At 35.5% G+C, this 121,843-nt stretch overlaps 9 protein-coding genes and 1 pseudogene across 13 annotated transcripts; 8 read left to right on the top strand and 2 right to left on the bottom strand.

Moving 5' to 3' along the window:
• Nucleotides 1-6,432: 6,432 nt before the first annotated feature.
• LOC110710357 (F-box protein SKIP14-like) lies at nucleotides 6,433-11,660 on the bottom strand. The gene is made up of 2 exons (XM_021888646.1): nucleotides 9,355-11,660; nucleotides 6,433-8,143 (listed from the first exon to the last, which is right to left on the bottom strand). The coding sequence occupies exons 1-2, from the start codon at nucleotides 10,681-10,683 to the stop codon at nucleotides 7,592-7,594; spliced, it is 1,881 nt and encodes a 626-aa protein (XP_021744338.1). The 5' UTR covers nucleotides 10,684-11,660; the 3' UTR covers nucleotides 6,433-7,591.
• A 22,725-nt stretch (nucleotides 11,661-34,385) lies between these two features.
• On the top strand, nucleotides 34,386-53,918 carry LOC110710335 (probable thimet oligopeptidase). Of its 3 annotated transcripts, none has more exons than XM_021888636.1 (21): nucleotides 34,386-34,706; nucleotides 34,828-34,949; nucleotides 35,760-35,920; nucleotides 42,311-42,401; nucleotides 44,411-44,590; nucleotides 45,491-45,571; nucleotides 47,517-47,597; nucleotides 47,718-47,810; nucleotides 47,915-47,995; nucleotides 48,109-48,271; nucleotides 48,396-48,516; nucleotides 48,602-48,674; nucleotides 48,774-48,881; nucleotides 49,567-49,664; nucleotides 49,829-49,874; nucleotides 50,085-50,181; nucleotides 50,947-51,020; nucleotides 51,090-51,194; nucleotides 51,411-51,488; nucleotides 52,265-52,423; nucleotides 53,254-53,918. In XM_021888636.1, the coding sequence occupies exons 1-20, from the start codon at nucleotides 34,532-34,534 to the stop codon at nucleotides 52,373-52,375; spliced, it is 2,139 nt and encodes a 712-aa protein (XP_021744328.1). In that variant the 5' UTR covers nucleotides 34,386-34,531; the 3' UTR covers nucleotides 52,376-52,423; nucleotides 53,254-53,918. The 3 variants fall into 3 exon arrangements, with proteins under 3 accessions (XP_021744328.1, XP_021744321.1, XP_021744313.1); XM_021888629.1 differs by having other exon boundaries at nucleotides 53,155-53,918; XM_021888621.1 differs by having other exon boundaries at nucleotides 53,182-53,917.
• A 1,149-nt stretch (nucleotides 53,919-55,067) lies between these two features.
• LOC110710325 (serine/threonine protein phosphatase 2A 57 kDa regulatory subunit B' theta isoform-like) lies at nucleotides 55,068-61,118 on the top strand. The gene is made up of 3 exons (XM_021888612.1): nucleotides 55,068-55,348; nucleotides 55,426-56,930; nucleotides 60,375-61,118. The coding sequence occupies exons 2-3, from the start codon at nucleotides 55,722-55,724 to the stop codon at nucleotides 60,735-60,737; spliced, it is 1,572 nt and encodes a 523-aa protein (XP_021744304.1). The 5' UTR covers nucleotides 55,068-55,348; nucleotides 55,426-55,721; the 3' UTR covers nucleotides 60,738-61,118.
• A 4,058-nt stretch (nucleotides 61,119-65,176) lies between these two features.
• LOC110710314 (serine/threonine protein phosphatase 2A 57 kDa regulatory subunit B' theta isoform-like) lies at nucleotides 65,177-69,641 on the top strand. Its single transcript, XM_021888601.1, has 4 exons — nucleotides 65,177-65,377; nucleotides 65,564-65,647; nucleotides 66,067-67,502; nucleotides 68,755-69,641. The coding sequence occupies exons 3-4, from the start codon at nucleotides 66,300-66,302 to the stop codon at nucleotides 69,112-69,114; spliced, it is 1,563 nt and encodes a 520-aa protein (XP_021744293.1). The 5' UTR covers nucleotides 65,177-65,377; nucleotides 65,564-65,647; nucleotides 66,067-66,299; the 3' UTR covers nucleotides 69,115-69,641.
• Nucleotides 69,642-72,468: 2,827 nt separating this feature from the next.
• Nucleotides 72,469-74,377, top strand: LOC110707172 (BAHD acyltransferase At5g47980-like). Its single transcript, XM_021885181.1, has 2 exons — nucleotides 72,469-73,253; nucleotides 73,618-74,377. The coding sequence occupies exons 1-2, from the start codon at nucleotides 72,480-72,482 to the stop codon at nucleotides 74,251-74,253; spliced, it is 1,410 nt and encodes a 469-aa protein (XP_021740873.1). The 5' UTR covers nucleotides 72,469-72,479; the 3' UTR covers nucleotides 74,254-74,377.
• Nucleotides 74,378-74,879: 502 nt separating this feature from the next.
• On the top strand, nucleotides 74,880-76,387 carry LOC110710298 (annotated as a pseudogene).
• Nucleotides 76,388-76,581: 194 nt separating this feature from the next.
• Nucleotides 76,582-77,846, bottom strand: LOC110710306 (pentatricopeptide repeat-containing protein At4g38150-like). The gene has a single exon (XM_021888591.1). The coding sequence runs from the start codon at nucleotides 77,514-77,516 to the stop codon at nucleotides 76,728-76,730; it is 789 nt and encodes a 262-aa protein (XP_021744283.1). The 5' UTR covers nucleotides 77,517-77,846; the 3' UTR covers nucleotides 76,582-76,727.
• Nucleotides 77,847-81,102: 3,256 nt separating this feature from the next.
• Nucleotides 81,103-84,730, top strand: LOC110710292 (protein HHL1, chloroplastic-like). The gene is made up of 5 exons (XM_021888569.1): nucleotides 81,103-81,521; nucleotides 82,490-82,627; nucleotides 83,615-83,701; nucleotides 83,847-83,894; nucleotides 84,234-84,730. Exons 1-5 carry the CDS (start codon nucleotides 81,243-81,245, stop codon nucleotides 84,378-84,380), a joined length of 699 nt encoding a protein of 232 aa, XP_021744261.1. The 5' UTR covers nucleotides 81,103-81,242; the 3' UTR covers nucleotides 84,381-84,730.
• Nucleotides 84,731-87,329: 2,599 nt separating this feature from the next.
• On the top strand, nucleotides 87,330-90,252 carry LOC110710285 (small heat shock protein, chloroplastic-like). The gene is made up of 2 exons (XM_021888558.1): nucleotides 87,330-88,358; nucleotides 89,547-90,252. The coding sequence occupies exons 1-2, from the start codon at nucleotides 88,133-88,135 to the stop codon at nucleotides 90,023-90,025; spliced, it is 705 nt and encodes a 234-aa protein (XP_021744250.1). The 5' UTR covers nucleotides 87,330-88,132; the 3' UTR covers nucleotides 90,026-90,252.
• Nucleotides 90,253-94,085: 3,833 nt separating this feature from the next.
• On the top strand, nucleotides 94,086-99,655 carry LOC110710263 (protein WVD2-like 7). 3 transcript variants are annotated; one of them, XM_021888545.1, is made up of 9 exons: nucleotides 94,086-94,566; nucleotides 95,694-96,380; nucleotides 96,472-96,837; nucleotides 97,429-97,487; nucleotides 97,578-97,652; nucleotides 98,253-98,337; nucleotides 98,440-98,496; nucleotides 98,817-98,912; nucleotides 99,205-99,655. In XM_021888545.1, exons 1-9 carry the CDS (start codon nucleotides 94,498-94,500, stop codon nucleotides 99,385-99,387), a joined length of 1,677 nt encoding a protein of 558 aa, XP_021744237.1. In that variant the 5' UTR covers nucleotides 94,086-94,497; the 3' UTR covers nucleotides 99,388-99,655. The 3 variants fall into 3 exon arrangements, with proteins under 3 accessions (XP_021744237.1, XP_021744230.1, XP_021744242.1); XM_021888538.1 differs by having other exon boundaries at nucleotides 96,469-96,837; XM_021888550.1 differs by lacking the exon at nucleotides 94,086-94,566 and adding an exon at nucleotides 94,582-95,512 and having other exon boundaries at nucleotides 96,469-96,837.
• Nucleotides 99,656-121,843: the final 22,188 nt, after the last annotated feature.

The raw sequence follows: 121,843 nt of genomic DNA, 5'->3' as shown, positions 1-121,843 counted from the left end.
ACCCAGACCCGCCATCGTCTTCCTCCAAGGAAGATAATAAGAAGAAAGATGACAGCAAATCTGGTAGGAAGAGACTGCAAGAAAAAATCTTGAAAATATTTGGCAAGAAACCTCAGAAATAGGTGTCATCATGCCGTCTTGACTATGTTTTGGGCAGTAATTTTTGCATAATCCCATGTTTTGTACATTAATCTTACTGTAATAATACGTTCTCGTTTTTTGTTTCTCATTAACAAGCTTGCTTGGCCTTTATTATGGGTTAGACCTTGTTTGCTCTTTAACCTCGTATTAATTTTGAGAGTTTCTATACACTTTGTTAAAATAAGACTCAATTAAAGGATTCATAGACAGTTCTTCGTATTATTTAATAATGTTGCAATTATTCTATAGTATATTTGTGTTTCCCCCCGAGGATCCCTCTTAACTCTTTTGGTTTCGTGATCGTACTTATCATAGTTATCAAAAATTATTTTAATTGTTAAATATTTAAAGCTTCATTGCTAAGGACTTTAATTTTGAGCATAATTTCCTAAACTAAACAACTAAGTGTAAAAAATTCTTAGAACGTATCACTATATAACTTACAGTGGTACGCAAAATTTTCAAAAGTCAAGACCACAAATTTACAAACGAACAATTACAAAGACAAAACATGATACAAACTTTTTATTTTTTAAAAACAAAAATATTATTGTTAATAGAAGATAGTTCAAAAATATTACGAAGTGTGATGTGAAGGGAGTTTTTTTTTTTTTTTTTTTTTTTTTTTTTTTTTTTGAGGAAATGTGAAGGGAGTATGAAGTAGTGTATTATCTTCCAATTTAATTAAAAACAAGGACAACTGGATACACTCATATATTTAAGAGTCTTAATTTACATATTGATCGATTTGGATGCATGTGAATTGAAGGCTTGAAGCTGTACAATCTTGTTACCTTGGAATTCAAGAGTATCAAGGCAAGAAAAACGTACAAGCTAAACCTTTCCAATTGGTTTTGTCCTTCCTCTTACGTCAATAAAGATAGATAGACGATCAGGTAAGTAAACATAGAATCTCACCTTTAACCAATTGTCAACCAAACCAAAAGTTTGACTAGTGTACTTTCTCCGTTTACTTATAGCTAAAACACTTATAAATTTACACTATTTATATTCTTACAATTGACTTTATTTATTGATTTAAATCTTGGACAAATTATTGTCATGTGAGATTTCGTTAGATTCATGTTGATTTATATTTTCACAATATTTAATTTACATACATATCCATAATTAAAGATACGAAGGATTAAAATTGTGCATCAATAAGCGTAAAAGTCAAAGATTGCATCTAAAAGTGAACAAAAGAATTATGTACTAAGTTTTGTTTAAATTTATTTTCATCTCAACTTCTCAAGTCTCAACTTAACGGAAATTCATTAAATTATATGGTGTATTACCAAAACTTATTTTGTTTGAAAATAAAATTACTCCGATTTAAGTGGTTGTTTAGGAAAAATCATTATTTTGTATAAACTTATATGAGTTTAACTTATTCATAAGTTAAAACTAAAATTATTAACAATTTTTCGTATGCGGCTTGCTGCACCGTGCAGCAGGGGTTACTCAAGTTGTCGGGGTTACTCGAGTTACTCGGTCAGGGTTACTCGAGTTGTCGGGGTTACTCGAGTTACTCGGTTAAGGGTTACTCGAGTTGCCGGGGTTATTCGAGTTACTCGGTCAGGGGTTAATTGAGTTACGAGTAACCCCTCAAGTAATCCCTGACCGAGTAACCCCTCGAGTAATCCATGACCGAACCCCTCGAGTTACCCCTCAAGTAACCCCTAACCGAATTACTCGAGTATCCCCTGACCGAACTCCTTAAATAACTCCTAACCGAGTAACTCGAGCAACCCCTGATCGAGTAGGTTGAGTAACCCATGACCGAGTAACCCATCAAGTTGTTGGGTTTCGTAGTGTCCGACACTACGCGGAATGAAACCCTCCCAAAATCTGCACACAAATTAAAGTACCTAAATATGCATATTAATTAATTAACAGTCACATAATTAATTAACAAGGGGAGACAAAGAAGAAAAGACAATCTTACCCTTGATGCGTGCTTCGCTCTTTCTAAAAGCTCGTACTTGAAAGCATAGAGCTTCGCAAATGCGCAAGCCTCCAACGGCTCTCACCCTCGAGACCCGACCCGAACGACCCCTACCCCGAAGCTTAGTTGGGGTTGGACTAAAAGAACTTAGAGTATTAGAATTAAGGTTTTCTCTTCTTGGAGATCCCTTAAAGTTCACAACTCAAGTGTCCCTTCCCAATGCCAAATGATTGGTATTTTTAGGAAAGGGAGCTCTTGAATTCCAATCTCCCATCAATGTGGGAGAGTTGGTAAAATGCATTAATTCAATTGAATTTAATTCAAAAATCAAATCAAAATGCAAATGAATAAACAAACAACAAGTGTCAAGTGGAGAGCAAGGGGTTAAGTGAGGACCACAAGGGGGGGACCACCCTCCCCTTGCGTCCCAAGCAACGCACACAAACCGCCCCTTCACACGCACTAGTCAACCAGCCCAAGCCAGATGGCACAAGGCCTAGCGCACCAAGGCACACCCAGCTGGTGGCTTGGTGCTTGGTTGTGTTGCCAGCATGGCTGCATGTGTGAGCTGCCTAGCAAGCACGCCACGCATGCATGTGGGCTGTTTCCAGGCAGGTTGGAAGCACATACTGCAAGCACAACATGTGAGTTGCTGCTGTTGTGCTGCTATCGCTAGCATTCGCTAGCTGGTTGCTACTTCAATGCTTGTGCTAGGCGCAACCCATCATGTAAGTACGCACAGTCCCAGCACACACACGCATAGCGTGCTGCTGTTGCTGGTGCGATGCTCGTGCTAGGTGCAATCCAGCATGCTACTACCTCGCGCGCAAGGCTCAGCTAGCATTTGCTACTAGCCTTGCTTGTGATGGTGCGGGCTGGCTGCTGCCATGCCTAGCATGTGCGACTGGCCCCTGGAAGACCTTGCCTTGCACGCATTGCTGGCTCGGCCATGCTGAGCTTGCGGCCGAGTCTTTGCCTTATGGCTCTGGCTAGCCATGCTAGTCATCCTAGCCCTTGATTGGCTAGGCCACTTCGAGGCTAGGATTTTATCGTGCGATGACTTGTTGTTTACTTGATTTCTAGTCTCGTTGATTCCTAAATTCGACTCGACTTACGACGCTCGGTTTTCGACGCTCTAAGCTCAGAATCCAACGTCTATGCTCGTAATACTCTAATGACTCATTTAATCCTTCAGATTTATTCGTCATTTCGGTTTGGTTACTCGTTTGGGGTGTGACCCGAAGGGTTCAGTCAAGATTAAGCTGTAATATTAATTATACATTAATATTACTGATCAAAAGCGGCCTCCAGCTAGGCATTCCGATCACTTGACCTCACTGAATAATTAACTTTCTAATAATTCCAAACCCTCTATCGGAATAATACACTTGTTCGAAGGACACCATTCATTTCATGACTAACCCCTAACCGAGTCGAGTTACCCTTGACCGAGTAACTTGAGTAACCCCTCAAGTAACCCTTAACTGAGTGAACCCCTCGAGTAACCCCTGTCCGAACCCCTCAAGTAACCCCTGACCGAGTAACTCGAGTAAGCCTTGACTAAATAACTCGGGTAACTCCTAACAAAATAACTTGGGTAACCCCTGCTACACGGTGTGACCTGCTACACCAAAAAGTTGCTGAAAAATATTTTGTTTGCAATAAGTCAAAATAACTTGAATTAAATAGGGCTTGAATATTCCCTAAACAAGAAAACAAAAAAGGGGGAGGGGCCTAAATAAATACCATAGAGCCACAATGGAATCCTATTCTTTCGTATATCATTGTTACATAGTCCCAAGACGAGTAATGTTAGCCCACTACTAGGTATGGATCATACCATTAATATAAAATATTATATGTGATGTTTAAAAAGAATGAAAATAAAATAGGAATAAAAGAGTTAGTGAGAGTTAAAAAACTAGAGGTACAAACCACCATGGATTTCACCAGAAAGCCATAAACCATTACTAAGCTCCAAATCCAGAAAACCATTCCAAAACCATGAAAGCCATGAGCTGACCATCGAAAAACCACTTAAAAAAAGACCGAAGCTACCATTACTAAGCGGAGATCTCGAGGAGAAGGCAGGATCCCATGTGTAGCGAAATTAAGCGCAAAGCTCAGATCTATCTCCCTTGAATTTGCAAGCTTTTGTAGATAAAATGAATTTGGATATTTGGGGAGTTGAAGACGATGACATTGTTTTTCAGTGATAGCTATTGTTGATTTAAATACTGTAATTGTTAGTTATTGTTGATTTGTATACTATTATTGTTGAATTGTATACCGTTGGTGGGTATCCGATCAGATTTTATATGTTTTCTGTTTTCTGGAATTTCTGTGGGTTTGATTTAAATGTTAAGTTATCGTTTTAACAAACTTGTTTTCAGTTTGTAATTATACTGTTAATTTCTATGAATATACTTTTAATCTGTTATTGTTGATTTTTATACTGTTATTGTTCGAGGAGAGAGTTTTTTTTACAGCATGTGATAACTCAATGAATTGTTGGCTAAGCTTTTACGTGAAAGTACATATTTGCCCTAGGTTAATCCCTCCCGAGTAGTAGAATTTGTTATATACATCTGGGTGCACCGTACAACCAACTAATCCAAGGTTAGTTTATGCTCTTCATTTGATGATTAAATGAAAAACAATCATCAATATGAAAACAAAATACTCATGAATGTACGGTGCACCCGGGTGTATATAACAAATTCTCCCCGGATAATGGGCTATCATAAGAATGTCAGGAATTTACTAAAATGCCTAAAACGATTATTTTATTTCCCATAATCTTTGTTTAAATCAGAAATTGGGACAAACAATACGGGGAGATTAACTTGTTATTTCCAAACGCGGCAATAATGGAGTGCTATGATCTTTGACATTTCAAAATCTTCTACTGAGATCATATAAACTGAACTTCGCAGTAATTCCAATTAATCAACATACAAAATAATTCATATTTTACAGGAAAAATTGATTCGAATAATCCCATCTTTGACCAGTTCGCTTTCAATAATCCCACCTTTATTATGCATTCTCTTCTATTGGTCCTTTGTGACCGGTAAACTATACACCAGGTATTATTTTTAATTTTTTATTTGTGATTTCAGTGACACGTGTCACTATGTAAATGATAAAAAAAAAATAGGGGAAAAAAAGAAAAATTAATAAAAAAAACCAAGCCACCCCAACCACCCACGGGCCACCCTCCCGGCAATTCTGTTCTACGTATCACTGGTAATCCATCTTCCCAAGTATCTTTTCTTCTTCCACTCTTCTTCTTCTTCTTCTTCAATCAACCCACAAAAACCACCATCATCACAACAACAAAAACAAACAACCCAGAAACCCAAAATGCCAAACAGTTATTCTCAAAAACCCTAACTACTTCCCCAAATCGAATCCAAAAGCTACTTTCCACTCAATTAGACCCTCCTTTAGCCAAAGAAATCTTCGATTTAGCTTCTCGTCCACCCAATTTTCGTCTTTCGTGATCCACTTATCACACTTTAATTCTCAAATTAGGAAATGCCCGACAATTCTCTCTCATGAAAAAGCTTCTTCTTGAGCTCAAACACCTTCTTTATCCCACTACTGCAGGTTTATTTTCGAGCATAATTTGCATTTATGGTGATTCCTAGATGCTCAAAATGCTGGTTCGACGACGGGGATGGAGAGAGGGGTGGTTTTCGCTGGGTGGGGTTGGGAATCGGGGTGGTTTTAGGGGGATTGGGGGTGGTTATTGTGGTGGTTTTAGGGGAAGGGGTTACTTTCGTTGGGCGAGGGTGGGAAAGGGGGTTCCGCCATGGTACGGTGGGGGTGGAGAGTGGGGATGCCGGAGGATGGAGTGGGGTGGCGTGGTGGCTTGCTTGTTTTTCTTTGTCTTTTTGATTTTTTAATTTTTTTAGTTTTTCTTTTTATGTTTTTAATTTTACAACCAATCACAAAGTGACACATATCTGTGTAACCTATTAAAATCGGTTACCAACAGGTTAAGGTCCAACAGAAGAGAATGCGCAATAAAGGTGGGATTATAAGATAATAATCTAAAAGTGGAATTATTAACAGCAATTCAGCTAAAGATAGGATTATTAAAATCAATTTTTCCTATTTTATAGACTTCCTATACCAACAAACAATCGAACATTCAAAGGTCAATTTTGATAGTCAATATTTAGGCAACAATCAAAACCAAAGGGACTTGCCGCTGATTATAAATTTATATTAACCAGCTAGAGGGTGGAAAACTGAAAACTAATTCTAGCACACTAGACTTGTAATAAATAAAGCAAATTCAAGTTTCAGTGTGCCAAAATCATTTCCCAGATTACTGAAATCTAAAATATGTAAAAATTTATTTTCACAAACCAAATGATCAATGTTTTCCCAGCAAACTCGGCCAGGGAAGTACAGCAAGTAGAGGATAAAATACCATTTATCCACGTATAAATACGATGATTGATCAGACTTTGAGATTTCAAACCCACACCACTCAACCAAAAAAAAAAAAACCAAAAAAAAAAAGGCTAGTATATGTGGGTTCCTGCCCTCAAGTCTGAGCAAGACAATTATTCATGACAATATAAATCTTGAGTTTTTAGCTTATTATTACAAAAACGAAAGTAAATCCGCCTGGAGTACCTGACAGTGCTCTAATAATGGCATAGACAAGAGCACGCATGAAATGGGGGCTAGGGTAGGAGGCCTAGGAGCCCTGCGACATCAGCCACTTTGATACAACATCTCTAGACAGTATCAGCGTCTGAACTGCTTTAATGCATCAACAAACAGCCTCACTGTCATGTGGAAAGGCAACTGACTGCTCCTTAAAAGTTTCATTTCAAGGAAAGTATCTCTAGCAACAACAGAGATGTCGTCGACCTTCCATCTCAGCGCAATCAATCTAGCGTGTACCAAGTACACTGAACTGCCTTTTATTTTAACCAGCTACAATAAAGCAAATTAAATGAGATCATAACTATGTAGTATTGAAGTAACTACTTAGGGAGGCCAATCAATAACCCCCTCTATCACACATCAATTTCTAGCCTTGTGTGGTGATATCTGCTTCCTAGCCAACCGAATGTCGTACTTTAAGCAGCAACAGCAAAGCAAATCAATGTCAATCACCAAGAGAACCACCAACAAGATACTGAAATGTCAACAATTTTTTTTAAAATTTCTTTTTACTGCGTATAGGAGTATGATACAACAGCAGCTCCATAACTCGGAAAAACTTGAACTGCAGAGTTCATCCAGATGCCTTCCTAAGCACTTAGAAACAACAAGGATCCGCCAGCAACCCAAGCAAGATCAGTGTCCATCATGATGACAAAATGTACGAGGGAGACCAAAATCTGTACAACTAAAGTTTACTTATTGAATGCCTTCATTATGTACTACATCAAAAATGCTAGCCTTTGGTCATAGAACTCCAAGCAAAAAGCCACCAACACAAAAGAAACCACGATACACATACCCAATATACCCCTAGCCATGAAATGAAGCAGATGGCTCCTGATCAATGACATGCTGAGGAGGGCTGACCCCCACATCTGGCCTCTCAGGACAATGCGGTACTTGGTTCCAACAATCAGCGCAAAGTGAGTCAAGACTAAAGGTCTCCTCATACACACAATCATCATTAATACACTTCCCACACTCATAACACCGTGCTATACAGAGGGTGCAAGCCCGGCACAGCTCAGCGGCATGGTTTTTGCCTTGACAGCCATCAGCAGGACAATCATAGACCAGCCTCATATTTTGGCACCTTGGACACAACTCTAAGTCAATGGGACGATCATCTTCATAAGAGATATAAAAGTTTCCTCTGTGATAGAAGTGTGGCTTGGGACAATTATTTTGTACTTGATTATGAATGTCTAATAATGACATCAGCTCTTCAAAGTGCTTCTGCGTCACACCAAGACGCCCACCAAATCGGAGAAATTTAATCCCATTGACAGCCACTGTTTTGAAAGCCCTTAAGCAATTCACTAAACCATCATTACTTAGTCTTGTACACCCTGGAACACCCAGCTGTAAAAAAAGGAAAAAAATGTTTAGCAATGAACCAGTAAATGAAACACAAATAACAGTCAAGTAATAAAATTTCAACTTCAATTAATTCTGATATAATGAAGACGATACATATGAACAGCAGAACAATTCATAAAATAATATTGAGCAGGAAATCAAGGTAAGTTATAAATCATCTAAACGCACAGCGTAAAAGCTAGACAACTGTTATATCAACAGTGTTGATTATGTTCTCGACAGAATTACATTATTAAATGGCTGCCCTTAGAGAACCCATAAAGCCACTTTGCCTCATATTGCCCTCCCTTCAACAAAAACACTTGTACATCACCTCAAAGGCTCCAATCATTCTTTTAAAAAACAAATCCTGGTGAATGATAATGAATAATTTTCCCAATAATCCTTGTTCAAAATAGCAATTCATGATGCACTATAGGATATCATTAGAGTCAAACACCCATATTCAAGAAACCATTTTTGTCTACAACAAATGAACATAGCCAATGTCATAATCAGTCACAACCTACAAGTGTTTCCTTCCTCCTTAATATGATAATACCCTCAATGGTGATTATCACCTTGTCAAGAGGGTGCCCAAAAATAGTACACATCAACTCTATTGATTTATATGGCTTCTATGACAACTTGAGAACTTATGATGAAAAAAACCTTCTGGGAACAAGGGGAGGTAAGGTGGAAAGAATCTAAGTTAGGAACAGTGGGAAGAACACAGAGGAATGGAAGACAATGCACATTGATTTTTGGATACACAGGCATAATTTGCTTCTTATGGTAGTAGTTTCTCTCGTCAATCCCAAATATCTCTTCTACTAGCACCAAAATTATAAAAGTAAGATAATAGGTCACTATAATTAGATGCGAGCCAGCAAAATAAAGAGTAATTCTGACAAGTTTATTAACTTGGATACACGAATTACTTTTCCATGAGGAGATCACAATCCATAATCAAGCAATCTATATCTCCCACAATGAGGAATCAAAATATGAGAATCAGAGTCCCAGCATTCAAAAATAACCCTCTTACGTGTCACTTGATTTAAATCACTCATCTTAGATTCAGTATAAGGTTTTTATTCCACTATCTTTACAGCCAAAACAGGGAGCCATAGAAGTGTTAATAAGCATTACCACACTGCAAGAACAATAAAAGAGAATGCAAGAAAAAACATGTATATGAAAGCAGTGCTTACCTTGATCAACCTCAGATTACTAAGGAGGACACGCATCAAACCATCATCTGAGATCCGTTGACAGTTCACTAGGTTCAAGCAGTGAAGGCTACCTTGAGCCCTGTTGGTTAATTGCAGAAGAATGTCGTCAGTGATCTTCTCATTGAGTGGACTATCAATATGAATACTTCTCCAAAGAAGGGGATCATTTCGAACCGTGTGGCACAATGACTTGCATACTCTTTCAACAGAAAGCAGATCACGCACACCCAGATAGGCAAGAGAATAGCTCAGGGCTGGGTGAGGAGCCTCAGAAATATCATCAGTATCAAAGGCCGCCTCAGTGCTCTTTCCATGATTATCATCATCTCGATCCAAGATATCATTAGATGTACCAAACTTAGAATCCTCCAAGGTACAAGGAGCTTCAGATATATCACCAATATCAGCAGCCACCTCAGTACTCTGCACATGATTATCATTAACCCTGTCCAAGCTATCAAACTTAGCACGATCCAAGGTACAACTGAAACTAACACCTTGATTATACACCAGATGCTCTAATTCCCCATTCGGAAGATACCCATCAACCCCGGTAATCTTCCAGCGGTTATCAATCCTGTCAAAGCTAGCATCACCAGTAGTACCAAACTTAGCACCCTCAAAGCTAGCATTATCAACAGTACCAAACTTAGAAACCTTTAAGGTACAAGGAGCCTTAGATATATCAGCAACTGCCTCAGTACGCTTCCCATGATTAAAATCACCCTTGCCATCATTAGCAGCACCAAAATTAACACAGTCCAAGGTACAAGCAAAATGGACACCTTGATCATACGCCTTCGGAAGATACCCATCAACCGTGGTAATCTTCCAGTGATTATCAAACCTGTCAAAGCTAGCAGTATCAGTAGTACCAAACTTAGCACCATCCAAGGTACTGGTACAAGCAATGCCAGCATCGCCATCATAGACCGAACGCCTTTGTAATCCCTGCTCCGGGAAAAAGCTATCAGCCCATGTATCTTCAAGTACCCTATCATCAAATATCTTACTTTCTGGAAACGTCTGGAATTCCATAGCCGCCGAATTCCACCAAAAATTCCATCCAGCAAAAAGAGGGTAATCCCCTTTACAATTACCACCCTTGGCCACGCCATAACCACCGTAATCAGCTCCTAGATCCTCAAGCCACCCCGTGATGGCGGTAACCGTGGAGCTTATATCCATCCCAAAAGGATCAGCAGGCAACAATTCACGAATGTCCTTGTCCTGTGAACCACCCTGACCTATATTTTCCTCAGCAAGATGAGCTGGAAAGATCGGCCGATGTGAAAAATTCAAAGCCATCCTATCCTTCAATTTCTTCAATTAGAAAATCCCACAAAACAATAGATTCTCTCTCCTACCAATCAACCCCTTCAACGAAAAACCCTAGATTTTTCTTCTATTTTTTTTTTTTTTTTTGCATAATTTAGACCAAGAACAACAAGACGAAGTAAAAAGGAAAAAGGAAAGAAAAACGCAATAATGCAATTATGGAAATAAACCCTAATTAGTGGAAAAATTGAACAAGAAAACCCTCAATTTTCAGATAGCAAACCAAAAAAAACTGCACCAAAAATATCACGGAGTTTCTTGTATAGACAACAGCTGGCTATACATAGAATAATAAACAAAAAAAAACCCTAAAAACACCAAGTAAAACGATAGATTTGAATTCTTCTATACAAAATAAGAAAGACAATAAACAAAAACAAGCAATTTCTACTTTTTTTTATTTTTTTTTTGATTTTTTTTGAATTTTTCAAGTATAAATTGGGGATAATATCAAGAACCTAATTGAATTAAAACTAGGGTTAGCTTCCAAATTACTATACAATAATACTACAACTATAATGAAATTTCCCGAATCGGAATCAAATTGAACCGGAAAATTACAATGAGAAAGAAGAAAGAATCTAACCTCCCACCTAACCACCAAAAAAATTTCCCATTTCGATTAAAACCCTAAAAAATCTAGCAAAAAAAGGAGAGAAAATTAAGGAAAAATCAATGTACCTGGGAAAATCTAATACGATCCGAAGAAGAAAAAAAAGAGGGAAAAATGGAAAATGGAAAATCGGAGGGTTGAGAGGAGAGAGAAAGTAGAGAAATGTGGGGGATTGGTGAAAGAGGAGAAAGAAAGAGGGAGAAAAATTGAAAAGTGTGGAAATGTAAATATGAAGAGAGAGAAAGAAAGGGAGAGAAAAGGGCACGTGTAGGGAAAGGGAGGTTAAGGGCTTGTGCTGTTTCTTAGATGTGGCGGGAGTGCTCACCGCATTGCCTCCTCCTCTTCTGTTTTATACTCCGTTCTCGTAATAATCGCAAATTTTCCTCTCATTAATTTATATATTTAAATAAAATTTCTAATCTGAAAATAGAATATTTTATATTATTTTTGATACAGATAATATTTTATATTTAATTAATTTAAACTTTAAAATTCATTCGTTAATTTTGTTTATGTGGCATTTGAATTATTTTATTCTAAAACAAATTATAAATCTCTTATTTAATTGGCTTTAACTAAAATGTATAGTACTACATAGCGCGTTAAGAAAATTTAATTCCTATGTGACGCTCTAAAACTAATCTTACGTGGCATAATCCTATTGTAGCGTTTTAAAATTATTAATCCTACGTGGCGATTTTTTTTATTATAATCCTGCGTAGAGCTTTAAAAAAAACTAATCTTACGCGGTAAAATCCTATTGAAGCATTTATAAAATATTAATCCTAAGTGGCGCTCTAATAATTTTTAAAAAATTAAAATCCTACGTGGCACTCTAAAAACTCGAGAAAAAACTTCCCTTTATATATATATATATATACTAGTTTGGTGCCCCGTGCAATGCCCGGGTTGTGTATTGAATTAGAAAATAAACTTTTTATATATGTACCAAGTTTTAAAATATATCATAAATACAAAATTAGTTAGGAATTGATGTGATTTTTTGACGATTTAAATTATGTAGTAGGTATGTACGTAAGACTAATAATAATATTGGTGAAAAATGTTCGATAAAAAAATTATAAACAAAATAGCAAAATAAGCTTGATATATTAGAAATTTCTAAAAATTAGCCAAAAATAAATTAAACAAATAAAATTATTCTAAGCCCGTTGGGTTGACCTGAGCCCAAAACTTTGGGCTATCGTTGAACATTTCTTAACCCGTGATATGAAGTGACTCGACTCAAAATGACCCGATTGTCGGGTCTACATACAGTAATAAAATCATACTTCCTCTGTTCTTTTTTACTTGACTTGTTTCTTTTATCACGCTTGCCAATGCAAAACTTTAACGATCAATAACTTTAATTCTACATAAGTAAAAAAATATAAAAATTATATATTATGATAGTGCTTATTTAGACGAATTTAAAAAGATCCAATATGAATATGTTTTTCCTTACATATTATTCACAAAATACGGTCAAAGGGAGGGTGGTGAATAGTGCAAAAGTCAAAGCGGATCAAGTAAAAAAGAACGGAGGAAGTATTAGATTGTGAAGTATTTTATTTCAATCGATTAGAATATATTATAAAGGAATGTTGTACGTTTTGAATACTTCAAAAAATTACGATATAAAAATAAATTTATATGATAAATTATTTGAATGTTGTCTACGTGGTGCGACATTTGGTGAAAAGTTGAAACACCAAGTGACAGTGTCTCATGATCTGGCTAAACTTATAATTTATTTTGTACCTGTGAAATATTGGTATTTTATCGGAATTAAAACTCTAAACCAACAATTTATCATATAAATCTATCCAAAGTTTATTGAAAATAAAACTCTACACTAACTTTTTTATCCTACAAAATCTATCCAAGTTTGTATCCTAATAAAAAAATACAACTTATTTATTCATAAAAAATATATCCAAATAAATCCTACATGTAATACTATTATTTAATTGTCGCCTACGTGACATGACACTTGGCAAAAATTTGGAACGCCAAGTGTCGTTGTCTCGGCTAAAAGTTTAGTTTTATATATTAGTTATAATACGAACATATAATCCCTTTTGATAATGCAGGATATTTAGACATACTAAATTTAAATATATTTTATTGAACTGAAATTATTTTTACTGAACTAAAAATATTTTTACCAAAACAAAAAATATTTTTCGTAATTAAACTTATTTTCACTAATTCTCTATTATTTTTGTAAATAAATTAAATATATTTTAAATGGATCTTATTTTAAATTTTAAAACGAATTTTATGATGGAAATAGTACTGAATTATAAGATATTTATTAAAAGTTATGATTAATTTTGTATATATGAAATTTTAGATGTATATCGATAATAAAACTCTATACAACTTTTTTTTTATCTTTAAAAATCTATCAAAACTTCGCTTACTTAGCATCATATGTGTCACAATAATACCTATTTGTCGCCTACGTGGCATGACACTTGGCAAAAAACTGGAATGCCAAGTGTCGCTATCTCGTGGCCTGGTTGCGACACCGGCTTTGTGCCCGGGCGATGCCCAGATGGTTGATAAAATCTTAAGATAACATTTTTACTTGAATGTTAAATACCGTCAAATAATTCGTTCTAATAATGTAGGATATTTAGACATACGATATCATATGGAGTGTACTTTGTATAGTTTTGTTTGTAAATAGATATCTATGCTATTATTGACTTGAAATTATTTTTATTGAACTGAAAGTATTTTTACCAAACTAAAATTATTTTTATTGATTAAAACTTATTAACCTGATTCTCTAATATTTTTTTAAATAAAAATAACAATGCATTTTGTATGCGGCTAACCACACCATCTGGCCGGACAAAGTAACCCCTATAAAATTGATCGAGTAAACCCCTGTAATACTAACCGAGTAACCTCTAACACTGACTAACTAACTCCTATCTACATAACAATAGTAACCACTATAACACAGACCAAGTAACCTCTATAACACTAACGAAGTAACTCTGATCTTGTAATAATTGGTGATACGGTTTGGCCAGCCACGTATAAAAATTTGTGATTAAATATATTATAAATGTATCTTATTTTAAAGAACTTTTTAAAACGAATTTGATGATGGAAATAGAATTGAGTTATATGATATTCATTAAATGTTATGATTATTTTGTATATATGAAATATTAGAATTTTATTGATAATAAAACTCTTTGGAACAATTTTATCTTTAAAAATCTATCTAACAATCATTTACTTAGCATCATATGTATCACAATAAAACCTATTTATCTCCTACGTGGCGTGACACTTAGCGAAAAACTGGAATGCCTAGTGTCGCTGTCGCGTTGCCTGATTGCGAGACCGGCTTTATTTATTACTGATATGATATGATATGATATTAGATTAGATTGCAACATTTTCTTATTTAGTAAACACACATTCTTGATTAAGACGAACTTTCGTTAAGTTATTGTAAGATGGAATAAAGTTACTATAAAAATATTTAAAGTTACTTTTTTATACTACAAAAGTTACCATTTTCATAACAAAAATGTTACCCTTAAACAACATTTATAATGTATTAGATTAATCATATTAGTCTTCAAAGCATGTATTTATGAGAAAGTACACATTAAAATACAATCAAACTCAAACAAATTAAAAAGTACACTTAATGGGGTTTAAGTTACCATAAAAATAGTTAAAGTTACCCTTAAATTTACCGTCTTTCAATAGAATTAACGTAAACCCGTCTTACACAAGTCTTATTGTTTGATTGATAAAAACTCATTTATATTTAATTATTAATTATTTCTCTTTTCTATCAACTTCATTTACACAATTTTTTTACTATTGTTTTTCTCTCCAACTAACAACTAAATATTCTCATGTCAAATATACATATAAAATTCTTCCATTAGTCTCACCATATAATTATTCTAAAACTATGTACAACACCTAATGTTACGATTATTACGAAAAGAATTACGTATTTATATATTTTTGTACAAGTACAAGTGTTTTTAATTTGGTTTTGTAATGGGAGGAAAATATGGGTTGGATTGTTTAATAAGTTTTGTGTTGATAAGGGAGGTAAGATAATAAATTTAAGTTTGTTTTGGAGTCGTTTTTGAGTTTGAGAGGTAGCTAGGCTCATTGTACTGCAATTGTTATGATACCACAGTATGAAAAATATATACAGTTATTTCAGAGATATGAATATGAGGAGTTATTAAATTAAACGACTTTTAACACTTATATTATTAGTCATCGTATGAATAATTATAATTTATTACCGTTTATAAAAATTTAGAATCAGGTTACAATATTTGATGTAATTAGCTGGTCAAATCAACCAACGCAACGCGTTATGGAGTACCCATTAATTAGCAAACATGGTATGTATTGCATTATTATCTTCTATTCATTTGAATTTTTGTTAAAACATATAATCTGAAGCAATACTTTCATGGTTACTTTTTCTTGTTTGATTATTATTATATCATCGTTGGATGAAAAAGGATCTTTGTGGATGGTCATAAGATGAAATATCAGTTTATATAGCTAACTCACATTAATATATTTGATCACTTAATAAAAATTTATGAAATGGGATAGCTCAAATGGTTAGAGCTTTCTTTTCGATTTCAGGAGATTCTGAGATCAATTCTCACCCCGCCCTTGTGGCTCTTAAAAAAAAAAAAAAAAAAAAAAAAAAAAAAAAAAAAAAAAAAAAAAAAAAAAAAAACCTTTCTTGTTTGATTAATGATTATTATTATATCATCGTTGGATAAAAAGGATATTTGTGGATGGTCATAAGATGAAATCTCATTTTATATAGCTAACTCACATTAACATATTTGATCACTTAGTAAAAAGTTATGAAATTTTTTGTTTAAAAAACAAATGTTTAAATGAAGTTATATAGTCTAAATAATTTTATATACTACGTATAAAGTTTTCCCTTACACATTATTGCAAAAAAAGGTTAGAGTATAAGTGACTATTGTTAGGAAGCATTCACTTATTATATAATTTTGCCTATTAAGCTTTAAAAAATTGTTATGTCCATCTTCTTTGGAATAATCATGCATGGCTGTCAATTGATAGTACCATTTACGTTTCCTTGGCTCAATGTTGACGATTAAATCATCAATATAAATTAGGAAAAATGATTTTAATAATCCCATCTTTGGCCGTTTTGCTGTTAATAATCCCACCTTTGGCCGTTTTGCTGTTAATAATCCCACCTTTAGATTATTATTTAATAATCCCACCTTTATAGGAGATCTTCTTCTATTGATCCATAACCTATTGATAACCGGTTATGATAGGTTAAGATGCCACGTGTCGTTTTGTAATTGGTTGAAAAAAAACTTTTTTTTTAAAAAAAAAACTGAAAAAAAAACCACCAACCACCCCCATCCACCGTGAAAACCATAACCCTTAACCTAGCCCCACCAAAAACCGGTCAACCGCCACCCTAAACCCCCGAAAATGGTCGGTCGTAACCCCCCATTACCGAAAACCATCCCGTCGACCAAAAGCAACCCCCGAAATCACCCCCTGACCCAAATCCCACCCCCGAAATCACCCCCTGACCCAAATCCCACCCCCGAAACCACCATAACCACCACAACCACTATCCTTAAAACCCCACCCAACTGCCGAAAACCCCTCTAACCACCGAAAACCACCAAAAACCCCCGAATCTCCTACCCAAATTCAACCTCAAGCCATCCCTTGGAATTAATTCATTGAATTTTTATTTTTTTTTATTGAAATTAAGGGCTTCGAATGGTTTTTGTGGGTGTAGGCGTTAGAATCGGGCCGATTTTTGCTGGGTAGGGGTGGGAATGGGGGTTTCGGCGGTGGGGATGGGATTTTCATCCAAAAAACCCCCGAATCTCCTACCCAAATTCATCCAGAAGAAACGACTCGTATTTATCATCCAGCCATTGTTATCATCTAGTCATTGTTTTCATCTAGTCATTGTTATCATACCATACGTTTTTAATTGACATGACAACGTTTGTAGCCAAAAATTTAGAATTAGTGGGCTACGTGGGTGGTTAATATAATCGCCCACTTCCCCACTACTAAACACTCCTAAATTCTAGGGATAATTGCCACGTCATCACCACGCTTCTCAACTGACGAGCAGTTACCACTCCGTGGTAACCGTTTCCCATGATCCCCCACTAAGGAGGTAACCGTCAGCCCACGTTCTCCACTAAGACATCCGAGTAACCGTTGAGTAACACACTATCCGTGATCCCTATAAATAGGGCTCACTCTAGATATCAACCACACTAAGTTATGCTAAGACTCCCAGAGTCTAGTAACTCTTATCCATCGTGTTTAGCCACGGTGCACCGATTCGAACCAAGCCGTAGCTCAAGCCAACCCCCTTAGCCAAATCCCACCGTGCCCTAGCCCCCATAGGTAATCCTATGTCCAAGGCTACGCCCATGGCCCTTGGCCATGAAGCTACCCAAGGTTGGCCACCAACCTATGAGTGAGCACCTGCCCCTTAAAGAGCCTTATTTTGATTTGGTTAAGTAATACCAGTGAACACCCAAATGACAGAAACACTATAATGGTCCCATGGTCATTCTCGTGCCCATGGTCCCATCAAGGGTGTGGTTGAGAGGTTACTAGGACCTTCTTAGAATGCCCCGCCCTTGCGGGACCGGACCAAAGGTTTGCTAGGAAAGCCTAACACAATAGGTGGAAGGTCGTACTCGAGATTAGGCATGGCCTTGCCAGGCGGCTGATGCGAGGTCGTGGTCACATCAGCGGCGGGGCACTAGCCCCCGTCTTTGATTGTGACAAATCTACCCCACCAAATGAGCCTGACGTCCCCGTTAGGCTTTCTAGGTAGGTCTTGACAATCCTCGTGTTGCCAAAGAGTCTCGACCTTCCCCCAAGTAGCATCTAACTCGGATTTCCCTTTCCACAAGACAAGGTACTCCCGACGAAAGTTCTTCTTTTCCTGTCCGATAGCTCTATGATCAAGTATCCTCTCAATACCTTGATCAATCTCCTTAATGATAGTAGGATGTGCCCGCTTGGTTAAGGGGTGCACGTTCCACAAATCTGGATGGTAGGGCTTAAGATAACTTACGTGGAAAGTAGGATGCACCTTGATCCATTTAGGCAGTTCCAAGTGATAAGCAACACTGCCTACCCATTACCTTGAATGGACCATCGTACGGAGGTATTAAACCTTGATGACAATTCTTTCCACATATTCTCTTCCACAACTATGGGGTTAACTTAAGCATCACTAGGTCCCCAACTTGAAACTCAAGTGACCTACGACTTTTATCCGCTTGTTTCTTCATGCGACGCTGAGCCTTAGCTAAGCTATCCTTTGCCTTGTCCATCATTTCCAATCTATCACGGGAAAATTGATAGGCAGTCAGACACTTACCACCTAACTTCGTCCTTGCTACCATAGCAGGAGTCAATGGCTGCCATCCTATAGCTAACTCAAACGGACTATACCCCGTTGCACTGCTCTGGTGCAAATTATAATAGAATTGGGTTAACAGCACCGTCCAATTCCGCTGGGAGGTACTCACATAATGCCTTAGGTATTCCTCGAGTAGCTCGTTAATATGCTCCGTCTTCCCATCCGTTTGAGGGTGGTTCGCAGTCGAAAAATTCAACTGTGAACCTAATTGGTTGAACAACTGCAACAAAAAATTCCCCGTAAATCAAGTGTCGAGATCATTGATTATATCTTGGAGGAGGCCAAAATACTTGACCACGTTCCTAAAGAACAGCTCCACGGCTCTCTCAATCGTGCATGCATCCGGAGCAGCACAAAACACTGCGTATTTTGTGATCGATCAACTATCACAAGGATCAATTTCAGCTCATCCACCTTGGACATCCCTAATATAAAATCCAAGGAGACGGACTACCACGGTCTCTCAGGAGTAGGGAGGGGTTGAAAAAAGATCGGCTTCTTTCCTTCGTTCCAACTTATCTTGTTAGCAAACCAGGCACGATTTAACATATGCCTCGACATCCTGACTCATCTTTGGCCAAAAATAATCGCGCGATAGGAGCGCAAAGTCCTTTCCCGTCCAGGATGTCCCGCCCACTGGGCATCATGCACCTCGTGCATGAGTTCAAATCGAAGCATTCCCGCTGGGATGTGGACTCTAGTCCCCTTTGCATAGACCAAACCATCCTCTATCCAGAAATGCCGCACAGTTCCAGATTCGATTTGTTCCTTTAGCTTCTCATAAGAAGCATTGCCCATAACGACAATCTTCACCTTCTCCGTAAAGTTAGACTCAACCGCTGTCAAGGCAGCAACCAACTCATGACTCCTAGGACTAAGAGCATCGGGGACTGCATCGGGGACAGCATTATGCTGACCGGGCTTATGCACCCACTAAAAGTCATACTCACCGAAAAACTCTTGCCATCGGGCTTGTTTTGGGGAAAGCTTAGGTTGCATTTTAAAGTAGGTGTTAGCGACATTATCAGTCTTAACAAAAAACTTTGTGCCAAGAAGGTACACCCTCCAGATTGTGAGACAATGCGCAACCGCTATCATTTCTTTCTCATGGGTCGTGTACCTCTCCTCAACCCCTTTTAGCTTTCGACTCTCAAAGGCTATGGGGTGTCCATCCTGGACCAATACCCCACCAATAGCCCTATCCGATGCATCAGTATGCACTTCGAAGGGTCTATCGAAAATAAGCAACTTCAAGATTGGCTCATTAGCCACGGCTGTCTTGATATCCTTAAAGGCATCCTCGCACTCTTGCATCCATTCCCACCCATGGTCCTTCTTAAGCAGGTTGGTTAGTGGGGCGATCCTCTTGGCATAGCCACCTATAAACTTTCAGTAATAGTTAGCGAGCCCCAAGAAGGACCTTAGGTCGGAAACATTCTTTAAGGGTTTCCAATCATGGACAACTTTCACTTTACGCTCATCCATCCTTAATTACTTGGCCTTTAGCGATTTTATGACCTAGGAACATAATTTACTTTTGGGAAAATTCGCATTTCTCCTTTTAACAAAGGGCTTATGATCTTTGAGACGTTGGAGAACTAAACGTAAATGATTGCAATGCTCAAACAAAGATTTATTATAAATCACAATATCATTCAAATAGACAACAACAAACTGATCTAGAAATTCATAAAGAACATCGTTCATGAGATTACAGAAGGTTGTCGGGGCAATAATAAGCCTAAACGGCATAACGAGTAACGCACGTTGTTTTGGCTTCATCCCCTTCCGAGATTCTCACTTGCCAGTACCCGGATCGCAAGTCCAGCTTCGTAAACCATGTTGCTTGTGCCAACCGATCAAACAAGTCATCAGTCCTCGGAATTGGATACTTGTCCTTGATCGTCACCTTATTTAGTGCCCTGTAATCAATACACATACGTATAGATCCGTCAGATTTCTGCTGAAATAAAACGGGGGCACCAAAAGGAGCTTTTGAGGGTTAAATAAAACATGTGTAACACCCTAGAAATTCCTTTCCTTTAAAATACCTGTTTTGCCATTTTTAAAATACGAAATAGGAAAATCTAAGACATTACCGCCACCGTGAAAACGGCAAAGGCAAATATCAAAGACACACAGTGGAAGACTATCTTTTAAAAACTCAAATGAAATAAAGTTTAATAAAATCAGCTCAAATTTTAAAATCAACTTACACTAAAACAATAACTTGAAACCATTAAAGGCCTTTAAAACCAAAGTAAATATAAACATTAACTAATATTAGTGTCAACAATATCTAGTAGTGAAATAACAAACAAAGAAACATGTAACCCTCTTCGCTCAAACCCATCATGCTTGATATGCTTCATCACCTGAAAGCTTCACTCTACTTGTCCCCACACTCGCCATTAGAAATGGGTCGTCGTAGGGCCAAGGTAAAGACAAGGCCAAACAAACATACAAACACACAATCATCAATGTTGAGTACTTAAGCGTAATAAAACACACTAACATGCTTTCATCCTATCAACACACAACTTACCTTGTTGCACCTATCATGATACTACTTCGAATTAGTTAAACAAAGCCTAGCATGCTTCTACATATTCAAATAGTTACCAAGTACGCGAACGTACCTTAAATCATCTTTCCAACTAGCCACAATGCTAGAAATTACTCAACTTAAAGTCTCCTACAATACCAAATACATAAACTCAATTACTCCCTTGATTACACAAATTTCCAACAACTTTTAAACACTTTAAACCCTCTCTAATAAACTGAAATTTTGGTTTAAAACCTTTAAAACTCTTTCTTTAAGTGGGTAATTAAAACCACAAAGTAAAAACTCATTCATGGTGTTTATATAAAAATTCCAGCACACTTTATAAGGTTTAAACCTCTCAAATAAATCTGAAAATTATATTAAAACATTAAACCACCGTTAAAAATCAAAACTGCCCGAAAACCATATTTAGAGGTTGAATTACCCAAAAACGCCGTTTACACACGAAAAATACTATTTTATTGTAAAAAAATCGGACGAGTTAGAATCTAAACGTGATTAAAACGTGATTAGAAAATTAAGAACTGAGATCAGAAGTTGATTACGGAAACTGAATTTTCTTTTTTATGCTTAATTAACCATTAGAAATTCCATTGGAGCAAAAGCCCCAAATTAATTAATCATTAGAACCCTAAAAATCAACACTTTAATAGTTAAAACCCTAACTGTTAATACTTTATAAAATCAGAAATTAAAACACTTTATACTCTAAAATTTGTAATCTTTAATTATCAAAACATAATTATAAAATATACTAATCATGTTTAAACAATTAAAATCAATACCCAAAATATATAATTATAGGAATAATAATTAAAACAAGGAGGAGAGAGAAACAACCACCGGAGGGGTGGCCAACGGCTGGCGGAGGTAGGTGGTCGGTGTGGTCGCCGGCGGTGAGGTGGCGCGGGTGGCGTGAGGTGGCATATTTGCTCGCCAAATCCCACACACAACCATAAAAGAAAAAAAGAAGGAAAGAATAAGAAAAGAAAGAAAAAGAAGAAAAGAGAAAAAGAAAAGAAAAGCTTACTTACCCCCAAAAAATCTGATTTTTGATCTCTTGTATGGGAAAATTTTGGGGTTTTGGGGGATATTTATAGAGTAGAGAATAGAGATTAGGATTGGGCTTAATAGATAAGTAGGCTTTAGTTATGAAATATTTGACCCACAAGGGTTCAAATAAAAAAATTGGGCTTACTTAAATGAAAAGGGTTGGTCCACTAGGAGTATGTAAGGATTGTTTACATACTATTATTTAAACAAGCCCAAATAATTAATAAACGTTTAGCCCAAAATGAATTATACTTTTATAGAACTCAATAATTTAAATACTTTAGCCCTTAAATATTTAATTAAAATACTTGAGCCCTTAAAAATATATTTTATAATTAATTAAATAATTTTCAAAATACATAAAATTATGGGGTATTACAACATGCGGCAAGAAGGTCGTTCAACTTGGTCCTCAACTCAGCAAGCTCCCCCAGACTCATTCGGTAAGGGGCACGAGCAGGAGGCAGGGCACTTGGCTCCAGATCAATTTTGTGATCAACAACACACCTTGGAGGGAGATTTTTGGGGAGTTCTGGGGGCATCACATCCTTGAACTCGTCAAGGACCCTAACAACTTTATCCGGCACCTCGACACTCTTGTCAGGGCTAATCTCCACAAGTGCAACTAGGAATGTAGGCTCGCCCTTGGCGTCCGCACTCCTCAATTGCAAGGCAGAGCAGAACTCTAGGTTTCGCTCGGAATCGCGTCGCACACGATTCGGTTGGGAGGGACTAGGCACACTGATCCGGAATTGGTCCTTGATCAAGAGTCCGTGCAAGCCAATGAGTCAAGTGGTCCAAACACACGTTCAAGGTTCCAAAAGAATCAAATTCCTATTGTCCATGGGTTGTTCATTCAAGGGTCCAAACTTGACCATGTTTCACGCATGGGTTTCAACATATCCTCATCTTTGTACAAGTCTTGCGTGACTTGGATGGATGAGTAAGCATGGAATTAATTTGCCTTGGATGCCTTAGATATTTTCATGAGCATTGGGGGAGGAATATTCCTTGTTCCTTTCTGATTTTAAGGCATCCAAGACAAGAGAAATAAAGAGGGGGTTACACACGTTAAGTAAGCATTCAAGTGGGTTTTTATTCACTTGTTTGGGCGCTATTCATGGAGTATAACCTCCTTAGTATAATTACTTTTTATTACTACTTATTTGCATGTTTTATTTTCAGTTTATAGTAGTAATTATCTTAGTTTAAGTTGCTGTAATAAAAGTTGTAACTATCAGCCGTTACAAGGGAGAAAGCTGGGCGCATCTACAGCGAGTTCCCCAAGGAACTGATTTAGGAACTTGTTAAGGAACAACAACAATTATTAGTCTTTGATGTATGACAGTTTGCATGGAACTATTACATTGAGGGACTGCTCATCGTGGCGATTGTTGAGTTCCCTTTTGATGGCGACTTGTAAAGTTCCTTTTATTAAATTAGCTAAGTCAGTTAATTAATGTAATTACTTTCTTAGTCTATAAAAGGAAGTCTAGTCTAGCTTTTGTAAGCAGATTATTATGAATGAAATATTTACCTTTGAAATATACCGTGTGTTATTTCTTGTTTTAACTTGTGGATTCAAGTTACTTAAACTCGTGGATTCGAGTTTGTGAGCTTAACTCGGAGTGTTCGGGGTTATCTTGTCTTATGGTTAGTAGATTTATTATGAATGAAATATTTACCTTTGAAATATACCTTATGTTATTTCTTGTCTTAACTTGTGGATTCAAGTTACTTGAACTCGTGGATTCGAGTTTGTGAGCTTAACTTGGAGTGTTCAGGGTTAAATTAGCTTGTCTTATGGTTAGTTTGTGAGCTTAACTCGGAGTGTTCGGGGTTAGCTTGTCTTATGGTGTCCTTCCAACAAGTGTATTATTCCGGTAGAAGGTTCAGAATTATTAAAAAGCTAATTCTTCAGTAAGGTCAAGTGATCGGAATGCCTAGGTGGAGGTCGCTTCCGATCAGTAATATTAATGTACAATAAATATTAAAGCTTAATCTTGACTGAAACCTTCGGGTTGAACCCAATCGAACAACCGATCTGAGACGACGAATCAATCCGAAGGATTTGATGAGTCGTCAGAGTTTTACGAGCAAAGACGTCGGATATCGCGCTTAGAGCGTCGAGACCTAACGCCGCAAGTCGAGTCGAATTTAGAATTCGACGAGACGTGAAATCAATCAAGTTACAAGTTCGAGCCTAGCCGTAGCCTCACATTGGGCTAGCCATGTGAGTGCTAGACTAGGCAAGATCCCTCGCAATGTTAGTCGCAAGCCTAGCATGCTAGGCGTGCTAGGGCCATGCGTTCTAGCTAGCCATCGCACGTCGCTAGGAATAGCCTAGCACTGCTCGCAAGCATCGCAGCCTTGCGTGCTTGCTAGCATGTTGCCGCATAGCCATCTCAGCCACGCACCATGCTTGAGCATCGCACAGCGCAGCACACAACATCGCAATCAATGCGTGTGTACGAGGCTGTGCGTCCTAGCTGGGCCAGACATCGCTGCACACCATGCGTGCTGGGCCTCAGAGGTTCAATGCTTGCAACCAAGTATTTCATGCCTTATCAAGCATATTTCAAGGTTTTTTGAAGATAATTACCTTTCTGTTCAATGGATTTGTTAACCTTTACAATTGGATAGTCAATTCCTCTTTGGTTGCCTCTGAGGATGATTGAACAAGGTATGTACGTGTTGTCTAAATTTTTTGTTTTATTAAAATATTTAAAATAAAGTATTAATATTAATATAAATTATATCGTTTTAGGCTCAATGCAATTGTTACCGTGGTGATTTTTATTGCTGGGATAATGGACTTGTTATTCAATTGTTAACTCTTGAAGCCTCAACTATTCTTCTGGTAAATTTATCTTTTTTTTTAATTATTCCTTTTTAATTTTGATTATTATAGTTTGCAAAATTAATTGTGCTTATTTTTTATTGTTTTTTATTATGGTAGGGAAGGGCTGTCGTGAGCTCTAGAATATTTGTGGTTGTAAAATTTATGATAACATTGCTGCTCAGTGGTTTGTTTTTGTTGCACAAGGGGTATTTCCGTGGCCTTGCTACTGCTGGAGGAGCGTCTTCACTTCTCGTCAATCGAGTTAACAGTATAGTCATGGTTGGGTTGCTTATTGTTGGCTTGAGCCAATTTGTTTTTTTGGGTGTGTCTCGGGAATATGCCAAAGAGGTCGTCTTTGGTGTTTTTTTCATCGTCACCGCGTTTTGTCTCACAATTATGAAGAGGAAAGAATTCTTCTAACTTCTAAGATGTGGATCATTACTAGGATTATAAAAGCTCTCACTGCTGCCACCGAGATTCCTACAACCAGCTTCACTTTTGTCCCAAGTTGTCTTTAATTTGTTAACCTACGATTTCTGTTGTAGCTGCAACAAATAACATATGCTTTAGAACCACAATAATCTTCCTACACTACGATGCTATATACACTAAGAGTCCCTTCTTGGAGAACATTGGGGCTGGTAATTAGTTTATTAAGTTTTCTTCATTTGCTTGAGGTGTACTCACTTGAAAACAAGTTTCTTGCTTAGTAATGCCGGAGATATTTAACCACCGAAGTAGTTGTTCTGAATCATAGTCGTTTCTAATATTTTGGTGGCTCGGGACAAAATGAAAATACTTTTGTTGAATAAATCATTTATTTTTATAATTACAAATATTTATGTAATTTGTTAATTGATAAATAATTATATGTAATTTGTTAATTACTTCACCCGTTATTTTAATTGCATTATTTACACTTTTCAACTATTCCCACACCTCTTTTGAATTTCTTTTGTGATTTATTCGTTAGAATATCATATTTTTAAATAGTTATATGTAATAATTTATTGCATTCGCCCTTTAATTTCGTGATTAATCAATTTATTATATGGTTATGACACACACAAAATGATTATAATTACACTTTTAAATTGGAATCCTTCTTTGACTCGACTCATTCTATGAAAGAGTATTAAATTTACTTATTTGTCCCAATCTATAAATATGAGTGAGAAATAAATAATAATCATGTTTCATAAATAATAAATGTAGTTCTTTCTTATAAAATAGAATTAATGTTACATTAATTTTTTCTTGTTACTTATAATTATATAATTACATGATTCAGTTCACTTTTAATAAATGTATCATGTCATAATTAAATTATCACTTTTATCATGCTTGTAAACAAGTCATTAAATAGAATTTATCAAACAATCCAAGAATCACAATCTTCTTATAATGATGTCACTTCAATTTTCAAAGTATATAAAATATCTAATATGATGCTAAGCGAATATTAAACATTCATACATGCATACATACCAAATAAAATTATGGTGAATAGTCACAACCACTAAATATCATCTTACTCGAATTCTCCTATATCGTAAAAGTAATTATTGTCAAAATAAAATTGCATAATTAAAATATTCTAAGCCTAAAACAAGAAAAAACCTTCTCATGTGAGAAATAAAAACTTGTAGGAAAACTTCTGAAACGACAACTATCATCAGTAACACATACACATCTAAATCCCTTCCAATTCAAAGTGGAATCTCGATTTTGATAACTTTGATATAAATTATTACTATAAAAAAATATCATTCATTAAGATATCTTTATTTAACTACAATTATAATAAATTTTTATAATAAATTCAGATATTTAATGCAAGAAAAACAATCCCTCCATTTTTTAAAGTGCGCATCATTTTAATCGGCATAATTTTTTAGCAGATTGACTTGAATTCTATAGATAATATGCAAAAAAAAAATTGATACATTGTATAAAATTTCATAGTATCAACTAATATAATAAATGTACGATCAAAATTATTAAAGGTAAAATAATGTTATGTATCAACAAAATGTATATTAAAGTATTTCAATTACTTTATGATGATTTTGTTTTTTTTTTTTTTTTTTTTGTGATAAAAACTTTAGGATGCTAATTTTGTAGGGTACCCCTCCGTTTCTTTTTATAGGTTATTATCAGATTTTAAATATTATTCATAATACTTCCTCCGTTTCTTTTTATTGGTTATGTTTAGATTTTAAACATTATTCATAATACTCCCTCCGTCCCAAAATATAGTGGATTGCTAAACATCGCCCGCAAATCTCCACATAAAGCCCACAAATCTATATTGAATTTACCTTATTGCCCAAAACCTAAAATAAAAAAATCTAACCCATACCCACACTCTAATCACCCGAAAATACGGCAATGTCGAGGCGGCAAGGTAAAGACTTGGCGGCCACAGCGGCGGAGGGAAAGACGGCTCACGGTGGCAGGATTTTTTTTAAAAAAAAAAATTAAAAAAAAAAAAACCAAAAGTGGTGGGGCGCCTGGCCAGGACGCCCAGCCCCTGGTGGTGGCGTCTGCTCCGGCCGCCGGAACCAGGGGGCTGGCGTCTGACCTGGATGCCTAGCCACGGTTGTGGCGTTTTCCAGAGGCGCCACCGTCGTGGCTGGGCGTCCAGGTCAGACGCCAGCCCCCTGGTTCCGGCGGCCGGAGCAGACGCCACCACGAGGGGCTGGGCGTCCTGGCCAGGCGCCCCACCACTTCTGTTCTTTTTTTGTCTAATATTTTTTTTTTGGAAAATCAGAATTCTTTTGTTAATGTTTAATATTTTTGTTTTATGTGTTAATGTTTTTATTTCTAATATATATATTTTTTTTTTTGAAAATCAGAATTTTTTGTGTTAATGTTTAATTTTTTTTGTTTTATGTGTTAATTTTTCATATGTGTTAAGTTTTTTGTATGTGGTAATTTTTGTGTTAATAAATAGTGTTTAAATTTTTTACATTATGTAAAATTTTTATTTGTAAATTTCATTTCTATATATAATTTACACATACAAAATTAAACATAATTTTATTAACACATATTTAAAATATAATTTCAAATTAAAACAATTTTTTTTTGAACTTATTAACACATATTTAATTTCAAATTTATCAAAGTTAAAAAACCACAAAAAAAAAACAAAAAAACAAAAACTTTAAATAAAATTAAAAAAAATTACAAAAAGTTTAAATAAAATTACAAAAAAAAAAAAGAAAAAAAAATAACAAATTACAAAAAAAAAAAGAAAAATAAAAATTTAAAAAGTAGGGGTGGCGTCTGGCCAGGACGCTACAGCCATGGTGGCGGCGTCTAGCTAGGACGCCACAACCATGGTGGCGGCGTCTGGCCAGGACACCATAACCGTGGTGGCGGCGTCCTTGCCAGGCGCCACTGCCACGGTTGCGGCGTCCCGGCCAGACGCTGGCGGTGGCGTCCTGACCAGACGCCACCCCTACTTTTCGTAATTTTTTCCCCGGATTATCTCGCTTTCCGGCGACGATGACGGCTCTCCGGTGTCCCTCGGCAATCCACTCCAGCTCCACATTCTTCGTTAAAGGGAATTACGGTTTCGGTAAAAATTAGAAAAAGGGCAAAAGAGTCAAAGTAAAAATAATTGTAGGCTTTATTTAGAGATTTGTGGGCGATGTTTAACAAATCCCAAAATATATGGACGTTGGACTTTTTTCACTATTCATGTATTAGTTTTGATCATAATTTTTTACTAACATAATAAAAACATATTTTATCATAAAATATGTTGTTAAATAGGTATATATACAAAGTTTCAAAATATAATTTTTAAAATAATTTTCATAATATTTAATTATATACAAATAAATTCAAAGTAATGCATTGACATGTGTGCAATGTTCACTGTGTCATGTATTCTGGAATAGAGGGAGTATTGGATAATCTTCAAATTTACTCACAAAAGTAAAATAGTCATGTGAGATCATGTTTGATTCGTCTCAACAAATGCTCTATTAATATTCAATCATTATAATTTTAAAAGTATATAATGAATAATAATCAAATAGGTATATTGACAAACGTGTAAAAGTCAAAACGTATCCAATAAAAACGAAGAAGGGAGTATTATACTTTAGATATAGGGTAATTTTGTGAACGTTTAAGAAAATTTTACCAACAACTACCATTATAATGACTACTTGGAGAACAACTAACTACCATTTATTTATTTTTTTGTGAAAAAAAAATCTAAAAAAAATCTTCCACAAAAACCTTGAGAAACACAACTACATTTAATTTCTTGGCAATAATCTCCAATTCAGGGAGCTAAAAAATCAGCCGTTTCAACAACGAGGGAAGGGAGGAGGGGCGGTTTCATCGACTTGAGAAGGGATGGGCTATTTTGGGGATGGGGGAAGGGGGGTGGTTTCGATGGTGTAGGTGGGTCTCCCGAGTGTTTTTAGGGGTAGGGAAGGGCCGACCGGCTGTTATCGGTTCCTAGGGGAGGCGGGTGGCCGAATTTCGGTCGGGCTGGGGGTTGGGCTAAGGGGAGGAAGGATGGTGGCTGGCTGGCTGGGAAGGGTTTTTAATTTATTTATTTTTTCTTTTTTTACAAAAAAAATTTGGACCAATTATGTTGAGACACATTACATATGGCTTTTACAAAATAAAAATCACCCTTTCTTTAAGTTACCGGTAAATCGACCTAGTGGAAGAAAATCAACCCAAAAGTTCATAGTGCTCCCTAATAAATGTAAGTTGGGATTATTGAGAGTAAATCGCTGAAAGTTCGGATTAATAAATTAAAGTGAATTTTTCTAATGAATAAAGCTTAGATTTTGGAAGCACCCAATATAATAGATCGAAAAGCGAAGACAAGTCGAATTCAGGGTTAATTAGAGGATGAAATGGAGTCGTTTGACTCTTGGAATTGCCCTTTTTAATCTCTTTAGTTTTAATAAAAATGTGTTCCTTTAATGAAAATGGTGTTACTTATGTTTGTTGGGAGATGTAGCAAAATTTCAATTTCAGATTTACATAAACCCGTAGTAGGTGTTGTTAAACCCATTTGCATGTGATATCGGTAAAAGTCATTACAACATTATGACCTTGTATGAGAATATATACTCTCTCTGTCCCACAATATAGTTTCTGTTTTTCTATTTTAGAGACCCAAAATGTTGTTCTTGTTTCTATTTTTGAATAGTATGTAAAGACCATTATACCCTATTTTTTACTTTATTCATTGAACTTTATAATTTACTCTTAACTTATCCACTTGCATTGTACTTTTTTCACTTTCTCTCTCTAACTTTTGTCTATAATTGTACTTTTCACATTTTTCTCCTTAAATTATCCACTTGCCTTGTACTTTTGTCTAGTTTTTTTTCCACTTCTCCTCCCATTTCTTAAATACCATGAAAAAAATATAATAGGAACTATATTACGGGACGGAGGGAGTATAAGATATGGTTTTGTCAGATCACAAAGAAATGTGATTGACATGTATGAAACATAGATCTCAAGAGGATTTTATCCATTTGAATTATTGGGGTCTCTTAGGGTAAGACATACTAATTTAGGGTTGTCTCCGTCATTTCAGCAACATTCATAGACTTTTAATTGTATGTTAGCAAATACCTTGCACAACACGAAACATTATCACCAACTTCCCTCGTTCTATCAATAGTTCCATCGCATGTTTAAATGTACATTGGTAAGCCTTATATGTGTTGTCCTCACTCGTTGTAATAGCTAAAAGGTAAATTTCGTTAATGACCTTAATTGATATTGTGTAAGGGCTTCTTATGCCAATAGTAACTTATGTTACTTACTGTACTTTTGTTTGTTGTAAACTCAATTTAATTAATGTAATTTCAGCTGTTTTTTATTTTTTTTAAAAAAAAATCTTAAAAACTTACAAAGAATTGATACAAGTTTTGATGTATGGAAATATTTAAAAATATTTAAAAACTTGTTTACATAAAACCTTTATAAAACCCACCTGTCTTACAATTAGACGATCATATAAAGACTCATCCCATTTATTTATCAGACGGATCTAACCCATATTATAACTACGGCGGGTCATGGCTTTTTAAGGCCTCCATTCCTATTTCCTACCTCTCTGAGTTATTTCATTGAAGTGCACTCAACGTTGAATCTAATTCTTGTATCCCCCATTGAAGCAGCTTCTAAGGTAAGTTGTTTGTTGTTGTTATCATCGTATCAAAATCACAATCTAGGGTTTATATTATGTATTTTTCGAGATAATTCAATATGAAATCAAAGCTCAGGGACGGGCCTGTTCTGAATGCACCTGCACAGGAAAATCTAGTTTGCTGTGTACCAGACCAATTGGTTGTATTAAATAACAAGCAATTCCATCATGAGATAGGAGTTTAAAGGCCTCTTTTTTTTATGAGACTTACAGCTCCTGTAAGCTACTTAGATAATAAGAGGGTAAAGATCCCTTGAGTCTGTTGTTCTCTAAATGCCTGCCCACGGAAGAAAAGTGTTGCCAGAAATCTTATCAATACTATGCATGTTTGAGCTGTAGCTTACACAATTTTGAAGTTGAGGAGGTTACTGATATCAGGGATGGGTCCAGTGAGAGAGTTACCATCCAACCACCTGACATATTATATTAGAAATACAATGAATAGCTGCTGAAAATATGTATAAGTTCAATTAGTCCATGAATCTTTAGTCAATTAGTCCATGTCAGATTTCTCTGTGATAAATGTCTGCATGGAAAACCAGGAGAAATCTTTAGTACTAATTTCCAATATGTAAGGATCTCTGTATTCTTTTCTTGACAAACAATTTGATCATGGTGCTTGCTTTCTTATGGTGCTTTTCACCCACATTCAAATCTTGAATTGGTCCATGCATATATATAGAGCAGTTTGTTTTTTAGTTGACATTGCAGACTGCTCACCCTTGGAAGTAATAAGTATGAAGTATACAGTTTCTCTACTAAACTGAATGCAAGTAGCTCTAACTCTTAACAATCTTACTCTAAACTAATAAGTTGACAATACAAAAGCTCTAGCATTGCCTGGAAAATCCTTCTCCTTTCCTTTGTGCCTATTGTATTTTCCTGTCATCTGTTGGAAAATCCCTTCTCTTTTTGTAGGGCTCTCATTCATCATTTGGGTTCTGAATATCTACTGTTATTCCATGATTCATAATTCCATTGTCTGAAATCCATGCTAACCCTGTTTTTTTTTGTCAGTGTAATCACCGTCTCCTCCACAATCTGTACTGGTAAACTCTGCATATAATCATATGAAAAAATTATGAATAAACTAGCTTTGAAGGTTGAAAACATGTTAAAATTCAAATTCAAATTGAATCTAAGTTAATAATGTACTACTATTACATACCTGCTACTTGGGAGACTATACATGGTAAAGAGAGAAGAAGTAAAGCTCTTTGTTTCAATTCCAAGGCAGTAGCAAAGTAACTTAATTCTATTTTACTGATTTCAAGTCCTTACCAGCGGATTACTGTGAAGGGAAGAAACAAGGAGTCATATGCTTAGGTGATTCATCCTTAGTTTAACATAGAACCCCAAGCATACATAGCAAACCTAGAAGAACAGCCGGTTGTAGGGGAATGAAGACAAAAACAAATAAGAGCCCACCCAAAGTATCTGAAATTTGATACACTTTTGTGCTAGCTATAGTGTCAGTAGAAGACAAATTGTATTTAAGTGGGAGGCTAATCACTTTTGTAATAGAGTATTTTACTCCATAATACAACCTCCGTTTTCTTTTACTTGCAACACAACCTGTAGGCACGCAGTTATAAGCAGCGATTAGAGAAGGTATATGAACGTTAAAGGTTAGGTACCATGTGTAAAAATTCTTTTGAATAATTTTAACATTTACATTATATAATCTCGACCTCAAAGTGCGTGCCACAAGGTTGTGTTGCTAGTATTTAAAAACAAAGAAAGTATATAAAGCGGGGTAATAGGGTAGCCGTTATGTTTTTGGAGAATTAAACCTTGACGTGAGATTTATAGCTTCAGAGAGACCAATAGCCTCAAGTAGGGGTGTTCAAATTCAGGTACCCGAAAAGGCAAGTACCCGAATCTTCGTGTAGTTAGAAACTCGGCCCGTGTCTTGAACCGAGACAACCGGGTACCCTGGTTTCGGGTACCCGATTTTCTCGGGTTGGGTCATAAGGTACCCGAAAAAATTAAAATCATTTCAATGCAGTATTTTTGGAGAAATTATATAATTTTTTTTTTTATTATATGATTAGTTAGGATTATGTATTGTATTAATAAATTTTTAGTCGAGAACAAAATTTGTTTGAAAATTTTTGCAAAACTTTGGGCACCGAGTAGAAAATAATTTTATCGTATACATTTAGATGTGTTACTAAAATATAACTCTATCATTTTTTAATGAGATGATAACATGTGTTATTTTTATTCACATTTAATATATAGTTATAAATCTAATATATTATATATATATATATATATAAAGTTGGCATTTTTCAAGAGCATTCGGCACGCCACATAAGCAAAGGTATATTTTCGACCAATTAAAAATTAGATTTCTATTTTATTTTGGAATTAAAAAATTCGTTTACCACCTAAACAAAAGTGACGAATGAGATTTAAGAATTTTGCCACGTAAGTAAAAACAACGAATATTGATTTACTAGGATTTAATTTATTTAAAAAATATATATTATCTTTTAAAATAATCATCTTTAGATATAAGATTTATATACCTACTATTATATGATAAATTTTGATAGTGTTTATGATAAGAAATAAAAATTATTCCTTAATTATAATTAAATTAGAAATTAGAAATTCTCTATGTAATGCTTTCGATTCTCATTTGAATCAGAATAAAATATGGAGTAAAATACTAATAAAAAAAATCTTCCTAACAAGCGCACTGGAGACTTAAATAACTAATTAATATATTACATAAAATAATATTAAGTTCAAAATGTATTACAAAATCACATATCGATCGGTGTAATTAATGTTAATATTTCCACGTTTAGTTTCCTTATTTATCCAATGTTACAGGGGGCATTTATTAGCTTTTGTCATTAAAAAAATATTGCGGACTTAAAATTTAAGATGAGTAGCCCATAACCACAATTTTGGGCTCATTGAAACGTTGAACGAACCTCATTTCCCTCCTAAATTTTCTCTCTCTTCCAAACTTTTTCACTCCTTTGAAATTCAATTCGAAGAGAGAGAAACAAAGAGGAGGAGAAAGAGAGAGATTAACAATGGAGGGAGAAGATGACCGCCATAGCCAGACAGAGAAAAGCTTGAGAAGAGCCAACAATGGCGGTAAACAAAACAAGATTATCGTCTTAACTGGAACCGCTGCATTTCTCGCTGTCGCTCTTGGTTTCGCATTTCACGCCTTTAAATCCTTCAATCATCGTCGCAAAGCTAAAGGTTTCTCAATTTTCTCTTTTGATTTTTTTCATTTGTTGGATTTCTGATGAATTGTGATGTAGAATGTTGCGGAATTGTGATTTGTTTCTCAATTTTGTTTGTTTTGTTTGGATGTGTGTAGATCTTGTTGGGTCGAATGTGAGAGTGAATTTGTCAGTGAATGAAATTCGGAAATTGGCGGATCGAATTATTGCGGAATCGAAAGTTGTTTATGATGCTCTTGCTTCTGTGCCGGTTGATAAGGTAATGTACTTTAATTTATAAAATTGATTAGGTTTTTTTTTTCTCCTTTTTTCCGCGGAATTATCTGTAATACAGCAGTTTGTTTTTAACATGATTATGATTATTTGGTTGGTGATTGCAAATGTTGTGTCGTTTGATGGGAAAATTGTACGTTGAGGATTATGATTATGTTTATTTCAAGTATATCTTTATTGTTGTAATCAAGGTAAAAATTGCTTTCTCCCATAAACAATAGCCAAATATAATAATTCACGAGTTTCTAAACTTTCCTGATTTCCTAAGTTGTTCCTTAGAATGAGTGATGGGGCTAATATGGGAATGAAAAATGTTACAGCATAAAGGGTCTTTTGGTTAAGCCTTGTCATCATTGTCATGTTCTAATTATGAGTGGTTTCGGATCAATGTGGCCATTCTTTGTAGGATAGGGACATGGGGTTGATGTTAAACTATTAATTCCTACTAAACGAGGAGGTTGGTAGCATTTCTAGAAATGCAAATTTTAAATTGGTAATCATGCCTATTGAAGAAAATTTCTTTTTGATAAGGGACTAAGTGTTGCCTGTGCTTTTTTGGTTGCTTAAAGTTTTTAATAAATGCTCATGAAAGTGCAGTCTAACAAGTATATTTCCTTGAAACTTGTGATTATTGGCCTAGATGCAGTAGAAATCTTGATTTTTCAGAGTTTCATTGGGATATTGAAGAAAAAGGTTTTTTCCTTTTTTAAGGGAGGGGAAACAGTAAAAAGTTTGTATGCGATTGTGGTGATTTGACGGCTAAGTATATTCTGCTATCTTCTCTGCCCATTGTTAGGTTAGATATCAAGATATCATGGTGCTAGCAGAACTAGAGGCACGGCATTTTCCATTGGTCCAGTCTTGTGTTTTCTCAAGGTTAGTATCGACATCAGAGGATGTACGCAAAGCCAGTGCTGAAGCAGAGCTGAAAATAAATACACATAATGGGTCTTGCAGGTGCTTTCCTCTATTTCTCTTACATTGATACACCACCTATTTTACTTTGTTGCTAATAAAAAGAAATTTTGAACCGCAATGGTGCTTGTGCATGTCCACATTTTATGCTCTTAAAATGGCTGCAGTTCTTTTCTTGAACAAAGAATATATTTATGTTTATATTTTGAATTTTGTGGGTTAGGTTGCATACGTCCTTGGTGCTCCCGTGAGTTGCTAATACACCTAAGAATATCATAGTTATGGACTAGACACATGGTTATTATTTTCAATGATTTTCCTCACTCCTTGGGCTAGTGGCGTTCTTGAAGTAAACGTCAAAAAGTAAAAAAGATAAAAATAATAAAGAAAATTTGCGGAGTCAGTGTTGCCTTATATTTGGTACGCCTTGATATGTAGAATGGGTATGAGAACTAAACTCCTACCGAATGTTGTTAAATTAGTTCAATGTTTGAAATACTCCGGAGGGGGGGGGGGGCATTTGTTAACGCAGTGCTGGCAATTTATTTGGATGTTCTTGAGAGCAAAAAACAAAGATTACTACATCATAAGTGTGCATTATTTGCATGATATACTCTTTGATGATTTTAGGAAAGGCCAATGTTGCCTCATGTCTAAACCATGCCAGAATTTTCCAGCCTGAACCCTGAAGTAGAGGATGTCTTCTTTCAATGAATAGTTTTTATACTGTTGCTTTTCTTATCAATTCAGTCCTTCCTGTCAAGGAGGTAGAGAATCTAGGGTTAGGGTAAGTTTTATCAAGTCTGATTTGTGTTATTGCACGAGGACAGAATTGGCAAAGGTTTTGAAAGGATAGACTTGTAAGGTTTGGTTGATTACTTGATGCCGGGCCATAGATTACTAGCTCTTGCATTCAGTATTCTGGTGCAGTTTTACTTATTTACATATACCCTCCAAAGAACCACATTCTGAAAAGTACAAATTGGTATGTAGTGAGCTTGTACTCGTGGTTTACTAATTTAACACAATTGACTAGGGAACCAGTTTCCGTACCTCTTTTAGGTACTAGGACGACTGTGCTCCTAATACACAGGTTTAGATTATGCCCATTATGGAATTCAGCACTAGAACTCTTATTAAGTTAATGGAGCATACAGTTTTAATTGCCGAAGAAAACAGACCACTTTTATGCCATGCCGAGTATATTCAATTAAGTATAAGCAATGGCTAGAGAGATGAAGTAGCTAAACCAATTCAAGATGAGGTTCCATGGTGTATGTTGTTTGCGGATGATAACGTTTTGGTAGATGAAACTAGAGGTGGGGTTAACGCCAAGTTGGAGAAATGGAGGCAAAGGTTGGAACCTAGAGGGTTTAAGCTAAGTTCGAGTAAGACATTTATCAAGACGTGGCCCACAGGATTAAGTCGGTGTGGCTTAAATGGAGGGCGGCCATAGGAGTGTTATAGTTGAAGGGAAAATTCTACTGGACTGCCATAAGACCAGTGTTGCTTTATGGTACAGAATGTTGGGCTTCTAAGAAGGAGCACTTTAAAAAGATGGAGGTTACGGAAATGCGCATGATAAGGTGGATGTGCAGAATCACTCTAAGAGATAGTATCAGAAATGAGGTTATTCGCAAGAAAGTAGGGGTGGCAGGCATTGCAGATAAATTAAGGGAAAATCGCCTGCGATGGTTTGGGCATGTAAGACGGAGACTCGAGGGTGCACCGGTTCGAAGAGTGGAAGAGTGGGAATATGGAGGGGTTAAACGAGGGAGAGGGAGACCGAAAATGACTTGGTTGGAAGGAGTTAGGAAGGATATGAAGTTTATGGATTTGCATGAGGATGAAGCATTAGATCGTAAGGGATGGAGAAGGAATATTTATGTCAATAACTACACGGAATAATTAAATTTGGTTCATGTTAGATTATGTAAATAATCTTGTGCATATTAGTTTATAAATTACTTATGTATCCTTAGCTATTAACCCTAGAATACGCTTGTATATATATTGATGATTAATCAATGAGAAGGCCATGACAAATATTCTCTAGAATTTCCTTCGCATACTTTTCTGAGACAAAAATAAGCCATTCTTGTCACGAGTCACTGCAATACCTAAGAAATAACTTAGGTTGCCCAAATCTTTCATGGAAAATTTAGAACTAACCCAGGAGATGATTTGGTGATGAAGAGACTCTGTAGAAGCTGTTAGCACAATGTCATCAACATACAACGATAAATATGCAATGTCACGACCATGGTGATAAATGAACAAAGAGTTGTCAGATTTGCTTTTAGTAAAACCAATAGTAGTCACAAAATCAGCAAATCGTTGATACCAAGCCCGTTTGAGACCATATAGAGACTTTCGGAGTAAACAGACATGATTGGGCGAGCGGGATCCTTGAAACCCAATGGTCGATACATATAAACTGTTTCATTCAAGTTACCATGTAAGAATGCATTTTTAACATCCAATTAATGAATTGGCCAAGAGCGAGACGAAGTAATGCTAAGAACCACTCGAATGGTTGCCGGTTTGACAACCAGACTAAAACTTTCATCACAATCAATTCCTTCCCTTTGAGTTTTACTATCACCAACAAGACGAGCTTTGTCTTTCAAACGAGCCATCAGAATTAGTCTTATGCCGAAAAATCCACAAAGAGCGGATAACATTGAGATTAGACGGTCTTGGAACTAAATCCCAAGTGCCATTAGCAATAAGAGCATCATATTCTTCCTAAAAGCAATTTTCCAATTATGGTCACGAATAGCATGAATTGGGTTCTTTGGAATAGTCGATATAGAGGTAGTAGTATGAAGTGCTCGATTTTGGTATTTTGGATTAGGCTTGACGATTCCATGTTTGCTACGAGTAGCCATGGGATGGTGAGTTTGAGGTGCGGTAACATGGGAGGGAGGTGTAATATGCGGTTGTGATGAGATAGTAAAAGAGTGAGAGGCCACAACAGGAGAAAAAGGAGGTGAGGAGGGTGCGTAATGTGCTGCACTGCCTCGCTCAAACTCGTGGTGGGGTGCAGTGTGCTGGACATGCTGCTCTGCATTGCCCGCCCAACCTTGGAAACTTGTGGGTTGAGCAGACGCTACAGCATGCTGTACCCTCCCCACTCCAGCACCCGCTGGATCCTGTGTGGGTGAGGTAGCAGCAAGCTGCTCATGCTCGTTGGTAGGTGCGAGTTGCTGCCGCACTAAGGGATGATGGAGGGGGCTTAAGGCATCACCCAAAAATCATAAGTATGATCATTTGGAGTATGAATTTTAGAAAATGGAAAATCTGACTCGTCAAACCAAACATGTCTAGCTATTATAATTTTTCGACTCGATATATCAAAGCACTTGTAATCCCTATGATTAGATGAATAACCAAGAAAAACACAAAGATTGAAGCTTGTGTATTTTAGAGGAGGGGGAGAGGGGGTAACATAGACAACCGAACACTCTAAGATGAGAATAATCGAGATGCTTTTGATATAAAATTTGAGTCGGAGATTTGTAGCCTAGAATCTTTGTAGGAAGGATGTTATGAAGGAATGTGACCAGTTCTAAGGCATGATGCCAAAAAGTAGGTGGCATGGAGGCATGACTAAGAAGAGTGCAACAACATTGTTGATTGTTTTAATCTTTCTTTCGGCTTTGCCATTTTGAGGAGAGGAGTACAGACAAGAGAAGCGGAAAGTCATGCCGTTTTGTTCAAATTTTTTTTGAAATGGAGGATTGGTAAATTCCGTTCCATTGTCACATTGGAAGGCTTTTACTTCCCTTTCAAATTGAGTCTTAATATATGTTCGAACACGAAGAAACAAGTTGTAAACTTGGGACTTGGATGAGATAGGAAAAGTCCATAGAAAATTCGTTTAACTGTCAAGAAAAAGAACATAATATTTGTGACCAAAAGAGCTAAGAACGGGAGAAGTCTATAAATCACTGTGAACAATATCAAAAGGCATAGTAGTATGAGACATAGAATCATAAAATGGCAATTTCATTAATTTTTCTGAAGGACAAGAATGACAAACATGTTTTGACGCCTTATTACAATTTATGAGATTACTACTATGCAAAGAACTAAGAATCACATTGCCCGAATGACCTAAACGGGAATGCCACACACTAGGAGGCACAACTGCAAAAGCTGACGGATTTGAAGTGGAAATGAGGTGACGATCGGTGTAGAAGGGATAGAGATCGCCACCGCTATTACATCTCACTATTTTGCTCCCTCTCTGCAAATCCTTCACAAAAAACCCACGGATCAAACTCAATTGACACATTATTATCATTAGTGAACTTTCTAACGGAAATGAGATTTTTAACAAGTTTGGGCACGTTTAGGTTAATTTTGAAGTGAAGTGTGTTTTGGTGTAAAGATTTGTGACCATAACCATGAATTGGAACTTTGCTACCATCACCTACAATAATAGAATTATTATTATTTCTGCTGAAAGAAATATACGACGATAAATTACCCTGTGAGTTCGACATATGTGATGTTACTCCTGTGTCCATGTAATAGTTCGGGTCAGCAAGAGACATGGTATGCATAGCTTGCTCTATGTTGGTCGGAACATACCCCGAAGTAGAAGGCGGGTTGGTCACAAAGTAAGCCTGAGAAGGTTGAGGCCCTAGAACCCGTGGCTGCTGTCCGAACCTTGGTGGCACCCACTGGCTGGACCTGGAGCCTGCGTCGGGTATGGACATGGTGGAGTGGACCATGGGTTTTGACCCCAGTAGGCCCACGGAGGGGGAAGCATCCACCCTGCCTGTGGTTGCATCTTTTGCTGCTGTTGCTCCGGCCGCTTGAACCACCGCCTGAACTATCGGAACCCTTCCTCTTTCTGGTGCCCTTGACTTTGTTGTTTTTACGGCCACCAGTCTGCGAATGATTCCCACGATTTCCTCCAGAATTTGGGAAATTCTCAGCGTTGTTATTGGAAGCCGAAGAGGACTGCACAAGTAACGCCTCCTCATTAGACTCGGATTTAAGATCCGTAGCATTGCTTTGCTCCTCCAACTTGAGCGCAAAGCATCAAAGGATGGTAGACGTACGAAAGGGTTTGTACTCCTCGGATAAACCTTTCAATAATTGAAGGGCCATTCGATTGTCAGAGACCGTGTCTCCAACATTCCTTAAACTGTCAGCAAGGGTTTTGAGGCGAGTGCAGTAGGGTTTAACACCCTCAAATTGTTCAAGTTTGGTGTTTGTGAATTGGGCATCGAGTTGTAAGGTTCTTGCAGACTTGTTATTGTGGAAGAACTCCTTCAAACGCTTCCAAACATCAATCGCCTTGTTATCGGGATTGATAATGGAGTTGAGCAAGTCATTGGAAATTGTCACATAGATCCATTGACGTACAATATCATCAAGTCTTTGCCAAAAAGCTTTCTCGGCATCCGTAGGCTCGGATGGTTTCGCCGAATGATCAACTGGTGGAGGAAGAATATGGTCTAATGACCAAATTAGCACGGCAATGAAGTTGGAAGAGAGTCACTAGTTGTTGTATTGAGTGCCAGCATAGTCAAGGGTGATAGGGATACACGCCTTGATGTTGGGTACCATGGTAGCCGGATAAAGCTTGCTTGAATTGGCCACGGAAGAAGAAGATGAAGAAGAAGAAAGTAAGGGTTTGCAGAAGAGCAAAAGGAATTTTTAGGGAGAAAAATTTAACCTAAGCTCGTGATACCATAAAAGATTTAGAGAATATTTGTCGTGGCCTTCTCATTGATTAATCATCAATATATATACAAGCGTATTCTAGGGTTAATAGCTAAGGATACATAAGTAATTTACAAACTAATATACACAAGATTATTTACATAATCTAACAGTTCATGTAGCCGACCCCACTTATGGGATTAAGGCTTTGATTGATTGATTGAATGGCTACAGAGATCAATTGTAGGGAATTAGATGTATTTATGGACAGAAATTTATGGCTTCATGTAGTATTGTTCTTCAGGTGTATAAACACAGCTTATAATCTGTTTGATGTTAGATCATAAATTAAGTGAAAATAATTAGTTTGCGTGTCATTTTCTGTAGGTTATCCCTGTGAATGTCATCATTATACATCCTCACTACCATACATGCTTTTCCTCATTGATTTTCATCTCCAATCCTACACACATCTCTAAAGCGCTAACAGATGGTCATATGCTTCAATGAAGTGTAATTCATACTTGGTAGTGGAGAATTTTAACTCTGGACATTACTTAATCCAATGTTACCTGCATTTTCATTACCATTACCTCTAATTATGACTTTTAGTTTGGTTATTAGGTGAGCTAGTAAACAACAAAAATATATTTTATAAGTTTATTTAATATTCTAAGTATTCTTGCCTGTGTTGTTCATATTTTATTATTGGATTAGCAACTGACATTTTATCTCATGTGTATTCCACAGAAAGCGTGAGGATGTGTTTAGTGTTGTAAAAGCTTTTGCTGCCAGAGGAGAATGGAATAATGCTGAAGCAAAATCATATGTTCAATCTCTGGTATGTATAAAAGTTTTTTTTAGCTTCTCTCGTGTTTTTCCCTCCTCTCCTTTTATTGACATTAGTTATGGACTATTACAGATAAGGCTATCCCCAAAGGTCCAAACCCTGCCTATCGGGATTGATACTGGGTGGTTGTTATTCTTAAGGTAGGGAGTGTGGTAGGGGTTTAGGGGCTATTTGGTTTGCATGGGGTAAACGGAATGGAATGAACAAAGGGAATGAAATGGAATGGAATGAAAATCCGTCAAATGTTGTATGTTGTTTGGTGTAATAAAAACAATGGGAATCACCAGATTCACCACCACCACCACACCCACGCAACTAGATTTTCGATGGATTTCGGTGAGAGGAGGGGCGACCATAGATTCTGGCCTGCAAATTTCGATGGAGCTTAGCCTACGAATTCACCGGATCTTGGCTTTTGAAAACTGCCGGTTTCTTCCGCCCAAAACTGTCGGATCTTGGCCTTCGGTGAGAGGAGGGGCGACGAAAGGAGGGGCGACCATAGATTCCGGATCTTGGCCTGCGAATTTCGACGGAGCTTGGCTTGCGAATTCACCGGATCTTGGCCTTCGAAAACTGCCGGTTTTGCCCGTGGTTATCGGCCTTTTGCTGAGGTTTCACGGTCGGTTTTTGCGGGCGGTGGTGGTTTGGTGAGGGGCGGCGAGTTCCGACATGGAAAAGGTATGGTGGGTATGTTGGTGGCTGGGAAAGGGAATAGAAAAGGTAAGGGGGGGGGGTGAGTAATGGGAGTAGAAGGTTTTTGGGTAATCAAAGGGGAAAGGGAATGATTGAAATTGAAAACCAAACACTATCAAAGGGAATGATTCCCATAGAATCCCATTCCCTTTGTTTATTACAGCGAACCAAACGGCCCCTTATATTAATTTGACATGGAAACATGGAAACTTTTGTAGATGTGTACAATAAGTTCAATTTGGTCAGGTTTTGCTAAATTATTCTGGATTTATGCTCTTGTACTATAAGTAGGCACAATTATTTTGAAGCTGCATAACCACAGCATACTTGTGTATTGCTTTGGTGGCTTCTGAGTTCTGATTGCATATGCGTATGTGTGAGGGGAGTCTAAATTGGTCTGTTGTTCTCATAGGAGTGTGATTAGTGTTCAATAGTTAATAGTTGGGTCGTATTGTTCTCATGGTAGTGTGATTAATGTTCAGTAGCTGTATTCATGTGAATTGTGTTTCAAAGTATGCTTTCTGAATTTTCTTCATTTGCAAGGTTACACCTTTTTGTAAATATGTGATCTTTGGTGATGTGGTTTATTTTTTAACTTACTAGTTAGTCTGTGACTTCTGATTTATTGCTTTTTTGACATTAGAATGACCAGTTCCGATTTTACTATCTGAAGACTTGCTAGTTTTGCAAAAGCCTTGCATGTTTTAGGCTATTATCCATCATTGTTGTACAGCAAATGATTTTCATCTATGTCAAGTAATAATATGTATTTCAGGATCTCCTTTATTTACAAAATTTTGAATTGCATTTAGCCCCTCTTTCCTGTGTAGTTCTTGAAGTGTAGAAGGAAAACATTGAAGAGATATTTTTAGGCCACTAATTGTTTATCATGTTATATGGAAGTCAAAGTTATCGTCAAGGAAAAAAGTTTCTAGATAATTCAAGAAGGTAGAAAAGATTGATTGTTAGTTTTAAGATGATTTAACAAGCAACAATCCTTGTAATTTGTTTAGTTCGCCAGACAGGATTTTCGCTGAACCCATTTTGCCTCCATCAAGTTGCTTGATGTTAAAATGGTAATGACTAGTGTATATTGACCTTGAAGGGACTCATACATGCTTCTTCATACTCACTGTATTTCTTTCTCTGTTCTTTAGTTCTTTTGTATACTTAACTATCTCAATTAGTGATCATATGGGCGGTACCGCAGTAATACACCTGATAATATTTTTGCATGTTTTGGATGGATTGTTATTTATTTCCTTCTGGTTCCCTGTGAATATTGATGGTTGCTTTTCCAGTGACAGGTTAGAGATTTTGAGCAAAATGGATTGAACCTTACTTCATCAAAGAAAGAGGAAGTTCAACGTTTGCAGGTTCAAATTGATAACCTAAGCATGCAATATGTTCAGAATATCAATGATGATTGTACTCTCCTTCTCTTCACTGAATCAGAGCTAGAAGGATTGCCCTCTGAACTCCTTCAGGTTGATAAACAAACCTTTGTCTTAAAACTGAGTCTGAGTCAGAGTCTGTGTCTGATTTGTTTTGGTTGGTGAATGATGAAAATGTTATGTGTTTTTAATAAACAATTTTTGTCGATTCTGCAATTCCTGGGAGTTATGTTCCAAAAGTGTTAACTCATAATTCAAGCATTCATCTTCAATATCAGTAATTAATGAGGAAGGACTGGACTCACTGGAGAATTTCTGAGCTATATGCATGTCTCTGTCACTTGTATGTGAATGAATTTGCTATTTTTTCCGAATCCCTGCTGTAAGAAGTATTGGAGATCTCTTATAATTTTTGAGTGTTTATCTTTGTCTCCCTGCCTGCTAGATCTTAATACTCTCTTTGTTTTTTTTTTTTTTACTTGCAACACTTTGACTTCAGCACTATTCGCATATGCTATTTGACTACCTATGATGAGTTATACTTACGAAAAAAATAGTCATGTGGGACTTTGTTAGTTTTGTCTTGATTTATACCTTCAAAATATCATTTTTTTTTTTTTTACAAAATTAAATTTTTCTTATTGATACTGAGAGATAAAAGTGATTGAAATAATGCATTGGCAAGTGTGAAATGAAAAGTGTTTCAAGTAAATAATAATTAACAGAGGAAGTGTTTTATCTATTGTAATTTTAGTTCCGTCGTGTAAAGTGATTTTCTTGGATTGGTAATAATTATGTCTGTTCTTCTAAGCTTGTATGTTGGGGGTAGTAAGGTTGTAACTAATAAATATTTACAGGCTTTTTTTGATATTGGTTTGTTGTAATTTTTAATGGTATGTAAATCATATTTTTACAGAATCAATGATGTTTCTAGAAAGTGTGATTTCTTGTTATTCTTTGTCTTTTACATCAACTTTGATTTGAAATGTACAGATCTTTGACAGGGCTGATAATGATAAATTCAAGGTTACCATGAAAAGTAATCATGTGCTGCCAATACTGGAGCTCTGTAAAGTATGCTTTTGTTCCTTTCTACTGCCATGATTAGCTTTGTTCATATGTTACATCATTCTTGGTTTTTCTCTGTATTGTCTTTTCATCTATGTTTTAATTGCTCTCTCTATCTCTCTCTCTCTCTCTTTTTTTTTTAATAGTCCTTCTGTGACTTTGTGTAGAGCCTATCTTAGAAGTTCTTTTTTTGGTAGAATGTTAGATTAATGTTGGAAATGGGCTCAGAAAAGGAAAAACAGAAAATACTTACTTGGGGATTAGTTTAACACTGTTATGATGACAAAAACAGTTTATGTACTGTAATTTATCTGTCTGGGTCAGATACTGGGATGTACTGATAAAAGTGTCAGAGTTGTAGAGAGTGAGATAGTTGGCTGGTCAAGGTTTAGGACATTGCTATTTTTATCAGGCTTGGTGACTCCTTATCAAGTACTTGTTCTTTTTTTTTTTTTTTTTTTTTTTTTCTCTTATTGTTCCTATAAGACTGGTGTGTTTGCCAACCGCTTAACTTTTGACCTTTAATGTCTTTAGTTATTTTGTAATAAAGATAATATTTAGTTGATATTTTGAAATTATACATTGAGACAAACCCAATAATATTGTACATAGTTCTATGTGTTTACATTTAAGTTGAATTATGTAGCCAAAGTAAGATGTGAACTGCGCAAAAACATATTTTGATATTGTTGACCTATGATCTGTACAGAATTGGCCATCTTGTATTTGTTTATTATTGAAACATTGCAATATAGTTCCAACATCTTTTCCTCTGTGGGATTGTCCTTGAACTTGTCCATTAGATGAAGGATCTAGGGTAGGTGAAAATTGAAGCTACTTAGCTCCAAATATTATGTATCTATTCAAACCAAAGCTATTAGGTGGTCTCATATAAATTGTCTTCCTTTTAAACATCTTGAAACATACAAAATCAATTGAAAGCTTTTTTCCAGCTTGTATTCAGTTACCGTAAATATTAGTCTGAAGACTTTGCTTTCCATTCGCTGAACAATATTCTTATGGTTCACAGGGAAGATTCACGTATGTGGCCTGCTGTAAATCAATTTGTTTTCACTTCCCTTTCTCTGTTAGGGAGATTTGGTCTTGTAAGGGTAGTATGCCAAGCTATATGTCTATGGTTTAGAAGTTGACCTTGAGCTCTAAGGCTTCAAGGGATAGAGTAGGAGCAGAACACTTACACACCCCTGGTCGGAATGGGTTTATACTTTTAATCTGGATTAGACGACAACACGATTCTTGAGCCATGCCTCAAAATATTTTCCATCCTTGTTTTTTTATGAAATTAATTCTTATTATTGATGAGAATTTTTTGCAGTTCTTGATTATGGAATATAGCTGTGCATCTCAATTTTTTTTGCTAAGTCTGGATTGTTTAAGCAAATATAAGACTAGTAAGAGTAGTAAAACGTTGTAGCAATCTAACTTATAATATGAGTCTAGGACCATAATGCCCAGCATAAATGCTTATACTTCGTATGATCTTTCATTTCCTCTTGCCTTTATGTAATTATTTTATTAAGTTAGGATGGTACTCATGGTAGTGGTAAAATCTTGTACAGGGTAAGATTGTATTAAGATAGGATGGAATGGAGTGGTAAAATGTTGTATAGGGTAAGATTGTTTTTTTTTAAGATAGAATGATAATATTCATTTTAATTAAACTAACTTAAAAGTCATAGTGATGTAGCTATGATGTTTTAATTTTTAAGGCTGCTCCTGCTGCCTGCTTCTCTGCACCTAAATTGGAAAAGAGGCAGCATGGCACTGCGGGAATGGACCTTTGATCCTTTTTCTAGTTATGTGGCTTACGCCATTAGTTTTGGTTTAGATGGCTTATTCACCATCTGATGGTCTTGCTTCACATATGTGCTGGTGTCAATGAGATATATTAGATTGTACATGTGCTTATTTCTCTCCCAAACTTGTGAAGGTTGGAGCGACTCGGAGGAAGGTAGCTGTGGGATATGGGCAAAGATGTAAAGAAATTAATGTGCCCGTGTTAGAGAATTTGGTGAGTGAGAATGAAATCTGAGACAATTTATTGTTTTAAATCACTTACATTCTCTTGTTAATACATTACTTTAGCTATGTTTATATCGTTCTAACTGAAAAGCTTTTCCATATTTTACAGGTTCAATTGCGCCATAAATTTGCTAGATTGCTTGGTTATGATAATTATTCAGAATATGCTGTTGGTTCTAGGATGGCGAGAACTTCCTCAAAGGTTTGTGAAGTAATCCTCAGTGTTTTAAATCTTGTTTGGTAACCGTGTATGTAAAATAATGTATTTATGCACTGTCTGAGTGAGCTTTCTGCTCTTTCTTTCAGGTTTTTGAATTCTTGGAGGACTTGTCAACGAGTTTATCTGATTTGGCTTCCAAAGAACTTGATGTATTGAAGGAATTGAAAGTTAGTACTGTTTGAACTGTGCATTGCACTCATTTCCAGTTGTCTTCTGTGTGATTTACCTTCCTTTTGTTTTATCTTTTTTTTTTTTTTTCTTTAATTAAAAAAAATCTCAGGCAAAAGAGGAAGGGGACAATCCTTTTGGAATTGAGGACATGCTCTATTACGTAAAAAAGTTTGAAGAAGAAAATTTCCATCTAGACTTTGGAGCACTTAAAGAGTATTTTCCTCTTAGCTTAGTTCTGCAGGGGATTTTCAAAATACTTCAAGATGCTTTTGGTAATAATAATAATTATTTACTAACAGAGGTTCAAAGAATTTTATATAAGTGCTGCAGCTGTTACAGTATGTATCTGTGTCTTATGTTGCTCTAATGGTCCTATATATGTTATTTAATGAGTAGGATTAAGATTTCAAGAAATTTTTGGGGCTGAGGTGTGGCATGAGGATATACGTGTTTTCTCTGTTTTTGATTTGAGCTCTTGTGAACTTATGGGCTATGCATACCTTGATCTCTACTCCAGGTTCAACAATTATCTCTTTTTCTGTTGACCTTAACCGAATTGTTTGTAGCAAACTGTCTAACAACATTTTTTTCTGTAAATATAGGGAAGGAAAATATAGTCAAACTTGTGTTTTGCCTCTTCAAAATGGTTCATTATCAGCAAATGCTGCTAGACAGGTTAAACTGCGAAATGCATTTAAAAAAAATGATATATGCGTGATACCTCCGTTCAACATTCATTACTGGATTTATTGTTTATCATTTTTATACATCCAGGTTCCAGTTGTTCTACTGATGTCTGAGTTGTCAAAGGAGAATGATAATTCTCCCACAATACTGCGATTCTCTGAAGTTGTTAGTCTTTTCCATGAATTTGGCCATGTGGTAGGCTCCATATATTTTTCATTTTCAACCTTAAAATTTTTGTCCTTGACTGCATGTGTTAAGTCCTATTGGGCTGCTTTTCTTCCAGTCGATACACCTTTTTATGACTGGGTTTGAATGATTTCTATCTGCTTCTTACAATATTTGAAAAAGATCACTTGTCTTTAACTTGTCTTGAACCTTGATAATCTGGCATTCAATCGAAGTCTTGATTGTTCCCTTTTTGTTTTTATTTTATTTGTTTATTTAAATTGTTTTAATGGTGTTAACTAAAACTCACTTTTTATACCCTAACTTGGAGAACATGACATTTGAATGTCTTATTAATACTAAGCATAAGACATATTTTGTCTTCTTGCTTGCTACCCCTTTAAAGCTTGTTACAACTGCAGATGACAAGATGTCTCACTTAATACACTCATTAATTATTTTAAATTAGCAGGTTGACATGCTATAATAACTTTATACCATAAGTCCGTAAGTGCCTGTACAGCCATCCATGGCCGTAATATAATTGTTGAAAACCCCAAAAAAAGAAAAAAAATATTTCTTGCTGTTACAAAGTGATGCCATTTCCGTTTCAACTCCTTAAATATTTGGCTGATATAACTAAGTGAAGTATGATGCTTTTATCTTACTAGAGTACTTGTCAGTAAATAACATTTGGGTAATAATGATCATTCAGGTCCATCATATATGCAACCGTTCACCACTTGCTCGATTCTCTGGCTTGCGTGTTGATCATGACTTTGTGGAAATGCCTGGTCATTTACTTGAGAACTGGTAATTCTCTACCATCTTCTATTTGCTAATTTATTTTATTTTAAATTCTTTTTTTTGTGTGTGTGTGTGTGTGTGTGTGTGTGTGTGTGTGTGTGTGTGTGTGTGTGGGGAAAAAAGAAAAAAAATCCATGCTTACTTACTTTCCTTGTTCTGATTTATTATAGGTGCTATGAGAGCAATATCTTGAAATTAATATCTGGTTATTATCAGGTAGTTTGTTTTCTTTATTTATAGTCAAACTACCACTTCCTGTTCGTCATAGAAAGGAATATAATGCTATTTGCATACTGAGTTGAGTTTTTGATTGCCTGCGATTGTCCAGTCAATTGCTTTATCTCAGACAATTTGCTGTTGGACTAGTGTAGTACTTCGTATATTTTATACTCATTGAACTAATTTTTACATTTATGACATTTATAGGATATCACAAGGCAAATTAAAGATGATATATCTATGTCTTTGCAAAGATGGAGGCATTCCTTTGCTGCACTTAAATTGAGGCAGGAAATTCTTTACTGTAAGCAGTCTGCCTTATTCTACAGCCGTTGTATGTTTTTATTGTGTATGAAAATAATGTTTGAAACTTTTCTCAGGCAAGACCAACTGTATAGCTTCTGGTTTTTAATGGCAGGGGTTTTTTTTTTAAATGGTGTACAATAATAGCTATGCGAAGTAGTTTCAGATCATGTGTAAACAATTTCTAGTTTAGGTTTTTTAATTGATGTGATGCTCACCAGTGGAATGGGTGGTGTAAATGTGTGGCTACTGCTTAATTGGGTGATATGAAGTCCGTCACCAGTGTCTTGGTGGGGATATTTTAAGTGAACGTAATGTGCACACAGATAATTATGGTGATCAAGTGACACTTTGTTGAAGATTGCACGTCGGCTTTGTTGTTGTTTGGCTGTGATTGTTGTACAGTTGATTTTCAATTTCTGGTATTTAATACCTGACTTAGAATCTATTGTCCAGCCTCGAAAGACCCCTGACAGAAACTGGAGCTCTTTCAAGCTATAGAGTTTGAGCTTATATAAATGGAATTGATTCACTGTCTGTATTACCAATTCCTAAACTATTGAAATTTAAGAGCATATTGAAATAGGCGGAAAGTATTAGCTATTGGCTTGCATCTGGGGAGATGAGGTTATTTGTTGTTTCTAGTGTAGAACTTGGCAAGTTAAGAGTGGTTTCATGCTTTTATGTACGTACTTTAATGAAGAATCTGTTCATGTAGTCACATTCTGTAGTCCGTTTTTCTTGGTAGCTGACATTGCTTTATTAGGTCTATTTGATCAAATAATACATTCTACTGACAACGTCGACTTCCTTGAGTTATTCAAGTTTCTCCATCCCAAGGTAAAGAAAATGGCTTAGTGCATTACCTTTTAAAGTTGGGTTTTGTCTGAGCAATTTTTGTTTTGTCAGGTGATGTTGGGATTACCCATCTTGGAAGGCACAAACCCGGCTTCGTGTTTTCCACATTCAGCAATTGGTTATGAAGCTAGTTGTTATAGTCGCATTTGGAGCAAGGTGTAGTATTTCCCCGTCATCAAATTTCATTAGTGGACTATCTGCATTGTTTTAGCCACTAGCACGTCATCATCATGTCCTTTATTACATATATTATATGTTTCTTTTACTCTATTCTAAATCCTTCTAATTGTATTTGCCAAAAAAAAAAAAAAAAAGTCTTCCTTTGGTGCCTCAAATTAGGTGTCATCTGCTTAAGTTTTATTGTTTTTGCAGGTTTTTGCTGCCGACATATTCGCTTCCAAATTTCATGATGGTCTTAACCATCATACTGGCATGCAGTTTCGCAACAAGGTGAATAGTTAAATTATGCCTTGTGATGTCTTGAATTTTACTGTGCCATTAGCCAATGGGGTACCCCTTGCAGTGTCCTAGATTTCTATTATTTTAAGTTTTTTAAAGGATGCAATGCTGTGATAATACGTGTGATTGTTTTGGTCTTGTGTTTGAGTATTCCCTAGAACTTCCTTCCCTTTTTTGGTATGTCATTGCATATTGAAAAGGTCAAAATAAAATATAGTTTTAAGTTTGACTTAGCTCTTATTTTGTATCCGAGGCGTTCACTATTCTAGTAGCCTGATAAGTGGATGGGACTATGGGATTCATTGGACCTAATATATTAGGGACCATTAATTTTCCCTTGCTTTGGTAGAATGAAGTATCACTCTCAGGTTTTGCTGATTTGAAGTTGAATCTTGTCATCATGCGAACTTTTAATTTTATAAGCCTCGTATTGAGGCACTGGCCTCTCTGCTTCATGGGATGAGGTGCAGGTGGGTAGGTTTGATTGATTTAAGTAAGATATGAATGATCATATTTTTGTTTTAACAAAGATTAACTTATTGATTGAAGTAGAAGAAACTGTCAATTGTTAATTTGTTATTATAGTGTAGCCAAGTATCGTATGGTATAGAAAATATGCTATGAAATAATTTATTCTTATTTTTGCAAAAAATTGTCTCGAGTAAGTGATGTATACTCTTCTGTGTTTCAGCATGCATTTTGAACTTAATGCCCTTAAGAATTTGGGTTGTTTTGAATACATTTTTTCTTGCGTCACTGTCTTGCAGGTACTGGCTCCAGGGGGGGCGAAGGATCCACATGAATGTTTGTCAAATTTCATTGGTAGAGAACCGTCAATTCAAGCATTTGTAGAAAGCATATCGTATTCAAGTATCTGATGAAGCAGCAGATATTTTAGTCAGGTGCATTCACTTTTTAACTTCAGGGTAAGAGCTCTTCAGGACATTTAAACCATTCTTGAAAATTTAATGTTCTTTTCCCAAGATGTATCGCACCCTTTTATAGTCTACAACACCTCCCAAGATGTATTGCACCATTGACGGGACAAATATCTTAATTTCTTCTATGGCTTGATGAATGATTGTCAATTGTCATGTCACAACTTCATTCATTAGCTTTTTACATTGTTAAGAATTTAGATGCTTGTCCAAGTCAAATAGTTTTGAGTTTTGACTATAGACAGTATCTTATGGTTGCCATTATTGTGTATGTTGAAATTGAAAACCTGTTAGTAGAGCAATGCGTTCTCTATGTCAAATGAAGTAGGAGAGGCTTATTATTTGGGCACGGTGATTTATTAAAAGGATTTGCCAAAAGAATCAGTTCTCAGGGTAAACTTGCAATATTGAAGCTTGTATTGTTTAAATTTATTATTCAACTTACATTGGTCACTCATTGTATTAGTGTCCTAGCCTGAGATTTCTTTTTGGCACATCCTTCTTTATTGTGTTTCACTTGTCTTTCCCTTCTCATATGCTAAACTAAATTCCAACAGTTCTTCACCATACACGAACTCTTTTAGTTTTTTAGTCTAGGCCCTTAGGGTATGGACTCTTTTAGTCTTTCCCTTCTCATCTGCTTGCATCATGATCATTATTATCCAAAAAACATCTCTGTTTATTTATGTTAAGGTTCGATTGGTACTCGGAATTGACAGGTTCTTATTTTTTTCCGTTGTATAAAGATTCAAGAGCATGAGGGAACAAATAACTCAAATAATGCAGGGATTTGATATCTGAGGATCATCTTTTTTCAGATTTGGAACAGCCTCTTTTGCATTTGCCAAGGCTACTAGCTCGTTGCACTTCAATGCAAATTGGGTTTTTCTGATTCGACGACTTTCATTTTATTTTGGAGAGGAAATTTTTGGTATAAGTCACAATTTTTTTTTTTTTTTTTTTTTTTTTTTTTTTTTTTGTAATTGCACTTGTTATTTTATTCTTTGATCACTATGCTTTTGTATTTAGTACGAGTACGAGTAAATTCTTCCACTAAATTGCATCAATGTTTATCAGATAAATTTTCATCATAGTCAGGATTATGTGTTAAATATAATTGGTCTATATTTTTGAGACGTCATTTGTTGACAGGGTATTTATTGCCCCTTCCTCGATTTTCTTGTCTCCTTGCCTCTTTTAAACTCACCTATGACTTATTCATGGAGATGGTTGGAGAATAAGATTGGGAGAAGAGGATGACAAAGTAGAGAACAGGGACTAGCAATGGAGGTTGATGGACAAAAGTAGTTAGTGAGAGAAAAGTGCGGGAGAGATTAGAGGAGAAATAATACAATCATAAATAAAAGTGTTATTTATCACATTTTATCCCTTTTTCTCGATTAGGTATGAGTTTAGACTAATTTTAGAAGATATATACAAAAACTACATCGAAATATTAATCCCAATAATGTACAAAATTTCATTTTAAATGATCATCAACCATGATCCTCCCCATGCATTCTCTTCTCTCAAGTGATATTTGCTCCTTTAAAACTAATTTGTGTACATCATTTGTACATAACTCCTTTCATCCAATTCATCTCAGCTTGACATTTTCTAAAACTCTCAACAATTCTTTTGGCTTTTATTTTACATGCCAAAATTAGTGTGAGGCATTCTTAATGCCTAACAATTAGGTATATGTCTTAACAGTTTTAAGGCTTATAAACCACTATTTCCTTTGAACCGGCAAAAAATTAATGGTTTTTATTTTCTTCCATGCTAATGTGAGCGATGGATTGAGAAGATATAATATTAGCATCATTAAGAGAAGCGCTCCCAAAAACATTGCTGATCAAATTATACCACTTATAGTATTTTATGAAATGCTTATTTACAAAAATACTCAAAAATGAAGAGAAAAATAGTAATAAGTTAATCGTGTGACCAAATTATAAAACTTGTCATTTAAGAGATAATTTCCATATATAAAAAGGAAAAAAATACAAATACGTTTCAAACCGAATTTCTTACTAGTTAGTAGTTACTACGTTACTAATCAAAATCCTTTCTTTAATTGTTAGAAAAAGCACCTTAGCACCATATGTACAAAGATTTTTCCATGCCTTTGATCACAGGCCATCACACATTCACACCCGAGACCCGACCCGGATTGACCAAACAGTCCGCCTTGATCGGAATCTGTCAACCCAAATGTTGGATTTAGTCAAATTGCAAAGCACAACATCAATTTATACATACTAGTAGAACTTCTACAAACTACTGAATTACAACTAGTATTTATTAAATAAAAATATTAGGTGTAGAAAAGAAGAATTCTACAAAGAAAAATAAGCCCCATTTAATTCAAAATTTTTTTTTCCCGATATTTTTTCCTTTCATTTGTGGATACCCCTTTATTTATTAATTTGCTTTCTCTGTCAATTATTTATTCCCTTTATTGGAACTCGCCCTACAAAATACACAAGCATGTGCAATTGGGTTATTTTGTTTTTCTGAAAAATATTACCTTTTCTTTTTATGTTAGTATTTTTCAAGTACTTTTGTACCACCATACCCAGGCCATAAAATAACAAATTTATGTGTAAGAAAAATTCTTTTCTTATTTAAATTGAAAAAAAGTTATTTCTTTAATTTTATAAAAAAAAATAATAAAATTAGACTGTCATTTTCTCATCTCTTATTCATAGTGGATTTACACGTCCTGGGTTTCTTTTTCTCTTTTGTTTTTTGAATTAGGCCCCCCAAAAGATTGAATCTTTGTTCTGCTAAACCCCCCAAAAATAATTTTTTTGAAGAGGGCATAATATTGTTTCTGGGAAAAATCAGAAAATTAATTTGCAAGAAGTACCAAGAGTTGAAGCACTAGGGTTTTGATTATAATTTGTGAAGGTAAGTTCATCTTTCATGTAATTAGGTGGTTTATATTTTTTACCCCTTTTTATTTTCTGGGTGTAATTTTACTGCAGAAAGAAGAGATTTTGCATGCTTCTGGGTGAATTTTGAACTTCATTTGGCATCTGGGTTAGTGTAATTTTTTGAGTTAAGTGTTAATATGAATGTATTTGTGTTTTAATGGGGAAGTTATCATCTGGCTTTGTTTGATTGATTCTGAATTTGATGAACAAATTTGCTTCTGAGAAGGAAGGAGGATTATATGTATGTTTCTTGTGTAATTGTTGTTGGTAGTTTTTAGTGAAATTTGTTTGTTTTGGAGGTTTTGAGAGGTTGGCATCTGGGGTGCTATTTTGTGGGTGTGTGAGCAATGTTTAAGCAAATACTTAGTAAGATTCCACGGAAATCGTCAAAATCATCGGAGAATCGAGAGCATAAGAATGCTTCTAGTGCTGGTTTGAATGCATCCAGCAGTGCGAGGAAGAGTGATGTGGGGTCTAACAGGACTAGTAATAATCAGCACAATATGGGTACAAATGGTGCTTTGAGTGCAGGGCAGAATCAGGGAAAGAAAGTGTCTAGAACTGTGGATACAATGATGAATGGTGTTATGCTGTCTTCTTATGAAGCGTTGCCGAGTTTTAGGGATGTACCGTGCTCGGAGAAGCAGAGCTTGTTTATTAGAAAGCTTCATATGTGCTGTGTTTTATTTGATTTCCATGATCCAACAAAGAATCTGAGAGAAAAGGAGGTAAAGAGACAGACATTGTTGGAACTGGTAGATTATCTTTCTTCGGCGAATGGGAAGTTTTCAGAGAATGTAATGCAGGAAATCATAAAGATGGTGTCGGCAAACTTGTTTCGGTCTCTTGCTGCTCAGCCGAGAGAGAACAAAGTCATAGAGGCATTTGATGTTGAAGACGAGGAGCCTTTGATGGATGCATCATGGCCTAATTTGCAGATAGTGTATGAGTTCTTGTTGAGATTTGTGGCGTCTCCTGAGACTGATGCTAAATTAGCTAAGAGGTATGTTGATCATTCCTTTGTGTTGAAGCTGTTAGATCTTTTTGATTCTGAAGATCCCCGCGAAAGAGAATATCTGAAGACAATTCTACATCGCATATACGGGAAGTTTATGGTGCATCGTCCGTATATTAGGAAGGCAATTAACCACATATTTTACCAATTTATCTTTGAGACTGAGAAACATAATGGGATTGCTGAACTTCTAGAGATACTTGGAAGCATTATAAATGGATTTGCTCTGCCACTGAAAGAAGAGCACAAGCTCTTTCTTGTTAGGGCACTAATACCTCTGCATAAACCGAGGTGCTTGCCTATGTATCACCAACAATTATCTTACTGCATTACACAATTTGTGGAGAAAGACTGCAAGCTTGCTGATTCTGTAATTAGAGGGCTATTGAAGTATTGGCCAATCATCAATAGTTCTAAGGAAGTGATGTACTTAAGTGAGTTGGAAGAAGTTTTAGAAGCAACACAACTGCCAGAATTCCAACGAAGTGTAGTGCCCTTATTCCGTCAAATTGCCCGTTGCTTGAATAGTTCGCATTTCCAGGTATTGAGTCTTGTTTCTCCATCCTCTCTTCTTTTGGTTCAACTACTGTTTTGTATAATGTGATCGTATGCCTTTTTTTCTTATTGCTTTGGTAATTCATGAAATATTTTCATGTGTGTCAAGTGTCAAGAATTTAGTGCTTGTTTGATTAACCAAAGTAATGGGGTAATTGGGAATTACAATATTGGGCAATCGTTTGGTTAGCAGTCTTAGCACCAAATAAAGAAATGGAGGAATTACCTTTGGTGTCAATCAAACATATCATTGCCATATTCTAGGATTCGTAATTGGGAAGTGACTTCCCTTCAATTATATGTTCCCATGTGATCCAATCAAACACTTAGTGCTGATCTCAGAAAGCTGATTAGTTTTGATCTCAAAATATGTATCAGCCACGTCGACCAAAGGTTTAATGAATGCAATTCTTCTACTTCCATTGGATTGATGCTGCAAAATCTACCCCCCATCCCCCCAAAAGCTTCATCAGTGAGCCTCTTATAGAAGCATTGGGGTATCAGTTGATGGAACTTGGTTTGGATTATCAATTTGCTATTATTTATGTTATGTTGCCTGTGGATATTTCATATAGCCAATACCATATAGTTGGTAGCCTATTTTTTAATTCCATGTATGACCTTCCCTCTCATTTTATTTAGTATTTGACTTGGAAAATGGATGTGTTTTTAAAATTTCAATCATATTTTTGTAATAGAAATATGTATGAAGTCATAATCCTATTCATTATATCTTATCACCAATTGTCTATAATTCTATATAGTAATGAGTACTCATTGTTATTATGGAGGGTCACTGCAAGGCATTTGGTTCAAGGAAAATACTAACAATGGAAAAAATGGGGTATGGATTGCCTGTTTGCATTAAGTTGACCCCTTTATTCTGCCATGTGCTGGACCCAATTGGGTTGCTGTTGTTGTAATCAAGAATTCATATGCGAGACTTGGAAGACGTTGTTTGAATTTAGTATTTATGTTGATCACTTTCTTTGTTCTGTTAATTGTCTCAAACTTCTATATTGGTTTGCCTTAGGGATGTATATGCTAATACTAATATTTATGTAACTGGATTTTCTCAAGGAAAACATGAAATAGCTCCTATAAAAGGCTTGCTAGTGTGTGAGGTTGACATGTTATGGATTGAATGTTCTACCTTGAGAAGCATGTGAGCATTAGATGTGGGTGTAATATGTTCCTCAAGCAGCTTGTAATAAGTCAAATTAGAGAAGTAGACTTCATTCTTGATATTCATTCTTGATAGAATTCTGTAGCATTTAGTTCACGCTCTAACTCTTGGGCTAACATCAAAAAGCAATAGTGTAAGACAATGACTGGTTGAATATTGCTTGAATCAATCATTGGATGATGGTCAAGCTCCAAAATTCTGCCTTAGAGTTACAAGGACTTGGCATGAGTTAGGACGAACTTTTTAAGGAGTGTTCTTTGGATGTTGATTATCAGCTTGAAAGTTGCCCCTTGCTACCTCTTCGGAGTAATTTTTCTTTGCTCAAGCTGCTTACAAAATATTTGCTGCTAATTGAAGCAATGGTATTTGTATGAATATTTATTTGCAATTGGTGATATATATAGTTGTTGGCTTGTTGCAAATGTTTGTAGGTTTTTTTTTTTCTTTTTTTTTCTTTCCTTTTTTTTTAAAGCCTATGTGAGTTTGATGCTATGAGGGTAGGATGGCCAACAGTAAGACAAAACTATCTGATGAGCTTTTAGAAATCCATGATTTGTAACTGTCATTTGATTGTCATCTGAGTATCAGACTGAGGCGAAGAAAGTGTTCATACATTTGAAACATGTTGTTGGACTTGCATCTTTGCAATGCCTTTTTTTGAAGTGTATTTTCTTTTTGTTTAAAACTGTCTTCTCTAGCCTGCTGTCCTAGGCTTTATTTCTTTCCTGTGACCTGATTCAGGTAGGTAAGACGTAAAAGCATCAGAATCATTGTATACTGATCCTGTGTCAACGGAATCTTGTTATATGATATATTCTTAGATATTATTTCACTATTACTCTGTATGAAGAAGCAGATAGTTCGACTTCCCAACTAATGCTATTTAGAAGTCCAATTTCTGTAAGGGTCAAGAAGAGTTGGTTGGAAACATCCTTATGTATTGTCATTAGATTTATTTTTCTTTGTGGAGTTTTGAGATTGATTGCTTTGCTTTCAAAAGACGTTGATGCACTTTTGCTGCTAGTATACTCATCCCTCTGATTATTTTTATTCTTCCCAGTGGGAACTTAGTACTATTCATAAGTTGAGAAAAACTTCTAAATTTCTCTTAATAACATAACAGTCATGTTAGATCTTATTTTGATTCATCTCAATGAGTAGTTTATTAATATTCAACCGTTACATTTTATAACTAATACTTGTTTGAAACTATAGATATTTATGCCTTTTATGATCAAAGTAATGCATTGACAAACGTGCACATTAAATGGTAAGAACATTTAGGATCGGATGGAGTACCAAATACTGGTTATTAATGAGATATTTATATGGTTATCGACTTTGGTTAATGGTGAACATGGAAATAAAAAGATTATGATTGCTTAGGATGAAGTGATAATCTGTAGAAGTGTATAGTGGAAGTCAGTTAAGTGTGATTATTTTTTGTTTTGTTTGTTTTTTTTCCCTGGAGGGAGAAGGGTTTTTTTTTCCAGGAGGAAGCAGTGGAGGATAAGTTAGTTATTGGCATAATCTCTTTATATGTTTTTTACTTGTTGGGGGGTAGTAATGTGGTATTAAACAGTAATATGGTTATATGGGTTCACTGTGCTAATTGAAGAGGATCCTTTTGCTTAGTATTTTTCTTTTGTAAGAGGGCGATTGGACATGTCTTACTCTGATATCTTGGGTACTTTGATCTTTTGACGTGTCTTATATATTCAATGAGTATATTACCCCATACCAGGGTACATTTTTGTTCTGAACTTCTGATGCATAAACGGTAGCACAACTCTCAAGGCTACTATCTATTGAAAAGTTGAAGCTACTAGTGCTGCACCATAGTTCATGTTCTTGAGGATTGGTTTGTACAAGTTTTATACAAAGTATGTAAATATTTTCTCTGTAGTCTTTGGAAAACAGCCTTTCTATAGTCCTTAAGGCTTTAACTCGCTTGAGGTAAGGTTGTGTCACTTGTGAGTATATTTTGAAATTGGGATCCATTGATCTTAAATGTGGATCATCACTGATCCATACAGGATCAAGAAGAAAGTTGGAAAAGTTCTGGAGACTTCGTACTAGTTTTCATAGTAAAGTGGGGTATCTGGGTAATATGAAGTAGATCCATTGCAATTATAAACATTATTTATACCTCACTCATATGGATAGATTAAAAGGAAACATAGTGAACAGTTGTTTTCCTTAAACATGTAGTTGTCAAAATAACTCTTCTGAACTTTTTTTCAGGTCGCAGAGAGGGCATTGTTCCTCTGGAACAACGACCACATTGAAAACTTGATCAAACAAAACTGCAAGGTTATTCTGCCTATCGTCTTCCCTGCACTGGAAAGGAATGCAAGAAATCATTGGAACCAGGCTGTTCACAGCTTAACTCTCAATGTGCGTAAGATTTTCTCCGATCTTGATCCCGAGCTTTTCGAGGAGTGTTTACTCAAGTTTCAGGAAGACGAATCAAAGGAAGAGGAAATGAGAGCAAAACGCGAAGCAACATGGAAAAGGTTAGAAGAAATAGCTGCTGAAAAAGCAAAAAGTAGCGAACCTGTCCTCGTCCCCCTCATTTTACCAGCCCGTACCACTTCTGGTCTTTGATCCAAAGATCGATCTTTTTTTGACGCCAATTTCATTACTGACAGGGTTCTGGTGATGGAGTTTCATGTATGGTCATTGATTTAATTCGTTACTACCCTCCTGTATTTTTGGCCGAAAGTCCAAAAAAACAAGGTAAAAAAAAAAAAATGCGTTAGCCAATGTTTGTAGCTTATGTTTAAATTTCTAAAACTCTTTAGTTTAGATTTACTAGGGCTTAAAAGTATGGGTAGATATATTAATTGAAAAGAGTAAGGAGAATGGCATAAGATTAGGATTTTCTGCAATTTGCAGCAGTTGGAAAACTTTGTACAGTTGTGATATTCCTGGTTTGGCTTTATTATATAATTAATGGCTGCTTTTAAAGTTGTTTTGTCTGATAAATTCAAATTAACCAAACATTCCTTGAGTTGTTTATTACTGTCAAATTTGCTTTACTAAATACTAATTAAGGTGGGAGTGCTGCATAGTTGTTGAGGGGACTTTGTGCACCACTTTTTCTCAGACATACTAATGACCATTATAGTAGGCTCAAAGGGTAGCCCTATAATTGTCATGGACCCATAATTCTCATGAAAAAGGCTGGCTTTGCAAACACCTTTTAGAGTTTTAGATTATTGGATGTATTGTACATTTTTTTAATACGGCGGATTGACTGTTTTATGGGTGTAAATCAGTTGAGACTCTCTGTGAACCTATCATTTTTAAGTTTCGTTTAAAACTCATTCATTAATGTTGTTTATTTGAATATGATAAATGGAGTTGAGTTTGAACAAGTTTTTAGGCTTGTTTGAATATGAATCAAGGATAGATATACTCGTTCATATACGTTTATGTTTAATTTTGTTCATGAATTACTTGTTTATGTTTATGTTCATGAATGTGGGTTTGTTTATACTGAGTATTTAATAACAAGCTAGATTGATTTATTTGAAGCTCAATTGTTGTTTATAATTGTTAAACTTTTGAATTCAATATTATTTATTAATGTTAATTTTAATTATTTGGTTTATCAAGCAAATTGATAGCCTTGATCCTTTTGACTTATATAATTGTATATTTAATTATAATTGCAATTCGATACTTACCCATGATTTTGAGGTTTTCAAAGGCCATTTATTTATGAACTAAGTTTATTGCGTATAAGTGAACTTTGTATGATACGTGCTCCAACAAGAGAACACCATACATATAATCTATAGATAAAGGCCAACATTCTCTATTTATGTAAAATTGACAAATTGACATTCTATTTTGGATGTACTCCATATCATGTTAGTATCATTTTCTTAGAAGGTAAGCGTGTTATCAAAGGATCTATTGGATAAGGTGGAAAGAATAATGCGAGTACCAAATTTAGGGTGAACTAAACACCATAGAATCAACACTATCTAAAGTCTAATATAAAAAATAAAATAAAATAAAAAAGGAAAATGTTTTGAAAGGTACACACTAGCCCCTCAATATATATGCAGAATTTTTTTCCCCTTGGCCCTTGCTTTTTTGTATTAAAAAAAAAATACTACCCTTACTTATTTGGAGTAATGCTTTGCATCAAATATAGCATGAAAAGTACCAATTTTAAAACTTAAATTGATACTCCCTCCGTCCCATAATATTTGACACAGTTCTCATTTTCGTCCGTCCCACGATACTTGACACGTTACTAAATATGGAATGAGACCACTGATAAAAAAAAAATAGTTTCTTACATTTTCTTTCTCCTCACCTACCCCACTTGTAGCTATCTTGTAATATAAAAATACAAAAGAGAATCTTTTATACAATAAACAAATGTTTTAAATAGACCCACTTGTATTTTTCTTAAACTACATGTCCATCCCAACGTCCCAACTATTAGAGCACACACATTGGGGAGGATATATCATCCTCCCTTCACTCTCTCTCCTCCAAAGTAGTATCCTTTTTGATGTAAAAATATAAGAGAGGATACTACTTTAAAGAGGAATGTAATATATCCTCTTTGGAGAGAGGATATTAAATATTTAGAAGAGGATATGTCAGTGCAGCAAAACTCATCTTTTAATATTTTGTTTGCCTTTCTATTCATTGAAACGACGAGTTTTTGTAGAAAAAAACAAAAACATAACCAGCCACTTGATGTAAGGGGCCCACAAAAGCATGCATGTAGTAAAAACTCAACAGCTATATTACCAAAACCAACAGCTTTGGGTGACAATTTTAACATTGGTTCAAATTTTATAACGATAATAAATTAATAATGGTAACTTAATTGGAAAAAAAAAAACGAGGAGTTCAGTACTAGGTTTCTGCTTTGAATAATTAGTAGTAATTGCAATTATAATTATCATTGTCGATGTTAGAGTTAGTATTGTCATTTTTATTCATTTACTGTCATTGTTTTTCTTTTCTTTTTTCTTTTTTTTTTATCAATATTGTCATTGTTTTTAATTATTTTCAGTGTATTGTTCTAATTAACAACAATAGATAAAATTCTTTTTTATTATTGTCAATGTTAGAATTTGTTAGTATAATTGTTAGTTAATTAGCGTAATTGTTAGTTAATTATTATCAATGTTATATTTTTTTTGGTGAATTATCAATGTTATATATTTAACAAAATTGTAATGGTTTTAGTTATGTTTCATTTATTTATCAATATACAATGAAAAAAAAATTCCGACGTAGGTTTCGCATGCGAAGACCTCTTTTTCTTCGCATTGTAAACACGTAAAGTGCAAGTAATTGCTATTTTTAACAACATCCAGATGCAACGAAATAGAATATATATAGCAACAACATTACTATTAACGAAATAGAATATAGCAACAACATTACTAGTTATCTTTGTGTTGATTGGTTATTTAATGCAAATTTTACCTTTATAATATAATCTATTTAAAGGTTACAACTCGATTTATTTTATCAATATTAATGAAAACTAATTAATTAGGCTAATTTATTTTTTAATCACTTGAAATTATAATTGTTCCAAAATTAAATGTTTTGTTAAGAATGATAATATGTGGTGGAGTATATAAAGTATGAGTGAGGAAGGGAGAGAGGATCCTCTTTGATGCGTGGAAACATAAAGAAAATAGAAAGAGGAAGAGGAAGGAGATAGTGGGAAATGATGTAGAAGAAAGAGAATATGATGTGTTAAAAGGAGAAAAGGAGAGAGTAGAAGAGAGAATATAAGTATCCTCTCCAATAATCTTGCTCTTATGGGATGGAGGGAGTAGTAGATTTATAGTTTTTTGATTTAAAAAATTAATATTTTGAAATTGTATATGGAGATGAATTAAAAAAGGTTCTAAATAATTATTTTTTCTTTATGAGAAATTGAGAATAGCAAAAAGAAACACAAGGATGTACTTTTTGTGTAATTCTTTTAAAAAATAAAAGTTCACTCACTTCTATAAACATGAAAATATCCTTCATATAATTTCAATGAAAACATCACATTATGTAACTTTTTATTAAACATGAAAATGTCCTTCATATAATTTTAATATGTAACTTTTATTGTGAAATTACAAAGATATCCTTTATTAGTTTTACTAAATTACTATGAGTATTAAAAAAAATAAAATCAAAAGTTACGGAGTATTTATTTACCGCAATTATAAATGATACTTCTCTTCTCTCAATTTTGCCATTGCATCAATTTGACTATTAATAAACTCCATATGTAATTAATTAATTAACTTATATATTATTAAAAAAAATGTATAAATAGTTGATACCATTAAAGTATACATACTAGTTTTAAAAGTAATTTAACAATATCTTACAAGTTCAAATAACAATTTTTTAAAAATATATTTGAAAAATTCAGTATATATTTAAAGTTTAAAGTTAAACTTAACCAATTAATACTTGTATAAAACGAAATTCCTTAGATCCTAAATGTTGTTTCCACTATGTACGTTTATTAAAGTATTAATTTTCCACAGATATTAATAATTGCATTTACTAATAAAAAAATAACAATTATGAATGATGCCAATATTTTAAATGAGATAAACAAGAGTGTATCAAGAATGTACGATTTACAACAATGATCGTAGCTTTGCTGAAAGGATGTTTTTATTTGATTCAATTTTCATGCATTTATTAAATTTAAATCTCTTTTTAGATATCGTATGACTTATTATTTATGAATCAATCTTTATTCAAAAAATAAATAAAAAAAATAAAAATAAAATGGAGGGAATACAAAATACTTGTATGTACTAAAAAAATGGAATAACTTTCTACACATGTTACCTGACTAATTTTTATATTTTATACTACATCCGTTTCATATTTTTTGCAATTTTGGGGTATTATTTATGAGATGTAAAATATTCCAAAGTTACAAAAAATATGAAATGGAGGTAGTATTTGTTATTATCTATTTATCTTCTCTCAAACAGAGAAAAAAAAACCAAAAAAAAGAAAAGAAAAAAAAAAAAAAAAAAGTAAAAAAGGGGTTTGGAAGTTTGGATTGGATTAGAGTAATGTATAATCCACAAGTGAGTCCATATCTGGGGGCTGCTCTGCTAATCATTTTCTGTCTTTCTCTCTCTTCTTTTCTTTCAGAATCAGAAATAAAAACCCCAATTTGAAATTCAACTCCTTTTATTCTTCTAGATCACCATACTTCTTGTCTTGCTTCAGTAAGCTTCTTCAAATTTCCCCTTTGTTTTTTATCCTTTTTACCCACAAATTTTCTCCTATTTTTTTTGAAATGAAAATATATTTATTCTTCTGCCTAAAATTCAACTCTTTTTTTAGAAATTCTTTTCCCATTTACTTTTTCACAAAAATTCTGACAAAAAAATATGTTTTCTTTGATGTTTCAGATCATACCCAGATCTTGTCAGTTACTTCTCCACCAGTTGAACTGACCCCTTCATTTTGGTGGTTCTAATTCGACTCCTATAGAGGTAATTTTTTCAAATTTTTATATAATTTTATTTTATGGGTGAAATGTCAATATTTGGGCCCTTTGTTTTGGGTTTTGGGAGGTGATGAATTTGATTATTTTCCATCTTTGTTGGAAAGGGAATTTAATTAAATTTCTGGGTTTTAATTTAGAAGTCAAAAGGTTGTCAATTTATATTGTTATCATGTGAACATTAATTATTAAAATTTGATAATTATTGATCTGGGTTTTTTGTGCAGTGTTTATATTTTGGAATTTAATTTTCTGATCCAAGTTATTATAATGCTGAATTTTGTTGGTTTATTATTATTATTATTATTATTATTATTATTATTATTATTTTTTTTTTTTTTTTTTTTTTTTTTTTTTTTTTTTTGTGGAATCTAATATTGAAAAATTGATGAACTTTTGATCAAAAAGTTCTCTGTAGGAGGGCTTGTGTTCTAGCTCATCAGTGCAAGGGGAAGCTATTTGAATTTTGTACAGATGAGAGTTTTTGGAATTGGGGTTTTCTTATTTGATTGAATTGTTTAAGGTTTTTGATTCGATTTTGGCTGATGATTTTAGATTCTGTGCCTTGGAGAAGGTTCTGTTTGGGTATCCCTTAGGTTGAAGTGGAATAATATTCTTATCTTTACATTATCTGCAAAGATATGATAAAGCAAATATTGGGCAGGCTTCCTAAGAAGCCATCTAAGTCGGCTGATGCCCGCGATCCTCTCTCTTCGGGTGTTTTAGCTGGTGCTAGGACTGGTGATGCAGCTGGCCATAGATCAGGAAATGGAAAGGATGTGTCTCACCAAGGTTTCCATCCGTCTTCAAATTCGGGTGTGGGTAATGGGAATAAAACCGCGCAGGCAGAGGATTTAAACGCTAATGAAAGCTACACTGCCAATCAGTTTGAGGCATTGCCTAGTTTTAGGGATGTTCCGAGCTCTGAGAAGCAGAATTTGTTTATAAGAAAGGTTCACTTGTGTTGTCATATTTTTGATTTCACTGACCCCACAAAGAACCTGAAAGAAAAGGAGATTAAGAGACATACATTGCTGGAGCTTGTGGAATATGTAAGCTCTGCCAATGGTAAGTTTACAGAAAATGCAATGCAAGAGCTCATTAAGATGGTGTCTGCAAATTTATTTAGGTCACCCGCTGCTCAGCCTCGTGAGAATAAGGCTTTAGAGGCTTATGATTTGGAAGAGGAGGAGCCTTCAATGGATCCTGCATGGCCTCATTTGCAGATTGTTTACGAGCTCTTCTTAAGGTTTATAGCATCACCTGAGACAGACACGAAGCTGGCCAAGAGGTATATTGATCATGGTTTTATTCTCAAGTTGTTAGATAATTTCGATTCTGAAGACCCAAGAGAGAGGGAGTATTTGAAAACAATTCTTCATCGCATCTATGGCAAGTTTATGGTGCATCGCCCATTCATTAGGAAATCAATAAACAACATTTTTTATCGTTTTATCTTTGAAACTGAGAAGTTTAATGGGATTGCGGAGCTTTTGGAAGTTTTGGGCAGCATCATTAATGGGTTTGCTTTACCTTTAAAGGAGGAGCACAAGTTGTTCCTTGTCCGCGTCCTCATTCCCCTCCACAAACCAAAATGCTTGTCAACATACCACCAACAGTTATCTTATTGCATCACTCAGTTTGTGGAGAAAGACAGTAAGCTTGCAGGTGCTGTAATTAGGGGTTTATTAAAGTACTGGCCAATTACTAACAGTACAAAGGAAGTTATGTTCCTCAGTGAGCTGGAGGAGGTTTTGGAGGCAACCCAATTGCCTGAATTCCAGCGTTGCATGGTGCCGTTATTTCGGCGCATTGCTCGTTGCTTGAGCAGCTCCCACTTTCAGGTTATTGCTATTTCCCAGTATTTATCTTATTGTAAATCCGTTCATTTGCCTTTAGATCTCTGGGTGTTTATTATTCACAAGTGGTGTGTACATTTCTTCCCTGTCAACTCTAAATATTTTTTGGCCTGTAAATTCTGAAGGTTGGATTGTTTTGCATTTGATCTCCCATTCCCTGTAATTTGAATGGAAAGCGGAAGGAAATTCAGGATGATTTCAAAAGCATATTGAAAGGGGAATATACTGATAACAATGATGGGTGATGATAACTGAAGTTTGGGATTTAGAGATTTGGAGTTAGGTTTCTTCTTTGTTTAGAGGCAAGTAATCAATCAAATTTTCGGGTTAGCAATTTAGCATTGTCCTATGGCTGTTGTGCTTCAGTCTCGACGAGGCTTGTGTGGCACATTGATCCAAGTATTAACGTTAAGCATTTTTGGTATTAATGTCATATTTCCAAAATCTTAATTTCTTTTGCCCTTTTTCCCTAATAAAATCCTTTAGGGCTGGCTAATTTCCAGTCACTGGCATCTCAATTTTTTTTCCTCTAGACAAAATACCTAAAAATAACTTTTGTGATTGGACAATGCCCAGGAATGAAAAGATATTTGATCAGAGTAGCTATTTGTGATCATCCTGATATCTGTGGGGTATGATATTTTAAAGCTGCAGTCAACTGCCATTGAATAGTCTGATCAAGAAGTGCTTGCTGTTTGTTATTGGTGGAAAAAAAAATATATAGAGGGGCTTTAGTGAAATCTTCTATGTGAATCTCATGGAGTCATGGTAAATTTTTTATTGTGAAGGGTTGACAACTTAGGGCATCATATTGGCATAGCCACAAACTTGGCTAGAGAGTAGATATGGTTTCAAATATCTTGTGAAATGTTATAAAAATGCATAGGGTTCTGGCTGAGCTGAAGGCAAAAATAATAGATTCCATATGTCATTGTCATGATATTATAACAAGTAGTAATTTTGTGATTGGGTATTAGTCCCCACTGGCTAAGAACAAAGTTATATCTGTATTGGGTTGCGCTTGGTGATTTTGTCAATATCGACTACTCTACCACTTATCTTGTCAGATGTGACTTTTGTTAGTTGTTGTTTGGTTATTTACTGAAATAGGATCATAGTTTCAGTTGACCTGATAGTTCCACTCTCCTTGGTTGAATCTTCAAGACTTAGCTGCATGTTTTAGATTAGCTTCTTTAGATCTATCCTTTGAATAAATATGTGTTTGTTGTTATGGTAGGTGGCAGAGCGGGCTTTGTATCTATGGAGTAATGATCATGTAGAAAACCTGATTAAGCAAAATCGTAAAACTATTCTTCCCATTATCTTTCCTGCTCTGGAGAAAAATTGTCGAACCCACTGGAACCAGGCTGTCCAGAGCTTGACCCAGAATGTGCGGAAGATTTTCTCTGACGTAGATCCAGAGCTTTTCGAGGAGTGTATGCGAAAGTTTGAGGAGGATGAAGCTAAAGAGAGAGAGCGAAAAGAAAAACAAGAAGCCATATGGAGGCGCTTAGAAGAGATAATTTTAACCCAATCCAAAACTACTGAAATGCCCATAGCTCCTCAAAATACAGCTGCTCAAACAGTCGCAAGCTAGCATTTAGGACATGCTGGCTTGTAGTTCAATCATTGATGATTTGGAGGTTTTGGTTTATATGGTAATTCCCTGTTGAAAAATGCTGATCAATGCCAGTCCCCTCCTTTTAATTTCTGGTGTGAGGATTCTGGGGACAGATCACCCCATATGCTGTGCTGAAAGATGCAATATGAGTTAGCAGCTGTCTGGACCAAAAGTGTTGAGGAGACAAATCAAGCTACAGATTTTCTGACGGTGATTTACTGGTTGTTACCATGTTATACACAGAGGAGCTATAGATTCCAGGTACTTTTCTTTGTTTGGGGGTTGTAATATCTTTTATTATTTTGTGCTAGTTGAGGGTTTCTTCACCTACCTAGCTAGTATGCAGTATACATATGTGTATCTTCTTGACTATTCTTAGAATGTCATTTGGTTTGATTTTCATCTATATATGTAAGTTTTAGAACTTGCAAATTATTTTTGTTGGTTGTAGAACTTTATTTTGACTTTCATAGAATATTTTGTTCACTTTAACCTTTGACTCATTTTTAAGTGTTGATATTTCCACAATGACAGCTATGAGGAAATGCACATGTCAAAGATATTTTGTTTATTCCCCTGTCAAGGAATTGCTAGTTTCCCCTGTCAACTTTTCTACTTTTGTGTGTGTGTGTGGGGGGGGAGAGGGGGGGGGGTGTTTAAAACAATGGAATATCCCGCGCCTATTAAAACTGCAGGCATGCAGGAGGGTATATATGTTAAATAACTTGTTAATTACGAGGGGTTGAGACAATGTGACAAGTTGATTACTAATTTTGGTTAGGTGTAGCCAGAGTAGGTTATATTGACTCCAGCACAGCTAATGAAGCTGCAAGAGTCACTGGTAGACAACATTTAACTTTTGATATAGGAGTAGAACATTTTCATTCTTTCTGAACTATTCTTCAGTACTTTCAATTGACAAGATTGAGGAGAGTGAGGAATTAGGAGGACAAAAGCTTACTAGAAAGGGAATATCAATTTTCAATGAGGGATTTCCATATATGGTCGATGTATAGTTCTATAAAAGACAGAGGGTTTACTTTCTAACAGAGAGATTCTCTCCTTTAGGGTAATGATGCATTGAATTGTTACTTATGCCTTGTGCTACCAAATGACCTGCTGTAAGCTGTATTGCCTTGTGTTTTCCTTAAAGGTCGATACTGCATTCTCAAAAACCTTATCAGCTAAGTTAGCAAGTCTTGGCTTTGAAGAGATAGTTGTTTTTTGGAATTATGCATCTTTTTCGAATTTCATCCTTTCACTGGCTTTCTAGTCATTATGGACTTGGTTTAGATAAGTTAATGTGTTAGCGACCACTTAGACAGGGATTGTGAGTTTGTTGGTATGTAAATTTTGGAATCTTTTGAGATGCATGACTTATTACGGATTACGGATAAGTACTGTTTTGTGGTCAGGACTTTTTTGATTATGATATGATTTAGGGTTGTTGGTGGATTGAAACCAGTCATTTGATTAATTATCATTTACCAACCAGACAATTACTTATTAGAGCAGTGGAGGTCGTTTTCGATGTTTTAAGGTGGGTAATGCTCATTAGCTGAATAATTATAGTAATATTTTCATATTTCCGAAAACCACCTAGTTACATGGTTTGCATGGCTCAAGTATCCCTTTTTAAAATTAAGGTCATTCACTGCCTTCTCATTTAGGGAATTTAAGATCACTGTTAAAGGTCTTATTTAGCAGAGAACTTGATTGTCGATAGGAGCTGATGAAGTGTTTGCAGAAGGCAAACTAGATGAAGGAGTATCAATGGAACTGTGGGTGTCATTGTATCCTGATTTTAGAAATGGTAATACCATCATCCAGTGTCAAGATTTTTTTTTTTGTTTTTTCCCGTCCGAAACACACCCAAATTTGATAATTGTTGCTTATCTTTGAGATGGATCTATCATTCCTCTTATCAGTAAGACAAATGACAAAAGCAGTGTATGGTCCAAGAACCTGGTTTATGTTTTGGCCACTTTAATAAACAACAATTGGTTAAAAGCTAAGATTAATGTTCGAGCTTAAGGGTCTTGAGATCTTGTTATCATAGTTAGTGATACCTATTCCTTGGCCTTTAGATCGAATTATTGAAAGAAGATCAACTCATGTTTGCCAAGAAGTCTAAATCAAAGCTTAGGTAATCCTGGTGGACATCGGGAAGATATGAGCAAATGCGTAAGATGACTAGTCTCTTGGTGCTCTTAGAGATTTGATTGCTCGAGGTCTTGGCTAATTTTTCTGTAAACCACGCAGGATTCAACTCTGCTCTTTGTTTAGCACCTTTGAAACTGACTGAGTGCGTGCTTGAACCACTTAACGTTGATTGCATGATCGAGCCTGCAAAAGCTCAGATCTTCGAGACCATGGCTGAGCCATGCTAAGTCCTGTGCTTGAATTCCGCTATGATGTACTGTCTTCTGGGTTAACTTACTATTACCCTTTGGAAAAATAGAAGGGTGGTAATACTGTTATGATTTGTTAAAACATGCAAATCTGTAAAAGCTGATATGTAAAAAGTATTAAAAACCCATTAAGATGTGCCTCTTTGACTTTGTTGAAGATAAATTATTTTAATCCAATTGATATCTGATTCAAATGTTGACTCTTAATTCACTTAAGCAGATTTTCATAGCTTCTAAAAAAATTTACCAAGGGTTATCATTTTCACGATCTTTATACAGCAATGCAAATCTACTATCGTTCATTTAATTGTAATCATGAATCTCTTTAACAATACTTATTATTGATTTAGTTCATACAAAGCCTTACTGATTTTCATCGTGCAAAATCATACACTCGGCTTTCAGAATATCATCTTTTATGCTTGCTTTATTAATATTGGTCTACTACCTTCGTTTAAATTTAGTTTTCACATTACTATCTCACATTATAACAACGCGACAGTTAATCTTGGATGGCTAAAGTTTGCTTTGCCACAAGGCATTGTACGTGATAGATCTCATGTTGATGATCGGGTGATCGATTCCAAATTATCCATTGATATATATGGCCATATGCTGTTGCATCGCATTTATTGGTTTATGCGTCTAAAGAATATACACCAATTTATGTCTCAGCAAATCTAACGAATTTATTGTCTGAACCAAATCTGGTGAATCCAATATACACCAAATCTTTGTCTGGACCAAATATAGAAAATTCATGTGGGTTTTTCATTCTTTATTACAAAAAAATTTCTTTATCTCTAGGATGGCAAATCTCTTAGCAGTAAACATAAATCATGCTCTATATAAAGAGGCTTAAGCATGAATTGTACGTTGCAAATAACAACCATTGATACTAGTTACGAGTTTACGACAAAGAGTATAACAATGGCCACAATGATGAAGGTTGCAAGAACGGCTAAAGAATACGTTAAACCATCCTCTACTACCCCTCCTCATCTTAGAAACTTCAAACTTTCCCTCTTGGATCAACTTGCTCCTTCGTTGTACGCCCCTATGGTGTTCTTCTACCCTATGCAAAATACTCAAAACCTGAAAAATGAGCCATCTTCTCGAGTGAAACACCTAAAACAAACACTCTCCCCCTTCCTCAACCGTTTCTACCCCTTTGCGGGTAGGATTAAAGATCATGTCTCAATTGATTGTAATGATGCCGGTGTTGAGTTTTTGGAAGCTAAGGTAAACACCCGGTTAGGAGACTTCTTAAAAAAACCTGACGCAGATGCTCTCAAACACTTCCTCCCTGTTGATATTGAGTCTAAGAAAATGGGGATGGATAATTTGGTTCATGTCCAAACTAATACGTTTGAGTGTGGAGGAATGGCGCTTGGGATATGTTGGTCACATAAGATCACAGATGGTGGGACAGTTTCCGCGTTCATGCGTGGATGGTCTTCTGTGGCCTCTAGGTCAGGCAATGAGGTGATTCCGGAGTATGGTGCTTCTTCTTTGTTCCCCCCAACTGACTCCTCAATCACACAACATGCACTTAAGCTAGACACTGATAGAACATCTACAAAGAGGTTTGTGTTTGATGGATCAAAGATTGCAAAGCTCAAAGCTAGGGCTGCGAGTGAGGGTATGCCTAAGCCTACTCGAGTTGAGGCTGTCTCGTCCCTGCTCTGGAAATGTGCAACAATGGTAAGACATATATGTTTTCGGCTTATTTCATTAATTTGTAAAGACACGTAAAGATACATAGAAAATTGTTGGGAGTATCCAAACATAGAGTCTAATAATGTACGAAGTATTCAAATATTAACCAATAGGCCTAGACCTTATCATTGGTTATGGTTGTCCATACTCCATACAAGTATAAAAATATGTATCATGAAATCTCTTTGATCACATCAACTTATCCCAAATATATATGAATCCTCAACCCAAATGGTGTATTAGAAACTAATATAGACATGAAAAATAAATGTATACACAAGCCAAAATCTGTCATACATACTCTTTAAGCATGAATGTAACCAAGTTTTTCTCATCTTATGCATGAAAGGCATCAAGAGCAAACTCGGTGTCTCAAACACTATCAGTGATGTCCCAATCCATGAACATACGTAGAAGGACCTCGCCACCCTTGCCAGACACTAGTATCGGCAATCTTGTTGGCTACTATGTAGCAAAGATGGAAGAAAATAATGGTGACCACATAACACACTTAAGAGATTTGGTGGCAAAGCAAAGGCAGGGGAAAACAGAGGCCATCAACAACTACGCGAAGAAGCTGCAAGGGAACGATGCATATGTAGTGATCCGCGAGCTATTCAAAGAGGCAGGAAGCCTACTAAGAAGGGATGATGTTGATTTCTTCAAGTGTCTTAGTACATGTGGAGATGGGTTGTATGATGCCGATTTTGGGTGGGGGAAGCCAATATGGCTAAGCTTGGTTAGTTTAGGTTACAAGAACACTTTTGCCTTAAGCGAGACCAAAAAAGGTGGTGGAATTGAAGCTTGGGTGACCTTAAAAGAAGATGATATGGCCTTATTTGAGCGCAACTTAGAACTCCTTGCATTTGCTTCGCCGAATACAAGTGTCTTAGTAATGGATGAAGAATCTCAGTTGTTGAAACAATTAGAAAGAAGTTTGATATTTGATGATCCAAGCGACAACCAAACGTTGCTAACATGGTGAAGTATACCATTATATTTTATTTAATGTATTGTTGATTTGTTTTTTAATTCAAGTTTTCTAAACTATTGTTTAATCTAGCGAAAGATGTTTTGTTTTCCCCATTGTAACAAGTGCTTCTCTTGAGCTTTAGTCAATGCTAAATTGGTGATGGGGTGACCTTGATCCATGTTATGATTTTCATATATTACTTGAATTACAGTTAGAGATGACAAAACTGACTCATATCCGATTACCAGTACCCAATCTGAATTACATGACTCAAACTCAAAATGTACCTCAAATTGTCATGACATAATTTGAAGTAAAATCAAGCTGCCCCAACCTAGAGAAACCTAAACTAACAAGACAAACCAAGTAACTCCTTGCCCACATATAATCAAATTACTCATCACTCATTACTCATACAAGATTCATAGTTTCATTTCTTATTTTTTCTCTCTTTTGCTAGAGGGCACGTTACATTATGCAACCAGAAATTTCAGCTGCATATCCGTAGAGAAACAAAAGCTTGTGATCAAGTTAAACCACATTTCCCCAAAAATCTGATAATTTGTTGCATCAATTTTGCTAGTTAGTGAAAATCTCGTGTATACATACAGCCACTAGTCCTATCCAAACGTTCAATGATCTTGAAAGCACAAAATTTGACGCTAAATTCCTCAAAATAATAAGAGTAGAAGGATCAAAGTTCGCGAAAATGGAAGTAGAGATCATTTCCAAAGAAGCTATTAAGCCTTCTAAACCAACCCCATCTCACAGTAAATTACACAAACTCTCCTGTCTAGACCAACTCTCACCAAGCATCTATGTTCCCGTCCTCTTGTTCTACCGTGCCCCTATGACACCTCATGATCGTGTTAGCCTATCTTCACAACTAAAGAGCTCACTTTCGGAGACATTAACTCATTACTACCCATTTGCAGGAAAGGTGATCAAAGATGGTGTTCATATCGACTGTGAAGATGAGGGAGCTCTTTTCTTAGAAGCCCGGGCTAAGAACAACCTTATCGATATCCTCACGTTGCCAAAACTTGAGGCCTTAAGCATGCTCTTCCCTGATAATTTGCAGTGGAAGAGCTCGAAAAATTCGAGTGTTTTGGCTGTCCAAGTTTGTTACTTTGACTGTGGAGGTTTGTCCATTGGCATTTGCATTTCACGCAAAATTGCAGATGCTTGTACCATATTTACCTTCCTCAACGATTGGGCTACGTATGCTCGAAAAACTGGTGAGTCAATATTTTTATTAGTAACATTACCATAATGTTATAGAGGATCGAAGTGAGAGGATAACATTGTCACGTGCTGTTACTGTAACAGGAAAGAACGGCCTTCCATCAATTTGCCCTTTGTTCAACACAGCATTATCGATATTCCCTCCTAGTGATCAAATTGTCTTACCAGAGCTTGAATTTACGACATCCAATGCCGTCACAAGGAGATATGTTTTGCATTCAACAAAGATATCAGAGCTCAAAGCCACCATAGTGTCCAACTCGAAAGTCCTAGAAAACCCAACTCGTGTTGAGGCTGTAACATCAGCCATATATAAATCCATCATTCAAGCAAATAAAATTCGATCTCTTGGCTTAGTAAGGACATATATGCTAGCTCAAACAGTAAACATGCGTCCTAAAATGGTTCCATCATTGCCAGGAAATACTATTGGCAACATAGTTTGGTACTTCCCGGTTATGATCATAGACAATGATGACATAAGTCTAGAAACATTGGCAACCCAAATGAGGGAATCGTTTTTATGCGATGTTGCTAGAAATGTTGGAGAGAAAGGATGGCTTTTGACGTCAGGTAAGTTAGAAATTGACGGAGAGCATAGCCAGGACAGTGCTTACAAATTTAGCAGCTGGTGCAGGTACCCTATATACGAAGTGGTTTGGGTGGGGAAGCCCTATATGGGTTAGGACTGCCGAGTATCCTTACAAGAATAGTGTTATTATGATGGATAGCAAAGACGGAGAGGGGATTGAAGCATGGGTGACCTTGGATGAAGAAATTATGTATGTGTTTGAAAGTGATGAGGAACTTCTCAAGTTTGCATCCTTAAATCCAAACATTAACGACAATACGCAAAGTTGAGAATTTGGGTTTGTATAAATGGTGAAGTTATTGATGTTAAATAGGGACTATAGGGTATTAAATGATTCGAGTCAGAGCAAGTTTTAGTTGGTTTGAGCTAAGCTTGATAAGAGTTATGAGTATTTTCGACCTAGCTCAAGCTTCAATAAGCTATTAGAATTCTTATTTGAGCTATGTATTGATAAGGGTGAAAGAACGGAAGAAGTAATTGCCGGTCATCTTGATTAGCAAAAAACGATGCAAATGAAAGAACGGAGGAAGTAATTGCTTGTCATCTGATTGGCAAATGCTTGATAAGCAATAACAAATTCCATACATAATGTAGGAAACAAAGATTTACCCCATAAAATGTGACAAACTTCATTCAAAAAACTTAAAAATCATTTAGCACAAAGAATATTAATCACATTCTTAACAAGATACCCTTTCTTCCCCATAAGAAACTCCCTAACACCCTTCTCATCCCCTACAAAACCCAACCCTTTCATCTGCTTCAAAAACTGTTTTCCCTCCAACTCCTTCCCCTCCCTCACAAACGCCTCGAAAACCGCCACACAAACCCCGGCATTTGGCCTCATCCCCTTCCCCAACATCTCCAACACATACTCCTTAGCCTCATCAAGCATCCCGCCCGTGGCAAGCGCCTTGATCAACACACTATAAGTATAAACATTAGGAAGAACCCCAGATGGTAACATCCTCAAAAACACCTTTTCAGCTTCCTTGCATTGTCCAGCATTAGCATATGCCTCAATAACAGCAGTGTGGGCCACCACATCAGGCAATTTCCCTTTCTGTTTAATCTCCTTAAACATTTCCAACGTTTCATGGGTTAAACCATTGTTAGACATTTCGTCGAACATCTTGACTGCATTACTGATTAACCCCTCTGTCCTCATCCTCTGGAAAACTTGCTGTAAATTCCTGGGATCTTTAGGTCCGAGAATGGTGGGTTTGTTGCTAAATGGGTTTTTCCCAGTGGGTTCGGATTCGGGTTCGGATGAAGTGAATTGCCGGGTGCTGTTGATGTTAAAAGGGGAAAATAGTGGGGATTTGGAGGTGGAAGAGAGAGGTTTAAGGAGGAGAGAGAAAGAAGAGGCGGAGTTTAATGGGTGAGAAGAGAAGAGACGGCGGAGAATGCGGCGGAGATGTGGTGGTGCAACTGCCATGGTTTTACTTGTGAGGAGTAACAAGGTGGAACTCTGAAAAACAAGTTTTGTGAAGAAGAGAAGACAATTGGTCAATTGATCGGGTTTTGAGAAGAGGGAAGGGAAAGCCGCCTTGGCTTGGGGTCAACGCCGGGAATTTTTGAGAACATGAACCAAATCATTGTTATAATAAAATACTTCCTCTATCTCATATTTATATGTCTTTATTTTATTTTTGGTGTCCCAAAATGTTATACCTGTTCAAAAAAATATCACATTACATCTATTAACTATTACTAAAACAAAACATTACTGACATAATCACTGTTCACATTTCACTCTCGTAATAATTTTTTTCCCCCCTAAATGTAGGGATGATGTCATTTTTTTTGGGACCCACCATATTTAGCAATTTTGAAATTTGAAAATCAGAAGCTTCTACATCACAACTACAACTTATGTATCAATTTATCCTGAAAAAAATGAAACAATTGTAAATAGCAAACTAATAAATGGACTCCTACATTGAAATATGTACTAGGCAACGTTAAACAGGTATCAGAATTTTGATGAAAATCTAAAATTTTAAAATTACAAATATTTTTATACAATGTGCATAAGCCTTATTTATGTTTATCCATTTTTATAAAAATGTACAAATTATAAAAAAAAATAGATTTTATATAAACTGTGTATCGCACGGGTTCTAACCTAGTAACTATATACTAAAGGCGAAACCTGGAATGACACTTGTGATTTATTGGTTAAAAATTTTCCCACCTTTTTTTTTTTTTTCTTTTTTTTTTTTTTTTTTTTTTTTTTGCCATGTTTTAATGACATTTTACAACCTAACATAATACTTCCTCCATTCTAGAAATATTGTAACAACTGGACTTTTGCACTATTCATCTTGCTTGTTTGACCACATATTATGATCTATACGTGAAGTAAAATATAGTCATATGGAGTCTTGTTAGATTCGTCTCGTAAAATACTTTCACAATATCAACTTTTTATAATTTTTACTCATATCTAATTATGGATATATAAAATGTGCTTTAGAATGCGTAATTTTGTCCTTGTTGCAATATTTATGGAACAAAGGAAGTATTTATTTCCATTTGACAACATATTTAATCCAATTATACCCAATTTTTTTAACATATATTTTATATACTAGAGAACTTTTAGTTACAAAAATACTAACATAGATTAAAAATAAGGTAATTTATTATTTTTCAAGATTATTATAAATATTATCAATGTATCAATTTTTTTCTCCAACTTTTATCATTTGACAATAAAATTTATTTTAATTAAAAAAGAAAAATCATTTTGGTAGCATACTTTATATAAATATTAAAATTACATAACATTTATAAGAACAAAATCTATTTGTTATAGTACAATATACATAACATATATTGGAAAATTAAATCTAATTACTCTAAATATTTATGTGATTATTTAAAAAAATAAAAACCCTACTACATATACTCACTAAAAATATATTTAAGAAAGTTGATTACGGAATACTAATTATTCTAAAGTAAAATAAAATCAATTAAATTTTCATATTATGCCGGTCAAAGTGTGTCAACAATTTAAGGATAAATGTATATGAGTTCGTATATGGGTACTAACCTAAGCTAATATTTTAATTTTTTTTTTATATAAAACCTTATAGCTTCTAAATTTCTATTACTATATTATTTTTTTATACAATCCTATTCAATAACCCTTACGTATTTGATATTGGTATAAACTAAATTTCAAGTTATTTCTTATACAAATAATTTTTTTGGATAAATTAACACCATTATTTATAATTTATTTGTTGTAAATTTAAATTATGATCATGCATGATACGGGACTTAACCTAGTAATTCTATATAATTCATACAACTTTTTACCTTTTCCATACAAAAGACACATAAATCCAAAAAATCATTACTTACTTTTTAGCTTTCTCATACAACATTCTATACTTTTTATTATTCCCATACAATATTCTCTACTTTTTATCTTTTGCATACAATATTTGTACACTCCCTTTATTTTCCTTAATTCCCATGTTTTTTGAGAAATAAACATGTAAATAGGACAGAGGGAGTATTAAAATGTACGTAGTAGTGTTTTATGGTTATGCACCTAATAAAATGCAACAATAGTATGATTAGTATCTCATGGAGTAAAAATGATCTTCTAAAAATTGTTTCTACTGTAATAAACTTTCCTGATTTTGAAGCAATAAACTTTGTTAATTGTAACATTTTTTTCAACCCCTTAATTTTTTTAAAGTTGGTTGGTGACTTGGTGGTAGTGGTTCATACTTTTTTTTTTTGTAAAATAAAAAATTACTCATATACGAGTTTAATTAAGTTCGTCCTCTCTCAAAACTAAGATTCAAAATGTTCGAATTAATTAGAAAAAAAAGGAAAATTTACTTTCTACAAAAGGGTCTATCCATTGATAACCATCCACTATGTGATTGAGTGAGGCTGTTGTATATGGATTGTGATGATTGGAATTGTAGGACTAGAGCCTGGACTATATAGCTTCACCGTGTAGAATATTTATAATACTCCCTACACTTTTTTAAATGAAATGTTTTGACTTTTTGCACTATTCACCTAATCCACTTTGACTAATGACCTAAATGTTAGTGAATTTGGCTAGGATAAGGCCAATATACTTATTGAGGTTGTAGCCCTTGTAGATTTTATTGGCTGTGAGTGAACTACTTAATATTATGATCTCAAATCACAACTCATGTAGAAGTAGAATTATTGGACTTAACCATTTTTTTTTTTGGGGTTGATAACGAGGGACCAAACCAGATTGAAACCTTTTAAAAGTTCACCCAACTTGGTTTAGATAGGTTAGATTCTTTGGAAGCGAGGTGAAGGTAAGAGATTCCCCACCCTAAAGATCTAGTGGTGTTTGATCCCACGATTTCGTGATTGTGACTCTTATAAGAATACAAACTTTCCCGCTACTAGAACCAATGAGATTGAGTTGATAGTGTATTTCGTATAACTCTTGACGCATAGCTTCTATTTACTAGCCTTGTAAATAGCAAGAATAAGACAAAAGAGTGGTTGATGAGTTGTAAATATGAACATTGGTATAAAGTATCATTAAATGCTTTAGTACTATAAATGTTTTTCTAGTGGTACAAATAAGTATATAAATTGTACATCAAATATTGTACCGCTGTTACCTATAAATAGTACTACTGAGACGTCTTATACTCTAATAGTATAAAATACATGTATAATAGTACAGTAAAAATACCACTGTAACCCTAAAAAATTACAAATATTATTAAGTGTCATGTGAATTTAGTCATTAATCAGTTATTCCTCCTATATGCATCCCTAATAAATAGCTGCTATGCGCTTAGTTGCACTCGTGTATTTCATAGGCTAACTGCTAACAACAACCTCTATCAAGAATTAATTATTAAAAAAAAAAAAAAAAAAAAAACCTTCAATAATTCTTTTGTGGGCTACAATCATCGTGCCACGTGTGAATTGGATATTACAAAAATTTGGAAACAAATGAAAATTCCCCCTTTAAACAAAATAATAAAATAAAAAATTAAAGTTAAAGGCTATGGATAAGCAAAATTTGGCTGATTTGTCAAACTTTCAACCTCCAAAATTATAGCAAAACCAAACCCAGTAGAGTTTTAGCACAGAAGAACACCAATTTTCAAAGAAAAAGAGAGAATTTTGCTTAAAAATGGAGGTGGGTATGTCTTTAAACCCTCTAATTAGACTACCATTGAAGTCAAACTCAAGAACAATTGATGAAACTTCATCAATTATCAGGCACTCTTTCATTTCTACAAGAACAAAAAGCCCAAAATTACAGAAAGGGCAAAATCTGCAATTTGTGGTGGAAGCCAAGGGTAAAAAGGGAATGAGTTCTCGTCTTCTTCAACGCCCTCCTCCTCCTCCTTTGCCCAAGATTGAAGATGATGGCAATCCTCGTTTTGTCATCTTCATTCGTATGGCCAATGTCTGCTCTTTCTCTCATCTTTGTTTTCAATTCTAATGTTTATGTTCTTTTGTTTTGAACCTTTTGTTTGTGCATCATGCTCTCGAGTTTATGATCTAAGCGTTGCGTGTTTGAGTTTTGTGTTTTTAATCTTAAAAAATACCAACTTCAACTGATTTCTTAGGTGGGTACTTGAAGTTTTCTTTTACTTCATACTGCATGTTATTAAGTGGGTGTGATGTCGTATCATGCTATCGAGTATAGGATCCAAGTGTTGCGTATTTGATTACTATGTGTGATAACCATGAAAGTTCACAAAATCCCAAGTGGGTACTTGAGTTTTTGCGTGAAGCCATCTAATTCTACAATTTTGTCAAGTTGGTGATTGGATACAACAACAACAAAGCCTTAGTACCAAAATAATTTGGAGTCGGCTAACATGAATCGTCATAAGAAACGGTCAATTGGTGATTGGATGTTTTGTAATTTTTGTGGTCATGATACTTTGTTTTTGAAGCATAGATGAAATTATGTTTAGGGAGGGAAAGGGTAGATTAATGATGCTATTAGACTTTATGGACAGGCTTGTTTGTAACCGTTGCAAGTTTTCAATTTTTAAAAATAAAAACAAGAGTTCTAAGTAGTAACTATGTATTGACTTCTTACCTAGTGATGAAGTGCCTATGTTACTCATAATCCAAGTGTAGGGAACGGCTATTTTAAGACAATTTTTCCGGATTTTGGCCTGATTGAAGTTACTTGTCGTACCAAAGTCCATGTATTGTGTATTTGACATTGGTACTTGAGGTTAAATGAAGAGTTGAAGTAACAACTAACAATCAAGTGTTCCCACTGAGGGGTTTCTAGGTTGTTCATTTCAAATGTTTGTGGTAATCGTTCTCATTGTTTGCCCATCTTGTGTCTTTTAAATCATGCTTGTTCATTTTTGTTGTCTTTTTATCAAATGATTGACATCATATATTGGGCAGGTTTACCTATGGTACCCTCTTAATCTAGTTACTGGTGGTACAACAGCAAAGATTATGGTTGCTGCAAAAGATAATTTCCTGGGGAAATACATTTACAAGGATACAATTGCTAGAAATCTTGCAGCAGTGGTTTATCGAGTAAGTTCTCTGATTATAGTCTTTGATGTCAAAATTAGCACTATTCCTGTTCAATTTGCATTTGATGTGTGAACTTTACAAGAACAAACAACAATAACAACCTTCTCGTGTGATTCATGTTGAGGCAAGGTTTGAGCAGGTCCAAATTTATACACATATATGAAGTATGAAAACTCTAGAGATATGTGAAGTGTATAATGAATGCACTTTCAACTTTTAAATATAACATGCATTTCTTATGGGTATAGATTGTTCATAAAGAATAATTGGGTATTCATAATGTACTACGCCAACTCTAAAAGCATGATGTAGTAAGTTTAGATAGTAAAATTGCAAGTCGCAAGTTGCTGGTCACTGAGGCACTTAAAGATTATTGAAAAGAGCAGTGGACAACTGGGGTGTCGTTTATTCTTCTTATTTTTTACTCTATATTCCTTTTTTATTGCCACATTGAATCTTTATTACCACAAACCTGAAGTAAAGCTAATGATGTTCAGGTACTTTAAGTAGGCAGAGATAAATCAGATTCTTATAGTTAGTCAGGAAGTAAGTTATCTGTCAAAGAAAGATTAGAAGATATTATACGTATTGCCAAACTTTTATGTTCCACTTGAATGGGCTTAGACGAGCTTATATTCTGCAGTTCTATCTATATATATGCCCTTCATATTGTGTCTTGTGTTTATGCAGATGATTATGCTCTCATATTTTTGTAATTGTTACTCTTTACTCCGTATCTATTTAGGTTTTTATTGATCGTGAAGAACCTGCTTCTCTTTTCCTTCTTACTTTTCTAGTTACTACCGCTGTTTTCCTAGTTTTGCCTATAAAACTGGATGCTGAAACATGTTCTGTGTCTTTTAGTATCTGTATACTTTCAAATTAGACTTTCCACATAGTCAGCAGGATTGCAACACTCACTCTTTATACATCTGAGGCGCATTTATTCAGATATGCCCCCCTGATACTTGTTATATGTGCTTGCAGGATGAGAAGGAGTTAATAAAGATTGCACAGAAGCAATTCCGTATTTTGAGGAACGCAACAGAATTCAGATATGGCTACAAGCTTGTTGTAATGTTTCTGCGGCCTTCACTTAGCTAGCTTGATTTCTCCTACTCAAATCATCCTTTTTCCTTTTATAGTTCGATGCAACTTTCTAAACCTTTTTACCTCAATGCATGAGTGTTAATTTTCTGATCATTGTTTATAAATGCAGGAAAATTGTGATATAAAAACGGCTCTTACTCCTAAAAATGTTATTGAGGTAACTTCTTGCTTTGTTATTATTTATTCTGTATTTCTGTTTTTTGAACAAAAAATAGAAGATAAATGGGTCTGAGAACATTGATGCTTGTTGGGACTTGACCCCAGATCCTGAAGTCAAGAGTAACAAGTCTTACTAAGCTGACAAAATCACGCTTAATTACTTCTTTTTCTGTATAACTAGAACAGACTTGTACTTTTAAAGATTTGATTTGAAAGTTTTTCATGTTTTGTGAGGGGGCCGGGCTGAATGTGTAGTGTTTGAAGTCGTCCAGTAGCTTATTCTATTTGTGATCTGTTACTGCTGCTGCTGCTGATGGAATTTCACTTCTCTGTTCAGCTGCCGACTCAAGATCAGCTCAAGACGGTGGTTGATAAGGTTAAAGACTTCTTTGGAGATGCGAAAGAATCCTTTGGTAAGCTAACAACATTAAACACAACCTCTGAAGAAGGGGCAGAAGATGCTTCAGCAGAAAAATCCAAGTGAGTGTAATTTGTTTGGGAAAGTGAGGGACATCGTATTATCTTCATGTGCATTTTTCCATGTTATTTGGTCGAAAGGTTGAAATGGATGTTATGAGTCCCGTGTAAAGGTGTAACACCGTGATATGAGGAGGCACAATGTCCTCCATGTATGAAAAAGGAGAGCAGCATTATAATATACAGTTTTTGGTTCTTGACGCTTTATCCTTGTAATTGCATCAACAGGCAAATGATCTCATTGTACTAATCTTGTAGAAAATTACAGAATTTTTCTTACTACAAAATTTCCCTTTATGTACATGCAGACTTGGTTAATTCTTTTTGTTATTGATGAAGTATGCTGAGATTGCTCTATTTATATTTCATCTTTCCACTAGTTCGACAAAGAATTGTGATAATGAATATGGATTATATAGTTTTTACGATTTTGTATCAATCTCTAATGCTAAATGACCCCGGAAAGCCTTAGTCTTTAGAGAATGACTGTCATACTTTTATGTTGTTCCTTAAAAAGAATAAATATATGAACCCATAAAGTTTTGTGAAACGATAAACATCGCCCGCAAATTACCATATAAAGCCCACAAATATGATTTGGTGTGACCATTATGCCCATTTTCTAAAATTGAAATAATCTCGGTTTAAAAAATGTGGAGCCGTACTGGCTCGCCGGGGGAGACCGTAGGGCAGGCCGGAGATGCGGGGGACGCCGGAGGTACGTCGTCGTCGACGGAAAACGAGGTAAGTCACCGTTAAAATTCACGGTTTACCGTCGGAGTGGCTCCGGCGCCTAGGATGGACGCCCAAACCGTAGCCTGGACGTCCAAGCCAGACGCCAGAACCACCAGAGTGGCGTCCAGCCCAGACGCCCAGACCACCAGACTGGCGTCCTGGGCAGGCGCCACTCTACTGGCTGAGGCGGCCCTGCCAGGCGCCAGTCCAGTGGCTGTGGCAGCCCTGGCAGACGCCACCCTTATAAATTAATTTTTTTTTTCTTTTTTGATTTTGTTGTTTTTTATTTATTTTTATTTTTTTAAAAAAAAATCGAAAATGATACAGCGGAGGTGACTCATCTTTTCCTTGTGCATCCTGATTGTGCTGATATGATCAAGTCTTGGCCATTTGTGATTTTGATCGACTCAACGTACAAGACAAACAAGTACAAGTTCCCACTGGTTGAGATCATGGGGATGACTCCAACGAACCAGAACTTTCTGATTGGTCATGCAATCATCAAGGATGAGACGGCTCCAAGTTATTATTGGGTGTTGGAGAAGCTGAGAAACTACATCGGGCCTAATGTTCATCCAGCAGCCATCGTCAGCGACTGTGAGGGAGGTCTCTTTGCCCCCATAGCAGAGCTGTTTCCCGAATCGAACCACTTATTGTGCACATGGCACATCAACAACTGCGTGAAAGTGAAAGCCTACAACCTTTTCAAGAAGAATTTGGAAATGGCAGAGAGATTGGTGAATGGTAAGTGGCGGAAGATCCTACAGGCTACCACAGAGGAAGCGTATGAGCGAGCATTGGCTAACTTCAGGGATTCGTACCAGTGGTGTCCGGCACTGGTGGACTATGTGATGCAGCAATGAGTCCCTCACAGGGAAAAGTTTGTCAAATATTGGACAAACCAGGTACTTCATTTTGGGAACACTACAACATGTAGTGTTGAGAGCGCTCATAGAGCTACCAAGGACTGGATTGATTCATCGACCGCTGCTTTGGATACACTGTTCGATAGACTTAACAAGTCAATTGAAACTCAGAAGAACGACATCAGGAACTCTCTAGAGGACTCCAGACGACGACATGGTACGATGTATAGCCATTTTATATTTAAGATTCTCCATGGTCGTGTGTCGCACTACTGCTTGGGGTTGATTCTCACTGAGCTGAACAGGATGAGGGACTTGGCTGACGAAGTGTATGCTCGGTGTGGGTGTGCTATTTCAGTAACTCATGGATTACCTTGCGCATGCACCATTCACCGCGTCCCGGTCATGATATCCGGCCATTGCACGACGTAGTCCCTCGACGATGCAGGTCGGACCGCCTTCATCGGGCATGCCGGGGGAGGAGGGACAACTTGGACAAATCCAAGCTGGCGAAGACAACGCTGGGGCATGTACGCCTCGACGATCTCTACGAGCTGAGGCCGAAATACCACGGGATCTGACATGTCTATGCCCCGACCTCTCCACTGAATAGCTTCTACTAAGAAGCTCTACATTCTTCCCCGCACCATGACGACCCAGTGAATTCTACACAAAATTTTAAAATATATAAACATACAAAAATTTATACGAAAAATAGCTACCACTACCCAAATCAAATAAACTAAAAACATACAAATAATTGTAAACAAAATATAAACATAGAAAAAATACAACAAAATTGAAAAAATTTATAAAAATAAACAACAAAATATAAAAACAATTCAAAAATATATTACACAAAATAAAAAATAAAAAAATAAAAACAATATTTTAAAACAAATATAAAAAAAAAGGGGGGGGCGCCTTGGCTGGACGCCCAGCGAGCGGTGGTGGCGCTAGCTGCAGACGCCGCCACCAGTGGGCTGGCGCCTGGGCTGGACGCCACAGCCACGGCTGCGGCGCCTTGAATAAACGCCACAACCGTGGCTATGGCGTCCAGCCCAGGCGCCAGCCTACTGGTGGCGGCGTCTGCAGCTGGCGCCACCACCGCTTGCTGGGCGTCCAGCCAGGGCGCCCCACCTCCGTTACGGCGGTTTTTCCTTTTTTTTTTTTTTTTTTTTTTTTACAAATTGTACCTTGCCTCCTTGGGACCTCCTTCCCTCCGCCAATTCCTTGCCTTGCCGCCTCGACATTGCCGTTGTTTGAATTTTATTTTTTTTAGAGAGGTTGAAAGAAGATGAGCGATGAGAGTGTGAGTGATGAGAGTGTGAGTGTTTTTTTTTAGGTCAAGGGCAATATTGTCAAACCAAGTGAATTTTGTGGGCTTTATGTAGTAATTTGTGGGCGATGTTTAACAAATCCCAAAGTTTTGGCCACTCCAATGATAAACTCTATTTCCTCATCTTTGAGAGGAGTTTGATAAAATTACTACCATAATTAAATAATACTAGTAAAAAATAAAATAAAATTATATTCATCAATAAATCAATAAATCTTGTATACTTGTATAACAGTAGCATATATGTGCATCATCTTCAAATCACATAAAAGTCGAGAACATTATTGTAGAGTCGTTTGGTCAATAATTAAAAGATTTTCGCTTAATCGTCGAAATAACTAAGAACAATGATTTTACACAAAGTAATGTGCTCAATCAAATAACTCACTCTTTAAATATCGAGTTACATGGACAAGACAGTATCCTATAAACTACACGCGCAAAACAATTTCTTATGAACTACAAGTACAGAGTACTCATTTACATGTTCAAGTTCAACTTATAACGAGTCATAGTTTTGGGTTTTAAAAGAACCAAAAAAAATTAAAAAAAAAAACCTTATATTATAACTCCTGGTCCAGTGAGAAGAAAATAAACATTCATGAGAAGTCTAGAAGCTTGGAATGCACATGATTTTTACAGCAACTCCAAAAATCCAAAACCCAGAAAATCTATGCTTCCAGAAATGTCCACTAGAACCCCACTAAAAATACCTCTATAAATAGCATTTCATAAATTCAGAGTACTGTAACATTATTATATCAGCAAAATCCATCATTATCCAATTTCCCAAATCAACTTTTAATTCATCAATCAAACATGGCTCAATCACTTTCCCAATTTAGCAACACAATTCCCTTTACAAAATCATCAAACACTTTTTATCGGCATTCTTATATTTACCCAAAAATAATCCCAGATTTTCAGCAGAAAAAATCTTGCTTTAATGGAGGAATTAAAGCCATGAAAGCTGATCGAAGGGAAAATCCTGAGTATTTGCAGAAATCTGGGTTGAGGAGAAGAGAACCTTCTGCTGCTCCTATTGGTAATTTCATTTAAACCTTGATAAACCAACCTTTGTCCCATTCTCCCAAAATAGACCAACTTCTAAATCTTCTCAAAATAAATATAAGTTTGCATTTTTTTCTCCCATAATGAACCCAATAGGTTACCTTACTTGTTATATCAGGTAAAAATCCACTTGTCATTAAATCATTGGTTAAGTTTTTTTTTTTTAATTTTTTTTTTTTAATTTCGATAATTTAAAAAAAAAAAAAACCAAATCACCCTTTCCCATCACTACCAGCCCCCCTCCCCACCAGCCACCCCATCCCCTACCAACGGCCGGTGCCCAACCAATTCCCCTGACACTGACGACCTTCAACGCCGCCGGAATTATCGCCACTTACACCTTCACCACCATCACTTCCACCCACTGCACCACCACCTATGTACACCACCAGCAACGAACAACCACCACAAAAACCAACATACCAACCACCGAAATCACCATACCAACTAACGAAACTACCATACCAACCCACCGAAAACACCATACCACCAAGATCCAAAAACCCACTTCTTTCTTTCCCGAAACCTGCCATAATCGTCCTCTCACCACCACCAAGATTCGAAACCGACCCCACCGAAACCCTTAATTTCTCAATCTTCCAATTCTTCTTTCTTTTTACATCAATTTCTTACTTTTTTTCGGTTTAGGGATTGTCGGTTTGGGGGTTTCATGGGGAACGGGGTGTGGTCGGAAAATGCAGTGGAAAGGGAGGGGATGGTCGAAAATGGGAGGTTGTGGGGGAGGGGGAGTGGTGGCCGAAAAGGGAAGAGAAGTGGAGGAGGGGGTGGTGGGGTGAGGGGAGAGTGGTTTTTTTTTTAATTATTTTGTTGATTTGAAAAGATGGTTAAAGGTTTTTGATTAAAAAAAAATAATTAAAGGAAATTTAAAAAATGACTGATCATTTGGGGAAAAAAATGTTAACTTATGTTTATTTTAGGAAGATTGAAAGTTGGTCCATTGTGGGAGAATGAGACAAAGATTGGTCTGTTGTTAAATTTTCCTTTCAATTATAGCCCCATAAAATGTGTTTTGATTCAATGTGTCCAAACTATGTAATAATTTTGAGCTAGAACTATATGTAAAATGCAATCTTAGAACTATGAATTTGTACGTAAACTGTAATTAGGCGGTATCTTACACTGAATTTGTTACCAATTTCAGGGTTATGGGATAGGTTTCCATCTGCTAGAACAGTGCAACAAATGTTGGATACAATGGACAGGATGATGGAAGAGCCGGTTGCATACAACAGCAATTGGCAATCGCCTCTGTCCAACAACGGAGGTGAGTATGTGCGTGGGCGTACACCATGGGAGATTAAAGAAACTGAGGGTGCATATAAGCTGAGGTTTGACATGCCGGGAATGACTAAAGAAGATGTCAAGCTTTGGGTGGAGGAGAAAATGCTAGTTATCAAGGCCGAGAAGGTGTCCAAAAGTAAGGATGGTCAAGAGAATGGTGCAGTGGAAAATGAAGGAGATTGGCCTGCCAAGAGCTTTGGTAGGTATAGTACCCGGATTGCGTTGCCAGAGAACATTGATTTTGAGAAGATCAAAGCTGAAGTAAAAGACGGTGTGTTGTATATAACGATTCCAAAAGCTAGTATTAGTAGCAAGGTGTTGAGCATCAATGTTGAATAGTGGATTGCTTTGTTGGGTTAACATGATCCACCCTCTTGTATTAATTGATTGTAAATGCTAGTGTTTAGCAAGCATGCTACTAGAAGTATGAAATACATGTAGTAAAAGATATAGCTCATATGTGTTATGGTTGATTGAGATAATGAACACATTGAGCAGTGCAAGTAATTCTATGTAGTAATTTTTGTCTCATTAGTACTAGTAACATATTCACTACTACTTTTAGAATGGAGGATTAATTCTATATGTATCTTAATTGTCTCTTTTATTATTATTTTCTTGATTTAAATATAGAGTTGGTAAAAGTTGAATCGATATGATTAATACGATTAGAGAGGGCATACAATAAGCAAGCTAATGTTGATTCCATTTCAATTAGTTTACAAAAATAGGTCAATGAGAGTTTTACCTATAGAGGATAGTGACTTGACACGTCTTAGAGGCATATTTGGAGAAGCAAGGCATGAGCATGATCCAAGGCAAGAAGCAGGAGAAGCAAGGTACATGGCTAAGGTAGGAGACTTTAGACATGATCACAAAGGATGCAATGTCATGAACCAAGGCATGAATAAGATATCTGGTCACTAAATACGCCTCTCGGGGTTACTTGTGAGCTATGGGAAGTGTATTGATGCCAATCATCTTCGATTTTGAAAATGATCTTGAAATTAAATTGAAGGTTATAATACACAAATTGGAGGCTAAGGAGGTTGATCCTTCATATGGCAGTACTTGGTCACTAAATAGGCCTCTCGGGGTTACTTGGGAGCAGAGATACAAGCAGCACTCTATGGTCTTCAGATGGCAGTAGACATGGCATAAGGAGGCTAATCCTTCAGATGGATAATGTGGCATGTGTTGAAGCTATTAAAAGCGATGAGCAGCAAGGAGGCGAGTGTGTGCATATTCTCAGCGAGTGTCGTAGTTTGTCTAGAGTATTTGGTAATAATTTCCATGTTTTTCATTGTTTTAGGGAGGGGAATAAAGTGGCTGATGTGCTAGCCAATTTAGGGGTAGTGCAAGAGGATCGAGTGACTTATTACAATGAGCCTGCTATCGAAATAAGGCACATCCTTAGGGAGGACGTTATAGGAGTGGCGTTGCCATTTTAATTGCTTTAATTGTGTTTGTTTTTTCGGGCTTGGCCCTCATTTGCACACCAAAAAAAAAAAAAAAAAAACCACACAAATTGGAGATATTTGAATATTTTCAAATGGTTGGGGATGCATCTTGAGACTACCAAAAGTAGTTTTGAACCATTTATGTCTACTAGTTGGCCACGAAGCGACCTTGGCACCTCAAATAAAGATACATTTTTTGTATCTCAAAATGACATTTTTGTAAATATGAAAATCAATTATATGAATTTTTAAAATATTTTTTTTGTCCTTTTCTCTTCTTCCTGCTCATCTTCTCCATCCTCCATCTTCTTCCTGCTTTTCTCCATCTTCATTGTAGTAGCTTGTGAACCATTACTTTCACCACCATATTTTCGGCGGCTTCACGACCGAATTAAACTAAAACCCTAACTGAAAAAGGGGGAGAAGAAGGGTATGGCTAACCCAGGGGAGGATTGCGTCCTTTTCCATTGAAGATCTTTGCCATGTTCGATTTACCCATTGAAGTTTTTTACTTTCTCCATACATGTTTTTAATTCTCCATCAAAAACTTTTGGTTTTGTTTGAAAATAGAGATTTTTTAGACAAAATTACAACATTAACTCCACCATTAACCTGCAAAATGACCATATTTTCCTGTTGAGATGGTTCAGCGTATCTCTAGTTGAGTAGCATGAATTTTCTCATTGGCCACATATAAGCCTAAGTGACCTTGAGTAAATGATGGATGACGTGTTCGTAACAAGCAAAATCATTAGTTAAGAAGTGAAAATAGATGGATGTAATAAGGAGATTTTGACTGCAATCTATTTGTGATTAGAATATTTTGGCTCTAATCTTCCTCTAATAGTTCAAAGGGAGAAGTTGAATTGGCATATATCATAAAACGTCAATAATCATTTAAGATCATTTAAGATGTAAGCATGAATTTGTTGGATATTAGCCGTACATAATTCTCTATTGTTAAAGATTTAAGCATTAATTAAACGTAAAGAAATCACCAAATCTAGCTCATAATCGCTTGTCCAAGTCAAATAAAATATACACTATGATTATGATTACATTTTATGAAATTAAATAGCACCAACGGTCTTTTTTGGACTGAGGTGACCTCAACTTCAGAAAGGTCCAAAATCTTGACTATCAACTAAAAATTGTACCTAGCCGTTTTAAAAAAAATTGTACCTAGCCGTTGGAAACAACTGTTATAGACTGAATTTGGCGCCTGGGTAGATTCGCCTTAAACAAATTAGAATTTTGTAATAGGAAGAAGGTTGTTTAAAGGAGTAAAAAGTTATAATTTAGCTTTTAATTTTCTTGTTTGCTTATAATCACAATAAAGAAAATATTTATATAATCATGTGTAGAGTATATGAGTAGTTAAATGTGAAGAAATACCAAGAGATAGGGTTAAAAAAAAAAAACAAAAAAAAAAACCAAGAGAGATATACTCGAGTATATAATAGATTTTATTTTATTTTTATTTTTTTTACACCCTATAATAGATGCTTTATGAGGAATTTATAACTTGCTTATCTATACATCAATCACATTTATCTTGTTGGATTTACTTTAGCCAATTATAATTTTAATTTTAGATTTTCTCAATAATACAAGATACTTCTCAAATTTAGTAAGTTGAACTTTAAAGATACACAATATTATCTCTAATGACAATATGACATTATCTCTAATGACATCTATATCGAGAAATTGATAGCAAAATTAGTACTCATCTTTGTAATATTGTGCATAATAATAAATTTTAAAATGTTAAATCCTTCATATTGATGTCCGTTAAATGAGTTGATTAGCATTGTATTAATCCAAAAATAACAGCCATTTAATATACTGTATGATACTCCGTATTTGAGGTGCATCTTTGTTCATATAGTAAATTATTTTTACAAGGTACAAAAGCAAACATGTAACTACATTGAATAATGTGTATTAAGTCATAATTCGCCAAGTTAACACAATTTTGAGCTATTATTTGATGCACAACACTTTACCTTTGTAAATTATGGAGTATAAAACGTATTATACTTTTTAGTATTTATTTATTTATTTATTTTTAAAGATAAGATGAAGGACTCTATTGAACGGGCACCTCTCACAGGTTTAGCCAGTTTAACTCCGCAAGTAGACTGGACCGAAAACCGAAAAATTGAATTTCAAGAACTGAAGATTGGACCGATTAAGCTAGGACCGAACCTAGACCGGACCGAAAAAATCGGTCCAAAATCCGAACCGGACCGATTTGGACCGATTTTAGAATTTTTATAAAAAAATTTCTAAAATTTTAATTAATATATGGAAAACTCAAAAAAAAAAAAAGGAAAAACAATATTTTAACGTTTTTTTTGTATGTTTAGTACAAAAAAAGCTTATATGACTAAATTTTTCCAAGCTTGTTAAGGAAAATCTTAATCATTATTAAAGGTTTTCTGTATAATTTTAAGCGAAAAACCGGTCCGATCCAAGACCGGTTTTGTATAGGGTTTTGGACCGGACCGGAAAAATAAATTTCTCGGCCCGGAGACCGGACCGATTAATTTGGTCCGGTCCGGACCAATTTTTGTACACCCCTAATTACGAGTACATTGTAATTTTGTATAGGATAAAGCCCAAAGGGTGAATCGAGTAGAACACCAAAAAAAAATATCGTTAAGATTTTTCCTCAATTTTCTATTAAAAATACCAATATCAATTTTATAATTCTTTATTTTCATTTTTATTTGTGAGAGAATCAATTTAATTTCATTACCAAATACTCCTTTTTTTTTTTAATAGACTATAATTTCATTACCAATAAATTATCATAATCAAGTAAAATTTTAATAACATACTAATATTTTATTCTTTTCATTTAAACAAATTTTAATAGATTTTCAAACAAGATAAATCTTCTACGAGTATTATTAATTTTTTTTTTTGAAGGGATTCTACGAGTATTATTTTATTAAAAAAAACTTATTTTTTACTAAAGATTACGAAGTATATTATAAAGAATGAGATGTGAGACTCTGAGACCATATTCTCTTACAAATCATGAGAATCAAACCCCTAACAACCCGTTTTAGTTTATTGTATTAAAAAGTTGTAAGAAAAAGAGCTACTACTATAAATTGCAAAAAACAATAAGCTACCAAAAATACTAAAAAAGGTCACTTTTTCCCAAAAAAAAGTTGCACATCTGGGCTCTACCCTGCTCCTCAGCAAATTCAAATTTAAAACTATACAGAATTTAGCATCCCCTAAATTTTATTTTATTTCCCAGAAAATTTAACATTTGTAACCGTTTTCTTCACCCACTCTCCAATTTTCTCTCTCTAAAACACAGAGCAAAAATCAATGGCGGAATCAGCTTGTTTAAGACGTTCATTTTCTAATCCTTCTGAAACTTCCCATGATTTTTCAGAGGTTTGTTTGTTCATTTCTATCCCAGATAACCTACATTTTAATTTTAATTATATTTCAGCTGATTCTTATTAATTTTTCTTGAATTCTAAACTGGGTTTTGTTTTTCTGCTTATTTTTGCCCATTTATGAACTGGGGTTTTGTATTTAAGCTCAAATTTGTTGTTGTTTCATAATTTCTAATTTTTGCTGTTAATCTTCTCTTGCTGCATTATATATTTATATGGGTGCTTCAATTTATTATGGTATTTTCAATGTAATTGCTTGAATTTGTACTTAGAAGCTAAAATTATTATGTTTTCAATTGGTTGAAAGTGTGGGTAGTAATTTGTTGTAATAGTATTTGAATTAGCTTAGAAGTATAATATAATGCTTGAGTTCTGAAGGAGATCTGTGTTGCGTATGCTTTAGTATGAAGTATGTACACTCACTAAATGATTCCGAATTATAGTATGGTACAAATTTGTTGGGTTTGCAATAAGAGAATTTAAGTTGATTTAAGTGTACTTTTTGTTTAGTTTTTACAAAGATGGGTTTGCAAGAGCATATAGCACTAGATCGAAGTGAATGGAAGATGACAATCTTTGTGGATGACCCCGGGAGATAAATTCTTGGTTCATGTAGCCGACCCCATACTTTTGGGATTAAGGCTTTGGTATTGTTGTTGTTGTTGTTAGTTTGTTAGTTAGTTAGTATTGCTTGATCAATTATTCTTATAATTCTGTGTAAATCAATGGAGAGGCTGTTCTGACTTCGCGCTTGTTAAGGGACAGTTTCTATAGTTACTTGGGTATGCAATTTGTAGCTCATCTGATTGTGTTTGAGTTTGTCTATATGCTAGATTGCTAGTTCATACTCATATTGCACCAATGTTGCTTTGTTTGGATAAGATTGAAGTTGAGGTTTCTCATTATAAGCTTTAACTGTGATGGTTCCGACAAGGAGTATGGTAAGTATTATATCTGGACAGTTCAATTAAATACTGTAGAATTTGATAATTGAAATTTATTCGAGTGATATGAATTCTATATTTCTCTATATCTAAGAGCATATTACTGTCAGAAGGTAAAAAATAGTATTGAATGTGATGAGTTCAGCTGGAATATTGATCAAAATATTTTCTGTAATAGGGAGATCCGGTTCGTGCACTTGGAGACTCTATATCATTTGGGAGATATATGTCAGAGTCCTTGGCTTGGGAGAAATGGTCGACTTTTTCTCACAATCGCTATCTAGAAGAAGCAGAAAAGTCTTCCAAACCTGGATCTGTTGCCAAGATGAAAGCTTACTTTGAGGCCCATTATGGGAGGATTGGTGCAAAGAAGCAGGCAGCCCTAGAGCATACAAGTGATGATTCTAGTTTTGTTGAATCAGAAATTTTCTCAAGCTCGAGCTCACCTGCATTGAATCCAGACACGACAGTTCCCAGCAATCATTCAACTGTTAATGAACTTCGAAGGAGCTTGAGCTCCCCTGCACTGAATCCAGAAACAGCCCTTCTTAATAGTTATTCAACGGCTGATGAATTTCCAAGGAACGATACCCCCAATGTGGAGTCTCTGAGTGTCATTGTCAGTTCCTGCGACTCATCCAAAACCAAAGAACTACCAAATGAGGAAGCCAATATTGTGGAACCAAGTTCAAACATTGATTATAAGGAGTGTCCTGAGGCTCAAGTATACCAATGTGAGGATGCAGAAGTAAATACTAGCATCACCGAGAACTCTGTTGGGATCAAGGTTGACTTGTCTACAAATGCATTGGAAAGTGGTTCAATTCTGATCACCCCAGAAAGGGAGGTGACTGTGACTATAGAGGTATAGCATCACTTATACTTCTCTTTTCTTATCAGTGGTTTATGTATATTTTTTTTCTGTGTTTAATACTGGACTATTGATGCTCCAGAAGGAAGCAAAGAAGGACAAGTTGGACTTAAGAAGCAAGCAGAAACCAACAGATTCATCATTGAAAAGTTCAAAAAATAGCAATGTGTCCAAGTTATCATCCTCTCTTGCAAGACTTGCAACTCCAGTTCGGCCTAAAAAGGAATGTAGTGGCATGCGTAGCACTCATAAGTTGGCAAAGGAGTCTATTGAGATGAACAAACCAACTTCAAAATTGGTTAAAATGTCAATCAATGTTAATTCTGATGTCAAGTTAATGAATAGATCATCTCCAGTTTCCAATAAAACTGGAATAGAAAACGCTTTCACTCCTCTGGGCAAGATGATAAGGCAAAGCTTTGTCCGTACACCAGCTCCAAGTACTAGTAGGGTATGTATTCTTCATCTCTGTTGTAAGCTTGTTGATGCTAATTGATGAATGCTTTCTCTATCAGTAGTGGACCTATTCACAATGTCTGCAAGCTGTTTGATCCTCTCAATGAAGTTATTATCTGCTATATAATTGCATAACTAAATAAAAAATTCTGTTATTGCATTGGGACTTATATCTTGGAGGGAGGGAATTTAAAATGATTAAAGAAATGGGATTTAGTGGAGCATATTACACTTGATAGAATCGAATGTAGTGAGTGGTTAGATATTGTTGTTGTCGTATCTCTTCTTATGGTAAGGTGAAGTTTGATTTCATGATTCAAAGAAAGACCAGGTATGTTTGTAGTTTTAATCTGCTAATTTCTCACTTGCATCAATATTTTCCTAGTATCAGAAAGAAACCACTAAACTTTTGTGAAGAAAGATAAAGTACATGTTGCATATCGACTTTGAACAAATAGTTTATTGACTAACTATTTTGGAGAAAGATCAAGTACATCAATATGCTTACTGACTAACTGTACCTAAAAGGTTTTTGTGTTGGACTTAACATTATTCTAAGAGGTATGAGATACCTTCCGTATTGCAGGCATCCGTCAACAGTGTTTCACGACATCCATCCAGAACTCCGCAAACAGAAAATAGGAGGTATGCGTTATTGAGATAATTTCGTTGAAGTGTTTCTTATTGTGCTGTGCTCAACTTCATGAAACTTGAAGCTTTCATGTCTAACTACAGAAGCAGAATAGCCCTTGAGAAGTCATTTGCGAGGAATAGGTCATTGGACCAGAAATTGCAGTTGCCCTCTGTCAGGTAAGAATAACAATAACTCGTACAACTTTAAAATGAAGTTAAAATGTCTTGTGATCTTGTCTATGATCTCAATTTTTGTTCATAAAGCCAACAGTTACTTATCACTGATGTTATCATGTTAATTCAACTTTGTAATAGTTTCCTCAGCTTAAATATCTATACCATGATGTAAAAATCATGTTTTATGCAGTTATTAGAAGTAAGTTAACTTACTTGGATCTCACATCATGCTGTATATGGATGTCTGTGGAAATATAATGAGTAGTAAAACCACAATATAAATAGTCTTTAAGCGAAGCTTAAGAGTAATATTACTAATTGTAATATGCGATTTGTAGCAATTAGATAGCTGAATTATGCTGCTAAATAATGATCTCTAAGTCTGGGGGGAGCTAATCTTGTGTTTACTTTCGATGTATTTTTTGGGATTTGTTTGCCCTGCTTTGATTCCTGATCCCAGATTTGATAAGTTTTTCGATCATTTGTTGTGCAAAGCTAAGTGTGGCTTCATTCTGTCATCATCCTTGACGATGGAATTTTAGTACATCTAACATTATTTCTCATTGAAATCTTTGACCGACAAACACATTTGTCTGACAGTACTATGAAGTCTGCAGCACAATCTCCAATCACATTCTCTCCTTTCAGTTTTAGGACTGAAGAAAGAGCAATGAAACGTAGAGAGGTAAGCCCCAGATAGAACGGAAATAAATGAGCGGAACTACCTGTTGATTCCTTGTAATCATGTGAATTAACTTTTCCTAATTTTTTGTTTTATACATGCCAGTTTTTTGAAAGATTGGAGAAGGAAGCAGAAAATCAGAAGATGCTTGATAAAGCTAAGGTGCTTATGATATCATATTTTGTGAAATTCAAACATAAAGAAATTACTAATAATTGTGGCAAGGAGCAAAGTACCTAAATTTGGAAAATGAGTATTTGTAAAATTCCGGACAGCTGTGCTATCACCAACACATCTATGTCTCACAATCTGTCCTCTTACAAATACTGATAACTAAATCACTCAAATAACCCATTGATTGCATGACTGCTGAATGTATCTCACTGGTTTTACTTAGTTTCTTCATATCTTCTCATGTAGCCAGCTTGATATACTTACCTTCTTCTCAGTACATAAATTGACATTTGTAAACCCACGTGCAGGTAAAATCAAAAGCTTATTTCAGGAAAACATTACAGAGTGTGAATTTATCCAATGCTGCAGCAGACAAAAGAGAAATTTTAAGTGATAAAACAAAGGTCTTCCATCTTTTATACTGTTACTTGCATCTTGCACCTTTTGTGTCCGATTTTGTTTATTACTTGTAATTGTCATGATAAAGGGTGGTTGGATTAAGCTATATATTTGGTTTATCATCTAGTTAAGATATAGATGTATCTCTATTATTGTTTCTCCTTTCACCAGATAATCTTGCAGGGAAAATATAGTCATCCTTGCATGTTATTCAATTCTTTTATAACTTTGATGGGATTCAATCCTGCTTGTCCCATTTCTCTCCCGTCTCTTGCTTATTTCTGCTTTCACTTGCAGATTCCTGTTGAACGACCACTACCACCAAAGTGTGAAAGTAAACGTTCAACCAACCTGGTGCGAGGAAGAAGCTCTCAGCCTCCTCGAAGTAGTGTTGGTTCTAAATCTGCTTCAGCAAACAAGTCAATTCCAGTCATGCTGACCAAGAAGAGACATGAAAATGCCTCTCCTAACATCCTTTGACAGTAAAAACCCCCAAATGGAAACTACTGGACTATCAAGTGTTAGCTTTCCACCAATCCACCTTATGCTGTGTATTGTATTCATTTTCTTGTGAGTGTACAAGTTTTGCAGTCCATTTTTTTTAGATCACGGTGCTTGTGTATAGAAGGAAGACTGAAGTTATAGAATCAATGAATCATTGTCTGTCAGTCTCCAAAGTTGTACCACTTCTTGCTGAAAATAAAAGAAAGTAATTTAAAAGCTATTCAGCTGTTTATGAGAGTTTTGGAAATTGACAGCATTCTGAAAGTTTGATTCTGAAAGATGATTTCAATCTGACTTGTGCACATCTGAAAATTGAAAATTACAATCACACTATTTTGGAACAAGAATATGAAATTTGCATTTCTATGAAATTTCAAAAGTGCAAAGAATTTACATTGATAAATAAATGCAAAAAAAAATTCAATTAGAAAACGTACTAAGCATGAATGTTTGACTAATTACATTTCTTATCAATTATCTATTCCCATGTTCATCATCATCGCCTATGACACTGAGGAGTAGGTGTCATCATCATCTCCTGTATTTGTGTGAAAACCTCTTTTTCTCCTTCAAGATCTTCATCCCCAAACATGCTCTTTAAACAAGAATATGAAATGTTTAAAGTGCAAAAAATTTACAGTAATAAAAAGATGTAAAAATTTACAATTAGAAAACTTATATAAAGAATAAATCAAAACTAAAAATGAGTACCAAGAACCTACTACATAGTACTGGTAGACCGTAGACTAATTACATTTCTTATCGATGTCAAATCCCATGATCATCATCATCACCTATTATATCTCTTGTATCTGTGCGAAAACCTCGTCTTCTCCTTTTTCAAGATCTTCATCCCCAAACCTTTTCTTTAGATACCATTTAGAGACAAGTATTGTACTAATCATCAAAATTGAAGCGATAATGACGCTCAGTACAATACACAACAACTCTAGCAGCTAGAATTATCTGTGCTTTCTGACTAGGTGGGTGAACCACTGCTTCCTGTTGATGAACATTCCGTGAATGGTGTCTACCAAGTGGACAAATAACATGATAAATCTAATTGTGACTAATGCATATACAGTCTTCTTGTGCTTGTTGTTAAACATGTAAAGCTTTTTCACAACACACGTCGTGGCTCCAACTTCAGTACCACCAGCACCAACAGGACGAAGCTCCGCCAAAACTCCCCTTAACTCAATATCTTAATCTTTGTTCTTTGGTGACTCAACATAGTCTAACCAAACTGAAGTATAGGGTGACTGAACCAGTCTAACCACACCTACCTCTATGTGCATCCGGGTGTATATAAAAAGTTCTCCATTCCGACAACCTAGGCAAGTGACGAATTTAGCATATTTTATTAGTGAATTCAATCAACATGAAGCAAATTGTATAGTTATTGATATATTAACAAATTACGTGAAACTATATATATATGCATTATATTGAAACATATAATTATATGTATCGATAGAATCTAATATCATATATTACTAATAAATAAAGCTGGTCTCGCAGGCAGGCCACGAGATAGCGACACTTGGCATTCTGGTTTTTCGCCAAGTGTCAAGCCACGTAGGCGATAAATAGGTTTTATTGTGATACATGTGATGCTAAGTAAACGAACATTGGATAAATTTTTTAAGATAAAAATGTTGTATAGAATTTTATTATCGATATACTTCTAATGTTTAATATATACAAAATTAATAATAACTTTTAATAATTTATCCTATAACTCAGTTTTATTTCCATCATAAAATTCGTTTTTAAAAGTTCTTTGATCCATTTATTATATATTTAATTTATTAAAAAATTAATAGAGAATTAGTAAAAATAATTTTAGTTTGGTAAAAATATTTTAAGTTCCGTGAAATAATTTAAGTTCAATAAAAATAATTTCAAGTCAATAATAATATAGATATCTTATATTTATACTATTTGAATAATCCTTTTTGATAAATTAAATATATTTAGAAAAAAAAGTACACTATTATATAAACAAGTGATATGATATCGCAAGTCTAAATATCCTAAATTATCAAAAAGGATTACATGATCGTATTTAACATTCAAGCCAAAAAGTTTATACTAAAATTTATCAACTATCCGAGCATCGCCCGGGCACAAAACTAGTATATATATAAAGGGGAATTTCTTCCCAAGTTATTAGAGCGTCACGTAGGGTGAAATTTTCTTAACGCGCCATGTACGATTATAAACTTTAGTTATAAACTTATAACCAATCAAATAAGAGATTATTAATTTCTTTTAGAATTAAATAATTCAAATGCCACGTAAGCAAAATTGACGAATGCGATTTAAAAGTTTAAATTAATTAATATAAAATATTATCTTTTGATATTACGAATTTTATCTAAATATGTAACAAATTTTAGCACATAAATACAAAAAAAGAAAAAAAAAATTTAAAAAATCAAACAAACTGTGCATCGCACGGGTTTCATCTAGTACTCATAAATTTCATATTAAATAATTGAATGTTAAATCAATCATTATACATTCGTCTTTTAAATATTTGTAAAAAGAATTTTATTCTAAATAAGTGGGTTAATATACTCCATTACCTTAAACTTAAATCCCTTAAATCTGCCCCTAGGTAAGTCAATGTCCGATTAAATTCCTTAAATCCACCCCTAGGTAAGTCAATGTCCGATGAAGTGGAAGATATATTAAACGCAAACAATACAATCTAAATAAACAATTGAACAAACGACATAAGTAAAATGGCTTTAATCAAAATCTAAACAAAATTATTTGTAAATGGCTAACTAACTTTTTTGGAAGGGATGACTTTGAGTCTTGAATATATAAATATAGGAAATAGAAGGTGGTGTATGTACTTAAAAAAAAAAAAGAGGTGATGTGTGTAACGCTCAAACAACGTATGAAAATCGAGTAAGAAGTAACTTTTAAAGAATTTACGTTAAGTCCCACGTGGAAATATTTTTTAAAAAAGACTTTTTTTTAATGTATAATTGAGATTTGAGAGTAGGGCTATCCGTGGTGCGGTTTGGATCCCAAACCGCATCAAAGCGTAAAATTACAGTTTGTATTTTTTCAAACCGCACTTATAATCAAACCGTACCGCAAAATGCGGTTTGGTGTGGTGTGATTTAGCCACATTTTTTAAAAATTACAAATAATTTTTTTTTATGATTATAAAATATTATACTTTTTTTAAACCTTTAGTTAGCTAATAGTCAAAGATTACATCGCATTTTTTTTATCAAAAAAAATAAAAAAGATTACATCACATTTTTAAATTCTTTTATATATATTTTTTTTTAATAAAAATAGTATAAAAATGGTGTAACGGTTTGTGGTTTAACGGTTTAAATCGGATCAAAGAGCAGTTTGCAGTGCCGGTTTGGTTTAAATTTTTTTGGAAACTGCACCAAATCGCAAGCCGCATATGGTCATTTTCGAAAACCACAATGCAATTTTCAAACCGCAATTTTGTACAGCTCTATTTGAAAGCATGTAATACTCCGTATTTTTATAATATTTTATTTATATAAATTGTATATTTTATTTATAAATCAAAATGATTCATTTCATTCTAAATAAATTAATTATTTACTTATAAAACAAGTGTGTATAAATTTATATGAGTTATTAATTAGGCAAAAAAGTATTTCAAATTGGGTCAAGATCATTTGAAATATTGGACTAGCTTGTTGGGAATAAAGGAGTTTTTAGGGCCCAACAAACTAGCCCCAAAGGAGATTTTAAAGGGGATTAGGATGAGTAATGACAATTGTGTAAATAAATGGTTTTTGTTTTAAAAGAGGATATAAATACCCAAGAACTCATAGATTCTCCATTCAAAAATCAAATTGTCAAATTTCATAAAAACCCAAAGCTTTTCTATTATTTTCCTCTTTCTCTCTCTCTCTCTCTCTCTCTCCCCCCCCCCTTTTTTCTCCTCCTCTCCACGCGTCATCGGTGACCACACCGGCAGCCACCGCCGGCCACCGTTCGTCCCTCCTCTTCTCTCTCCTCTCCTTCGGTTTTGGTATGAAAGGAAAACAAAAAAAAAAAAAACTCTTTTCTCCTAATTTAATTTCTAAGCTTGTTTAATTAACTCAAAGCATGATTTTAATTATATTTTGATGTTGTTTTTGGATAGTTGATGTTGTTAATTTATTCTTATAATTGTCAGATTTTAATTTAATTAAATCCCCAATCATCAAACCCTAGAATTTTGGAATTTGATATTTATGATTAGGGTTTGATCCTAGATTGTTGTGATTGTTAAATTAATGATTAGAACATGTTTTGAGAGTGAGAAATAGCTCAAGTGGTTAAAGCTTCCCTCCCGATTCCAAAAGATCCTGGGATCGATTCTCACCCCCGCCCTTGTGGCTCTCTAAACACAAAAAAAAAATAAAATAAAAAATAAAATGATTAGAACATGCTCTAATAAGTTTTAAGCCATCAATTAATGTTGATTGGTGTCATGTCAAAGTTTCTACTATATTTCAACCTTTAAATCCTTCCAAAATAAACATAAGTTTGCATTTTTGTCTCCCAAAATGAACCCAACAGGCCACCTTACCTATTATACCATGTAAAAATCCACATTAAATCATTGGTCAAGGTGTGTGTGTGTGTTTTTTTTTTTTTTTGTTTAATTTTTTAGTTTCGATAATTTTTACAAAAAAAAGAAATAAAAAAAAAAAAAAAACCAAAACCACTCTTTCCCAACACTGCTAGCCCCCTCCTCACCAGCCACCCCTTTCCCTATCAACGGCCGGCGCCCAACCAATACCCCTAACATCGGCGACCTTCAACGCCGTCGGAATTATCGCCACCTACACCTTAACCTTCACCACATCACTTCCACCCACTGCACCACCACCTATGTACACCACCAGCAACGAACAACCACCACAGAAACCAACATACCAACCACTAAAACCACTGAATCACCATACCAACCAACAAAACCACCATACCAACCCATCGGAAACACCGAAACAACCATACCAATCAACCGAAAACACCAAACCCACCATACCAACCCACCAAAACCACCATACCACCAAGATCCAAAAACCCACTTCTTTCCTACCCGAAACTTGCCATAATCATCCTCTCACCACCACCAAGATCCGAAACCCTTAATTTCTCAATTTTTCAGTTCTTCTTTCTTTCTACATCAATTTCTCACTTTTTTCGATTAAGGGATTGTCGGTTTGGGGGTTTCATGGGGAGCGGGGTGGTCGGAAAATGCAGTGGAAAGGGAGGGGATGATCGAAAATGGGAGGTTGTGGGGGAGGGGGAGTGGTGGTCGAAAAGGGAAGCAAAGTGGAGGAAGGGGTGGCTGGCAGTGGGGTGAGGGAAGAGTGGTTTTTTTTTTTTTTTTATAATTGTATTTTATAATTATTTTGTTAATTTGAAAAAGATAATTAAAGGTTTTTGATTAATAAAAAAGATAATTTAAGGAAAATTTAAAAAGTGATCGGTTGTACAGGTTACTGGTCATTTGGGATCATTTTGGGAGAAAAAAATGCTAACTTATGTTTATTTTGGAAAGATTTAAAAATTGGTCCATTATGGGAGAATGAGACAAAGGTTGGTTGGTTTGTTTTAAAAATTTTCTTTCAATTATAGCCCCATAAAATGTGCTAGACTCTGGGTGATTTTTGATTCAATGTGTCCAAACTATGTAATAATTTTGAGCTAGAACTATATGTAAAATGCAATCTTAGAACTACGAATTTGTACGTAAACTGTAATTTGGCGGTATCTTACAGTGAATTTGTTACCAATTTCAGGGTTATGGGATAGGTTTCCATCTGCTAGAACAGTGCAACAAATGTGGGATATAATGGACAGGATGATGGAAGAGCCGGTTGCATACAACAGCAATTGGCAATCGCCTCTGTCCAACAACGGAGGTGAGTATGTGCGTGGGCATACACCATGGGAGATTAAAGAAACTGAGGGTGCATATAAGGTGAGTATGTACGTAGTAAAAGATATTGCTCATATGTGTTATGGTTGATTGAGATAATGAACACATTGAGCAGTGCAAGTAATTCTATGTAGTAATTATTGTCTCATTAGTACTAGTAATATATTCACTACTACTTTTAGAATGGAGGATTAATTATTCTATATGCATCTCAATTGTTTCTTTTATTATTATTTTCTTAATTTTAATATAGAGTTGGTAAAAGTTGAATCGATATGATTAATAAGATTAGAGAGGACATACAATAAGCAAGCTAATGTTGATTCCATTTCAATTAGTTTACAAAAATAAGTCAATGAAAGTTTTACCTATAGAGGATAGTGTCTTGACACGTCTTAGAGGCATATTTGGAGAAGCAAGGCATGAGCATGATCCAAGGCAAGAAGCAGAAGCAAGGTACATGGCTAAGGTAGGAGACTTTAGACATGATCACAAAGGATGCAATGTCATGAACCAAGGCATGAATAAGATATCTGGTCACTAAATTAATAGGCCTCTCGGGGTTACTTGGGAGCTATGGGAAGTGTCTTGATGCCAAACATCTTCGATTTTGAAAATGATCTTGAAATTAAATTGAAGATCATAATACACAAATTGGAGGCTAAGGAGGCTGATCCTTCAGATGGCGGTACTTGGTCACTAAATAGGCCTCTTGGGATTACTTGAGAGCAGAGATACAAGCAGCACTCTATGGTCTTCAGATGGCAGTAGACATGGGCATAAGGAGGCTGATCTTTCAGATGGATAATGTGGCATGTGTTGGAACTATTAAAAGCGATGAGCAGCAAGGAGACGAGTGTGTGCATATTCTCAGCAAGTGTCGTAGTTTGTCTAGAGTCTTTGGTAATTATTTTCATGTTTTTCATTGTTTTAGGGAGGTGAATAGAGTGGATGATGTGCTAGCCAATTTAGGGGTAGTGCAAGAGGATTGAGTGACTTATTTCAATGAGCCTCCTATCGAAATAAGGCACATCCTTAGGGAGGACGTTTTAGGGGTGGTGTTGCCACGTTTAATTGCTTAAATTGAGTTTGTTTTTTCGAGCTTGGCCTTCATTTGCACCAAAAAACAAAAAAAAAAAAAAACAAAAACAAAGTGGAGATATTTGAATATTTTCGAGTTTTAGCACTAAAACTCGAGAAATGGTTGGGGATGCATCTTGAGACTACCAAAAGTAATTTTGAACCATTTATGTCTTCTAGTTGGCCACGAAGCGGCCTCGGCACCTCAAATAAAGATACATTTTTTGTGTCGCAAAATGACATTTTTGTAAATAAGAAAATCAATTATATGAATTTTTTAATATTTTCTTTGTAATTTTTTTTTGTCCTTTTCTCTTCTTCCTGCTCATCTTCTCCATCCTCCATCTTCTTCCTGCTTTCCTCCATCTTCATTGTAGTAGCTTGTGAACCTACCTTTACCACCATATTTTCGGCGGCTTTACAACCGAATTAAACTAAAACCCTAACCGAAAAAAGGGGAGAAGAAGGGTATGGTTAACCCCTAAAGGGGAGGACGAATGTAGTGGCACGCTTAGCACTCATAAGTTGGCAAAGGAGTATATTGAGATGAAAAAACCAACTTCAAAATTGATTCAAATGTCTACGAATGTTAATTCTGATGTTAAACTAATGAATAGATCTTCTCCAGTTTCCCATAAAACTGGAATAGGAAAGGCATTCACTCCTCTGGGCAAGAATATAAGGCAAAGCTTTGTCCGCACACCAGCTCCAAGTACTAGTAGGTATGTATTCTTCATCCTGTTGTAAGCTTGTTGATTTTAATTGATGAATGCTGTCTCCGTCAGTAGTGGACCTATTCACAATATCTGCAAGCTGTTTGATCCTCTCAATGAAGTAATTATCTGCTATAATTGCATAGCTAAATAAAAAAAATAATTCTTATTATTGAATTAGGACTTATATCTTGGATGGAGGGAATTAAAAATGATTCAAGAAATGGGATTTAGTGGAGCATATTACACTTGATAGAATCAAATGAAGTGAGTGATTAGATATTGTTGTTGTCATATGACTCATATCTCTTCTTATGATAAGGGTGAAGTTTAATTTCATATCTCAAAGAAAGACCAAGTATGTTTATAGATTTAATCTGCTAATTTCTCGCTTGCATCAACATTTTCCTCGTACTAGAAAGAAACCACTGAACTTTTGTGGAGAAAGATCAAGTGCATGTTGCATATTGACATTGAACAAAGAGTTTATTGATATGCTAACTGACTAATTGTATCTAAAAGGTTTTAGTGTTGGACTGAACATTATTCTAAGAGTTAATGAGATAACTTCCGTATTGCAGGCATCCATCAACAGCGTTTCACGACATCCATCTGGAACTCCGCAAACTAGAAAATAGGAGGTATGCTATATTGAGTGTATTCCATTGAAGTGTTTCTTATTGTGATGTGCTCAACTTTATGAAACTTAAGCTTTCATGTCTGTCTACAGAAGCAGAATAGCTCTTGAGAAGTCATTTGCAAGGAATAGGTCATTGGACCAGGAATTACAGTCACCCTCTGTTAGGTATAAGAATAACACTACTCGTCCAGCTTTTAAAAAAAGCTGGTCACCATGATGTAAAACATTTTACACAGGAAAGAGGAGGAGCAAAGAGAAAGAAAGGGACACAACTCACAAAAGAAAGCAAGGGCTGTTAGAAATAGAAGTGGAAGTAGTACGTGATGGGTTGCAAGGATGAAATTATTATTGCATGAAGTGAATTACATTGCATGGCTACTCCTACTCTTATTTATAGTAGGTGTAAGTCAGTTCTTTCCACCGACATATTATTATACCTTTACTCTAGATCTTTCTAGGTGACTTAACATTATCTAGGACTTCCCTCTAGGCTAGATTTTTTCTTAGATTTTTCCTAGATATTTTCTTAAGCCTATTCTAGAATATTGTAAAATAGCTTTAACTAGAAATTACAAGATTTTTCTAGATTAGCTATTAGCTTATTTTTAACACTCCCCCTTAATCTGAAAAATCTTGTACACCAAACTGTACGTCGTCTTCTCAAAATATTCTTTCGATTGTTTGTTAATGCTCTTGTCACCAACGACCTCTGATGATGTTTCTTTTTTCTTGTCACCGACAACTTCTAATCTTGACTTTTCTTCTTGTCATTGTGTTGGTACTCATGTTACCAACCTTAATTTTGTTGTTTAATTTTGGTACTCGTGTTACCATCTTTCTAACTGATCTGATGCTCGTGTCACCAGAGATCTCCCAAATTCTCCTTTCGAATATATCTCCGTTATTTTTCCTTTTAATTTTGGTGCTCATGTCACCAAATATTTCTGCTAATGCACTTGTCATTAGCAACCTCTTATTTTCTTCTTCAAAACAAGCTTTCTTCATTATCTTCCTTGCCAAAATTGGCAATTTCCACATCAGCTTTCTTGAACCTGCAATTCTTTCCAACATGGCCGAACTTTTTGCATATCCAACATTGTGCTTTTCCTTTGAAGTAGCAATCTGCACTATCATGGTTAGTTCTCTTACAAATGTTACAAAATAATTTATTCTCCATACCTTTGTATTTTGGTGAATCTTCTTCATCTTCACCCTCGACCTTCTTCATGGACCCATTTCTCTTGATTTCCCCTGGTTTAAGGGAAAATTTTGCTGCAAGCGCGGTCTCCATCATGTCTTCATCATTACTTTGACGAATTTTTCTTTGTTCATGGGACTCCAGAGATCCCATAAGTTGTTCAACAGTTATGTTGGATAAATCTTTTGTTTCTTCAATTATTGTAACTATATTGTCAAATTTGTCATTTAATGATACTAGAATTTTCTTCACAATTTTTTCATCCGAAATTTCTTCTCCATATGATTTCATTTGACTAACAATCTCAATAATTCTTGAAAAATAATCTTTAACCAAGTCATTATCTTTCATCCTTAAATTTTCAAAATCTCTTCTTAAAGATTGAAGTTTAATACTTCTCACCTTGCTATCTCCCTGGAACTCTTGTTGTAGAATCTCCCATGCCTCCTTTGCTGTATTAGCCCTTATAATTCTTGGAAAAATGGTATCTTTCACCGCATTTTGTATGAGATATAATGCCTTTGCATCCTTCATCCTTTCCTCCTCAAGTCTTTTCCTTTGAGCATCACTTAGGCTGCTTTCATCTTCAGGTTCATTATAACCTTTGTCGGCAAAGCTCCATAGTCCATATGACCTTAGCATCGTCTTCATTTTAATTTTCCAAAAATCATAACTTTCTCCCCCAAAAGTTGGAATGGGAAAACTCACATTGTTATTGGCCATTATATATTATGTTGTGTTTGGGATAATATGTGTATGATATTATAGGAAGGCTATGGGTATTGTGGCTCTTGATACTAAATGTTGGAAATAGAAGTGGAAGTAGTACGTGATGGGTTGCAAGGATGAAATTATTATTGCATGAAGTGAATTACATTGCATGGCTACTCCTACTCTTATTTATAGTAGGTGTAAGTCGGTTCTTTCCACCGACATATTACTATACCTTTACTCTAGATCTTTCTAGGTGACTTAACATTATCTAGGACTTCCCTCTAGGCTAGATTTTTTCTTAGATTTTTCCTAGATATTTTCTTAAGCCTATTCTAGAATATTGTAAAATAGCTTTAACTAGAAATTACAAGATTTTTCTAGATTAGCTATTAGCTTATTTTTAACAAGGGCATGTAACGCAAATCAGAAAGTTCGATTTATGAGGTAAAAATTGACAACATTCTGAAAGTTTGATTCAGAAAGATTATTTCTATCTGACTTACACCTATTGAGATTTAACAAACATTACAATTACACTGTTTTGGAGCAAGAATATGAAATTTGAATGTACAAAAAAATGAATCAAAATTTTTACAAAAACTATCAAGAATCTATGTAGATGCACTGCTAGACTTAAAACATTTTAGCAATCTAAGCCCAAGAATCTATGTAGTATGTACTGCCAGACTTACACCGAGGCTGAATTTGCCATTTCTTGAATTTCTGCAAAGATTTCATCGCCTCCTTCTTCGAGCGCTTCATCCCGAGCACCTTTTTCAAGTAACATTTAGAGATTGGGATTGCACTGATCACCAAAAGCACTGCGACTATAACGCTCAACATTATCCCCACTAATTGGAAGTACCAATGCTCTCGTACAAGATGGGTATGTTGGGATTGGTGAGTGCACAGCGGAAGCAAAATAAAGATGTAGAGATTGATAATTAATTAGGAGAAAGTTGAAAGCAAGATAAGTAGTAAAGATGGACACACAATATTTAACGTGGGAAAAATTATCAAAAAAACCCACGACAACGAGCACCCAAAATAATCCACTATGTGAAAATAAGAGAGTACAATAACTCTTGAAAGAGTGAGTATTACAAGAGAATTATCACTATAGGAACTCACAAAGGAGTAGTACAAAATAAGGAATAGTGGATTAGGAAGATTGTGTGCACGTAGAAAACTCCGATCATGATATCTTAGAGAGCGGACATTTGTAGGTAAATTCTCTCTAAGCATAAATAATGTATGGAGGGACACTCATTAAGTGTATGATATCGGAGTATTGGAGGATATGTAGGTGGATACATTCGCTCCCAAGTGATGGCCAACACCACTATTTATAAGTGATGTATAGAGGTGGAAGAAGTGTGCGTGCCCTTTAAATTCTCCAACCCAACAGAGTAAACCACTGTTCACTGTTCGACCGAGTGAACAAACATCATTATGAAACCGATGGCTACCAATGCAGTCACAACCTTTTTTATGTTTCTTGATTAATTGGTATACTTTTGTCATGGGAGTCGTCCCGGCTCCGACTTCACCGGAATCAGCAGGTTGTTCCACTGTAATTCCCTGTAAGGTCTGTAACTCATCTTCATTCTTTTTCTTAGGAATTTCAACGTAGTTCAACCACACTGCAGAATAAGGACCCTGCCCCGACAACCTCGCTTAAGTAAAAGGGTCTATACCATCTTTATTTTTGGGAGCCCAGAATTCATATCTGCGAATTGATGAACGGGAATCATAGACAAGCTTCGCAATTCTACCTCAGACATATTAGACTTTAACTGTTAAACAGGACGAAAGAATTTAACAGTTCTGGAGTTGTTAACGGAATAACGGCTAACCAACTATTTTCGACTTTTGGAAGGGCTGATGTATTTTTCTAGAGAATTGGAAGGGATGAATTTTTTATTTTATTTTATTTTATTTATTTATTTATTTATTTATGATTTATTATGACTAAATGACTGTTAACCTATGAAGTATTTATAGAGAATGGAGGATGGTTTAAGTGCTTGAGTCGATGGTACTGTACGTATTCTCATACATCTTTCTTATAAAAATCAAGAAATGGAATTTCAAGATTTTTAATGAAAGATTTTTTTTGGGTTTTTCTACGTAATAACCCTCTTAATTTTACTTTTCTACGTTGTGTCCCGACATATATCACTTTTCACAGTGCCGGTCTTGACATTTTCGGGGCCTTAGGCGAAATATTTTCTATGGGCCCTCTGCTAATTTTTTTTTTTTTTTTTTTTGAATAAATCTATGCTAAATAGTAGTAAACACTATAATCCAAAATAATATTCGGGCACGTTATAAGATTGTGTTCTAATTTTATTTTAATTAATTTCAACATGTAAATAAATCAACAATGGTACAATAAATCGAAATATCAATGAATGAAACAATTAAAGACTTACACAAGAAACACTATATATTAATTTGTTCAACTCAACTTGATACAAATCATGACATGGAGAACTTCCAAGATTTGCTAGTTAGACATCGAGAAAGCTTGTCCCTAGACATTGATTCAAGCTTGGCATGCAACGCACACTTTCTGGGATATCAAAGTAAGGCTACAGTTTGCATGGTAGTCTTTCTTGGTCTTCCTTGAACGTTCTTGGAATGTTCTTTAGGGTTCTTGAACTTTCTTTAAAGTTTGTTGAATATTCTTGAACTTTCTTTAATTAGCTTTCTTAGATTTTTACTTGCAAGTTTTTACCTTTTACTTGAAAGGGTTTTTCTTGATTTAAGCATTAGGTTTTGTTAAATTTCTTTAATTATTTCTTTGTTAGGATATTCTCCTTGATTTTAGGCATGTGGTACTAGTTAAGGGAAGTATGGAAGGTTCCTAGTTGGTTTAGGATCCTAACCGACCTAGAAGTTGTTGGTTATTCTCGGATAGCTTGGAATTCAAGCTAAGTTAGAGTTTTACTTGCCATAAAACTCAAGGTCGAATAGGATTAGTTCTTGGAAAAAATTCTAGTCATTCTACGCTAGAAAATTCCTATAAATATTGATGTAAACCCACGCATATTTTCAGATTAGAATATACACAAATTTTCAGAATTTTATTGATAAGTTGCGTACTTAAGTTTGGTTGATTGCGATGAATTGTTGTTTTGTTTGTTTTAGCTTAAAACATTCGTTTAGGTTGATTAATTAGGTGGAATCTTAGTTGATTAATCTTAGTTTTTGTTTAATTCTGGGTGGATTTCTTATAGGGAATTAGGCATAAACATATCCCTTGTGTTTTGTTGATTTTCGGATCAATAAATCACATCACAACTTAAAGAATGCAAAGTACTCCGTATAACTTACTAAGGCCCTGTTCTTTAGAGCTTCTGGGTACAACAGAGTAGATTTCAACAACGTCGTTACTACTACTATTATTATTATTTTTTTATTTATTATTATTATTATTATTATTATTATTATTATTATTATTATTATTATTATTTTATTTTAAGTATTATTACTATGATTATTGCATTTAATTATTATTACTACTATTGTTATTGCACTACAAGAAAACAGCTCAATTCCGACGAAAATAATCCGTCGGAAACATTGAAAAATCCGTCGGAATAGGCCTTTCCGACGAAAATTCGTCGAAAGAGGTCTGTCGTAACGACCCTTGTCGGAAAATGAACGTTTTCCGATGAAAATTCCGTCGCAAGCCACCTTTCCGACGGATTTACGTCTGTCGGAGCTGATTTTGACTTAAATTGAAATTCCGTCGCAACATTCCGACGAAATTATTTCCGTCGTAAATGGAAGGCTTCCAACGGACTTTTCCCTCGGAATATCATACGTTCCGACGTATTTTGTTCATCGGAAATGTGGGTCTTCCGACGGACTTTTTTGTCGGAAATGAATAGCTTCCGACGGAAATATTCGTCGGAACATAAAATATTCCGACAGATTTTTCCGTCGGAACCTCTTATGTTCCGACGAATAATTCCGTCGGAAGCTATTCATTTCCGACAAAAAAGTCCGTCGGAAGGTTCCTGTTTAATAAGCAATAATTTAATTTATTAATTCGATTTTGGTCACCTATATCCTGCACCTAATTTGTGTTAATTTTGAATTGACGATTTAAATATGAAAATATTTTCATATATATATTAACAATAATATTAATGTATATATTTTAATTTGTGCAACTATACAACATAATTTAAAACTAAATACATGTCCAATTATGTACACAAATTCTAAGCTACTGGAGTACCTATCCCTGCACCGCCGCTACCTGGGTCGTCGTTCGTGGGGTCTCGACGCTGATGTGGAATGTTGGAACATGAGTCGTTGCTGGAGAATCGACGCATCATCTCTTCATACCTCTCTTGGTTTCTCCTTTCTATTTCGGCCAATCGAGTCTCCATCTCGACTTCCATTTCACTCCGCATCGCTTGCACCCTCTCCTCCAACCTCTGCTCCACCCTCTGGTCCATCTGATCTTGCATCTGGGAAAGAAAGGAAGGCGTGTACTGCTGGGAAGACTTGGAACTCTTCCGGCTGCCGTAATACAGCTCCGCACCTTGGCCAAGTCCCTTCACACGACCCTTCTTGTTTCGACCACCTACAGTTTCCCAGTACAATTCATTTGGACTCTTTTGAATCCCTTGGGTGCTTGCTTCTTCAACTTTCTTCTGGTAGGCCTCCTACAAGATAGACATATGAAAAGTTGTACAAATTAAATATGTAAGCTAAAATCAAAATCATTTGCCTATTTTCTACATTTGTTAATAAATGAATCATTTCTTTGTCATACCATGTTTATTATAGATAGTTTTAGATGTATATGCCTTGAAATCACAAAAAAAACCAAGTCTCAAAGGTTTGGGAGCGAATACGACCAAAATCCAACCAATAGACCCCTAAATGACCTATCCTTTGCCTATTATCTACATTTCTAACTAAATGATCCATTTATTTGTCATAAAATGTCTATTATAGGTATTTGGGATTGTGTATGCCTTGAAATCACAAAAAAACCAAGTCTCATAGGTTTGGGAGCGAATACGACCAAAATCCAACCAATAGACCCCTAAATGACCTATCCTTTGCCTATTATCTACATTTCTAACTAAATGATCCATTTATTTGTCATAACATGTTTATTATAGGTATTTGGGATTGTGTATGCCTTGAAATCACAAAAAATACCAAGTCTCATAGGTTTGGGAGCGAATACGACCAAAATCCAACCAATAGACCTCTAAATGACCTATCATTTGCCTATTTTCTACATTTCTTACCAAATGAACCAATTCTTTGTCATAACATGCATATTATAGGTTGTTTTAGATGTATATGCCTTGAAATCACAAAAATAAGCACTTGTCTAAGTTTTGGGACCCTAAATGACTACAGATCCAACCAATAGACCCCTAAATGACCTATCACTTGCCTATTTTCTATATTTCTTACCAAATGAACCAATTCTTTGTCATAACATGCATATTATAGGTTGTTTTAGATGTAAATGCCTTGAAATCACAAAAAAAAAAACACTTGTCTAAGTTTTGGGACCCTAAATGACTACAAATCAACCAATAGACCCCTAAATGACCTATCACTTGCCTATTTTCTACATTTCTTACCAAATGAACCAATTCTTTGTCATAACATGCATATCATAGGTTGTTTTAGATGTATATGCCTTGAAATCACAAAAATAAGCTATTTTCTAATAACATGCATATAACAGTTGTAGGTGTTATTGAAGTTAATACCGCAATATGTTGTGCTTTGGTGTTGGCCGGTACCGTGCCTTTCCCAGGCACTTCCTTGAAATGCGTCTTGATAAACAGCTCATGAGCTGTTGGGAGCTGCCCTTTATTCTTCACCGCCTTTGATTATACATGTAGAAAATGATAAACTTTAAATGTTAGAGCACCTGTAGAAAAGAATAAACCCGACTCTCCAATTTAAACGGAATACTCAACAAACTTACCATTCGTTTAACATGTTGTACAGCAGACATCGAACCCTGGTAGTGGGTAGCTTCAACCGGATTCTCCATTGACTCACCCCTCCTGTTCTTCTTGTTTTGGGACGACCTTGCCTTGAAAGTTGGATCGGCGGCAACAATATCCATCATCTTCTTGTGGACCTCCTCGCTGAGCCAGGCTGGCCTTGCGCCTCTCATCTTGTGCGTGACTGTGTAGAACATGTCACGCAACCGAGTAGCAAGCCTCTTTTCAAACGTGTGCTTCACATCCTCGGCCAACTCAGGTGCCCACGTGAATTCCTTCTGCAATTGATAAACGTTATGTCATAATTTACAAATTCAGCTCAACATTTCAAAAAAACATGTTTTCAGTTAAGGTTATAATAGCTTACGCAGAATAGGTTCCACCAATGTTCCCTGGTCGCTGCATCCACCTCGCCGTAATTCCTCCAAGGCTGTCGATAGTACCCGATTATCGACCCAGATACCACAGTCCTGACCTTGTTGTCGTCAAACCTACATTCAATGAGGAAACCACAAAGTTAGATGACCATGAACTGCAAGTATTGAACAACTTGTTACAAGGTAATAAATGGTTTTTTTTTTAAAAACAAATAATAAAATCCCAATGCACAAAATGTATGTACGTACCAGAGCACAGTAGGGTCTAAAACCGGCAACTGTGAACGCTCTTGAGTCTGACCTCGTGATGAGATGGAAGTCGGCTCCTGAATATTATCCAAACCAAGAGCATCCTCTATGTCATCATCGGAATCGTCGATCGACATAAAAAATTTGGCTAACCACTTACTTAGGCGGCGGTTTGGGTTAATTCCGGTCAACACTTGGTGTTTGTGGTGATATTCGGTGCAGCTGTGGTGAATTCCGGCGAACCCTACGGTGGTGGTTGTGGTTGTTAGGGTTTGCAAGATTTAAAAATAAATAAATAAATAAACCAAAGCCTTACCTGCACCGGCGGCGACCAGGGGTGGCTGGTGGTGGAGCCGGAGGCGAATTCCCCTCCTCTTTTTCTCCTTCTCTCTTTCTCTTTCTCCCTTTCCCTCTCTTCCTCTTTCTCCCTTTCTTTCTCTTGTATTTTCTTGCTGGGTTTCTGTCGCAAAGAGGGAAGAAAATACAAGGGTTTTTTTTTTTAATTTGCTGAAGGCTTCCGACGGAATTAATTTCGTCGGAACAGGTTATTTCCGAGGAAATTAAAATCCGTCGGAATGATACCTACGGATTTTTCCGTCGGAAGGTTCCGATTCCGACGGATTTTTCCTACACATCCAAAATCCGCCGGAAAGTTTGAAATTATCGAGGGGATTGAAGTCCGTCGGAAGCATTCCGTCGGAATTTTAACATTTTTCTAGTAGTGTAAGTGTATACCATTGATTTAGGTGAATGAAAACATAAATAGATGTGTACCATCTTTAACACATGTTAATAGTAGAAAGATAAAAGACAATAGTTTAACATCTTCAAATTATTACAACCACATATCAAAATAGGAACATAATTAGATAAGAGTTTAATATCGTGGTGAATTAACCGTCTACTTCCATATGATCTTCATTTTCATCATCTTCATTGTCGCTTTGATCTTCATTGTCATCATCTTCATCGTCGCTTTGATCTTCATTGTCATTACCTTCATTGTTGCTTTCCAATCGATTAGCCCTCCAAATTCGGCGTGCTATACGATGTCGCACTTTGGCCATGCAATCTTTGCGCCATTGTGCAAACATATTTGAATCTGCTACTCCTATATTCGCATCATATGATTGGTATGCCAAGCTTATGCATTCGAATAAAATTATGTAGTGTACAAGTGGTTACAATGATTGACATTTGACTCTTTTGTGACACTTGTGGCATGATATCTAATATCCTCCACATTTTTTTCAACTGTCCAAACGAATATTCCACCTTCATTCTTAACGATGAATGTAGCTTATTAAAATGTTCTTTTAATCCTCTAGGTCGTATTGTTCTAAAAAAATATTAAGTGTTATTATTATGATCGGTAAATATTAGAAACTGTTATTAATTGTTGTTATTATTATTAATATTAATATTAATTATTAATTAATATTATTATTAAATATTAACTCTTTATATTGTGAATTATTAATAATAATAATAATTATTATTATTATTAATTATTATTAATATTAATAATTATTAATTATTATTATTATTATTATGTTTTTAAACACATTAATTATTATTATTATACAATATTAATTATTATTATTATTAAATATTTATTATTATTATTGTTATTATTAATTATTATTTTAAAGTAGCTCAAGAGAATAGAACCTAAGTGAATGTAATTGTAGAATTTTTGTAATAAAAATTAGAACCAGTAGTTAGAGGGACTATACGTTAGGAATTTCCCTCGTGAGGAGGGCTTTCTAATGTTATTTTCCTTACCTTTAAAAAAAATAGCTAGAGGGACTCCTTGAGACCTTGAATTGAAAAAGAATAAGTCTACAAGAGATGATAAATTAGCAGATGACTTTCAAATAAAAAAAAAATAGCTAATGAAAAAAACAAAATTAATAATTAATAAACAATGGTTATGGGCTTCCATTAAAAAAAGTATTAGAAAAATATGAATATAATGCTTACCATCATCTTAAGAAAAAGTGGAGTTAAATTAGTAAATTTCATTTAAATTGGAGGGCATAAGAAAAAGTGGGGTTTAATTTCATCAAATCAAACTACATAATTGGAGTATATGTCACAATTTCTATTCAATTATTATTGGCTTTTTTCTAAGAATGGTAATAGAAAAAGAAAAGAAAAAAATAAATCATTGAGACTTTGAGAGTGGTAAATGTTCAGATTTTCGATGGAAATTTGATATTTTCAATTCAAACATTAATATCATGGATTAAATGTAGGTTGTGTAATTATGGAGTAGTAAATGGCGGAAAACCTTTGAAAAGAAAAGTTATTGTCTCAAATTGTAACCTTTTTATTAACCAAGTAAAATTTTCTTGGGCCCCATTTGAGCCTTGAGCCCTAGGCGGGCGCTTGCCTCAAAACGATATTTTAGAAGTTGAGATTTTTGATGTTTGGGGTGTTGATTATATGGGAGCTTTTCCCTCATTAAAAGGGAATCGTTATATCCTTGTCGCCGTTGATTATGTATCTAAGTGGGTTGAAGCCATTGCCACACCTACCATTGATGTCAAGGTGGTCCATAAACTCTTCAAGAAAATCATTTTTCCTAGATTTGGAGTCCCTAGAGCCGTTATTAGTGATGGAGGATCTCACTTTCATGATCGAAAGTTAGATACCCTTCTCAAGAAGTATGGTGTCTACCATAGGACGGGTTTAACTTACCATCCCCAAACTAGTGGCCAAGTTGAGGTTTCTAACCGTGAGATTAAGGCTATTTTAGAGAAGGTGGTAGCAAAGTGTAGGAAGGATTGGAGCGATAAGTTTGATGACACTCTTTAAGCGTATAGAACCGCATTTAAGACCCCCATTGGTACTTCCCCCTATAGACTTGTGTATGGGAAAGCATGTCACCTCCCGGTGGAATTAGAGTATAAGGCTTATAGGGAAATTAAAGAGCTCAATTTGGATGCTAAGTTAGCGGGAGAGAAAAGGCTACTACAACTTAACCAACTAGATGATTTTAGGTTGATAGCCTATGATAGTGCACGCGTCTACAAAGAGAAGACCAAGAAATGGCATGACAAGATGATCCTTCCGAGAGAATTCAAAGAGGGTGATAGAGTTTTGTTGTTCAATTCTAGACTTAAACTTTTCCCAGGAAAGTCTAAGTCAAGGTGGTCGGGTCATTTTACTGTTAAAAGGGCAAACAAATTCGGTTCTGTGGAGTTATATGATTAACATGGTGGTGATTTTAAGGTAAATGGCCAAAGATTGAAATTATATCATGAAGGGGCTACTATTGGTGCAGTTGAATTACTTCACCTAATAGATTCCATCTCATCTTGATCGACATATGGCAAGAAGGTCGTGTGGGACCTAGATAAACCAGCGATTTGCGAGAGGCAACCCATATTTTGTTGCTTTTTGGAATAGTTTTTACCTTTTTTTGTCTTTTGAGAAGAAGAGAGGAGGGAATTTAATGTATTTTAGAGTATTTTGTACAGGTTGGAGAAACAGAGTTAGCCAAATTTTGAAGAAAAGAAGAAAAAATCGAACTCATAGTGTTGTAGCGCGCCTGACCGGGCGAGCACCAGCCCGACCGGGCGCTAGAGGAAGTCCGTATACGAGCAAAATTCGCCCCACAAGGCAAGGCGCTCCCGGCCGCGAGCGAGAGTAAGAAGGATTATGGCTTACAAATCACCTAACACAGCATGAGAACAAAGATCGATAAAAAGTCAAATTCGCCCGACCAGACGAGATGGCGCCCGACTGGGCGCGAGAGGAAGTGAAAACGAAGTCTTAAACTCGCCCGACTGGGCGACAATCTGCCCGACCGAGCGTGAGCCCAGCGAATTTAACTTCGCCAAGCCGCCCGACCGGGCGAAAGGCTGCTCGACCGGGCGCGCCTATTTCCCCCCCCCCCCGATGCTTTCCTCATCTTTCTCCTCTCTTCTTCTTTCTTTCTCTTTCCTCCATAGTTTCTCTCTCCAAAACTCAAATTTCTCTACCTTCTCTCTAAGATCCCTTCTCCAATTCTCACCTATATTAAGAAATTTTTACATATTCCTTCTTTTCTCTTCATCCTCTACATTCCTATACTATTTTGGTTCGATTTTGAGTAAATTTTTTTGAAGACCATATTCAAGATGTTTGGGAAAAGGGCAAGAACACAAGGGGGACATGGTTCGGGCTCGAGTGCACCGGTTGACCCCGCTCTACAAATACCTCAGTGGCCAACGATCAAGATTACAACTTCACAACAACGTGAAAGGCTCATCAACCTCTACGAACGGGAGGTACATCCCTCTCGGTGGTTACACCGAGACACCCTTCAATATTTAGGTTTATATGAGCATGTTAGACGTATAAATGATATTGGCATGCGAAAGATTGTAGATATGCACTATCCCACATATAGGGAATTAACATGCAAATTTTTATCCTCTTTAAATGTGGTTCAATTAAATAATGGCCCTAATTTTCTTTTTAGGTTGAATAATAGAAATGTTATTTAACTTATGTAGAATTTGCAAATTTATTTGAACTTGATCCTCTTCTCCCACCCAATGACATGAAGATTATAAGGCCGATGATATTTATCTTGCTTTGACGGGCAAATCTTGCCCAAATTCACAGCATGCTAGTCACTCCCTTTCCAGCACCCCGTCCCAAAAATCTTTCAAAGATTTTTCGGGACTTGTTTTCTAGCTCGCCACAAACCCTATAACACCCAAACTAATGAGTTAGCTATCTTAGGACATTATGTGTATGGGTATGGGAAATTGAACATTGATAGATACATCATTACCTATTTGAGTAGGCATGTCAGTGCTTGTAGTAAAAATGTAAAGACCCCTATTAATTGTTGCGGCCTAATCACTAGGATTGCGATTAAGAAGACGGGGTTTAATAAGTATAGATACGAGGGGTTGACCAACTGTGGGGGGGGATACTCTTATGAACTTGCCATACTTTCAATTTTTGAATTGGGTTTAACCTAACCATCGCAAAGTCCTAGAGTGGCATGCATGTAGGGAAGGATTACACACCCGTTTTCCCTCTTCCTAACCCCAAGCTGACCGCCTTTCCCCCGGCAAGATTCTTACACTTATGATATTCTAGTTGCCCATGCCTTGGGCACAACCCCAACCACGTGCACAACCACCATCTCCACCACAACCACAACCCGAGATGCATGTGCCACCACATGTGCCTCAGCCACCCCCACACCAGCCTAGGCCAAACCCCGAGACTATTTAGGACCTACAGAGTATAGGTTAGGCTATAGGTAGTTTTTCCCATGTACGACGACTATGCTCGTCGTGGTGCTAAGGTAGGTGACTCTCTTTACCTTGACTATCCAGGGTAAAGAGAGTCAGCAGGAATAGAACCATGACGAGCATAGTCGTCGTACATGGGAAAAAGTCCCCTACCCGTGTTCCGCTCAACATAACCCACCCTCTGGTCAAGGGAACCAACTAGCCTCCTAATGTCACCTACCTGTGTCCTAAGCTCCCTATGAGTCTCCTCT

This window comes from Chenopodium quinoa, unplaced genomic scaffold (assembly GCF_001683475.1).
Source record: "Chenopodium quinoa cultivar QQ74 unplaced genomic scaffold, ASM168347v1, whole genome shotgun sequence".
Lineage (NCBI taxonomy): Eukaryota > Viridiplantae > Streptophyta > Magnoliopsida > Caryophyllales > Amaranthaceae > Chenopodium > Chenopodium quinoa.
This window is presented reverse-complemented; position numbering and strand designations above follow the sequence as displayed.

What these genes read in the sequence shown, in the direction of transcription:
- LOC110710357 (XM_021888646.1), bottom strand. Translation starts at nt 10,683, where the DNA reads ATGGCTTTGAATTTTTCACATCGGCCGATCTTTCCAGCTCATCTTGCT. An exon ending in GTAATCTGAGGTTGATCAAG is followed by an intron (nt 8,144 to 9,354) that starts GTAAGCACTGCT and finishes CTTTTTTTACAG; the next exon opens with CTGGGTGTTCCAGGGTGTAC.
- LOC110710335 (XM_021888636.1), top strand. Translation starts at nt 34,532, where the DNA reads ATGGAGGGAGAAGATGACCGCCATAGCCAGACAGAGAAAAGCTTGAGA. An exon ending in TGGCGAGAACTTCCTCAAAG is followed by an intron (nt 47,811 to 47,914) that starts GTTTGTGAAGTA and finishes TCTTTCTTTCAG; the next exon opens with GTTTTTGAATTCTTGGAGGA. An exon ending in ATGTATTGAAGGAATTGAAA is followed by an intron (nt 47,996 to 48,108) that starts GTTAGTACTGTT and finishes AAAAAATCTCAG; the next exon opens with GCAAAAGAGGAAGGGGACAA.
- LOC110710325 (XM_021888612.1), top strand. Translation starts at nt 55,722, where the DNA reads ATGTTTAAGCAAATACTTAGTAAGATTCCACGGAAATCGTCAAAATCA. An exon ending in TGAATAGTTCGCATTTCCAG is followed by an intron (nt 56,931 to 60,374) that starts GTATTGAGTCTT and finishes ACTTTTTTTCAG; the next exon opens with GTCGCAGAGAGGGCATTGTT.
- LOC110710314 (XM_021888601.1), top strand. Translation starts at nt 66,300, where the DNA reads ATGATAAAGCAAATATTGGGCAGGCTTCCTAAGAAGCCATCTAAGTCG. An exon ending in TGAGCAGCTCCCACTTTCAG is followed by an intron (nt 67,503 to 68,754) that starts GTTATTGCTATT and finishes TTGTTATGGTAG; the next exon opens with GTGGCAGAGCGGGCTTTGTA.
- LOC110707172 (XM_021885181.1), top strand. Translation starts at nt 72,480, where the DNA reads ATGGCCACAATGATGAAGGTTGCAAGAACGGCTAAAGAATACGTTAAA. An exon ending in TCTGGAAATGTGCAACAATG is followed by an intron (nt 73,254 to 73,617) that starts GTAAGACATATA and finishes TATGCATGAAAG; the next exon opens with GCATCAAGAGCAAACTCGGT.
- LOC110710306 (XM_021888591.1), bottom strand. Translation starts at nt 77,516, where the DNA reads ATGGCAGTTGCACCACCACATCTCCGCCGCATTCTCCGCCGTCTCTTC.
- LOC110710292 (XM_021888569.1), top strand. Translation starts at nt 81,243, where the DNA reads ATGGAGGTGGGTATGTCTTTAAACCCTCTAATTAGACTACCATTGAAG. An exon ending in TCTTCATTCGTATGGCCAAT is followed by an intron (nt 81,522 to 82,489) that starts GTCTGCTCTTTC and finishes TATATTGGGCAG; the next exon opens with GTTTACCTATGGTACCCTCT. An exon ending in CTCCTAAAAATGTTATTGAG is followed by an intron (nt 83,895 to 84,233) that starts GTAACTTCTTGC and finishes TTCTCTGTTCAG; the next exon opens with CTGCCGACTCAAGATCAGCT.
- LOC110710285 (XM_021888558.1), top strand. Translation starts at nt 88,133, where the DNA reads ATGGCTCAATCACTTTCCCAATTTAGCAACACAATTCCCTTTACAAAA. An exon ending in ACCTTCTGCTGCTCCTATTG is followed by an intron (nt 88,359 to 89,546) that starts GTAATTTCATTT and finishes TACCAATTTCAG; the next exon opens with GGTTATGGGATAGGTTTCCA.
- LOC110710263 (XM_021888538.1), top strand. Translation starts at nt 94,498, where the DNA reads ATGGCGGAATCAGCTTGTTTAAGACGTTCATTTTCTAATCCTTCTGAA. An exon ending in AGGTGACTGTGACTATAGAG is followed by an intron (nt 96,381 to 96,468) that starts GTATAGCATCAC and finishes TTGATGCTCCAG; the next exon opens with AAGGAAGCAAAGAAGGACAA. An exon ending in GAGCAATGAAACGTAGAGAG is followed by an intron (nt 98,338 to 98,439) that starts GTAAGCCCCAGA and finishes TATACATGCCAG; the next exon opens with TTTTTTGAAAGATTGGAGAA.